This window comes from Tauraco erythrolophus, chromosome Z (assembly GCF_009769465.1).
Source record: "Tauraco erythrolophus isolate bTauEry1 chromosome Z, bTauEry1.pri, whole genome shotgun sequence".
Taxonomy (NCBI): domain Eukaryota; kingdom Metazoa; phylum Chordata; class Aves; order Musophagiformes; family Musophagidae; genus Tauraco; species Tauraco erythrolophus.
This window is the reverse complement of record NC_141496.1, coordinates 72,935,754-73,079,932: the sequence shown is the minus strand read 5'-3', so window position 1 is coordinate 73,079,932 and position 144,179 is coordinate 72,935,754. Positions and strand designations below refer to the sequence as shown.

Below are 144,179 nucleotides of genomic sequence, written 5' to 3'. Positions count from 1 at the left end.
CTGTTCAAGTTTTTGATCCTACAGAAGAATTAGCTGTATGGACTGCCTAGGAGCGTCGTTGCAAGAGATTTAGAAGGAAACTCTGGCCGTATGCTCTGGGAAAAGGAAAGATTTTTTTTGCAGTGCTGAGTGGATCTTACTATTCAGAATAGGAGAATTTCTGTATTTTTTTCTTTTGGCCCCCGTCCCATCAGTGCACTGAAGAGTTACATTTAGAATTTGATTTATTGTTTCTAATTACTGATGAGAAGGAGAATTTTTATTTTTTCATCAGAAAAAAAGAGAGAATGGCCACTTTCACAAGACATCAAGAAATTGGGCTGCAGATCCAAAAGGTCCCAGTGGTGCTACACGTGTGCCTATAACTCATCGGTGATACGGTGTTCTCAGACAGGTGGCAAGCTTATGAGACTGAGCTGCTGACACCTGAATTTAAAAGGCACCTTCACTCCCTGAACTACCGTCCCCTCTTTCTCATCTGTCCCTGCATCCATCCTGAATCCCATTGCAGTTCTGTTGGTTGAAAGGAGGCTACAGCTGGTGCAGATTTCCAGCAAGTGGGTAACAGAGAGGCACTGGGGGTGAGTATGGGCTATGGTTGTGTATAAGAAAGATCTTACCTCAGCTTTGATTGGAGGCCTTGAAAACATATTAATGGCAAAATTATTGCTTCTCCAATTCCTGCACAGATCAATGTGCTTAACTTTAATAAACATATTCATTAAACACAATTCCAGTTACTAACTGTTTAGAAATAACAAGGTCAATGAAACTCATCCCAATAAGATCTTTCTGTCAAACATTTGGCACATACTTTTCCTGTAGATTATACATGTATTACCCACAGAAAGCCCACCTTAATACTATTCTTCTAAAAGACGACAAAGTTAAGCATTCAGGATTTAGGAAATCCCAGCATTAAGGCTCCCTGCACAACCTTAATTCAACCTCTGTCGTACATATGTATTGTCGTCATGTACGATGACACAGTCACACAGAGGTTTCTTCTCACAAGACCTCCGCCTCATTCAATTACTTAGGAAGGACAGTGCCCTGTAGGTGTTTAATATTTTATTCTTTCCTTGTTCAATACACTGTTGCCTAATGTGTTATTCATTGAACACTATTCAAGCCTGCTCTGAAAAAAAGAATATAAAATTTCCTCAAGGGTTTTTCTGCGGTGCTTACCATAATAGTGCTGGAGTGATACACAAATGTTAATGAATCATTTCACAGATTGAGAAGAGAGGCAGAGATACTCAAAGTTGGTAAGCAATTTCAAATGTCTGCAACCTGTTTCTTATGATTATTTAGCATTGTACTTTCAAAGCTCAGCTTCCACTAACTACAGCTGCAGCTGTGAGCATTCAGCATTTCTGCAACATGGTCCTACAGCCTCAAGTCAGAAAACTAGGAAATATGGAGATGTAAAATAGTGGCTAGGCCTGGGAAGTCATCTGGAAGTCGCCTAGTTCCAGTCTCCCTCCTGCAAAAAGCTAGGTTTACAAAACTGGACCGAACCAGCCCTAATTGAATTTCTCATCATAAAGATTCCAGTCTGGGCTTGAGAACAGTTTTGTCAAAACTCCAATGTGTACATGAGTGTCTTCATTTTGATAGTTTGGCATTTTGAGACAAAAACATTGTATGGAAAAATTCCCAAACAGCTTCAGTTGCAGCAAAGATACACCAGGAAACTAAATTGAGGTTGCCCCAGCAACGTTCATTTTTTAATATTTTTTAGCTTTTTGAGTGCATTAGAGTGCATCCTTAATAATAACCTTTTACCAGTGTGCGTGTGCAATCTAGTTCCATACCAGTGAAGGCAGACGTTCATATTTACATTTGCCCATAGACACAGATGTGCTTGGACAAGGTACTACATAGACTATCGGTATTCTTGCTTTCATTCACCTGCTATGATTAAGCAAGGTAGAAACAGTATATAAAGAAGCAGATAATCTGCTACTTCTGACATTATTCTTTTTCAAACAGTGACATGAAACTGCCTTGAGCTTTAGCTTACGCTGGAGGGTTTGGTTGTTGATGATTTTCACAGCTATAAGCAAGTACATAAATACAGTAAATAGATTTCCAAAATATTTCTGTATTCGTTGCTGTTGCTGTGTTATTTACATCTCTAGACAGGTTTCTAACTCATTCAGAAAGGATATTATGTGGGGGGTTAGGAGATAGGGATGACTTTGTAATGGGAATAGGGTATACTTTTACCATAGATGTTATTCAGAAAGAATTTTAATAAACCAACCAATTGTATTACATCAGTGCATCCTCTTAAATCCCATGGAGATTTTCCTAAACAGAGCTAAGCCATTTGCCTCAAACATCTCATCTATTTCTGTCACTACACAAACCCCCTAAATATTTCTGTCACTGCAAGGCCAACCGAAATGGTAAATTACTTTGTATACTAAAGGGAAAACTGTTGAATAGCGCTAGGTTTGGATCCTGCTGAAAATGAGGCTTCTGGGATTGAAGACAACTGCAGGAAAATCAGAATTATAAGCAGTATCATCCCCATCCAACAATTACACTGGTGCCTATTGATAACATTCCTTTATACTTCTCCCCCCATTTATTTTGTCTGATGAGACATTCTGCTATTTTCCTAAGCACATGTTGAAAGAGGACTGACAAAGGATGGCCTCACCTATTATTCTTTGTAATGGAAGTGTTTGCAGACAGGTCACCAGAGGCTACTGCAGCTTTTGGAAAAGCTGACGATAATACAATGAAAGCGTTTCTAAAACCTAAGGCTGCCACTACTGTACTTTACTTCTCCATTTTACAGTGTCAAATGCTTTTCTTAGTGCCCCTTAGCTAATTCTGGAAGAAGGGACTTTTATTAGATGGACGGTTTAACTTGGGAATAAAGCTAGCAGCACCGGGGGACAAACCCAAGTGGCTCAGATAAGGTTCAAAATCACTTACAAACTTATTCACAAAATTCTACAATGAAGGACAAATCCAAAGAACAATTAGCTTCTGCCACTACATGAATTATCTTTCTAACAAAACCACCAGAGCGTTAGCTGTGATCCCAGGAACTGACAATTCATAATGATGACATCAGCCTACAAAGGGAAAGCAGAAAGAAATGCATAGAAAGGATTATTATCCTCCCTTATTCTCTAGGATTATTATTTGTGGTTTGCGGTACCATTGCACTTGTGACACAGACATTCAGTTGTAAGCTTTGCCACTGACTTTTTTTTTTAGGATGCTCTGATCAGAAAAAAGACATAACGATTATATTTTCAGCAAAAATCCTGAGCTTTACAGCTTTTCCATATCCTCTATTGGCAATTCTGAGGTTTAAGGACAAGTTGGGAAGAAAATGGCTTCTTTACTAATGGAGAACACACTCCAGAACATATACCTGTAATTCTCATGTAGTTTTAAAGCACCTATGGTTGCATATCATTAAACACAGAAGGGACAATTCAGCCACAAAAAGCTGATTGATCTTTCCAAATTTCACCTTATTTACACTAGTAAACAGCTTGCTGGCAACTCCAGCGTAAAACAGGCTCTGCTCTCAAATTATGTAGGACAACTTCAGGAAAAGGCTGGGTGTACACCTTGCTGTATGCCAGCAGATACACATCATTTAGTGCAGCCCCATCCCAACGCTTTGAAAGAGGTCCTGGCGCTCTGGACTCTTCAGAAATCCTTCGGGACAGCTCCAAGTCACAGCACCACCTGTATCACATTAAACACCTCCTGCTCCCCTTCTCATTTCTCTACACTGCCCCTTGCCCCACCAGTGCCAGCTTCTCCACTGCCCTGCTCCTCAATAACCCAAGGAATTTGGGATCCTCCCCTAATGTCAGGACACCATCTCCCCTGACCTAAACAGCCTAAACAGCCCTGCACCTGGGCTGCAATGCCCCTCCTCAGGACAAATCTGTGCCTCAGGGCCATTCTGCTCACTGCTCTTCTAACAAAAATTGCCCACTGTTTGACAGGGACTGGCCTTGAGAGCTTGGAGTGTTGCCATTCTGCTGTCAAACACCCCCCACTGCCACTCCTGTCTCTGCTTTCATTGATGTCTAGTACTTTAAAGCGTTAAGTCTGCCCAGATATGATCAGATGTCAAGTGGGATGATGGTGTGGCCGTGCTGTCACAGAGGAAAATTAACAGCATATTTCTCTTTTGGCAGAACCCAGTTGTCCATCTGGGACTGGAATCTCACTGAGTTCCTACTTGTACTGTTTGCACCTTAAGAGCAAGCAGCATGGACAAGATGCCTAGTTGAACACACATGTCTGCTTAGCATCTAGATTTTAAGATACAGCTTCGGCTACGCTATCAGAAATGCATATTTTCCTATGAACTGACTGTGGTGCGTGGATTCAGAAATTTCCCTGCTGGGCTTTTTAAAGAGGTTGTCACATTTACATGCCTCTAAGAAGGAAGTTCAGAAAATTAAAAATAGTTCTCTCATACAATGATGGCATGATAATACCAGGATTTTTTTCCGGTTCTGAATCAAAACGTGTGCTCAGGAGGAAGGGTAAGGGAGCCTTCATCTCTCTTTGTTTTGGAATTCTGTTGAAGGCTGACACCAAAGTGTAGTTATATGGGTTGGGCACATTTTTTTCCTGCGAGAGGTCAGAGGGGTGAAATCCCAATATCATCTGGCTTCCCTGTGGAAAGAGGCCACAGCATATTTCTGCTGAGCAGCACTCTGAATGTTTATACTTTTCTTTCGAAATTTCTTCCTTTTTCTTCTTTAAACTATTTATGACATTTTCTGGAAAACAAAGGCAGCAGCAATATGTTCAGGCCAACTTAAAAAGCCAGGGGTTCACACATGCCTCTGGATGAGAGTTTTCCAATTTACAGTTTTGAACCAAACTCAAAGAGGGAGGTCTAACTTCAAGTTTGGTTTTGTTTGGTTTATAATTGTTTGGAACGCAGCAGTAGCCCCTCCTCAAGTGGAACCTGAGTATAAGATGAGGGTGAGGAAAGGATGTAATTTCCACATAATCTGTGTGCACCTGCATGCACGCATGCACGCACACAGTGTGCTTTACAGACGCGCGGCTCAAACTGCAGCATCCCAGCTAGGGCAGCCAAGAACCAATCCTGGTCTGTGCAGGTTGAGAGAAGGAGAGGCAGGTTTGGTGTCACAATGAGTGCGGGCTCTCCCAGCGGGCGAGGATTGCCTGGTGACCTCCCTTTTCCATCCGGCACGACCGGACTCTGCAGCCTTCCTGCCGTGAGGCTCTTTCTCAATGCTGTAGCCAAACCACAAGCCTGGAAAGCAATGCTGGAGATAGTAGAAAAGGCAACAGTGTTGTTGCCAGGTACCACTCAAAGCCACTTCAGTCCACAATAGAGAACACTGGTGTTTGTTTGAAAGAAAAAACACACTGTACCTGTATGTAAAGAGCTAATTGAAGTCAGCAATAAAAGAAGAATTGGCTGATCTGTGAAGTATTTACTGAAGTCTCCCAGCTACAGTATACAGTTCCCTTGAATTTAGTATCTTAATTGCATCCACAGTTTCTTTGGGCACAAAATGAGAATGCAAGACTGCTGTATCCCCTGGTGTGCAGGCTGCCGTCAGTTCTGAGTCAGTGCCTTCCATCTCTTCATCTAACCCTCGTAGTACAGAGGAGTTCTTAGATATGGGAGAAATGAAGAAAAACATGATTAATCCTTGAAGCTGTTCACTAATTTCTGTCCTCTTGGCAGAGGCTGCAGCAGCAAAGATCAGACCAGCACCAGCCTTCCTGTGTTGTGGTTTGCGCAATCAAAATCCCCAAAAGTTTGGTGCAACCACCAAAAATCCTGGAAGGCTGCATTTGAACCATTGATTTCTGATGTTGCCGATTTCTGATGTTGCCTTTGGCTAATTTGTTTTAAAATGAAAGCATTCAGTTTTGGTTTTATTTTCAGTAGGATCGTTAATACAACTGCTCTCTCAGTACGGGCTGTACAAACACTAGAGCCAAAACTCAACCTGAATAGTTTTCATTCTAGTGCCACCTTCTAGTCAAAGATTTCAAACCACTTTGCAAAGCACTAATGAAACAGCCAAGACTCACAACACTCCTTTGAGCTCAATAGGATTCACTCTTACTTTTTCTGAGGTTTCCTTTCCTCATGAGGAAGATGAGACACCACAGTTATAAGTAATTTGCCCAAGATTTTGCAGCCCAGGACAGTGGAATGTTGTCTGTGAAGAAACATTGCCTAAAATGGCAATAGAGCCCTCTGCTCCAGATACCATAACTCACACTCACTTGTCCATGAATTAATTTTAACTTATTCCTGATAATTATCATGCACACACAGGGTCTAAACTACGGGCCTATAGAAATAAGTGTGACTCCATCTCAGTTTATCCATGCTGGCTTCCCTCTGCTTCAGAATAGTCCTTACTGTTATTTTCAGACACCAAGCAACGTGCTTCAAGTATTCTGTCACTACTCAGACATCATTAAAAATGGCTCTTCAACTATTTGATTAGCGACTGATGAATTTAAAAAAAAAAAAAAAGCAAAACTGTTCAGCAACATCAAAAAATAATGAAAGCAATTCTCTCATCCAACTCACAGAGTGAGATTTCTTAGGAAAAATAATAAAGCAAACTTGACAGTTTACAAAGAAACAATCGCAGTTAAGAACAACAACAACAAAACAGCACGATAACCAAGTAAGCTAATATTGAGGCCATCAGACTAAACTTACACAGTTAAAGATTATAATTTTTCCGCTGAGAGAAATACCTCTCTGCATCACTATTGATGGGGAAAATCCCTCCCAAGTTAGATGTAGCAGCTTAGACAGGAGACTGAAATTCTGCATCAGGAAATTAGCCAGGTAATTAAGTATTTGTCAACAGGAAAAAAAGCTACAGGCACAGATGGATTCCCAACTGAGATTTTTAAGCTTTTAGAAGTAATATCTTCTCCTAAGCTGTTTAGAATCTTTAATGATGTTTTTAAGTCATGAGCAGATAAAACCAAATGAATCTGATGGAAATATGGTCACTTTTAATGAAGGCAAACCAGTAAGTCTGCTGCCATTTGCCATGCCATTTCAACATCAAAAATACCTTCAAATAATTTGGCAAACAGATTGGAAAGCTGCATAAAGCTAGATTAGAAGAGATCAGGTTGGTTTCAGTACTGGCAGGTGGATAACATCTGGCAGCTTGTGGATTGAGTCAGTAAAGTGAAATGAAAGTGACGTCATTAAATGCCATAAAAGTTTTTGTTACAGTCAGTGGAGGTAATTATTGTGAGCATGACAGATAATGGAGGAGGAGCAGATCTGAGCAGCTAGAGCAGTGAGATCAGGCCAACCATTTTGCATGAAGGAAGAATTTGTACACTTTGGAAGGAACATGTAGGCAACAGTGACCTCTCCCTTCCACCTCTGCTTTTCAACCTGTTAGGAAAGGACAAGTATAGCAGATCCAGATAGCGATAAATGAGAAAACAGCAATAATTATCCAAGCCAGAGGAACGGCTAACTGCGTCAGTGCAAGCATAACTGGTAGGTTAAATTAAAGTTTTGAAAAGCTACTAACAGCATTCTATTGATAGCTGACAGAAAGGTTAACACTGAAGAATAAGCAAGCTGCCTTTTTTAGAGTACCAGCAAAGGACACGAGTATGTCCATATCCCCAACACCTGACATGGTTAAACTGCTCCTAATTGTTTTAGGTTGATGCTATCCAAGATATAAAACCGCACTGGTGACTAACTTACTATCTGTCAGGTACAACTTGGCTGGATACAGCCCATATTTTCTCCATGACCGTCTCTTTTGCCTGCTCATGTTCCCAAATATTTTTAAGAGACAAAAATAAATTTTAGAAGTGTAGAATTGGTGAAAGAAAATACCAAACATTTGCTAAGATACCAAGGACTATTTGATTACTGTGCTTTAACAAGCAAGAGAATCTACCTGTGGGATTTTCAAGATGTTTCCAGAATCTGTCAGAGGGAGACAGGTTGGCAATAATGCTGAGATTCCAACTTCTGCTTACCTCAGCCACATCTCTACAGGTGACGTGAGTGATACAGTTCACCACTAAGATTGCGCAACGTATAACATTATAGAGATCTCAACTTCAGTTTTTCCAAACTCGTACCAGGCCACATACAGGTACTGAACCTCTGCTATTCTGGTACAGAAACTCCTAAAACATTTCATGTGGAACAGACAGTATTAACTGGCATTTTCTGAGGAGCCCAATGGAGTTAGTGTCTGGATCCCATGAACTTTTCTGCCTAAGTCCAATAAGCCCTAAAAATTCCAGCAATTTGTACATGAAATGAAAATAACTTTGTTTTCCTAACTTAATTTAAAATTACATTGCATTTCAAACCCTTCAGTTGAAATTCCCCTCAAAGTTTAAGAACATTACAATCATTTTTTCAGCATTTAATTTTCAAACAGATTCAACATTAAAATGCAAACTTTATATTAGCTACAGTTCAGCCCTTTCCTAAAGAAAAGTATCAGCATCAATATAATGGGGCTACCTGAGAAATTTATCAAAAACAAGGAAAGAAAAGTCTTAGAGTAAAATCCTTTACTTTGTTTTTTTTGGTTGTAGTTTGGGGTTTTGGGGTTTTTTCTTTTTTTGTGTGTTGTTTTTTTTAAAAAAAAAGATTTTAGGGATCAAGATGTTTGAAACAAACACAGAAGGACTGTAATCTCAACTCTTCCTATTTATTTTGACCATGGTGTCCAACAACCATTTCAAAAACTCCCAGTTCCCACATGATATTAAGCCTTCTTTTTCTCTTTAAGTAGGAAAAAGCAAGTCTCCAAAGCACAAGAGAATTAACTGAAGGGAGGAAACTCATTGGACTTTGAGATATTACAAAAGTATTTATACAAATTTAGTTTGAAAAAGTTGTTATTTCAAACCTCCAAGAAAGAGTAGAATTTGCAGACCACATGCAGAGGCAAAGAGGTGATAATTAATTATGAGGAATGTCCAAGGGCATAATTTCAAAACACAGCAGTGAATTTAATAAGCCTGATACAGAAGACAAAAGTTAATTATATGAATAAGTAGGGGAAAGCTTCTGATAAAGAAATTCCCATTGAGTTTTGGTCCCCTAAATTGAAGAAGAGTGGCTTGCTTTTCAAGAATTTTTCCTAGCAGTAAAAGAAAATCATTAGAAATTATTAATTCAGAAGTACTACAATGATCTCTTCTTTCAAGATAATTTACAGAGTTGTGTCACTGGCTACCGGAGAGAGTGTGGGCTGCAAGGTAACTTCATGCAGATACCACAGACTCAACTAGAACACAGACATTAATTGAAGGTTTAAAATGAAGTAATATTGGATAAAAACTGAATTACCACTTCCTGCATTAGTACTTTAACAAGACTCATGAGTACACACCATAAAAAGAAACGCCTTTAGCACCAAAATGTGCTTAATAAGCTTAATTTTATTAATTCCGGCCAGTTATTGTGCATGTTTAAAACCTGGATACATAGATGGCAACTTCAAAGCTTTCTTCTATAGAAGAAAAAAGATTAGAGGCATGCAGACTTCCTCTAATATTTTGATGAGACAGTGGCAAGCGGAGTTTTGTTGTGGGCATATGGAATTAGTTTGCATTAACAGAAGAAATATGTGCGGTATGCCCAGAAGTGACTTACCCTGCCACTGGAAGAGCAGCACACATAAACACATGGAATATCATGATGACATCCACACTACTCAAACCTCTAAACAAGTATTGAGACATAGATCGAGCTGGCTCAAAATGAGTAGAACAAAGATAGTAAACCACCACTACATCTGAGTATCCTAAACCAGTCTGAAAATGGGCTGCCAAGAAGATACCAATCACCCAAGCAAAATCTTAGGATTCGATACATGTTACAAGAAATATTTTTTTTTTTAATGGCACAAACAGTAATATTTTGTTCTTTTGCTTCTGTCTTAAGATTTTATTAAAGAAAGTTGAAGACGTAAGAGGCAGGAAAAGAAAAAAAGAGGTCAAATAATGAACAATCATCCATTTAAAAAATCCTTTGGTCTTGTAAGACAGTTACTGCTTTTTCCTCCATGATACACAGCTTTATCTTCCAAATGAGATTATTTGTATTTGTTTCACTTCTGCCTGCCAATTTAGAGTGCACTCAAAGAATTCCAGTGCATTCATAAGGCATAATGTTTATGTCAGGCATCTCTACATCTTGTACTTTCTCCACTGAAATATTTCTAAGTGCTCATAACCTCAATCTGATCCAACGTTCCCACCCTCTTCAGCTCAAAAAATATTTAAAAATGTGGTGGAAACCAACATGGAAAGCAGAAGCAGATCAGAAAGAATTTTCCTGACAAGTCCTTCTGTCATCCATACAGCCTAGGATATTACAAGGGGAAGTTCAGAAACGGAGTAAACTGCCAGTAAACGTCCCTGCGATTCACAGATGGAGATTTTCATTTAACTTTTGATTAAACCAGGATTCACAAGACTCCTTTTGCACAGACCATGCTTGAGAGTAGTGTACAAGATTTTTTAATAGCTTTTTCTCATTTGTAGGCTCCATTAGGAAGCGTGGATCGGAAAGACAGGAGCATAACAGGCACGGCTGCATACAGGCAGCAAACGCTTCTGCCAGGCAGGTTTGCTGCCTCGATGCCAGAAATGCTCATGGCCTGTCATAAACTTCGCAGACCGCAAAACAAACCACACCAGCTACTCTTTAAAACTTTTAAATAAGCACTGTGATGCTTCGTCACTGCAGTCCTTGGAGTACAAGAAGAGGCCCTGGAATTATTCACTAAGCAACCTCATTATTGTAATTCAACCCTCTTCTTAAACTTTCCCCTTTCCATACTAACACTGCTTAGCTTGTAAGGATAAGTACTCTATATCCTGCCGCTCAGTGCTGCCTTGCACCTCCCTGAGCCCTAGCCCCAGCCCACCGCACACACTAGCAGGCTCCAGCTGCTTTTGGGATGTCAGGTTCGGTTCCATCAGGTCATTCCCACTGGTCAGGATGACTCCTTTGGCTTGTGGCTAACTCCACATTTGGCCCACTTTGTTTTCTCTGGATTGCTACCAGTTCGTCTAAGAAGCTCCAACAAATGTAGATACATTCGATAGTGGCCTTGTCTTATCAAGAAAGCTAGCACACGAATTTGTTTTTCTTCAGCTGATAAATAGTGCTTATAGATTAGCAAATTATTTGACAGTTTATAGATTAGCAAATTATTTGACAAAGCTTCCTCTCCTCTCCTCTCCTCTCCTCTCCTCTCCTCTCCTCTCCTCTCCTCTCCTCTCCTCTCCTCTCCTCTCCTCTCCTCTCCTCTCCTCTCCTCTCCTCTCCTCTCCTCTCCTCTCCTCTCCTCTCCTCTCCTCTCCTCTCCTCTCCTCTCCTCTCCTCTCCTCTCCTCTCCTCTCCTCTCCTCTCCTCTCCTCTCCTCTCCTCTCCTCTCCTCTCCTCTCCTCTCCTCTCCCTCTCCTGTGATGAAGTCTCCCCAGCCCACAGTCCCTGTTTGAGTTCTTTACTAAAAAGAGAGCTTCACAAAGAAAAGATGGAGATGTATCCAGAAAAACAATAAAGGACCATAAAAGAAAATCTCATTTTACATGATACCTATTTTTCTTTGTCAACTTCTTCTGTTTCTTTATAGTTTCCTGCACATAAATACAGAGTATCTGGGATGTGAACAAACCTGGGCCTAAATTTGAGGTACTTGTAGAGTGCCTTCACTATTGAGACTGTAAAGAAATTCAGTGAAGAAACAGACAAGAACTAACCTTGAAGAGAAATTCTTCTTAGCCTCTATGCTACTCATTACATTTCATATTTGCTTGTAACACCCCAGAATCTATCACTAGTTGTTATAGCTGCAAGGCGGCAGATTTTCAAAGTGCATGCCAAAATCAGTCTAAGAGAAAGATAGAGTAGATCTTAAATCTGTAGTTCTTTTCACCAGGAGTTAATGACGCAGCCAATTTGGGCATCACAAGGCACACAAACACTAAAAATATAATGGTTTAAAGAAAATAAATTATGACAAGGCAATTTTAAAAATGTGCTTACAAGCACCGATCCAACCCAAAGCAAACAAAAACAATCATTTCACAAAACTGAAGTGTGTGCCACAAGAATGTACTGCTGGCTGGTGTTTTCAAAAGAATTTTATGCTTCAAAGTAGCTGACGTTGCCAAAAGATACAATAATTTTATTACATTGGCTTAACACACAGTAAACTTCTTGTGTACCATAAAATGGAGGAAAAACTGCAGAATTTTGAAAAGAAGCAAAATCTGTGAACTGAAACATCTCATCTGCATGCCTTGGCTGCAAATCAGTGTGAACAAAATATTAAATATAGATTACCTGAATTTTACCAACGGCCCAACACCTAGCTGTTTGTTTCTACAATTAATTAGCTACAGACAGCTATAACAGCAGAAGTATGGAGTTCTGTGCTTCAGGTAATTGCGAAAGGTATGTAAATTTAGACAGCTAGTCAGTGGAAAAAAGGAAGACATGATTAATCAACAGGATTAGATAGAAAATTTCTTTATATATAATTGTAAGAAGCAACTGTGCTTTAATTGTAGCATTGAGAGAATGTGTCTTTCAAATGCTAAATTATTCATCGTGTTAGAGACTTGAATGATCTTTTCTTAAATCTTCATGTAGGAGGTAAAAATTCCACAGACAACACTTAAGGGAAGATACTGGAGGAAAATTTGTATGAAAAATTTAAAAGTTATCTCACCTGCCTAGATTCATAAATAGTAAATATGAAAAGGGGAGAAAAAAAAATAAAAGGAAGGGGGAAAAAAAAAAAACACCTTAAGGGAGAGCCATGATTTGAGAAGCCTGTTTCTTAGAACAACAAATAGTGAGTCATCATAATAGAGAAAGAATTAGTCATTCTTTGCAGTGCTACAGTACATCCTCTGCATGAGTTATGCAGAAGATATGCAGAATATGGACTGGACTCTAAATCAGGACATAAATGGCTGATTTTTAACAAAGGTTCAGAGAACAATCAACCAAAGGCTGAAAACCCATGCATTATAGTGTTGTGTATACTGCAGCATCAAGCCATCAACAGAATACAAACTGGATTCAGGCAGGCAGCTCAGAGGTGCGGTTCATCGCAGAGCCTAATCCTGACATCTCACACAGGCAAAGTTACCTTGGATTATACCAGGAGATCTTGCCAGAGTAAGGATGATGAAAGCAGGATTAGGCATTCCTTGCAGAAACCAGTCGACTAACAGTTGATGTCATCTATCAGGATTACATCAGATATCTGACTTCTAGGCAAATGGGGCAAGATCAGGCCAAATCATCAAATCTTTTTGGTGTGGGAAGTAGTCCACATATCATCACACTCGAAGTTACGCAAATATCTTTGCTTTGAGAATAAATACTCCAGATATATATTCTTGTATGACTTAATGAGGAACACTTACGAACGAAAGAAGATATTTTTTTAAATCCACTATTAAAGGTGATTAAATTAAACTTGAATGAGATATATCATCATTCTCTTGCATAAATGTTTACAAAATAGTGTATTTTAAATTTATATTTTACTTGAATCCTAGCTGACTTTCAATCTAAATAGAAACTATGTATTTTTTGCTTTTTAGCTTATCCCGCTTCTAAAGGATACTGATTCAAAAAACCCAGACTTTTAATGGAGGATACATGAATAGTTATAATGCAGTATATCATCTCATTAATACATTTCTTGATTTCCATACATGGACAAGACCTCGGTATACAGAGACTGACAATGCTACCTACACTTGTTCTGTAAATACGGATATTTGTACCCATTTATAATAACAGGATCATAAAAGTACACCAACAAAACACAGGATCAAATGAAAAATAAAACATATTCAAAAGAAGGAATGAAAGAAGCAATTCACTGCTCTGTTACTGAACAAAAACAGGTTTGTCTGGCTGTGGAACACACGTTACATCTTGCACTGCAGGCATGAGCTCAGTAAAATACAATTAAAGAATTAAACAACGGTTGTGGATCCATAATGGACAAAGGACACCCCAGAGCCCCCAATCTTCTCAGTGGGAGAAAGACAGTTGCCTGTAGGAACACGTTGAAAGCCTCTTGCCTCTGAAAGGCCCAGATTATTTCTTCTCCTCACTCTGTTAATGTGCCAGTGTTTTCTGTTTGTTTCCACTAGAACTAGCACAGTCAACAAACTAAAATGTAGCTGACTCAGTCTGACCAAGAGTCCTTTTTCTAAAGTGCGTTTATATTTATGGCATGCTCAGGTATATGTTGTGCTCAGTATCTGTTCCAAAATATTTTGCTTGTTAAAGAAGAGCCGAGTTAGCCAAAAGTGCAGTTTATCTACATAAAGAAGGGGTACCTAGAAATCCTGCCAAGTGAGAAAAGGGGCAGCTATTTAAGCAAGCAGTGAAGATAACAAGTAGCTACCCCCCGCCAAGCCTGTTCAGATCTGTCATGTGTGAACTCTAAGTCCGAAGAGGCACAAACTAACATTACCCTTGTCTTGTTTAACCTGACCATTTAACAGCTGTCTATGTCTGTTTGGTTTTTTTTTTTTAATGAGGGATTTTTGTATGGTGGACACATTTTACTCTTATTTTCCCAGATGTTTCATATTCTAACTTAGCTTTTTTCCACAAGCAAAATTGTTTGAATCTAAGGAGGGTGAAGTGCCCTTTCTTTAAGAAATGTTTACTTGAATGAATTTATAATCACACCATTGTTAAGAAGAGTTACAGCTAGATCCACTGAAGAACTACCATTTCTACATTAGGATTTAGGCAGAACACCAGCTGTCTGCGTTTAGGGCTTCAGCTCTGAACCTCCCAAGCTCAGGTGCCAGTGAAGCCTGGAGCTGCCCAGTGCCCTGTCAGATTCCCACATTCCCGGGTACCTACAGCAGCAGCCATGTGGATGGACAGAACTGCTGATCCTTTCTGCGCCAAACTTAGCTGCCGAAAGAAGTGACAAGGATTTAAGAACAAGCCATGTTTCTGCCAGAGCCCTCTGGAAGATGCACATTACCGTGGGCACTCTTAGAGCTCACCTAACCTTTGACAACAAGTCACATTACTGTATCCTCTTACAGCATTTCTCTTGCTCCTAATCGTTCTTGTATTTCTCGTTTTGCAGGAGAAAAGCTTATACATGAAGAGTAGGGATTGCTTCCAGCCTGCTTCAGAGAGCCTGGTGCTGACAGCACTTTCCTAGGAGAGAGATAGGAGATAAAGGTTTTTGACAGCCTCAGGCTGAGAAGGGCAAGTAGCTCCTCTCTCCTGTTTCCTAGGCCAACACTCCAACCACTCCGCTATTTTGCTTAAGGTAAGCCCAGCTGCCACCTTTCTCCTCCTCCAGACCAGTTTTGAGTCCTTTCTAAACTGTCATTTGTCTCTTGACTCCCGAGACAGCCCCAAACAGTGAATCTGAGGGGAGCAGAAGAACTAGGTGCTTGAATAGGATGCCTTGACTCTCTGCATGGGCAGGATTTCCAGTATCTTGCTTCTCGTGAACTTTCCTGATAGCTCTAGGAAGCGACTTGCTCAGCAGTAAGGCTGAGGTTTTCTCCATGTGACTCTTCCAAATGCCTGCTTCAGAGTTCGCATCGTGTAGAGAGCTTATATGCGTTACGTAAGGTCATGGGTTGTTTTTCCCAGGCCACCCATGCTCCACTGCCAGGTGGATAAGGAGGTTGCTATCCCATGTCTCTTCCCTCTCCACCTATTTATCTGGCTGCCACTGTGTATTTTTCCAAACCATGTCATACAATTGCAGTTGTGCATCCTTCTCCATTAGAACTTCTGGGTGGCTCAGCTAAAATAAGAGATGCTTCAAGAGCTACCCTCAAGGCATTTGCGGTCTTCTTTTTGATCTCATGATTAGAAAGGTCAAAAGATGTTCCTGACTTCAAAGCCAAAAATGACACACAGAAAGAATCTTTTACAAACTAAACTTCTCCTCAGTTCGAGTTTGATATAGCATGCAACTAAAAACCTCAAAATAGTGATTAGGCTAAATTGCAGTGATTTGATGGACTTGAGTAGACTTAATACCAGTAAATACTGGTTCAGATCTTCCCCTAGACAGCATGAAAATACCAGTCAGAGCACTTTGTTGGAAACTAGCTAAACTTTTTGTGTGTGTGCATGAAATAGGAAACATTAATAAGATTTTGAGATATTGGAAAATTATATTAAATTAAATCCTTCATAGAAATATTAGTGCCTGCTACGGTCAGGATTGTGTTCCAGATTCAGTATCCAATTCAGTACTGTATACTCACTCCCAAAAGACGATGGCTGATAACTGAAAACAAAGTAATAATAAAGAAGCTATTCACTTGCTGGCTGATTGGGACTCCAAATTCTCATCAAATCAGGAGCAAATACAAAAAGTGAATCTGATCGCCTCTATTTTAGGGTTTTTTTGATTTGCATTCAACATGCAGATATGGAAAGATGTTGTCTTCTTTTTCAAAAACATGACTCGATTTTGTTGATTGTTGAAAATTAGCTTCATGAATATTTCAGTAAGGGAAAAGCATTTCATCAAGTATTCACAGACTTCACAGAGCTAATACACAATTGACTTAAAATAACTTATGTTTACAAGGCCGTATTACATGGAAAAAAGAGCAACTTGGTTGGTCCAAAGCTGGGTAGTATTCATTTCAGATATCAAAGCAAAAGGTCTCCAAGCCTTTTGGAAGCAGTCAGAGTGAAAAATACTGCAAAAGGCTGCCCTTACCATGCTATATATTTTTAAGAGTAATAGGTTTGGGTCAGGTCCAGAACTTCTGAACCGAGTGCCCCTATTTTGCCTCCAGAATCCATTTCAGCATTTCAGTGAATGGACTAGACGAATCCAGATAAAATGCTGAGAATTTGTACAGATTTAACAATACTGAAAATCAAAATTACATTAATATATCTGATGATGCATAGCCTGTAGCAAGATTTCCTTGGGAAATCACAACTTTGTGACTGAGAAACAGAACAAATTTGGCTACCAGCTATGATAAGTAAGTACAAACACTCCTGTTTGACAAACTGGCTGGAATCCCATTTACTAAAAACTGTCACCATCTTTATGTTGATTTGCCAAACACAAGGTTACAAAAATTCTGTTGGGTGGGTTTGAGTTCATACATCAAATTTAGAAGGCATACAGATTTCAAATACAAAGTGCTCATCATGTACTTACTGCTATTTTGAAGACACATTTGATAAAAGTCATCAGTAACATATGTTCACTAGGCTTTTTACAAAAGCAAGGCACCACCAAATCTACTAGGGAATTCATGCTATAACGGAATTGCTTTGAGCCTTGTTATAAAAGGTAAGACTCAAAGAAAGTAACTGAATCCTATGTATAGTTTCTTAATAGCAAATCTAATATTTCCCATTTTACTTGTCAACAATAGCGGTTTTAACTGCTATTCTTACAAGTTTAACATTTTGGCTTGTTACCTCTTAGATTTCATAGGAGGGAGGATGTCCAGGAAATATTTTGCTTATGTACAACACTTCACGGAAAGCCAGGGCAGACTCCAGAGATTTGATGAACTAGTGTAGAGGTAGTATTTAGGCTTGTGGTTCTGGAATTATGCTGCTGAAACTGAATGTAAATATATATAATTACCTTTTTATCATGTAAATCACATTACTCAAAAGCGTGGCCGTCTCAGGAAACCAGCTAATCTTAAAATTTTTTGCCATCTTTGTAAAAGATCTGTCTAGAAAGATATTCCTCTGCTGTAAATAAGTGTAAGTATGCTGGATCTCACCAGAATCTGCACTAGCTTGGGTGGAGTGTGGGAGTGTGCTACAGACCACCCAATCAGGAGGACCAAGTGGATGAGGCCCTACATAGGCAGATAGGAGTTGCTGCTCGTTCACAAGCCCTGGTCCTCATGGGGAATTTTAACCACCCTGATATCAGTTGGAAAAACAACACAGTGGGGAACAAGCAATCCAGGGGATTCCTGGAATGCATTAACGATAACTTCCTTATCCAAATGATAGAGGAACCACGAGGAGAGGTGCCATGTTAGACCTCGTTCTCGTCAATAGGGAAGGGCTGGCAGGTAATGTTGAACTCGTGGGTAGCCTTGGCTGCAGTGACCATGAGATGGTGGAGTTTGAGAGCCTAAGGGCAGCTAAGAGGGGAAAGCTCAGTAAGCTTGAAACCCTCAATTTCAGAAGAGCTGACTTCCGCCGCTTCAAGAGCTGAACCTCCTTGGTAGTGTGCCATGGAATAAAGCCCTGGAAGGACTGGGAGCCCAAGATTGCTGATTGACTTTCAAGGATCATCTCCTCCAAGTTCAAAGGCATTGCATCCCTAAAAGGAAGAAATCAGGCAAAACCACTAGGAGACCTATATGGATAAACAAAGAACTCCTGGCTAAAATCAAATACAAAAGGAGAATACACAAAGCATGCAAACAGGGACTGGTAACCTGGGATGATTACAGGGAAGTTGCTCGTGTACTCAGAGACCAGGTTAGAAAAGCTAAGACCCTGACAGAGTCAAATCTGGCCAGCGATATTAGAAATAACAGAAAAGGTTTAAATAGGTATGTGAGAGAAAAAAGAAAAACGAGAGAGAATGTGGGGCCTCTCTGGAAGGATACAGGTGACCTGGTTGCTGAGGACATGGAGAAGGCTGAAATTTTCAACAACCTTTATGCCTCAGTCTTCACTGGCAACCACTCAAACCACACCACCCAAATCACAGAGGATATTGGCTGGGTCTGGGAGAGTGAAGAACCACACAGGGTAGGAGCAGATCAGGGCCGGCAACACCTAGAGAACCTGAAGGTGCACAAGTCCATGGGACCTGATGAGATACATCCACGGGTCCTGAAGGAACTGACGGCTGAAGTTGCTAGGCCACCAGCCATCATATTTGCGAGGTCCTGGCAGTCTGGTGAGGTTCCTACAGATTGGAAAAGGGCGAACATAACCCCCATCTTTAAAAAAGGGACCAAGGACAACCCGGGAAACTACAGACCAGTCAGCCTTATCTCTGTGCCAGGTAAAATCATGGAACAGATTCTCCTGGTAGCTGTACTAAGGCACATAAAAACATGGCTTCACTAGGGGCAAGTCGTGCCTGAACTCATTTAGTGGCCTTCTACGACAAAGCTACGGTGCTGGTTGACGTGGGTAAAGCAACGGGTGTCATTTTCTTGGACTTGTGCAAGGCGTTTGACACTGTCCCACATGACATCCTTGTCTCTAAAATGGAGAGACACAGATTTGACAGATGGACCACTTGATGGATAAAGAACTGGCTGGACGGTCGCACTCAAGGAGTTGTGGTCAATGGTGCGATGTCTACATGGAGACCAGTGTGAAGCAGTGTCCCTCAGGGGTCTGTTCTGTGTCCAGTGCTGTTCAACATCTTTGCAGTGAATGATGGCATTGAGTGCACCCTCAGTAAGTTTGCCGATGACACCAAGCTGTGTGGTGGCATGGACTCGAGGGAGGAGATGCCATCCAGAGGGACCTTGAAAGGCTTGAGAAACGGGCCAGTGCAAACTGCATGAGCTTCAACAAGTCAAAATGCAAGGTCCTTCACCTGGGTCAGGGCAATCCTAGGCACAAATACAAACTGGACACAGAGTGGGTTGAGAGTAGCCCTGAAGAGAAGGATTTGGGGGTGTTTATAGATGAGAAGCTCAACATGAGCCAGCAGTGCGCTCATGCGGCCCAGAAGGCCAACCGCATCCTGGGATGTATCAAGAGAAGCGTGGTCAGCAGGTCAAGAGAGGTGATTCTTCCCCTCTACTCTGCTCTTGTGAGACCCCACCTCGAATACTATGTCCAGTTCTGGTGTCCCCACCATAAGAGAGACATAGATTTGTTGGAACGTGTCTAGAGGAGGGCCACAAAGATGATCCAGGGGCTGGAGCACCTCTGCTACGAGGACAAGTTGCAAGAGCTGGGATTGTTCAGCCTTGAAAAGAGAAGACTTTGGGGGGACCTAATAGCTGCCTTCCAATACCTGAAGGGAACTTACAGAAAGGCTGGGGAGGGACTTTTTACAAGAGTGTCCACTGATAGGACAAGGAGAAATGGGTTTAAGTTGAAGGAGAACAGATTTAGATTAGATCTTAGGAAGAAATTCTTCAGTACGAGGGTGGTAAGCCTTTGGAATAAATTGCCCAGAGAAGTTGTGGATGCCCCCTCCCTGGAGGTGTTCAAGGCCAGGTTGGACGGAGCCTTGAGTAGCCTGATCTAGTTGAGAGGCGTCCCTGCCCATGACAGAGAGGTTGGATTAGATGATCTCTGAGGTCCCTTCCAGCCTATGCCATTCTATGATTCTATGATTCTATGCTGGATCTCACTAGAATCTGCACTAGCTTGAGTGGACGACAGAAGAAAATCTCCTGTTGGACATACAATCCAAACTCTCTGATAAGTGAACTCAGCTTAAAACCAAAAATCATTTTAGTTCTAAGACGCTAGTTCTAGGACAACCTTAAAATACAGATAAATGTCAGTTCTTAAGTAGAAGGTTATATTGGTGTCTATATTGTATGTCACGTTTGTGTGATACTGACAAAGACACTCACTGAAGTGAAGGCCAACTGATCAATTACTAATGTTTCATATAGTTATGTGCCGTGCTAGCTTTGCGCAATGGAGTCTCATTCTGCAACTTTTTTTCTGAAGAGTTGTCTTGGTTTTAGCTGGGACAGAGTTAGCTCTTCTTTTTAGCAGCTAGAAGAGCTCCGTGTTTTGGTTTTACTCAGAGGCTCGCTCTGAGAAGAATGTTGATAGAGCACTGATGTTTCTGGTTGGCACTGAGGTCTCAAAGACTTTTCAGCTTGCCGTGTTCTTGCCAGTGTGCAGGAGCAAAACAGGATAAGGAGGGAGCATAGTTGGGACAAGGGGGCCACGATTCCCCTTGTGATTTGTGGTGCTTAAGATTGAGGCCAAACTGGCCAATTAGTATTCCATATCATGCAGCGTCATGCCCAGTATAAAGGTGAGGGTCAGCCGGAAGGAAGGGCTTTTTGAGCTTTTGCTGCTTCTGCTCTTTTGCGCTTCTGCGCTTTTCCTCAATTGCCTTTTTTTCCTCTCTCTCCCAGTATTCCCACTCTTGGAGTACTATCTCTCTCTCTCTGCCCCTCTCTATTTCGGGGCCTCGCGTTCATCCGGGATTGCAGCTTTGGGACGAGACGGGCTTCGCATACGAGGGGGTGGTGAGCATCTACACTGTGTATTAAATCATCTGTATTAAATTGTTCTTATCCCAACCCACGGGTTTCCCGTTTATCCTTTAATTCTGTCCCTCATTCCTGGGGATGGGGGAGGGTGAGTGAGCGACTGTGTAGGGTTTGGTTGCCAGAGCTGCCTAACCCATGACAAGAGTATATCCTATAAACATTTGCACACACTTCTAAGCAAACATGTTATCATAGTTGATATGCTTTACATATTAAAACCCTGCAAAGGCCCGCTGATAGATTATCATTGGTGTGGCTGCCAATTAATGTAATTAAATTCTTATATTTCTGAGATTATATTGTGTCAAAAATTTTCATTTTTCATCTTTGACTAAAGCATATGAATTTTTCTTCTTCTAACTGAATTTGAAAATTATTTTGGAGAAATGTCATTATTCCCAGTGCATATTTGGCATGATGACAGACATAAACAACACAGTGCCCAAATACGCTTCACAACTGGTATTAAAATTGTGTGACATGAGCTCAGCTGGACTCAATAGCAGAGACAAGTAATTATCTCCCTCCTTCTCCACTTTTTCCCTAAAATGAGGGAAAGTTCATGCAATCAGCAGTGACAACACACGACGGAGTCCCAGGTATACACTCATGCTACCCGAGAAGATCAGGCCACTGCGATGTGTCAGCATACATTAGCAATTAATGCCAACATGAAGTTTTTTCGTACCAAAAGAATACAATTAAACACTGAAACAGTGCTGATTTGAGATACCATACTAGTTTGTGTCAGAGAAATTCTTAATGAAAATCAGTTTCTTTCATAGTGAGCCCTAAATGTTATCAATCAAACCCCAGTTGCCTATGGATGTGGACACCCTTTGAAATAATATGCTATCAGGATAAATAAGGACACTTCCATTTCTCAGCGTCAATGGAGAGATGCTCAAAGCTTTTGGCTGACTGTTTATGAATTTTAATGAGGCCTGGATTTGTCTCAGAAGGAGGCAGCCTTAGTTTTCAAAGTGATTCAGACAAGTCAGTACAATATTAGAAAACAGTACAAAAGCGTGAGCGATAATATAATAAAGCACTTTGATGAAGCTATGATGGGGAGGGGAAGCCGGCTTACATAAAATCACCCCCGCTGCTTCTCCTCATAAACTACAAAATTGCAAACTTTGGATCTCAGTTTCCAATGTCATTTTCACCTTTTGTTGCTAAACAGTTTGTGATATGGAATGAACAGCAAAAATAGATGTTGATCGTTACATTTTAGTCTGAGACGGAGGATGATTTGACACTCCTCAGCCGTCAGACAATTACAGGGCAGACTCCAGTTAATTTTGACTTTAGAAAATGTTTGCTTACTTGAATTACTTTAGCAGGCTATTTAAGCCCAGAATACAATTTATCTTTAGCAGAACCTAATCCATTAGCAAGGTCTTCAAGGTTCTCAGTCTAACTTCTATTCTTCAAGTCCCCCAGAAACGTGCACACATCTATGCACCACAGCAGCCCTGCAATGCCTTTGTCCCAAGTGTGGCCACGAATGGAGGGAAAAGCTGCTCTGGCTGGGCCGAGTATGCTATTCTAGCCTCTTTCCTCACTGTACTTCTTACATTTCCTATATTTCCTAGCTGTGTGCAGGCCTATGCATTGTTTTCTTATTCACAAAATGGAGAACGTCACTGCCCACTGTTGCAATACTGGCACGAGGCTCATTTCTGCAGCATCCTTGATTTCTTCCACAAGGCAGCATTCAGGGCTCTGTGAAAACCTGGGCTCTGCTGACATGGGCTCAAGAAGAAACAATAGGAGAAAAAAAAAGTCAATATTTGCCAAACAGAAAAGGCCAGCTCCTGCGTAAGGTTTCCGCAGCCTAGTGAGTCATGTGGAGTGAGAAAGGTTGTGAACACTGAATTCATTAAAGTCTGGTTGCTTTAGGTGAATGCCGTGGTGGCTACGGAAGACCAATGCTTAGAGCAAAAAGCTGGCTGTCAGGTGGTCGCTCTCTGAGCACTGATCAACTACCAAAGACCTGGGAGCTGGCAGGAGGAAGGGTATCTCTCCGGTTGCTGTAAGAAAAAAAAACAGCTCGGGATCCCCATGAATTGGGAGAACCAACTGATTTCTCCCACTCCCCCAGCTCCATCATCTCATTTCTCAGCACGAGCGGCTCCCCTCTGTGCTGCCATGTCCCTATCTCTCCTGCTGGAAAAAGGTGAGGTGGGAGAGTTTCTCATTCAGCCTCCCTTCTGCAGTTCTTCCTGCTGAAAAGATGGCAATTCTGTAAAATCTAGCAGGAGAGCAGAAATGAAATAACATGACAATTCCTAACTTGATGACAGGGAGCAGAATATGGGGTTGTTAAAAATCTCTCAGCGATGACTTTCATTTGCTTTCTCATCTGAGTTACCTAGGACGTGCTGTACTTATCTTCAGGATCTCCACTTTGCTTTCTGAAGGCAGACCCTTAAATGCAACAGCAGATGGAAATCCCAGGCTTGTTGGGAGCCTGAGTTTTCAGACTCAGACACGACTCTCTTAGTTCCTCCTTTGACCTTACTGCCAGGAACTTCTGAAAACACTCAACATTCTGCAGAAATTAATTAGAATCACATAAACTTGATGGTGCTGTTCTTCTCATCTTCCTTTCATGTCATTATGCTTATTTCCTTCCACCTCCTTGTTTTATTCTCATCTTTACCTACTAGATTGTTTTCTTTTCCAATCTTACTCCATGTTTTCATATTCCTTGTTCATGCCTCTTTCTTATGCAGCAGTTCAAAAACATATCTGTTCTTCTAATTTATTTTGCATTTCGTGTTCATTCTGCTCCCTCCTCCTTCAAACTGCTTACTTATACTGAGGTCCGGCTTTCAAATTCTTTTTTAATTCTCCTGCACTTATGCTTAGTGCCACTCCCAGCTGATCTTTTTAATCCTTGTTGCATTTCCTTCATCTCTCCTGTACTTCTGCTTGTTGTGAAAGGTAGAGAAAACAGCATTCTTAGCATGGCAGAGACACAAACAGAACAACTGTGCATTTGAAAAAAATCTGTTTATTATAGCCAGGAATGGCAGACTCTAAGCCAAGTTAAGTATTTTCATAGTACTCTTCAGAAAAGATTGGAAGCAAGTGGGAAAAATTTTATTCACTCCTAAATTCATCACTGGTTACTACTGTATGAGAGTACTTGGTAAGTTATATTCATCACACGCAGTTAATGAGATCAGTCGATGGTATAAAGCACATTTAGGAAGTGGTAAACTCATGCGATAGACAAAACGCTTTATTCTGGCATTTAAACACTACCACACCCAGAGAAAAAGTTTTTCTGCCTTGCAATACGTTAACCATTAGCCCAACACGAGAGCAGTTGTTAGCTGACTCTGTTTACTGTCTGGGCAGGTGATAGCCACACCTATCCACGAGGAGAGTCATTAACATTTTCCTGGAAGGGGCATAAAATAATTTGGAAGTCTGAAATTCTACCTGATTAAGGGCTACGGCATTGTTTTTAGGCACATGGCATACATTTGGATCACTACCAAAAAAAAGTGTGGTCTCCCAAATCCCTTCCACCATCTGTAAAGAGAAAATACATTCTGACCCCAGAACCACAGACTAAGTCATGCAGGTGTGAACCATCATAATCAGCTATCAAGTAAAAGATACTTTTGAATCTAATATAGAAGGTAGGTAGGTTTTATTCTCTTTTCATTGTTGCTCACTTGCTTCCGTGACCATTGGCATCTCCTGACCTACATTAGAATTCTCTCAGAGAAATTATTTTATGTTCTCTTAACTTAGGGTTTTTTAGAGCAGTTATAGGGTAACTGGCAAATGTCAAGGTCTTTGTAAGCTTTGTAACAGTGAGTCTTTAAAGGCATGCTAGTAAGCTAGTTTTTCAGATGGTCCACAACCCTACCATACGGTTTCAGGACTTCTAAAGAATAAGCCTGAATTTCTTGAATTTGCATGTTTAGACTGTAGATAATAGCCACATCTCTTGCACGTTCTTAATTCCTATTTTTGCATTTTCCTCCTGCCTGGGACTCACAGTCATGGATCTGGGTACCCTACGTGCTGGCTTGGGAAGCACCCTGTAAGATAACCACAATCACTGCCTCCATAAAGTGAGTGTAAGAAAAAGTGTCCTGATCCCAGTCTCCCAGTGACACTTTTTGTTGTCCTGGAATGTATGCTACAAAGCCTCATCTGCCAACACGAATATATATATTAGTTCAGAAGATCTCCCCAAATGGAGGAGACTTGGTGATTTCCAGACTTTCAGATTGTGGAAATCACCCAGCTAAGCCACATGAAAAGGCTGCAAGCTGGTCCAGGGGACAATTAAGAGAATTTCTGTTTATATGAGAGCCTTTCGCTCAGGATTACTAATCTTCTGACAAAAGAGCTGCTTAAGAAAGCAATAAAGATTACAAAATCAGATAAGAACATAGAAAGACTTTAAACAGGGTTGTAAAGATAGTAGTATTTATTAAAAACCATGTCTTCGTGCATCTCAGGGCACCCCGTCCAAGAAGAACAATCAAAACATCTAACAAGCTTGTGAATTTGGAGGTCAGGTACTCCCTCAGAGGTCTGGTGCTATCTTAACGTAAAAGTGACATTTATTGCCCAGTAGATGAACAAAACATTTTATACCCAAAATGGCAAATCGGTTCATTGAAATGCTTATGAGATGCTAAGTAAACAGAGGGTGTAGAATTTATGTAATGACATGGCCTTCCATGCCCAAGCCATGGGTAGCACTTGTGGCATTCGAGATTGAAGGTCAGGCATTCCTGGGTCTCAGTCCCACAATAAGATTTGGAAACTTGTTTACACTCATAGCAGAGTAAGAAATGACAATAAGCCTTTGCCAGAAGAAGTGCTTGAATATCAAAACAACTGTCAAGCTTTATCCTCATCAAGTAGAAATGATCTTCAAAACAGGAAAGCGTAAAGCAGTACAAGCCCTAAAACCACATTCTGTGTCTTGAGATGGAAGTTATGCACCACAGAAATCCTGTGACAGCAGATCTCAGATCATGGCAGGCATGTAGGGAACAAAGAGATTATCAAAACTGGGATGAGCTAAGACCATGACGTACAACCCTGCAAATGATCTGCTATTCAACAGAGGCCAGCACAGAGCTTTCAACACTGGGGACAGATATTTGAAATGCTTAATGAGAGCAGGAAGCCCTGCCTCTGCACGTTGAACCTGCTCCTGGAGCGTCTGCAAGCACTTGGCCGGGCAAGTACAGCAGCAGTTTAATTTTCTGCTCCCAGAATTATGACTTTCTGCACAGGCTGTTAGAGACTCTGCTGCTGATCTAGGTAAAATGCTCAGGTTTTATGTTTTGAAATAAACAGTTCTCTAGCAACTGCATGGGATTTGTTTGTTTATCGTACATACGAACATAGCAATTCTAAACACTGCCGCTAAAAGGGAACATGAATATTTGTTACAAAGGGTGTGAATTCACAGATTACTAGGTACCCACAAATCCAGTCTTATAGTATATTAGAAGAAAATAATGTGTTTAGTCAAGTGATCCGTATCTCAGTAAAAATACAGTGATTCATATTTCCAACTACTGCAAACAAATAATCTTAAAAACATCCTTTTAGGTGTTGGGGAACGGTACTCTTTGTCATCATCCTATTTTACTGATGAGAAAATCAAGACCACAGCTTCTTGCAAGAGGAAGTTGTCATAATTTACATCTGATCTCTGGCACTGAGAGGAATCCTCTATGAGCCCCTTTCCAGCTCTATCTAGAGATAGCTTTACTCCTGCTTTGGGTGCACATGATTCTTTCAGGACCTCAAACCAGGAGCAGGACTATTTGAGCTAAGGTTCAAATGATCAACTAGCATAAATAAGCATACCTTTCTCTGTTTGACTAGAACAACGAAAATCCAAGCAATTATATGATCCTCCTTTTTCATTTTATGGGATCTGAAAATATTAAGCACTTCAGACATTCCTTTTCTTAATAGATATCATTAGGATAACTTTTTAAAATTGCTAACAACATCAAAACAGTTAACTTAACTTTACTGACATATATAGCCTGTCTTTACCGCCAAGCGATTTGTTTTTCTTTGTTATGTCCATTGCTGAGATTTTTTTTAAAGGATTAATTTTTTTCTTAGATACATATAATTTTTCTAGATAAAGTCCTGGGTTGAGTTTTTGTCCTTTGCCTCATAAATTCTGACCCTGCAGATTTTTTCACTTATTTTGGAAAGGCTTACAGCCTGGAATTGGACATGCAAAGAGCGTACAAGCATTGCCCTTCTCTCTAGATTAGATATTGAACTGTCTGGTTAGCTACCCTGTGGACACCTAAGTTTACAGTACAGATGCTTGTAAGAGGACAGAGAAAGCAGGAAAAATATTTCCCTTTTCAGAGGATCTGTACTTGGTACTTATGAAAGCTGAACTCTCCATCAAAGAATCTTTGGTCAGCTTCTCCTCATCATAATGAGTCCCAAATGAAAAGGGTACAGCATACAAGAAAAAAAGACAGATTGATATTCTCCATGCCTGTATCTGAACTTCACCTACAGAAAGGCTGTAACAGCAGTTAGGAAGAGAGGACACCATTAGGTCTTTTGGAGGTTTGTCTCCAAAAAAGAGGGGCTGGATGAAAAGTGCTGGATTTCTCCTACAGAACTTTCTATGGCCTGTCTACTTTAAAATGTCACTGAAGCTACAAACTGCCTTGGATATTCATAGGAAAGTCCAAAAAACCCTCGTGTGGATGTTGGAATAGAGGTGCCTGGGGCTCTTGGAATTCATTTAGAGACAATAATATCTGCACAATGAAAATAATTTTTCAAGCTTTCAAAGGTTTTTTCTAGCTTCCCACATTTATCCAGACTTGTGATTCCAAACTACAGTCATCATTCTTTCCCCACCCCTTAAAAATTGATGTATTAGGCTGCTTCACATTCTTTATTCCCCAATACAGAAAAAATAAAGACAATTGCTCCTGCCTGAAGCCTTCATTTTCCCAGTAAGCCACTCCTTCCCTCTGTCCAACACTGCAATATTTAAATTTGATAAACATGGTGAAGAATCTTAGATTCTTTGGGATTCCAAGGCATTAGAGAATTAGCAAATGCTCTTCTTGTATTTTACTGCAGTGCTAATAAAATGCATAATTGCCAGAAGAGATTTTTTTCTTTTTTTTTTTGTAATCAAAGGCAATTGAACATTATTTACTGTGTGGTCAGTATGAAATTGAATAATACAAATTATAATCACAAAAGAGCTTTTAGGTGAGTAGGAAATCACAGCCAGGTTTTTTTTTTTCCCCTTAAAAAAACAACAACCAACCCCAGGAACACAATAAACACAATGCCATTTTAGTGCATTTCTGGGAATACTTAATTAGAACTACACAGCACAAGTCAATATTAAAGCTCTATAACAAATTTATACCTTTTAAAAATTCACTGGGATTCAAATCCAAACAAAGGCTGCTAAGTGACAGAGAAAAAAATAGAATTACTGCTGTATGCTCGGATACTGGCTATAACAAATAATCACGCTACTCTCTGTTGTCAGTTCCACAGAGGTCCCAGTAGAATTTATTTCTCTGGTGCTTCAAAAGAGAAAAACAAAAATAAAAATATCCCCAAACCTGTTCCCTCTATACAAGTGTTATATAATTCCCAAACAGATTGATGGTCAGACATTTAAGAAGAGCACATCTCATACCAGAAAAGATCAGTGCTCAGAACTAATTTCTGAATTTTTTAAAATATGGAACTGTCATATGGGATACGAATGGCAAGTAACATACTGAAGTGCACACTAAAACTGTTAATAAACAAAATTTTTAAGAGCTCCATGAGCTTTTCCACCACACAGCTTTGTCAGCAGCAATATGCCTTCTACAGACACCTTTCATTTTTCTAATCATTGTTCCATTTCATTTCAGTGCAGAAACACACTCAAATTCAGCCAGCTTCATGTGGAGACAGTCTTAACATTTGTATTACAAAGTAAGCTGACCTGCAAGAAATTTGGTTCCAATTAATTACATCTACAGTTCGGTTTCATATTTTTTTCTACATAATAGTATTATTATATGGGAACATTTTTCTCCTTCTGCTCGTTCACACTCTTAAAAATCATGTCTGGACTCTGTTTTTACAGCTCAGCCATTGACAGATCTTACTCTGAGCCCTTGACAAATGCTGCAACACACCTTCCATGTTCCTTCACAGCATTTCCTTCTGACCTGACCATTTTTCTCGCTGACTGCTCTTTACATCTGCTGCAGCTTTCCTTCCTCCCACACATCAGCTTAAGCTTTTTGTGCCTCTCTGGCTCGCTCACCATCCATCCTCTCCCCATCCCTTCCTGGGGCTTCCTCTTTCCTCCATGCAGCCAGGTATGCCAGCCATCGTTTTTCCAGGCAGTGCCACCCAGTTTTTCGAGGCACTGATCTGAAACATGAAAGGAGTGCCCAGGGAAGGGGCAGCAGCCACCTCCTTTGTGAGGATCCTTGATGAAATATTCGGGGTGGTTGTGTCTCTGCCGCACTGGTCAGTATTGTCTCATCGGTACTTTCTTCTCCAGAGACTGCTGATTTCCAGAAAGACTTAGAGTTTCACATTGCAATACCCTGCAAAATGACCTCCGTGTTACGTTGGTGCAGTGACTTTTGGCTGGTGGATGTCCCCAGCCTCTTGGGGCCCATGATGCTGGCATTACTCTACCAACAAAGGACCAGAACAGGGGTAGCAGCAATCCGTGGAGTTCAGATCTGACTTTTTATAAAGTTCCAATGTTTGATTTCCTTTGGTCTTGTTAACTTTTTAGCATCAAATAAAGCTGTTTTTTAAATCTGATGACATTACAGGACCATGAGAGAGAACTTATGAAAGTCACTATCGGCACGTTACATGTTGCATAAAGTACTCTAAGCATGGTATTTGCATAGTTCTTCTGCAATGACTGGATAAGCAAAGACATGATGTACAGTCTATGTTTATAAAATGTCACATAACCAAAAATTTTGTTCAAGGAGTTGCACAGTGAAAGCACGAAACAGTTTTAATATAAAACAAAAAATATGACTTTGATTAGTACTTAGAAGTGAAATCTATCCCTAGGCAACCTCTTTGACACACAGGCATGAGGAGAGCAGAACAGCATCTTGTTAGAGGGAGACTAGGCGATGAAGGTGCTAAATGAGAAAAGGCATCTTCACAAACCCTTAGCATCCAGCGCTTACTAGAAACTCAGTAAGTGTCTCAATCACCACACCTTCACAGACAAACAGCATTTCATAGTCCGATGTTAATTATCCATTCCTTTATATTAAATTCTACCTCAGTGACCTTGCTGCTCTTCAAAGGAAACGTGAATAAGAAAAGGATTTGCATTCCTGCTAGCATCCATATTTCATTCACAGACTAAAGTATGAGCACATTTTTAAAAATTCAAGTATAACTGAGATGTGGCAAAGCAGATCATACATATTAAAGTGCAGTGTGGGCTGCATATACTAAAGTCCCTGTATCTGTCTAGGCACATAGCTAGAAAGCAGCCTCTTGTCAGAGATGCTTTGACTAAGGTGTTTTAATATTTTGTAGTGTAGGTTTTCACCCTTTAGGTTTTGGTGTGCGAATTTCATTTTCAAAATAAATGTTTGTAGATTAGTTTCGGTCTGCAGATTACAATTTAGCGCATGGATGAAAATGAGACAGGCTCAAATCTAATTCACACTATAAAATGCATCTGGATGTACTGAAGTACAGCTGGGATGCACAGGCATGGAGTTCATTGATGGTTACAAATATTCTGAACTATCTGAGCATTTCCAAAAGCAGTGAATATAACACATATTAACTTTTCCTTTATGAAATCACATTTTATTTTTTCAATGTTCCAAGTTGAAGAATGAAAGCTAGAAAAATCTCTTTAAAAATGCATTCTGTTTTGCCTTGCCCAGCAAAATATTTCTTCCCTTTTCTGAACAATTCGTGTTGAAAAGAAACAATCAACCTGATTGGATTTATTTTTTTATACACACCATACATCAAGAGAATCCTGCGCTGAATTTTATGTTCCATAATCCAGTCCAGAAGTGTTTTTATCATGAAATAATAATCGCCGCCTTGAAATTCAAATCTATAACAGATAATTGACACATTAACTCTAGAATGGTAAGAGGATATGTGGAACTATTTTCAGCTGCTATCAATTGTACATGGCTGTGCTTCTGAAGCACTTAGCGCACACGGATTGCTGATACATTTTCTGAAGAGGATAGGCTTTGTAGAATGATTATTTCTGCAAAGAGATATATCATAGGTTTTTGCCTTCACTTTCCATAATGCACACAGTAATGTCTGGGAAAGTTAAACACATTGTAAAGAAAGCAGACCATACAAAATAAATTGAAACTGTATTTTAATCCCATTTTACACCATCAGTGACATTGGTTTATATATCAAGAACACAGGATGCACAAATATTTTCTCATTTGGCTCCTGAGTTGAAGATGACATGACTGGAAAAAATGGCTTATACAACTAAAGTTTCATCTGAATAGTTGTATGTGTGATTCATGCCATTCTATTCAAAGCATAATTTTAGTCTACTTTCACTTGCCCTTGAAAAGCTTTTCAAGAGAATCTTGAGAAAGCCTAAAAGGGAGGGAAAAGATAGGAGGTAGAAAAATATGATCATCTTTGTCCTCACTGTATTTAAAGCGACACCAAAATAGCTTATTGAGGTTATAGGTCATATCCAGTAAAAGATGGGCTACAATGGAATTTAAAAAGAAGTTAGATGTCTAAATTGTGATCCTGAGAGCCTCTGCTATCCAACTCCATTACGTCTTCCTTAATGACTTCGAGGGTACCTCTGCAAAGCACCAACCTTGTTGTTACAGTGTCAGTGTCCTGGTGCAGGACGCAACCTGGCCACAGCTGCAGGGGCCACGCTTATGGTGGCACCACGCTTGGTGGCTTTTCTCCCAGCAGCGGACAGCCCACTGGTGCTTGTGGCACCACTGGGCTGCACAGCCCTGGTCTGGGCTTGAGCTAGGCCCTTAAAAGTCCTCCCCAAAAAGGAGACCAAGGTTCAGTTTTCTCATAGATTGAAATAGTGGATGTAGCCCCAAAAGAATATACTAAAACACACAGAGTCAGACAGCCCCAGAGCACAGTCATTAAAGGAAGAGAGTTTTTATGGTGTGATGAGAGACAAGACTCACCTTTCAGTACAGCTATGCCATGTCTCCTCTAAGGCACATATCTTACACCACCAGTCAGAAGACCAAGGAATGTCATGTCATGCCTGCCATGTCAATGGCTCATCAAATTCCTTTGTACATGTATGCACACCTCTCAACAGTTGAGCCAGTGACCATTTCAACACATTTCCTTGTCATTTTGATTTATTAAGGAAGGGAAAGCTAAGTATATTCAGGGACACTTACGTTGAAAACTGAGGCATAATCCTAAGCAGTGTAAACTTATCACCTGGTCATCTTTATGCTTAAAGAATCACTGAATAAAAATCACTGATGGAAAAACTATCGTGGTGAGCTGTACCCATACTTTGGGTTACACCCTGCCTACCTCTCGCATAGCATCAGCCCACTCTCCAAGGAAAGGAGTCCTTAGTGCTTGTACTCATGCTCTGGATGGTTTAGCTACATTAAAACAGATCTTTTGCTAGCAAAAGATGTTTTTAAGGCTATTACTCTGCAAAGTACATACTAGAGATTTCATATACATTGAGTGTATTGTTGCAGATCAGTTTTGCGAACTTCCTTTGCTGAGAAACTGAAATCTGTGACGTGATTTGATGCTTACAACACTCACATCGCTGATTTTGTAAAAATACGTACGAAGTCTGTAGCACGTGCACATAGAGCGCATGGAACCCAAAACATCTTCGTTATCTTCCCTAAGGCAAATGTTTCTGTTGAGATGCTCCACCAGAACTCTCCTACAGACTTTCCTACATATGTCTTTCAAGCCTTGGCTTCTCTGTTCGTGTTAAGCAGAAAGGTAGATATGCTGTTAATGTTAGTCATAGATTTGTATGGTGGGTTTTCTTGTGCGTAGTAGTGTAGGATTGCCTGCTTTGCTTTAAGCCTGCTCTGTTGATGTCTTTAGGCATCATTTTCTACCAGTTCCTTGTACCTTGTTGCCTTAGCCATAGGATCTCATTCATGAATAGGTTGGAAACAGACTTTCAAAATGTGGCATGTTTTCAAATCCTGGATATTTAAAATATTTGCAGTGTGGAAAAAGTTACATCAAATACCTAAATCTGTCCTCTCAAAGTCAGTTCTGAATAAACCAAGTTTTACTAGAATATGTGGATGACCAGCCTGTGACCTTGAGCTTCCAGTTCCTCTTCAGATAGATATACAGGTATGCAAAATGCTCCCAAAACCTTAAAAGTAAGTATATGAAGTAGCAAGTACTTATTCCGAGCCATTCTACAGATTGAAATAAGTCCATTTAGAAAGAAAATGTCTCATCATTCATGCAGAAATTAAGTTGCTGTGAATGTCCCTATGTAAAAAACATGACAGATTCATCATTTTAGGAGCACGTTTGAAATCCCACTTCTTAGTAGACTCAAAGTGTTTTTTGCCTTGTGGATTTTTTTTTTTTTTTGGTTTGGTTTTTTTTTTTTTTTTTTTTTTAAAACAGTTCTCCACATCTCTTCTTTCCATGCCTCACTGTGATTTTTAGACGATCAAGCAAGGCCATTTAGCCTTTAAGCTCCTTAAGCAATAGAAGGTATAAAGTCCAGCTTGTCGTGACCAGCTTGACTTTGTTATCTATTATAGCCTTTTCTTCCACACTGCTCTCCTGAGTCTCTTCTAACAGCCCAGAGACAGGGCATATCATAACTGTTCATCTGGAGCTGAGTGTACGCTTACTGTACCAGCCAGTCGGCACATGCATGTTGATTGACTGGATCTTTTCTGCCAAACACACTGTATCTTTGCTGAGAAAACTCATCCATTACAGTGACTCAAGTCTCTCTCTCTTCCCACCCTTCCTCTCTCTTGTTTAGAGACTGATTTCAACAGACAATATAAGAAAACACCTTTGAGACTTCTATTCCTCCAAAGTTGGTAAAAATTGGCCAACAGATTCAAAGTTCTTAAGCAAAAAGGAAGACAGACAGACAGTATAGATTGCATAATCATAATTTCCTCAGAAAACCATGTTAAAAACAGATTCCTGAGTCCTTAGATGTAATAATTACAGCTATTACCACATAATATACATTTCCATTACCATTAACTCACTGAATACAGATAACCTCTGGAATTTAAAGTGGATAACGCCCTTTTTTGGACATTTAAAAAAAGAATTAAATCTGAGGCAATTAAGTGTCATTAACGTAAATGACTCATGGAGACCCAGTTTTCAAATCTGAATGCTTAAACTAGCAAGATTTCTACATTTAGGTGTTGAACCAATATGCTAGATGATATTTGTCACATACCCAAGTATTCTGCTGGAAATTTCAAAAGCCAGATACAGTCTTGACCTCACTTTACATAAAAAAAGTCTGAATGGCAAACTCGTAACACATCTGCATTGGCTTTTCTTACTACATAGATTCTCAACTTGAAGGTCTTATATTTGTCTAGGTAAAAATAACTATACTGCCTGCTTATGACAAGGCACATAACAGATCAGACAAGGCATATCACAATTGTTATATGATCACAAGCAATGGAGACGTATTGAATAATTATTTCCTATTCAAAAACTGGAGAACATCATATGAAGCTAGTAGGTAGCAATTTCAAAGCAAACAGGAGAAGATACTCTTCATACAACATGTACAAGCTCAGCGGTTGAATTTCTTGCCTCAGGAGGTTGAGGATGCTATCAAACAAACTGACAAAGGACACAAAACCACGAGTTTGGATCTGCAAACTACAAACCACTGGAAGCCAAAGGATTATTCTGGAAATGTATCTCTTTAAATCTTTGGCACTTGCTGCCAGCCAGCATTTTTTGTGTTTCTTTGTTTTGTGGAGAAATAGGATTTTATTCAGGTAAGTATCTGTACAGTATTGTATACCTGCCAAGCATCCTGACCCCCTGCACACAGCAGCGAAGTCCCCTCTCTGCACTCATGCTCTGTGGTTGAGGACTAGGAGATTGCACCCAGGTAGTTACTCCTCATTACAGCATGGAAAACATTCAGACCATTGCATTTGTCCAAATGTCAAATTTTAGCATGCAAGCAGAGTTGGGGCAAAAGAGAGTTTTAGGCTCGAAATGATTCTTACATTCTTTCAAGCTGAGTTCTCAGTCTACGAAAGAGAGGCCTTAGTCTTCCTGCCATACTGGTGCCTGGCACATTAAAATGATGAGAACAAAGCACAGTATATTTCCACAACACTTTTAAGTAGCTGTTTTATAAGAAAGGAATATTTTATCTTGTTATTTATTTTCATACTGATTGTTTTTGTATAATTTCTGTTGTTCTTCCGTAGTCTTGCCTCATGACGTGTTATGTATATTTCCTTTTCAAAATTAGCACATTTATAATGGCCAAACACACGGTCAGAAGGTATCAAAAGCATTTTTTCATCAGAACGTATTTCATTCCTTAAATATGGCTCCACACAGACCTTTCATACTAATATTTTATAAATTAACCATTGGGAGTAGATGCCAAGTAGGTTATATATTTTCTCAGTGAAAGGGAAATGCAAAAGGCCAACCCTCTCTTTGCTCTAAAACAGAGGTCGCCTGTTTAGTTGCTGCTCCTATGTACCTAACATGAGACACTCTCCCAAATTAAATACACTTACACTGTTCCTGTTTTGAAGCAAATCAAGGTAGTGTCATACAATGTACTTCACGGAAAGAATGCAATTTCAGATTGATGATGAGGGTTCAAACGACCTCAAGCATAAGAAATATTAAATACCATAGATTTTGAAAATTTTAAAATTAATGCAATATTCCAGTATTTTGTCATGAAAGAAAGTTTCTGGAATTTCAATTTATTTAGGTTTAGATGATATTTCAGGTCACAGAGAATATTTCAGTTGAGTAAGAATTAATTTTATTTTATTGCCCAGACACAAAATTGACACATTCATGATTCTATGATTATCTGCAGAGCTCTACATGTAGGCAAAGTCAAAAGGTGACATTTGCATAAAATTACATAGAACTTACTTCATTAAAACCTGAATATTAGCAAGATAAACTTCTAAGGCCACACTTACATAAAATTACTTAGAATTTACTTGCTTAAAAGCCTAAACCTTATCTAAGGTTCACTGATTTACCTAAAAGTTGGCCTACATGATAAGTATGCCTAGGGAAGGTACTTATGCTTGCTGAAAAATGTATGTAACTTCATCATTTCCTCAGGTCTCTAATTTTGGTGATTCATACATGCATGATATTCAGAGCATATAAAATAATTTTAAATTTTATCTAATACAAATTACTCTCAAGTCTACATCTACACCAGACCAAACACAACTAATTTCTTTCATCTCTACATTTGGAAAGGCAGCTTTTATACATGGCAAAATCAAAACAATATCAAGAGAATATCAGAATTGTGAGGAGACCGTACAGAGAATTGCAAATTAAAGGACAAAGCCTTTAAGCTCACTTAATTCCCTTTTTCAAGAAAGAAACAATAACTGTTTGCTGCCAAAGTTTTACAGACCAAGTTGTGGAACCAGGCAGCTCTGCTAATCGGACCGGGATGGGGAGAAACTCTTCTGCCAACACGGAAAGAACACTTTCTTCAGCTTACTCAACTAATTCAGTCCAATGCCTGAAACTACTGATAGCCTGAACGAGTTACCAAAAAAAAAACCCCAACAAACCAACCAACCAAACCCAACACCAAAACCTAGAACTTTTTCTGTTCCTGTGAAACTAGACTGATGAACCTGACATCTACCAGCTGTAGAAAGGCTTGGTGATCAGAAAAAATCCTTTCATTTCTGTTTCTCTAGGTAATGTTTTCTTGCTTGACTAGATACAGTCACTCAGTGTCTAAAACTTTTGTTAACTTTAGAAAGTGGATTATATATTCAGCACATTTATGATAGTGCTACTGGTTAATAGAAATACTTTTTAAATGTCATTTGTGTTCATATTAATTGAATTCCAGCTCTATTCGAAAGTAATTTGACATCAACTGTAAAGAAAAGAATAATCACCAAGTAAGTTAGAATTGCACCATTGACTACTTTTAACATAATAAGCTACAAACTCCTTAAATAAACATGCACGGGTATATTATAGGCTTTTCGTTAGCCTTACATATAAATCTCAATGCTCAGTCATTAATTTGCTAATCAAAATGTTTTGGTTCTTACCAAACAACAACAATCTAATGTTCTACAAGAAGCTAAAGCTACTATTACAAAAAATAAACCCATCTATATCAAGTTTGCTTGCTTGTTGATGTAAATCAATCTACCTGGGAAAAAAAAATGCCTTGGACTACCTTAACGTCTTGTGAGATGATCCTTTACTTTCTGCAAAGGAAGATACTGATTTTCAGAGAAGCCAGGACCACGCAGACTTGTTGTTCCGTAGGTGCAACAAAATGATGTTGAATCTCCTGTGTCAGACCAGTATAAAACAGGGCTGTTATTTGGTAGTTTTTCTGATAACTGACTCTTTACAGATGAATCATAACATGATGCTGGAAACTTGGCAATTACATCAATGACTCTGCACCATGCATTGTACATGACCTGCATACTAAGGGAGAAGAGTACAAGGAGAAAGGAATGCTTTTTGCCATTGCTGAAACTCACCTCGTCTCATTATATCCATTGTGTGCACTGTCTGACTCGCTCAGGAGACAGATGTAAAACCAGCAGCATCCTACAATCCACACATTACTTGCTGTTACTGCCTGAGTTCCCATGAAATGCTAAAATAATAAGTGCTTCTACAAGATATTTAAAAGATTTAAGCCAAAGTTTCGGTTGTGTGAGAAAATGCAAGTCCCTAATCAAAATTGGCCTGATTTTCAGAGACACTCAGCAGTTGAGCTCCCATTCAGTTCACCTCTAAGATTATACAAAATAGTCTGTATAATCTACAGCCTTGAAAGAAAGGTCTCCTGTGATCTCTCATAAAAGAGTCTTGGCAGATAAATGTGAGTAACACAAAAGACATTGTCTTTCTTTCCTGAAAGTAAGTGCCATAAGCCCAATAGGTTTTCCAAACACATTGTTATAAGCACTTTGTTCTAAGAGGATGAAGCTATCTACAATGCTTTCAATGTTCTTTTTTCCTTGAAGTGTGTTTCTCTTTGGAGGCTTTCATCCAGGTTGTTCCGAATTGCTTTCTGAAGAGATGAGGAATAGTTGATGGAAATAGGAATAGCAAATACACACAGAAAAGACAACAATGTCTAGGAACAGAGTAAGAAGTCCAATCTGTTCCGAAGTGGAATTTTGTTTTCTTTCTAGCTGAAGAGAGAAACGTCCTGCTTCAACATGCTTTGCCTAAAAAGGACTCAATGTTTCTAGGTAAGTAATTACCTGCCTGAAATACACTCTGTAGAAGTATGTATATATATAAACATGTACACACATGTAAACACACACACACATACGTATGTATACTATATTAGTGTATATCTATCCACTTTCCACTGAATGTCGTTTATGATTTTCTGCTTCGAAAATTTTTATTTTCACTCTTGCTTCCACATTGTAATTTAAGAAACAGAAGTCACAGTCTTTGCAGCACAGAGTCCATGCAGACTCTGAAACTTAAGAGTTTGTTTCCTCTTGCCATCGTTAAAAGACCTGTCATTAATTAAAGGGCTAGGGATTATGACAATGTCTACTGACTACACAGACCCTAGATACGAGTTTGTTTCCCCACTTTCAAACACTCCCCCCTCGGATCCTTCTCTGTAAAGGGGAACTGCAAATTGGAAATGGAACTGCGCAATGTCTCACCAAGGGAGGACCTCTTGTATTTATTGTGTAAATACAAGAGATGGGTCCTGGGAGGGAGACGCATTACTTTTTTTTCCCCTCCTCCCCTGGCATTGCATGACTCCGCAGAGCAGCAGAGGAGCTACGGCGCAGACACTGCTCAGGGTGCCAAGGCTGTGGCATGGGTGCCAGAGATTATGGGCTAATGTGCCTGTAAAACCTCTTCCCACACGGTGCCCGGGGCTATGGATTTACCTCCGTCTCCCGATGTGACACGGCGATTAAAGACAGAGGGTGTTAGAGAGTCATTTCAGCAGAAATCAGGTCAGCCCACAACTTGCCTCCACCACAATTAAGGTTGGCTTCTCATAGGATGAGCCAACACTCAAAGCGGAGCTGTTCCCAAAGGTCTAGTCTTCATTTTACCAGCTGATAAAACTAAAAGAGTTGCCTAACAGATCTTAAATGTGCTTTAACACAGTGAACTCATGAATATTTAACTATTGGTTGGTACCTTTCCTGCAGCAGATGGAGAAAAATTCAGTCCAGAATAGACTTTAGGTTACAGCTCCCCACTGGTGTGCGGGAGACCGATGTCAGTCCCTGGGTCACAACTGGCAGGGGATGAATGTGATCCCGGGGGGAGAAAGTCTCAGTACTGCTATCCTTTAAAGAGGAAAGTGAAAGAGCACAAGGGAATTCAGTTTTGTCACAGCGCAGAGGGGAAAAGCCTGTGGAGACCAAACCCTTGCTTCCCTCCCTCCTGCCAAGGACACTTTCATCAGTGCAAGCACTATCACCCAGCGCTTCCTCTCTGCCAGCTCTGCTCTCAGACCTTGGAATATAATGCGTGTAACTAATTTCATATTAATCTGCATTGGAACACAGTAGAATGTTATGGTATTATTTACTTTTTCTAAACCCTTAAAAAGGGCAGATAGAGAGACTGGATGACAGGTTAATGTTCAGAACCGCCTTAAGCCCAGGATATACTGTACCCAGCCAAAACAACACCCAGCTTGCACGATCTACAGCTGTGAAATACAGATGGAATTAATACAGCTAGTATGTGCTTATTCATACAGTCACTTCAGAAGAAAATACTTCTAATGGAATGAATCCTGAGTACTAGATAAGACAAGTAAGTTTTCCCCAATGACTACTTTCAATCTTTGTTTACAACATCAAAAAAAAAAATCTGAGACTCAATTATTTATCTACCCATTATTTATTCATTCACCTAGTAGTATCTCAGTAAACTAGCATGTGGTTTGGCTGCTCAGTTTTCCCCTAAGGATTCTGGCCAAACACTCCTGCGCAAAGGAAAGCCAGGGAGTATTTTCATTTGAAAACACAAAGAAAGCAGCCATATCTTTTCAAATCTCTTTCATTATAGCTTTAACTGGTGATGAACATATTCCAGGCAGTCTGGTTCAAGATTGGTTAAAGTCTTCAAATGTTTGGAGACTTCTGAAGTACCCTCACGCTTTATTGTGCCCCTGAAAGCAGCTCCCAGAAAATCTCCTTATCTCTGGAATACACTGAGAAGGTGTATTTGATTACACATTCCAAATACAGAGAAGAAATGAAAGTGGTCTTGCACCCCCCCCAGCCCCCCCACCCCCCCGCCACTGTAAACCGAGCTAGTTTATTTGAGGATATTGTTATTCGCAGAAAGCATAACTCGCAACTCCAACAGGCTTGCTTGGTCTCGCTCTGAGTTCCCCTTTCTTGCTTTTTGCCTCAGAGACACAGCTCCTACCCTAACTATGCAAAACCTGCTGCTTTCACTTCACATCATTTCCCCGAAATTCATTCCTCTCTATTGCTTGTTTCTCTTTAGTGAAGAAAAAAAACCCCAAACACTAGTCACAACAAAAATAGCCTCAGGTTTTGTATCTCATCATTGTCAAAAAAGCCAAAATCTGTGGTGAAAGAAAGATTTGGACAAAATTTTTTCAGGTTCCAGTAAAGAAAAGTATTCAGAATGTGGTCAAACCCTTCCATAAGCCTGGGCCAATCTTCACCGTTGAAGTATCTCACATCTCTAGTCTTAAGCTGTAAATGGTTTACAAGATGGTGTGGTTGAGTTCAGCATGAATGCACCAAAGCTCAGCCACCACAGTGACTACCTATTAAAGTAAACAATGAGGGGAAAAACAAACAACCTCCAAGTCTTCACACGAAAAGAGACATAAGCCGGTGGCTGGAGGAAACCAGCTCTTGGTGTAGCAAATGTAGCAGGGAGGGTCTGAGGGGCAGTGACATGCCTTCTGTACTAAAGAAGAAAGATGCCAAGGGGCATGAAAATCTAAATGCACGGAGATAGCATAGCAAAACACAATTTGGTGGAAGAATGAGATTTGGGGTGGGACTCCACCACTCACTTAAGTAATCCATATTTTAAACACAGTTCGTGTATTCTGAGGAGACCTATGGTTCACTAAGACTATATTGTCTGGATATCTAGAAGCTCTGAAGTGCTAGAAAACTACATCAATCGCTGTAGTCTGCAATAAATTTTATCTACTAAACAGAATATAAAAATCCTGATTAAAAAAGGTTATAAACTGAGTTTAGAAATTGAAGCCTTCACAATACTGAAATACAGAGCAAGACAGCATGCTGTATGATAAAGCAGTTTAACTATGACTCTGTATATGGCTAAAAAAAAATTTGTTTTTTTCAAGTCATCACCTTCACAAGAGGAGACAATAAATGTTGTGGGAAGGCTCACAGAGAGGGCTGGTTTTATTTATAACAAGACAAATTAATCCATCTCCATTTATTGTGACTACTGTCACTTCACTTCCCGATCCCAAGGATTATTTGTAAGGTTCTTTGAGATCCCAGGAGGTAGATTAAAGCATCCAAGTCCAAAGTACTACAATATTATAGTACTGTATTAAGAATGAAGTTCACCCTGACTACCATTTAAATAAAAACGAAGCACTGAGTGTCATTCTTGTGGCAAGAATATTTTGTCTTAGCTTTTTGTCCAGGGCTGAAATTTACTTTATTGTATATTTGTCATAACAAAAGGACTATGCTTAAATAATTCCAAGAATTTCAGGTTTTGTAATAAAGCAAAACTTCTGTAATGACTTTGTAATTAATGTACTGTAATTCAGGAATCCAAAAGATCTAGAGATTTCAATAAACTGATACACTTCACTGAATTTGCTTTGGTTCAGGCATGTCCTGCATTTTACTTTCTCGGTAATCCTCTTTAGACAGACAATTTACCTAAAACTGACATCATTGAGCATATTTGTAATAACACATGTGGTAATCTGTTTCACTGAAACAGCTGTATACAACTTAAATTTTCTCATGTCAAAAAAAAGGACAGGAAATGAGTTACGGCACTTCAAGACTCTAAGCCTTTATATCATACTCATCAACTTCACCATATGACATCATTATGGTCAAATGTAACCTATGACAAACGTAATTCTTAGAGAGACAGACACACTTCTGCTATGAGCTCACTGACTTCTCTAAGAACCTCTATCAGTCCTAGTAGTACCAATGATGTCAATGAGACTTAGATGGCGCAGTATGTAAAACACACTTAAAACTGGAATACTTGGCTTCTGGAAAAACTAAAAATCTTATTCCTCCCCCCGGCCTACGTTCTCGTGCGTGCACTACGCTTAGCCCTGCGAAGCAAGTTGATAAAAACCTCTGTCATGCTATTGCCCAGTCCTGCTACAGTTGCTCTGAAGTGGAACTAAACAAACCACTATAAAGCATAAGAACTCTAAATCGCAAACCGTGAACAACATCTTAAGGGCTCGTGTCCCATTCAGCTCCGTTGCCAGCGTGGCTGTTTTAAATATGAAGAACAATTGCAATAAAAAATACTAATATTTTAGTGTTTTCTGTAAGAGAAGAAAGTCCTTTTACAATCTGGAAAACACAGAGGTGGACACCAACGTGCCAGGTTCTGATGGCTGCAAAAGATCCCAGTGATGATACATATCCAAAGACAAGCCTCAGACTGGCTGCTTCACTTAAGGAAGACTGGAAGAAGCTTGATCAAAAGCCAGGATTATTTCTCATGGATGCCCTTTAGGCCACGCTTATATGTTTGCCTGTTGTAATCTGTGCTCTTGTTGTATTCACCATTACTTAGACAAGATAGACTGACATTTCACGGTATCCAGTTATGAAAGTATCTTTCAGTGGAATTTGCAAAAAATTCAGATTGAAACTGTCATTGCCTATCCTATTTTGTTCCCTCCCCCCTCCCATAAGCTCATTATGCTTAATATTTCAGTGGACTCTACTAGCGATTTATTATAAATTTTAGTATCTTAGCCACACGAAGAGGGATTGGGTTGAGAGGGTTTTTTAGATGTTGTTTTCCAATTGAGCATTAAGTGCCCATTGTAGCACTAAGTCCCTCATGGTGCAACAGATGCCTTTGTAATTTAATTCATGTGAGTTCCATGCATATTTATGTATATTAGTCAAAAACAATTCAGCTACAGTAATACTGTTCTGTGTCCCCTAGTCAACAAATAAGAAGTACCCCCCTTGCCACATGCTTATCTCTCAGTTATTAATGCACAATAACAAATTCCAAACTCTCAGCTGGGAACATTATACTGTAATTGCTTAGTAGGCTATTAGGGCATACCTGTCTATCAGAATCAAAACACAGAAAAGAACACTGCTGTTACGGGAAGAGAATGATTGATTTCTTGTGCCATCTCGTGGCAAAATTATTAATTGCAAGGCAATCTCAAACTATTTCACATGGTTCTGTATAAGCAGAAATGTCAGGAACGTGGTTCAAGCCAGCTGTGCTTCCTACATGAAAAATCTGTTGCCTATGATGTAGTAACTTGGTTTTTTAACGTCTTATAGTCAAATATTTTTGATCAGTGGACCTAAATTTAATGGCTTACCTTTCTGTATGCCTTGTGGATTGTGCAGTCTCCATCAGAAAGCTCCAATTTATTTTCCTTGCAACAAACTATTTTTAGATCTTCCTCCATTTTCAGATTTAGACAGAAAGATAATATGCTTCTCTTAAAATTCATTGCACAACGGAAGTGTTTATTCTCACCTGTATTGCTGGTTGAAATCAATTTATTTTTCCAGTACTTTTTTAAAAATCGCAAACTAATTGTTCTAACAATAAATATTCACTGATTGCTTAATTAAACTTATTAAAATGCAAATTAAAATCCCCAACCAATGACAATAATTAAAAGAAGAACACATTACCAAAATGATGAAAGATCAGATTTAACTTTTTCCATTATCCAATATAATGTCAATTAAGTATAATTGGAAAATGAGCAAGCACGAAAAAAAGTCTGAAAACAGCTTTTGCCACAGAAGCTTAAACAGCGCTATGTTACCTCACACAATGCTCAGAAGTAGACTATTACAGAGTACTATCTGGCAAGGGGTTTAGGTTGTCTTTGTGTTCTATGTCCACTAGCAGCCCATCAGAGTTTGAAACACAAGCTAAATCTTCTTTCTGTCCTCTCCCCTCCAGCCGTATGACATTCCATCTGTAGGAAACCTAAACACGTATCTAAATCCCATATCTTTAGACGCTTGCTAAACTACATTCACAGAAGAACACAGATGATAAGCCCTAGGAAACCCCAGTGAGAGTGTGGTGGAATAACAGTAATGCTTGAGGATTTAACCATACTGGTCTTCTTAGCATTACTGTGAGTCAATGAAGTTAATCTCTATATTCCACTTTGAAACTACACGTGTGAGGATTTGAACTATTTCCTTTTATTTATGGTTATCCTTTGATAATGCTTCAGCATATGAATACTACCAAACAAGATGACAGCAGAGCTCAGCACCGTTTACTCACTGTAAAATGAATTAGAACTCCCTGGGTGCAGTCTGATGCAGCAAACATTTCAGCGACTGCTCCATCCTGCTCTCTCCTCCCCATCTCTGACTTCAGGAGTAACATGCCCTTTTGCCATATTTCTGCTTCTTTCTAGAGCAGATGTTGCTTTCTTATGCTGTTACATGACGTATTTCAATTGGTCAAGAATCCTCCATAGACAATGTCAAGACCTACAAATTGAGCGATTATTTAAATAAAAGCCACTCGACACAGCAAGCTATGGTGCTAACGTATTGCTGCACTGACCTCCTTCAAATTGTGCTGTCGAAATTCCTCTGACCTATTAAACATCCCTCCTGCTTCCCTGTTGCTGCAATACCTTTGTGCTATAAAGCACATTGAACCTGTCGGGGGGACGTCAGTGCTTGCGGAGGAGAGCGGTTATCTTTTCGGCTGTGTCAAGATCTCAGCACATGAGGGTCAAGCGCAACGCAAAGAAACAGAGAAGCATCTACTGTCTGTGGAAAAAACACAGTTTTTCTCAGGCTACAGCCCTGAGCCCTGAATCAGTGGCAGAGTCCCTTGCCTGTCCGTCTTCTTGGTCACTTTTCTTAACCCACTGCTGTGAGAGGACTCGGACAAGAAACAAGACGCAGCCCCAGCCCCTGTATTACCCTGATCTCCTGCGTGCAGTACAGTAGGAGACTGCAGACAGATGTAAGCTCCTGGCTGGCTGCCCTCACCTCCCTTGCTGCATGCTCTTGTTTCCAGAGGCTTTGCAACCTCAATGGCAAGGTTGCAAATAGCAAGGTGTGGACTTAGGCTCGCGCTGTACAGGCCTAGTCCATGTCAGGCCGATGCGAGAGCTGCCACGAGCATTTCACTCTGACACAAATATTTTGCTTCTTAATGTGGGTCACAGCTTATATGCCGCTCTTCATAATGTAAGCCTATGGGAAGACTTGCTCCAGTGCCATCTTCCACATCATTACCAAACCTGGACCTGGCGTAGGTGGTTATTGTTGATGTTTTTTTAATAGGAGCAGAACCGAAGTCACATTTCAGTCACACACAAGTTAATGAGACTATAAAATTAAAGTGCTGACAAAGTACAAACGATTATGTTCTATTCCTTTCAGAACGTGTAATGCACATTCTTTTGTAACAAGAATTCATGTAAGTGCAGTTTCCCATTTGTGTTTTTTTTTTTTTTTTTGCTGCTACTGTATATCTGCTGCAAATAGCATTGTTTTCTGGTTAAAATATTCCACTGAGTATTGAATTACAATAATATAAACTGATGTCAAAATTTTATCACCGATATCTCCTCAAATAACTTCCCTGCCTTGCCTCACAGCCAGTCTCCAGATCTGTACAGGCTGAGGATCCCTATGGACAGATGTCTCTTCTGCTTCAGCATCACTTCCAGACCCCAGATCCATTCTCTCGACTTTGCGGACTTTGACAGCTAATAGATTGGGTAAGATAACTGAACATTTGTGAGTTTCTTGTGTCGCTAGCCTTAAGCACGCAAAAAAACTGACCAATAAAAATGACAAGATTTGAACAAATGAAGCTGAGCCAAAGGAACTTTTATCGTGTTTTTGAGACTTCCAAGTTCTGTTTAACCTTGTTTTCCAGGTTGTCTTTGAAAGATAAAGTACTGATACAGTTTCCTGCCTTCAGGTGTGGAGTATCAGAATTCTGCCAGATATTACATGTGAGATCTGGTAGTGCTGTAGCTCCTGCAACCCATGAAAAATTCTATCTAAGCACCCTTGTCATAGAGAAGTCAATAAAGAGTTCTGAGGTCAGCCCGAGTCATAGGGCAATTTGGTAGCTATGTTACTGAAGCCATACTCAAGGAATTGAAGTACATAATCAGCAGTAATAACGATTCTGCAAGACAAATTAGATGGTTAATAACATATAAACAGACCCACAGTTTTCAGATTATGTCGTTAGTAACATCCGTGCAACTCCAATGCCGTCAGAGGGAACGCACATACAGACCTAAATGGAAATTGCCAAACTATCTTGCTGATAGCGTAGAAAGGCGCAAGAGCTGAGTCGCACCCTCCCAGCTGTCTCGCTGTGCAGGGTTAGCAGAAGTGGAAGGTAGCACAGTAAGAACTTAATTTTGCCGCTGGAAAACCTGCCATTTTTCCACATTCACATTTCACAGTATAGCTAATGCTTAAATTTTTCTCCTCTACCCTGTTACTTGCTGTCAGGCATTTTCTTTTCAATACATGCCCACACTGCTTCTTGACATGCTTTGCTTCTCCTATTTAATCTCCTTGTACGTAAAGCAGCAGTGGTGTGCAAAGTGTCAAAGAGTCAGTGCTCGCCTCAGAGAGGACATGGGGGCACCTCTAGTTTCTCTAGTCCTTCTACAAGCTACCACAAGTCACTTTGACCCTTTGTCTCCAAGCTATGTGCGTAAAGCAGAGGGTATGACCATGTATGTCCCCATGGACATGACGTCGGCCACAATGCCCTTATCTTTGCAGTGGAAATGGTGTCAGCTTCAATGTTAAAGGATCCTTGTTAACATAAGTCTGTGCAATGACAGGACAGTAATGCATATTTACAAAGTGTTTTGGAGATTCTTTCTGAGACAGTTATAAATGATTTCTTAGATTACAGCTTTTTACACTTGATGAATAGCAGATGATTGTTACTACTTTACTGTTTAATTTTTAAATTAATTTGAAGTATAATTCTCCAACTATAAAGTGCTCTGAGACTACTGAGAAATGAATCACATTAAATTAACTTCATTATAAATCATCACCTTTACATGACACTCAAAAGTATGCACTGGAAGAAATTAACGCATCAAAGCAGGATTTTCAATGTTTAATTTAAACAGAAAATGCATTTCAGATTAATTAAAATGAGAAAAGACCAGGTGAGTATTGAAATTGTTTGTGTGGAACTCCTATACCAGAGCTACATAAAACCCATGCTTATAATAGGAGCATACAAATTTGTAAGCTCTGTGAGATTTCACACTTACACATTCGTTTCAGCCTCATGTTTTTCAAAAATTTAAAACAGGGTTAAAAATCTGAGCAGTGGCCTACACTCTTATACCACAGATCAACTTTCACTAATTGTATTTAAGAACAAGAAAAGCCAGTAATGCAGGAAGGAAAACAAACAGAACTTTGTGTTACACTTTCTGCACAAACCCACGATATCTTCATACTGAAAAGAATAACATCAAACACACAAAACATAAACATTAACCTTACTTCCAAATGGTCATTAAACTACACGTCTTGAGAAAAAAAAAAAAAGTACAAAATGAAAAAAGACACTGTCAGATAAAATACGAAGAACATATTGGAAGCTGCATTTTGTAACCAGTTTGGTGCCCTGGCAAAATCCAGCCCTTTGGAATGAGAAAGGAAAATAAGCAAACTAGCTCTGAACTAATATGGAAGCTACCAATCTTCTATAAACACATGGATATTTGCAAGTCTTTGGTGCAATGACAGTAACCAAAGGGAACAGGCTGAATATCCAATCTATTCAGCTGGGGCAGCCATGCAGAATATTTCTACCAAACCAGAAAACTATGAATTAAGAAACCATAACTTTTTAGACTGGTGTTCAAATAACATTTTAAATTATTTCAAAACAAAGTACAGAGAGTTTGAACTCTGGTAGGAGGTTTCTTGTGTTAGTCTTTCTGCTAAACGCTCAACCATTTAGAGGTACTATCTATGGACCACAGTGGCCTACATTGAAGACCACAGTTATGATTTGTTTAGGAACTTGTCTCTGCCCTACTCATTCATTTTTTCTAGCACCTGATACTTTTTTACAGCACAGAACAAAAATGGAAAACACAAGTCTGAAAGGTTAAGATTGTCAAAACTTTTCAAAAATTTGTCAAAACTGCAAACAAGTGCTGAGACTGAAACACTGCAGTGAAATGCTGGATACCAACACAAGTTAAATTTTAGACATCATTTAACCCTTCAGAATTATTACAAAGAAACAGATATACAATATTCAGATTTAAAGCCGTAATTGCAAATATAGTATTAAAGCATTTTTTTTACATGGACTTTCAGTGTGTTATTAATAAAAAGGTTTGCTAAGGTTAGCCATGTGGAAGGGAATGCCACTTTCTGCACATCTATTGAACAAACAGGAAAGAGAATGCAAAATAAAAATTACCGAGAGCCATACTAACTAGATTTAAACTTAGAATGCAAGCTAATTCTTCGACTTCAATAAATTTTAGCAAAGAGTTTAACATATTCATCCAGATGGTTTTTGAAATTTCAGGGAAGTCTGAGAATTATTGACCAAGACTTTCTATTAACAAAACCCATGAACTTTCTCGGTTGGAGTGGACTCACTAATGTATCCTCATTGTAAAAAGGTTTACAGAAGAGGGGATTTTATTCTTCTACACACTTATTTTGCTATACATGAGTAGACATTTCATAGTCAACAACTAAGAGCAGGAAATACTAATGTACAGAGTCCAAACAGCACAGTCTTAAACAGTTTGTTTTTCTTAGCTAGTTTACGTTTACTTGACAAGGCAAAGGTCTACTAAATGAGTGTTTTACGACCTCAGACCAAAAACCAGAAAAGGCAACACAGCTGCCCCTGACCCTGCACACCAGGAAAAAAAAAAAAAAAAAAAAAAAAGGGAAGAAAAAAAAGTGTGGTAGATGGACTGCCTTTATTTTGCTCCAAAATAAATATTTACTTGCTTTTTCAAAGAAGAGAGGGAGGAGGGAAGGAAAACACTAACTTAATGGAGCCTAAAAGAAAAGAAAGTTTGTTAAGTTCCTACATTTGTCCTTCCCTAGAGAATTATCTGATCTAAATGCAAGACTCAGACATGGAAAATGGGAAAAATAAAAGCTTTGTGAATGTAGGCATGAAAAATACTTATACTTGCAGTAAACAATGATGAGTCAATATCTACTTATTTGGAAGACTGGTTTGGTGTAACACATAAACATAGGTACTTATTAAAGCCTGAATTTCTGGAAGTTGACAAGCACCACATCTTTACTGTTTCTGTCCGTGATAATCCTGAAGGGAAACGTTTCTGTGCAACAGTTAAGTGTCACTAAGGTCATTATGTGGTATTTAATTATTATGTTGGAATAATGGTGCATCACACACTTACCTCTGACGTAAATGTAGTTCAGTAACCTGGAGTTATGAGTGACCTTTTCTAAAACTAAAATGGTTGTGAATATGTAAGAAGGAACAGCATATTCCACTTATTCCACAGTATTTCAGCAACAAGGCAGATCTAAACCAAGATGTACAAGTGACTCTGACAAAGCTGTAAGTGCACTACAATTTATAAATAATAAAAACTACAGACATAAGCTACATAGAAATATAACTACTTTTTTCTCTATGTATTCCTTTGGATTATGTTTTTGTTGTCTTCTAGTTATACTTGCCATTTGCCATCTGTACTGCAACTGTTTAACAGAATGGTCCTTTGTCACTAAAGAAAAACTACATCATCAAGACGCAGAAACACAAATTCTTGACTTAAACAGAAGTAAATGGTAAAAACAATGCCTTATAAGTAAATCTACTGGAGATACAAGAAAAAATACGGAAGAAACAGCAAGTGTAATGGATTATATGTGAGTTACAAAACACGTGCATAGCTGTGAATGAAATTTATGGGAGTAGGAATAAAGCTGAACACATATCAAAGGGCCATCTGCAGTAACCGCAGCACCGTCACTAGCATGAAGGACAAGGTGCAAAGGTGGAAGCTTGGAAGACTGGTGACTTGGTAAATCAAAATTACTGTTCAAATGAATGTATTACCCAAGTACGGAGCTTCATTTTACAGGAGATGAAGTAGGCAGTAAACGACCAACTCAATTACCTAGTTTTCCATAAGGTTGTCAACACAAGATGTGTTGTTGCATAACAAAGGATTCCAAACAAACTCACAGCTACAGTGCCATCACGGGTAACACATCTTAATACTCTGCTGTTGGCAATGCTATGCTCATACAACACTTTAACCAAATCAATAAAAACCTTTGAGGAAGTGTGAAATGAAGCATATGGGCAAATCTGTCTGACTATCACAACTCTCTGGGATATTCCAAAAAGCATCTGCCTCATTCTGTGTCCTTCACTTTATTAAAACCTAGAGGTTTTGAGTGGCCTTTTTTTAAGATTGTGAAATTAATTGACAACAGATAATTTATTTGGTTGTGGTTTTTTGTTTGGTTGGTTGTGGGTTTTTTTTAACAATGGTGCCTAGTTTCATGATTACTGGTAATAGACTGATGCTTCTGAGAAAAATGCATTAACTTTGGCCTATTAGAAAATTTATCAAGGTCTACTCGTAAATCAAAGCATGCTGATGCACAATTGTATTAGTGGTTTTATCCTGTTATTGAACACAGTATAGCACAAGTTTTAAGTTCTCAATGATATGAAATCACATATGCAGACTGAATTTCAAAAGCACTACAATGAAACATCTCATTATGTGTCTCTACTGTTCCATTTCACACTTGCGAAAAGGGCTGGCATATTTCTTAGATGTCTTTCTGTGATTTACGATTTCTATAATCACATTTTCATTGTTTCTACAGTTACTTAACACTGCCTTATTGCAAGCATGCTTGCAAAAAACCTACCTATTGCAGACATATAAAACCACCTCTGTATTTCCATGGAAAATAGTTTCAGTGAAACTTTTCTCTTGTTCCCTTAGCTACATCTCCATGTTTCATAAGTAATTATTTAAAGACACCCACACGTCTAGTTCATTCGATAAAGAAAATTGCCTACCCTCTCCATCTAAAAATCACAGGTCAAAGCTACACTTATATTTGAAATACATCCTGTTCACATCCCCTAGTAATTCCAGCAGAAAAATAAAATGTTGTTAAAGAGACTGTTGCTGTCTCTAACCGCACATCTCTGTTTCCCCCAGTCTGCTTATGTGACCAATGGTCAGTGCTGCCACCTATGGCATGGTAAGCAGGGAAGTCCAGTAGAGCATGGCCATTACCTTTAATGAGACATAGTTTCTGCACTGGCAGCAATATTCAGTAATACACATTCAATAATAGTCCAAGGTAATGCAGAAAATGAATTTTTTAAACACAACTCTTAGGACATTGTACTTTCTCATTACAGCTCTCATCTTTGAGGTTTATGTTCAGCATTAGTTGCAATAGCCCCAAGAATTATTTTTATGCCTTATGTTAAACGCAAATTTACAAGTCTTATCAGATCTGGGCTTAAACATAAGAGAATAGCGAAAAGCAAATGTCAAACATAAAAAGGAATCTCCTTCCATATCCTTTTTTTTGTAAAGTGAGACCTACACAAGGGTTTGGTAGTGCAGTAAGGTTAACTTATTAAATAGAAAACCTCACTCTGTTGAAAGAGTCTTCTATCGTATCTTTTAGTGTTATTTTATTCCTGACATGCCAATCTTTTTCTTGTTTAGCATAAACTGAAAATCTCACTGCTGTTAGCTAACAAGACTTTTATACAACTTGGACATCTGTAGGCCTGAAATGTAAGATGTCTTAACAATTGTGGGCCCTTAGAAAAGATGTATTTTGAAGTACTGCTGTTCAAATTCCTATTTTGTTTTAACTATAATAAGGGAAATTCAAGACAAAGAAGAGACCAAGGTCAGAGACCAAGAGCAAGCCAGTTTTACACTGACTTTTTTGTTTGATTTTCACCACTAGCTCAAACTTGAATTGCAATAAAATGAATCAGCCTAGTTTCTTTCTACCATGTTCTATTCTAAAGGAAAGTCAGCTTTCAGAAGTGGAATATTTTCAAATTATGTCTAGATCAACTAGAACTGCCAAACCTTGTAACAGTCAGGATTCACTCCAAAGAACTAGTGATATGGCATCTTTCCCTGGGTTCCACAAAACGAGCACAGGTACGGCGGAGCTTATCAGCTCAGTTCACTGCTGCTTCTCACTTGCTCTTTCAAATGGGGCTTGGATCTCCTTGCGGGGATGGGACTATGGCATGAGCAAAACAATGTAAGAGGAAAGAAAAACATTTTTAAGTTCGGTTTAAGAACCGAATGAGCAGAGTGAACTTGCACCTTCTAATCAACATCTGTGCAGAAAACGGATTTGGAAAGAGAGGTTATGGCAAAAGACTAAGTTCATCATTTACAATTTCCTTCATTTATGGAAACTTATAATGCTAGTTGAAATGTCATCCTGCTTCTCAAAACACAACAAATTCTTTGCCAGTAGCTCACTGGATTCCATCCATGAAACAATGGGACTTACTGCTCATTCTTTTTTCCTTGGACCTTCTTCTGGGACATTGCTTTATTTTAAAATAAAAAAGTATTATTTTTAAAATTCCTTTTTAAAAGTCCTGAACGTGCACCCTTTGCCAAAACAGCATTGTATTTGACTGTGTTATGTGAGAAGGAGGTTCAGTTTGCTTAAAATAGCTTTTAAAACACTGAGAAATACTCGCCGGTTTTGCAAGCGTGTATTCATTCAATAGTCTGCTCAGCCTCAGTGAGAGTACAAAGGTATGCACGTGCATGTGTGTGCAGCAGGAATCTAAACAAGTAAGAATTTAAAGTATGTGCAATTCACTTCAAGGTCAAGTTTAAAATTATTCTGGCTTTAGTGGAATTTCAGCAAAAAACTCTTGGAAGAATCAGGTCTAGCATTTCCTGAGAACAATGCAAACTAAGGACTTTCTTAGGAAAACATCACACCCTAATTATTTTGACATGACATTGCAATGTTTAGCAGAAATAGAAAATCTTGCCTTGCAACGCAGTATTCACAGAAAAACCACTCACGGAGAAATACTAGATGACAGTAGGTACACAAGAGCTCACATTGATAACAGTGTCATGAAAAACTGTTAGTGAAAGTAAAGCAACTAGATAAATGTGGAAGTTACATTATTACCAAATTGATGAGCTAAGGACTAGTACAATAAACCTGGTGTCTTAAACTCACATAAAGAACACATAAATTGATGCTTACAAAAAGTCAATTAATCTAAAACCTGCCCTGGTCTTGCACAAAATGCCTTCTGGGACTCCAAAAAGCTTCCTCTCCCCTCGCTATGGCATGTCTCCCCGTTTTCAGGGCCCCGCCAGAAGCAGAAGTGCTGGAGCAGCGGGAGGAGGTCAGCAGGGCTGTGCTTCCGTCCTGGAGAGAGGAAGCACCAGCAACCCTGCCTGAAAGCCTGTTTCATTAACTGGCTGACAGCGCAGACCTCTGACAAGACGAAGATGAGCGTCTTCTTATTATTGGTGCTTTTTCTGAGAAGGGACAGGTGAAATCTCACCAGCCATCAAGAGGAAGGTTGTACCTCCTATCCCCTATGACATCTCGCTGTGGTCCTGGGCAGCTGTTAGTGTACACTGCTGCCTTCTCTAGAGCCACGCGGAGTTGCTGCAGTGGCCTTGATGTGCTCAGTGCCCTGGGACAGATCCCACGTATCAACCTCTTGGAAGAAGGGAAGAAAGATTTTCCAGCAGGGAAGGGACATGGCTGGCCACGGGGACTCAGCTGGGACGTGGTCCCAGCCTTGCCCCCAGGCCCCCTGGACCTCAGACTCCCACTGCGATGCTGGCTGTCTTCAATAAATGCTGCCATGGGGCACAACAAAATCTTGCTCTGATCTCCCCCTCTCCCTCGCTCAGGCAGACTCTGTCAGATCTGCACCTTGGGCTAGAGGTAGATCCCTTCCAAAGCAGCAAGGTCCCAACCCTCCATCTCCCTCTTCCCAAAAGCCCCTCATATTTGGGCATGCTTAAAAATTCATGAACAAAGTAGGTATATTAACTCCCACTTACTAAAAGCAGATTATTGCAGATATGTACGCTGACTTCCAAGCAAAGTCACAAAAAAAAAAAAAGAGGTTTTCATGCATGTTATTTTGGCAAATTTTTTTCCCAAGGGCATAGGCTAGCGAACAAAATGATTACAAGAAATTACATTATGTACCATGAATACTTTTTGGTATGCACAGAACAATTTAAGGTGTTATAATGTCACACTGCCACATTAAAAAAAAAAGAAAAAGAAAAAGAAAAAATCACAGGCTTTTTAAGCTGCTCAGAAAAGAATACAATGTTCACTCTGTGTTACAGAAGCTATTAAGAAAAAAAAAAGATTTTAAAATCATGCTTTAATAACACCATGATTACAAGCTAGGGAGTGTTTATCTAAAAGAACAAAATGAATGTTTCTTACGGCCTTAATCCAAGACCCTTTGAAGCTGAAGAGTTTTTCCCAATGACTTCAACGGGCTTCGGTTCAGGCCTCGAGACCATTTTTCATCATAAGATGCACCTACTCATTTCGGACCAACGTCCCTGACAAAAGTGCTACATCTGCACCCAGTATGTCTATAGTCAGACAGCCTGCACCAAGCTCGAAAACCTCGCAGCCTGTTAATACAATAATCTTCTGGGGAGCAGAAGATGTCTTTTTGTAACGCCTTCATGCCCTATCAAGCATGAAGCGTCATCTATCATTAGGCTGCTAAGCCTGCCCATGGTACGAATTCCCTTGTACCTCCTGAGTTTTCCCTCACAACACCTGTATGAAGCACCCAGCACAGAGTCATCCAAAATGACCGGCTTGAGGTCAAGGTGGGTAAGGAGGACTCGCACCGTTCCCTGTCATGGTTTTTCCAGGTGTCCCAGGGCTCGGAGGAGGCCTGAGCTTAGAGCACTTCGCCTGTTTCATAAGTTAATTCTGCATTGGTTGGGGTGGACTCACTTCTTTTAATGCTTTTTAATTTGCTTCATTTAAATTTTTTTTTTTTTTCCCACAAAAGCAGCTTTAACACACACAGGCAGCAGAGGACTGTTAGGAGCTGAACTGCTTACATCAGATACCTGGACAACAGAATGGGTGAAGAAATTACAAAAATATTCACTAATTATAAGCAAAGACATTGAAAAACGTTGATAGAAAGCCAGTAGTTATGCAAAAGCACTACAGCAAAGTCAGCAGCGAACTTGTGCTGAAAACCAAAGGCTTTGCTTCCATACACCCTTTCTTTGGGAATGCTTGGGTTTGCAAGTTAGTGAACAACAAAATCCTCACACTTCTACCACTGCTTGCTTTTCAACATGTCAAGACTGAGTTAGTTTGTAAATATATCTAGTTATAAATACATAAACTGTGTCTTTTAGTCTGCCTTTAGAGAACAGTATTTCAAGTAGAGGAAATGCATTAGTGAATGCAGTGGTTGTCCTCTGAGAAATACCTAATGGAGGGCAAGGGCAAGGAATATATTAAAGGAACAAGGAACAGAGGAAGCAAAGACAGCATGAAATACCTTCGCTTCATAAAGAAACAAATTCTTTATTCCCAGTTCTCTCAGTGTTAATGGTGCATAATTTGAAACGCTTCCTCAGTAATCTTTACCAAAATGATCACCCAACTGAGTTGGGAACAGAAAGGCACACTGAGGAGACTCACATTCGTTGTGGAAACAAGACAGTGAGAAAAACTGGAACACAGCATCCTCTCCTCGGTATGAAAAACACATGGCTATTAGCTCTTTTAGAAGATATTTCTCCCAACATTTCAGGTTACACCTCAGATATATACTTAACTTAAACCTGATATGAAAGCAATTAAATGGTAAACCACATCAAGTTATAAAAAAAGCGTTCATAGGATTAACAACAGAGCAAGACAAAGATCTTTGCCATAGCTGTAAAACCTCAGACTACGTTTGGGAATAATCAGCCTCAGCTGAAATCATATTACATCTAAATTAAATTAATGCTATGCACCTGAAATATTTCTGGTTTTAAATGACTTGGAGACAGTCCCTATGTGGTTAATTACTTCTTTAATTTGCCGCCTATTTTCCTACCCATCATCCCATCTGTCAATTACGATGTCTTTCGTGGTTCTGAAAGGAATTCCTTTCATTTGTTAATGGTGGTGTGTATCAAATAGTTACCTCTAAAGCAGACTAAGAATTAGAGTAGGATTTCTTCATAAGATTGTTAAAGCTGACTGTTATGAACCAAAATTACAACAGCTCCCAACATCTCCAGTGACTACTTCAGAAGTTCAAAAATAAATTTGCTATAAGTCTATGTGGAGAGTGGCTCCTAGAAAAATATCTTCTTCAGTAACAAATATAAACTATGTGGCAACAAAAGCACTTTCTGTAAATCTCCATTATGATTATTTATTACTTGGTGTATGGAAACAAACATGCAATTAAATGAATGCGGTAATTTAATTTTTTCCCCTAATCACCACTTTTAGAGTTAACAAAAGAACCTTCTGAACAGATGGGTTATTTCCAGTTTTAGACACAGGTCTTAAAAAGGACAGTTAAACCATCAGGTACACTGTAATTGAGATAAAGCAAAGTTCCTCTTTCAGATCAATAGAAATGAGAAGTAGCTCCATCGGATTTTGCGTTCTCTCACTATCGTATTATTTTACATTCCGACTCTCCCGGAGATTTACAGCCCTGTGAACCCCATACTATTTCCAGCTCCTGCCATAACCTCAGTTATATTACTTCCCTCTGCTTGTGCAATCTTGCAGTATTCAGCTAAGATTTAGAGCCATGTTTTTTCATTTAAAGCAACTGGATGGGGCCTGGGTCGGGGAGAGTGCTGAGAACCTCAGCGTGGGTGTCAGAGGGAGAGTGGGAGCGTAACTGTGACATTGACAACCCCCTCTGCAAGTCCTACAGAGGGGCAGCACCCATGGGTGCTGCTAGGGGATTCCTCCTGGCGCAGCCCCGAGTACTGTGAGTCGTGCCACGGAAGGACATCACTTTGCACTAGGAGGAACCGGGTTTGGATTCAGAGCTGGGGAAAACCTCACACAGCCCTGGAGCATCTGCACATGGCAGAGGGGCAAAGAGAAAAACACCCCCTAATGAACTGCAATTATCCGAATCCGCATTGCCTCTCGATGTTTCGCATCTGTACGCACGTGTGTCTACATACACGTATACATGTGCATGCACGCATCAGACTCTGAACACAGAGCCATTGCCTTGTATTCCAGGACATTTTTTCTTCCAAAAGCAGGCATGCGTGCACAGGCACACACAGGGTTTGCCTTCTACTGGAGGTCAGTCTTAAATCAAGCCAGGAGGCCCAGCCTTCTGCAGTGCGAACCCAGTGTTAGGAGCCCCCACCAGGTATCTATCAAGGAAGAGCAGTGTCTCTAGAGTCCAGACGCTACAACTCTTCAAGATCAAACACAGGGCAAGACAGGAATATTAGGTGCAAAATGTTTTTACAGCATTTTTCCAGAAAGGAAACCCTGCCAAACCAATTCTCCTATTATCACAGTAGATACAATATGTTTTGGTCTAGAGAAAGATCTGCCTGACCAGGATACCGTGAACTTTATCTTGCCAACTGAGCACATGTAGTATCACTTGATAGTCCCTAGATTGCTCAGACTTCATATTCCTGATTGAAGGAGCCAACAACTTGTCATATCTGCAAGCTGGGTAAAACTGAAAGATTACACAAGGTCACTTGAAAAAATGAGAACAGAATTCAGTTTTCTAATAAGATGGAACTAAACCTCGTTCACTGAGCCATGTCATTGTTCATGCTGTATGCCACTACTCTTCTAATCTTCTAATATTCTTTTCCCAGTGTCTGAGAAAATCCCCAAAACTTGATTCCTGCCATTCCACTAATATTTTATATATTTATTTATAGAACAGGAACATACATTGTTCCTTACAATATGAATTTAGTCCCTTTTACCAAATAGAGGATGGCTTTTGGATTCTTTTTCTTCATATTTTGGGTAAGTGAAATGCTGTTTTTGAGAACAGTTTGTGGTAGAGTTTGCCTGTCTATGCAGGGTCAGATTATGACTTAAAACCAGTAAAGCATGGCTTTTGAAGATACAACTGTGCTTGTAGCTAGGTGTTTCGTCTTTACACTTGTTTTGGCAAACACCTCAAGGTCTGACATCTTTTGAGGGTGCTCCAACTCAACAAGCATACCTGAGCTCTCTCCCAAAAGCATCAGACCTTTTCTGTTCATTCCCACATGGCCAAAGTGAGATGATTTCTCTGTACACAGAAGTAAGTGGCATCTGAAGAACTACTTAGATAATAAGTGATAAACAAATTCAAATTCATATCTCTAATAAAAGTTTGAGGTACTGTTATTGGGAGGTAACTTCCCTTTGACTATGATGTTCGTAGCCACGGCAGATACAGGAAGGAAAGGATTTGTGTCTCTACATGGTGCATGTCCTTCTGTATCAGCCTTTAGGGAAATCATCAGATGAAACTGAGAGCAGTGACATTTAGATGAAAGTGAAGGAATGAAGCTATCAGAGCTTGTAACAATAAGGCCTATTTGTACTCATCAGTTTGCACTGTAGGTGAATCCTCTGTTCTAACACAGCTGTTCATGCTACACTGTTTATTGTTTTGTCTTTCCTTCCCTATAGTCGCGAAGGATAGAACAGATGAAAACACACTGCAATAAGCCAGATCTCGGACACTATCAGGCCAGGATTCAGATTGGTGTTCTTACCAGACATCATTGGCATGGTTGAGGAGGTTCGCACACCTACAGTCACTTAGCTTCCCTGCTCAGACCATCCCTGATCATCTCTGCCCTGTGATTGCAAATACATTTCCCATCTACCCCATTCACTTTTGCAAACAGGGACCCACACTTGTTTTCAGGCACAGGCAGATGCCTGGTTGACTAACGCACTGTTGGATCCCATACACCTTTGGTTCTTTATGCTCTGGGACACATGAACCCTAAGGAAGTCCTGTTCTGGATCACGATTTTGCCTTGGCACTTGTGACTGTGCTACACCCAAAGCCCTGCTGCCTCATGTTACAGCTTCTCCCTCCTCTCTTCTTCCTCACCAGCACTCATGAATATGGGCAGTGCAGACCTTCAGGCTTGCTGATGCTGGGCTGATCTCCAGCCCTGCCAGGGATATGTTCTGCAGAAGGGTGCTTTGCCCTGCCCTGTGGTGAATCCCAGGAGCAATTTCATGCTCGGCAGGCATAGGCTGCACATAAAAGAAGGGGCTGATGCCACCAGGGGTCCTTCGACCTCTTTCTCCAACAGCTCTGTCTTCACAACAGCCTGAACTGAGATCAGACACCTGCATCATTATCAGAGAGCTGGGCTTGAGTGGGGACAGCTAAACCAGCCAAGATGGGCAGGGGAAGGGCATGCACCAGGTCCAGTGTCAGATATCACTGGAGACGGGTAAGAGGTAGCCGCTGTCAGCCACAGCCTCCTGCCTCATTGGTGGGATGCTGTGGATGCTACTAATGCTCTATCCACTTTTCCCAAGGTCAGTCCCTGTCTTCTTAGGAAGATCATGTTGGCTGAAGCAGAGCAGGGAGCTAGCAAGAGGCAAGCGAAAACTTTTGAAACATCCCACAGCCTTCTCTAAAAACACCTTGCCCTCTCCTGACTATCCAGACATAGATTTGTTGCCTAGAAAAGTTGTTCGGCCACCAGGACAAGCTCCAGCTTTGCTAGCCATGGCAGGAAGAAGCAACTTTGCATGACCTAGGTGAGGAGCACGGCGCTGGCTTTGCTGGGCCCCAGGCCCAACCCTTCCCTCCCCTACTGCCACCTTAACACCTTGTCCCATCCACTTACCACATCCCTTCCCTGCTCTTGCATGGCCTTGCTTCCAAATCTTGAGGGGGAACGGTAGATCCCGACTCTGGCTCGGTCTTTGCAGCAGACATCACGGGATGAGTAGCCTGGGGAGTTGCAAAGCAACAAGTCACTGGCAATCCACGCAATCCATATGACTTACAGTAGCCATGTACACACTGATAGTGGCAACTACCTGTGCAGAGATGATCACTTGAGCTGCAGACGAGGTGCTGGTGTGCTGCTATGGCTCCGGCCGTGGCAGCTCAAGGAAGTGCATCCACATCAACAGAGGGGAGAAAAACCCTCTGCAGTACTGTGTCTATCACCAAGGCCAGCCTACAGAATCGTGTACCGCTCCTCTACTGTCACTTTGAGAGCGTGTACACATCTTAACGAGCATGGGAAAGTCAGTATAGGTATCTGTCCTGTTTTTTCTGAATATAGCAACTTATAGGCTTGAGTTTACAAGGGCTGAAGAAGGGAAAGAGGAGCTTCCCAAACTACACCCAAAGCACCTGAAGCTGTAGTGCTCTGACTATCAGACACAGGCTGAACTTCAGAGTGCTGTACAGAAGCTTCTATTGACTGCCACTCGTTTGCTAATTATATTTCTTCTCTCACTAACGCATCTGTGGTGTAACTGGACCACTTATTCTCCATTTTTCAGGCCATAAGTTAGCAAGGGAAGCCAATGTAGTTGATTAATGAAGTTCATTAATCTGAGAATGTGAAACCTAGAAGAAACAAAGAATTTGAAGTAAATAAACTTCATATTTTTTTTTATTTATTTATCCTTTATTTAATAATAGCACCCAAAGCTGCATTATATTAACACAAGTAATAAAGCTTTCATATTTTATTCCTACCAGTGCATTTCCAAATCCAGGTGAAATGCTGGAAATCAGTAATGCTGTCATACCATGAACACAGGGTGTAGATCACAACGATACACAACTTACAAGTGAATCCCAATGTGACAAAATAAGAAGTTGTAGTTTAGGTATGAAACCTGCAACCTCAGGAACTGTAGCCATTTCTATTTCCACAAAGTACCATAACAAAACAGTGGCTGTAGGAACTATAAAGATAACATACTTAAACATACTTTTTGCATCACTTTATTGAATAATCCATGTTGGATGTACAACCTATAGCTATAGTGTGTGTTGGCTACAACGCTACAATGAGAATGTGTATTGCTCGTATTACAGAAAGGGTCATGAAATGTATGGACCTGTCTGCATGTTTAACAAAATGAAACGGCAATACAATAAAACTGCACCACATGTGATACTGTAAATGGTTAAGTTATAAAGTCATTCATTCAAAAATCCAAATATTTCAATGAAAAAAAGTATATAAAATGTAGTAAAACATAAATTACATTTAAAGGTCTTTACATGATTCATCCCGCAAATAGAAGCACAAAACCAGCACTTTGTACAGTATTGCTTATTTTGGTCTTCTAAAGTTCAAAGATCCATTTTCACTAAAGAGGCAGGAAAAAACATGGTTTCACATGCAATCCAGCAGTAATTGCTGGTAAATCAAGCAAGTCTATAACCCCGCACAAAACCCAACACTTCTACAATGTAGGAACATACATGTGGAGCCCTGTTCTGTACTTGATAACCAATATGCAATTAAAGTTGGACTGTTAAGTTAGTGCACACCTACAATATCCCCTACAATATCCCCATTTTTGGTTAACAGTGTATTAAGGCTGCTTGCTGCTGAAAATACACAGCAGAGAAGGAATACTTTCATTCACAAATGCAGTCAGATGATCTCATTTGGAAGCTTCTGTCACAGTCATTCATTGGGAATGATGAAAGCAAGTCATCCTCTCTCCTCTCATGTTATTCCACAGGATGTTGTGGATGCTATATGTTTATGTGGGTTCAAAATCATTTGGATAAATTCATGGTAGACAATTCCATCGAGGGCTATTAAACAGAAAAAAATTCCACTTCTGGCTTGGGAAGTCCCTGAGCCACAAATTGCTGGAGGCTGGGGAAATACCCTGGGGAAATTCTACAAGGGAAACTGCCCTTGCAGTCTTCCCTGGGCAGACATTATTGATAGCCTTTTGAGACATGCTACTGGGCTGAACAGACCCATGGTCTGACTCAGCACAGCCAATTTCATGTTCAGTTTCCCTACCTTTCTGGTTATTGTAACACAAACACGGATCAGTATTCTCAACTTTTTTCAGACTCAAAAAGCAAACAACAATCCCGTGTCCATTATATCAAAGAGATAAATACTATAAACTAGGCCGTCCATCACATCCAGGGCACTTCTTTATGCTCAGAGCCATTTTGCAACCATAGCTGGATTCCTTTTTGTGTTATTGGTTTAAGCATAATTCACTAACATTACACTCACATATCATGATATACATGATGTGCAATGCTACTCTGCAATACGTTGCACAGCAACAGTACATAACTGAAAAGCAGCTTCCCTCAAGAACTGTAGGACAGTAAAAAAGATTAAACCCAGCAATTCTATACCATCATATCTGCAAAATCTGATGGTGGCAATGGTCAATAAACCTGGTATATCATTACTGCTGCACTTTACATGGATGTAGGTTTTTTAGTTTCGTTTCTTTTAGTCATACCAAAATCACTGCTATGAAGCCTAAAGATGTACAGTCTCCACACATGGAAGTGATGTGAAATTCTTAGTAATGAGGCCAAATTCCTTAGGCTTCTGATTGAAATTCTGCTTCGTCCATCTGAAGTGTGTCATTATCGCCCAGCAACTCTGTTTCAGGCACAGAGCCCTCCTCTTCCTCCTCCTCCTGGACGGGATTCTGAGCGATGTCCTCTGTTCCGTTGTGCGTGTCATCCGTGCCCTCAGAGAGCAGAGCACCCCTGTCAGCCACCGACGCATTGGAAGGCGCAGTTGTTACGTAGCCTGTGCTGGTGGATCCACTCCCGCTGTGGTGGGAGCCTGGTTTGGGAATGATCTGCGGAGGCATTTGCTGAGGAGCCATTTGCATTGGAATTTGGACAGGGTAAAAATTTGGCAAGTAGGCACCATAGGCAGGCATTGGCTGGTAACCATTGACTGGAATGTAAAGCTGAGGAGCTGGGACCATCGGTCTCATCTGCCCTTTCATTTGTATGAACTGCGGTTGAGGGAAAGCTGGAGTTTTCTGCTTTGGTCCAATGTACCTAGCATTGCTGACGTTGCTAACAGGGCTTGTGCTAAGAGAACTTGTTTGTGTGGTGTTGCTTGCCCCAGAGGTTTGCGCTGAGCTGTTGTAATTAGAAAGGTTTCCCCATGTTCTTAGTCTGTTGTGTATATCTTTAAATCTTGGTCTTCTGTTGGGAAATTCATTCCAACACTCCAACATCAAAGTGTATATCCACGTGGGGCAGTCATCTGGACATGGCAAAACCTGTCGGTTCCTGATCATCTCAATGACATCCTGGTTAGAATAACCGCAGTATGGCTGCAGGCCATAGCTGAAAACTTCCCACAACACAACTCCATACGACCATATATCTGAATCAATAGAAAACTTGCCATACATAATAGCCTCAGGGGACATCCACCGGATAGGAAGAAGGGAATTTCCCATCAGTTTGTAGTAATCAGCAGCGTAAACTTCCCTGAAAAGGCCTAAATCAGATATTTTCACATTCAGTTTATCAAATACCAGTATATTTCTAGTGGCCAAGTCTTTGTGGACAACGTGGTGGCTTGAAAGATATTCCATTCCTGCAGCTATCTGAGTCACGATGTGGAAGAAGTCTGCTGGTTCCAGAGTGGATTTTACTGTCTTGTCATCGTCAGTGCTGCCAACATCCGAATGGGGAGATCTCATCACCAAGAACTCATGGAGGTCACTGTGGGAACAATAACTAAAAATCATGCTTATGGGTTGTTCCTTTGTCACTATTCCCAGCAAACAAACAATGTTTGGATGCTGTAATCGTGACCTCATCATTGCCTCATGTTTGAATTCTTCCCGAAGAGCCAGTTCTGCTTTATCTTTAAGTGTCTTGATAGCAACAGCTTGTGTCTGTTCACCTGGTGCTGTACCGAAAAGATGCCCCTTGTAGACCTTGCCAAATCTCTCCTCTCCTAGTTCCTCCATAAAACGCACAGTGGAGAGATTGATTTCTTTAAGTTTAGCCTGAAACGAAGTAAAGAAAAATAGTCGGTAAAAATATCACAATGTTTTCTAAACAACAAAGTCTCGTATTAGACAAGCTCCCAGTGGTTAGATGCTCCAAATGAAAAACACATTGGGCCAAAATAACTGTTCAGCTTTTTGCATATTCACATAAGTATATTGATTTTACAGTTAACCTTGAAATGAGTTATACTATTATCAGAAGTGTAAACTGAATTATGCTGCAAGATAATAAGTATAATTATTTTTACAAAGGAGCAACCATATTTCCTGCAAGCTAAATAAATAATTGGTTCAGAGTAAATCTAGCAGATGATGATGCCTATTAACTGCAGCTGCACTTGCCCTACAGATCTGCCCAGAGATGCCCACTGGAGTTTTGTCAGAAAAGCTGTGGGCACTGTCTGAGGAGGTGGCAGCCTGAGGGTGAACTGAAACATCCCTTTCAGCAGAAGGAGGAACCAAACCTCTCTCTTTCGGTTCTGCAGTAGCAGAGATGTTCTTTCTCCTCTATTGCACTACAGGAACAGCCCCTGCCTTTGGGTACCAGTACACAGTAGCCTCACTGAGAAACCTCACGCCAGCTCTGATGAAGTGGGAAAGTAGCAGAAGGAAGAAGGAATTTTTCTTTGGTACACAAAGGAAAAGCTGGGAAAGCCAAGAGTGAGAAATCCCCAGATCTGCCCTCCTGCAGCTGGCAGGAAAAGCAAGGGAGTTTGCAACAGTAATCTAATGGGTCCATCCTGAGCAGCATGGGCTGGAGGAGTCCCTGACCAAGCCAGATGCAGTGGGCACAGCTTCACACACAGGGCACTGCAGCAGGAGGGAGCAGGGTAGGGTGGAAAGAGATTCAAACAGGCGATTTGGGAACAAGCTCTGACTTTAGAGGCAAACAGACTGTGGACTGGACCAGACAGTTTCCAGAACAGACCAGACTCAGACAGTAAACCTCCTCCTTATCACACAAACTCAATGCAATTTGTTACAATTGGTAATATCCCACAAATATTCTACAGTTTCCTGAACAGATGTTGCCAATTGTTCCAAACTAAGCACTTTTTTTTAGAGCTTGCATCTTGTAAATGCTATGATCAAAAATTCAGCATCAGCTCTGAACAAGATTTTAGCACGGAGACCAGTTAGTTGACCCAGAAAATAGTATGCAGGAGCTGAGATCTGTAGATAGACGTTCAAAGCCATTTTCATTTCACCATCCTTTGTGATACACAGCCTTAGAAACATGTTGCACCCCGGCTCAGCTCCCTGCTCGGTGGTGCTTCAGAATACCAGCAGCCTGAGCCCACAGATTAGACATGAAACCCCACCGTGCATCCTGCTTTCAGCAAGCAAACCATCCACGTCATTACCAGGAGTGGAAATGAGCTGCAGGCTGAAGACTGGATCAGAAATAACGTTTCCAGTCACTGAGACAATAGGCCGAATGCGGATTGGCAGGTAAGGGCAAATGTCATAAAATACTTTGTCCTGAAAGCTGTTGCCCAGGGCCAGGATTTCTAGATGCAGCTAGTGAGTGCAAGACCTGGTCTTCACGTAAGCAGAAGGCCAGCACAGTATGAAAATTAGGTCCCTTGCAACATAGCTCAATTCAACACCAACAGCCTGAGACCCTGAAGATAACAACATTTTGGAAATACATGGCCTAAGCAAATTCTGGAAGAAATACCTGTTTGTGTTGATTAATGAGTGGCATTTCCATGTCCTGGCTAGGAGATGCCATCAGCTGGCGGCGCTGCGGTGTAGCAGCCGATGCCTTCTGCTTGTTTCTGCACATACAGACCAGGAAGAAAAGGCAGGCAATAACCAGAGGGATGGCTATGCTGGGAACCAGGATGTAGAGGATTCCCATTTTACTGTTGTCATGTGGACCTGTCAGGCATAGAAATATTCATTGTTTACAATAAATATTTTTAATGCATTCGATAGTAAAGCAAAAAAACCCAAAGCTATAAGGTAGTTATTAATACTATCTTTTAAACAAAAAGCAAACTCCTGTAGCTTGAAAACAGAAGTCACATTACCCTCTCCCCATTCTCCATAGTTTTCCATTAAATATTACAAAGAAGTTTGAATGGACATAGCAACTAGCAGTATGAAGATAAGCTAGGAGCCCCACAGTTAATGTGCTGTACTGTAACAGTATGTGGTTTATTTCACTTTATTTTTGAGGTTTCTGGTTGTGGAAACAGCAGAACATAGATCAGAGCATCATTGCATTATCTTGTTCAGAGGACAAAAACAGTGAGTAGTTTTCATCACAGTATATAAAGCAGTGAACTCAACATGATAAACCGAAGCATAACATTGCCGTCTGGCCTTCTTGCCCAACTTCAGCCATTTCATCAGCACTTTCCCCATTTTTTACCGGCACTGGTACTATTTCTACCCAGAACAAAATAAATCTCACTTCTCACTGGCAGAGACATAATTTGTTCTGTACTTAACAGATTTAAAGTGCTTTTATGTCACAGTGAGACAGACATGAAAAAGCCATCAATACACTTAAGACTGTTCTGGAACCTTCCTAAAATGCTTTTTTTCTTCATACCGAGAGACTCTAGAAAAGCATAATGATGTCCAAAATGTTCTGTTCATTGGAACTGCCTGAGATGTTTTCTGCAATCCGTGGTTTTGCTGTTTGTGGCTACTGCTTTCCCCACAACCACATCCCAGTGTTATCTTTACACCATGTTACATGCAATGTAGAAATTTATTATAAATGTCAAATCATGTTACAGTAAAAAAGTGAAGTAGCTAAGAAATTTCATGTCAATTTTGAGCGCTCTTAAATATCCAGGCAATCTGTAACAGAAACACTTTTATGGCATCCATGATACATTTGTTGCTGCAGGAAACATGCTTTTCTTCCTGAAGAAGCAGAGTATTAAGTTGCTTTTTTGTGTTCACAGACTGCTACCGCTATAACAGCTCTTAGAGTGAAGGCTGCACCAATGCAGGGACAGTATGAAGCTATGAGAGACGTGCTTTTTATTTGTGCTATCAGTTGCGCAGTACAGAGCTGCTAGCAGATACTGCAGGACTTTTCTGCTAAGATCATCTGTTTGATGGCATCTCCGCTTCTGCATTTCACAAACTTTGCTTCCCACCATACACGGTGCTATATCTCCCTCTACAGGGTCTGAAAATCCTTGCTGCCTGCAAGCTGCCGTACAGAGCAAAAGCAATATACCACTGCGTAGTGTGCGCAAACCAAACACGTACAGGTGACACGTACATCAAGCCTGGCACTTGACAAGTTAGAACACAAACTGCAGCAGTATCGTTAATTATTATCTCAGCTTAAGCAACAATACGTAATGAAAAAGCGCCACAATATCTCAGTCACAAGCTCCGATCTCCAGAAAATATTAAATGCCTAGATCACAAAAAAAGGGTGCTGCAAACATTTGAAAGCATAACCCTCTTAAACGAATTGCACTTGTAAAAACAGGGAGCATACAAAATCACACGAGATTCAGGACAGTAGTAGGGGAAAAAAGAAAGAGAATACATACTACAGGAAGGTATGTCACACAGTTCCATGCGTACGTTTTTATTCTTTGTAAAACACCAGGGCCCATCCATCTGACCTCCAGGATTTCGGCAATACGCATGTCCTCCACCTAGCTCTGGAAACTGTGTGCTTGTCAGATCGTGGCTGTGGGGACTCTGGGAGTCCCAGAGCTGGCAAGTGTGGCCAGACTTGGTAACGCTGACCGTCCCTCTGTAGTCTGCTCCAGAACCGTTGTAGCACTGATGATCTGCAACACAGGGTTTGACAAAACGTTGCAAATAACAAAACCGTTAAGGGCCAGCAAGACCAGCAGGGTTGAAGTGCATAGACCATGTATGCAAAAAGTACTTGAACTTAGTTCAGGATTTAAGTGGAAGCTGTGGGTTTTAAAACTTCAGTTCTGCGAGTATCTATACTCTTACATCCAGTTATTTATGGATTCTGCCCTGGAGTGTCTCAGCAATATGGCTATACACACCAATATTTGGTAACTCTGAGGGCAAGTTGATATGAAGGAGCGTGCATGGACCTTTAGATACCTGACAAGATAAGTTAAACTAAATCAGAGATACGAGTTTCACTTCAGCAAAAGTCTTCAGATGCCAACAGTGTAAAATTCCCGCCACTTTTATTTCTCATAATCTTCCTGTCTTGCTCACATTGCTCACTTCCTAGAGAAATTAGTGCAGCATTTTCTAACGCCTCTTGCCAATTTTTTATTCTTTTCTTCTTTATAAAGAGAGGATTCAGGCTTTTCTTCTCTTCAGATACATCACTTTCACATCTCAACTCCTGTCTTTAGTCTCTGTTTTGCTGCTATCCTCTCTTCGTACTTTTTGAGTGCTTGTCTCCCATAAGTATCACCTGAACTGATCTGCGCGTTTTCCTGTACATTTGCAACATTACCTTCTGCATGTTTCTGAGCCCCCCTCCCCAGCCCTCAGGAATCCAGCTCTCTTGAAGCCCTTCCTCCAAACCCCAGGGTACTCACATCGCAGCTGCTCTACTACAGGGAGCATCGCTGGCTCTCAGGATCACAGACGACTTTTGACAGACTTTTGTTTTTGTTTTAATCTCTTTCCTTTTGCTTGATACCTCTTCCCTGCCTGATTTGTCTCTGTCATTGTTTTCTTAGTTACTTCTGCTTCTCATCTACACTAGACTACTGCCTTACTAGCACACAGCAAGTCTCCCATGCCTACCATTACGGCATGACCCCTGCTCCTAACTGTGAGTTCAGACAACAGGTATTCAGAACAGTCTTATTACACTTTGAACTTTAAACATCTTTAGTCTCTTTGACTTTCCTTGTTGAACATTGTAGGGGGTCGTGATTAGTTGCTAGGAAACAGAGTAGACAGAAAAATTGTCAGCATGTAGTTAGTGACAACGGAACAGCCCTTCTACTCCTGGATGCAAATATAAATTCACGGAAGCGAGATGAATGTTTTCACCAATCCTGTGTGGGTGAAGAAAGACAATTACACTCCATGCTTGATTTACAGGATTAATACTCTTGTGGATTTCCATATAGAAAGAATGAACATTAAATGTTTAATTTCATAACAATTTTTTCCATTGAAGCTGCCAGAGCCTATTTGAGGCTTGTTGGTAGGTAAATAGAAGTCACAAATATCTGTAGGAGGAGGACTCATCCAGTATGGAGGGGACTCATCCAGAAAGGCAAGGACTGAGCCAGTAGTGGGGGTAGGCAAATGGGAAGGAAAGCCTGCAACTCACTGCTGTCCCTTGTGAATTTGAGTCAAATTGTTTGTGTGACCACAGAGTTCTATAGCCCAAGGTGGTTGATATAATTTTTTTCAGTATTAAGCAACATTCTTTAAACTTCCTCGAAATCTTAACTATACCTTAAACAGTGCAAGATTAGGTTCAAGTATTAACATGACAAAAAGTAGTAGTGTCGAGCATAGCAGCACTTTCTTTATAAAAAGACTGACTGGTAAAGTATTGACTCTCAGACACCCTGAGGAAGCAACAAATCCTACTTTTTCCCAGTGATGAAACATTCAGACTTACATCGGCTGAGTCTCTCCACAGGGATCCCGATCCTTATGCAGTTGGCAGCTTCCAAGGTGTCAGGCCGTGGGAGATCCTCACACTTAGGCAACTGTAGCTGCATCAAGATGAGTGGGTTTGACCTAGCGATGTTGTACTCCTGCCTACAGAGATCGTTCTCCAGAACTTCACATTCATCCCGGCACAGTTCCCGCGGCTTAGGGGTCCGAGAGCGCTCATCACACAGGGGAAACACGAAGTGGCAGAAGGATGGTATAGCGAACTGTGAGCACTGATCAGACAAATGCGTGGAAGTGCCAATCATGGTAAATGCGGCTGGAAAGGAACAAAAATATTGCTTAGGTAATAATTCACAGAAAGCATGAGAAACAACGTAATTTTCATGTCATCTTCCTTTCACAACTTTCACCTTTTCTTGAGAGTCTGAAAGCCTACTGAGTGGCAGGGAAATTAGCTCATTTCTGCTGAAAGGAGAGCTGACAAATGCAGAAAGCAAACCGAGCATCCCAGTGTCCCTCTGACATCTGCACAGAGCTTGTAGGACCTCAGTTCTTAGGAAGTTATCCAAGTGACTAACACTGAGCAAACTGTCGGTGCTTGACTAATTTTAACTTGAAAGGATAAAGAGCAAAGGCAAGATACACCTGCCAGGATGCTGGCATGTATTTCCAAAGTTCCTAATTAGGTAAAATCTGAGTAAGGATCACCTAGCTTCTTCCTCCTGTAGACATTTTGACCAATAAGCAAGACAAGTGTTTTTCAACTCTTGACAGGCAAAAGGAAGAGTGCCATTGATAGGTGGGGAGATACTGCTATTAACAGACATGAGAAGACTAACAGGCAGCAGTTTTGGGAAAAATTAATGTAACCAATCTCAGCATACTGATCACATTAAGATGAATGTCATAATGAATTAGGAACTTAATCCTCCCCTTCAGCTGTCAGCAACTACACACTAACATTTATCTGGGAGTTTTCTTGCACATTGCAAACAACAGACAAACGTGCATGTGCATCATGTATCTGGGGGTGAATCAAGCTTTAAACGTAGGAATTGGAAAGCATCATTTGTGAGTGAGGCTTGCTAGATTGCACGTTCCACCAACGTACACTGTAAAAAGAGAGGAAACGAGCAGCTCAAGTCATTCAGCAGTCTATTTACAACCTACAAATCAATTCTTTCCCTCTTGTCCAGCTCTCTCCTTTCAGCCATCTACTTCCTACTGCCACCTGCCATCAGAGAATCTCCTGCTGTTTCCTAAACACCACACAGGCAGCAAGCAGCACCAACTCCAGCCTTTTGTGCTGTTTACACCTTTGCTTATTTTAATACAGGAATATTAACACAGGAATATAACTGACAGTCAGTAGGGAAGACTGCACGGAAGCATGATACCAGGCCTCGGACGACAGCTGAGACATGTGCTTGTCCTGAAGACTAACAGGGAAAAAATAAACCTGGAGGAGCGAAGAGGTCCCTGTCTGCTATTTGAAACACCACACTAACTTTCATGAAGGCATTACAGAGTTTAGATCAGCATGAGCAAAGAGTGCACAATTCACAGTCATGTCCTTATTTTCATGGGAGGCACCAAAGACTGCAGGACTGCATGGTGACAGCTAAGGGGTTTATTTTTTTTAGTTATTAAACAGACATTAAGCAGCACAGCGAAGACATTGCCAGCCACACCTATCCACAGGTCAGGGGTCAGGCCCATGCTCTCTTTATTGTTGGCCTTCCAGTCTTTCAAGTCATGTCTCAAGTTCTTCTCCAGAAACGTTCTCCTAATTTTAATGTAAGGCTGCAGTTCTCACCTAACCTCACGGCCAGGACCGAACTGCACTAGGTGCGGTCGAGACAAAGGGAATGTATTTCACACATCGGCACAGTGGGGAAATGAAAATCCATAACGAAAATTCCCCGCAGGTGTCACCCGTCCCCTTGCCACCTGTCCTTGGCGTCAGGCAGTAGGTGTCACTGCTTCCCACATGCAGCCTCCCCAGGGCGCCCAGCACTGAGACCTTCCCCAAAAAACTGCACTTAGGAAGCATGGGTAGAAGTATAAGCAAAATCTCAGCAGTGGTTATACAGCAGATTTTATTTTTTTTTACTCTAACAAGTTACTGCAATTTCAAAAACGCCCTGTCATATGGACAGAGAACACCCAGTCTTGCAGTACTTGTTTTACAAATAAAAAGGCTCGTAAGAACCAAGCAGGCTGTGAAATCCTCGGGGTTACTTTGCATAGGGCATTTGGTACATCCTTCAGATGTATATAGTTTGAAAGTGTAGTATTATTAACGAATTACCCTTACTGTCTAGCTAGGCGCTGGGCAGCTCTACATGGTGGTTCACAGCGCTTTCCTAAAAAAGAACAGTTCCAGTAGAAATTCTCCTCAAATCCAGCCCAGAGTCCCAGCCTCCAGCCTCAAAATCTAACCAATAATCAGTGGTATTAGGGATCCAGCAGCCAGGTCATAAATGTCCCCATGTTGCATAATCCAGAAACAAGTACAACTCGATCAATAAACATTTTCTGGAAGATGTCACAGTTTTTTGATTGTTTTTATTTTCGTTTGTGGGTGGTTGGTTTTTTTTTAAAAGGACATTATGAACCTAATTCACAGAGTTTAAAATTTAATTATTTCAGATAGCTGAACATTTCCATGTTGCTGAAAAACATGCAAACAGGACAGGCATTATGTCATAGGAACAAATGGTATCAATAGTACCAATTAATTAATGACATAATGGTAAAAGAGGCACAAATTACAACAGAGTACAGGAGAAAGGAGGGAGGGGAATGAGTCATAACCACATAGGAAAGGTCAGCACCTGGATTTTGCCAGTCCCAGAATCTGATCAGCATGTCAAGAGCAGAAAAACCACAACCTGGGTTTCTGGCTTGACAATGAGCCTTTAAGGTAATACCTTTAAGGAGACAGAACTAACAAATGAAGTCAAACTCTTTTTGGGAACTAGTTATGTTAAAATTTCAGATTCAGTTAACCATACCTAGCCAGAGGCAAATAAGCTCCTGCTGGACTGAGTTAATTTGCTATATATTATGATAAACAGTTTGCTCTATTCCAAGAATTCATTTGCTTGCTCTGCTTGTGCACATCAGAGTAACAGCTGCTTATGTCAGCTAACTGAGGTCCAGTGAAGAACACCCATGTTGATGTACAGCTCATTAAAAGTCATTAAGGTTTTGGATGCATGCGTGTGACTCTGTAGGAAAACAACGACCACAGAAAGAATCAGCAGGGGCAGAGCACAGGAAGGTCAACTTTTATTTTACATAAATTAATGTGAAATCCAAACTCTGCTGGAATTATGCAATAGGGGAGGAAATACAAGGGAAAAGCCACCATGTATTTTTCAAGAAAATAAAAGCCCAGTAGTTTTTTACTACATTACAATTAGTTTTTAAAAAAACTTCTCTTTGAATCCATTGTGCAAAAACCCCCAGTATAAACTACAAGCTGTTACAAAGTCAACGCTCTGACATTTTACTTAAGGACATGGAAAAAGCTTCTATACATGACAGCAGATATTCATCATCCAAATTTTGCTAACTGCACAAGTGGGAAACTGGCTCATCTCCTCTAAACCTTAATATAAGGATGTCTTAGTCATTGGCCAATAAAACTGAAAAGGATGATAGAACTACTTATACCTGAACTGGATGTTTTCATGAATGGTTTTTGCCCTGCTACAGAGATGTATAAGCTTACCAGTAATCCGGTTTTCAATTTCCCCTTGCATCTGGAGGGAGTCCACATAAATGGTCCTGTTTCCAATGATTCGTGCACACGCAATTCCCCTGTATGGCTGACAGAACCCATCTTCATGGTAATCTTCTCTGCAAAGGAGAGGTTAGGATTTTATAAGCAGAAGCTTAGCTTTTCCCAATGAATTTTTACAAAATATATTCTTATAAAAGGAGAAAACCTCAAAAGGCCCTAAGTCTGAAATTGTTCCATTCTCCAGGTGCAGCTTTCTCCTCCAGTTCTCTCTACGCTACCTTAGAAGTATTAATGAGGCACCCTGTAAATAGCTCATTAGAGAAAGAAGTAAACCAAAACCCAAGATTAATTTAAAAATCATATGCTAATAGTAATGAGATTTGACAGATGAATCCATTAAAAAGCTGTTAGACTGAGACAGCAACATAGATCTTGTTACATGTCCCCATGCGTTTTTGGCATCTAGCTGCACCTCATACAATTAGGCAAACAGTTGGTTCTCTTCTTCCACTTCCCTCTCCCTTTCTTCATTTCCTGTAGCGAATAGCAGAAGAGACCTTGCCAAGTTTTAATTAAGACACATAATAATTTTGAACTCCGAATTAGGTAAACAGAATAAAAAGAAATCAAAGTTTTAACCTCTTTTCCTCTTCTCTCTAGTCAAGAGTCAATGCCAAATTCCTCTTCCAGCATGTATTTTAATATATTTTTCAATTCTATGAGGTTTCAGACCAAATTTTAGTCCCTTACATCAGCATAAATATTTTGGCATAAAAGCACTAGCCTAAAGGCTCAGTGGTTCAACACATCATCCCCCAAACCCCAGTAAATAATACAGAGCTGATCTGTAGATCGTAACTGTCTGAGCAATGAAAAGGGGCTTTGGAGTTCATATCCAGTACGTCATGTATTTCCTCTGGCACAGCACAGCCTCTGTGCTAGGATTCACTTGTCTGATGGATTCACATCATGTCATTCACTGCATAAAGGACCAAAAAAGGCATAAAACATAACCTATAAATTATGACTCCAGAGTAATCCCAGAACACCCAAAAGCTTATGCAGCTTTTGTAAATAAGCAGTCAGTTCAAAAGTCTGAGGTACCTCTCCCACTCCAGTGATTTTTGAAGTACTACTTCAATACTCTTCTCCACTTTGCACTTCGTCATCTTTGGATATCAGTATCGGTTTTGGTCACCTGTGTTTCCACTTCTCTTACAAATACCTTCACCGTTCCTTAGCATGCCACATGAGCAGGACAAAACTGCCACTGAATTTGTGTAAAACCACGTAACTTCAGCTGGGCCAAATCAGCACAAAAACCTGCCGCCTGACAACACCTAGCCATGATGAGCACACCACCCAATACCCACACAGTGCCAAGCACAGCCCATTATCTCCGATATCTTTTTTATCTTAGGAACTTCCTTCCATTTTTCCTCTGCTGTGTCTCTCTAATACAGTTCATCTCTTCAGGGAAACGCTACCTCTATTTCTTAAAGTATAAACTCTCCAGCAATGGAAGGTTGGGCAGTTCTGTCTGAAGAGTGTAGCCAAAAGCTTAAGCCATTGATGACTACTCGAGCAGCATCTCTCTCTTTCCTCCCAGAAAGACAATGACTTAGCAAGACCAGATCTATCACACAGCTGCTAGATAAACTATGGTGATACGAAGTGTCTCATGCAGCTGTTGTCCAGGTATGGCGTTTATTTCCTCTCACGGTATGATTGTTAAATATCCATAAAGCAACATTTTGTCTACAAACTCTGAAACAAGTTCTGCTTCCACAAAAATACTTAAGTTTTTGATTACGGTGGATGAAGTAAAGGAGGAGTCTTTCAGAATCAATTAACTCCTGTAGTGAAATTCTTTCACTCTCATAACAAAACCTCTAATTTTGCAACAACTGCATCATGCCTGAAGGGACGAAAATATCAAAGCATTTCATCTGTGCCTGTTTTATGATCCTTGACCACCTCAGTAGGAAGTCAGCAATTCCCATAAGGAGCTGAATGAATATGAAACCCCTATTTGACCTTCTTCTCGAGAGCAAATTCATATGCCTATCCTGCAGAACAAAGTCTGCAATGTATCTAACTGAAACTGTACCTCACACTTCAACTCTCAGTGCAAGGCTCTCTTGCCAGAACAAGGAAAAAAAAAAAAAATCGGTAAAAACTAGCACTCCAAACAGCACGTGTTTGGTGACAAAAGCAGTGTGATCTCTTACTTAGCTCAGTTTATTTATTTCTGTCAAGAACTTCTAAATACAGTTTAGATACTATATATACACACACATATGCTCCCCTCTCCCATGTTATAATCAACTGCTGATTAAACTAAACTGGATATGACCATTACCATGGATGCCAGAAAAAGTAAACAGTAACCTGGTGTCAGATACCCTGACAGAAGCCGGGCTGTTATTCTACATGCATCCTTGTCAGGTCAGGCAACTCAGTGAATACATTTTGACTAGTACTATTGATCGAGCAGACAAAATTACACTAGTCTTCTTCAGAAAACAGTTGATTTCAACAAAATTGCAGGAGTAGCAGCACTTATGAGTCTCCTTACAGATTATGCTTTCCCTTGACTACACACATGGAACATCCTCAGTAAAAAAGAAGCCAGGGGAATCTGAGAAAACAGGGCAGGAGTAGTGTCATGCTCAGTTCAAAGGACACGTGTGGCTTTGATTTGTGCTCCAAACCATATGCCAGCAATTCAGTTGCAGATCAGAGCAAGAGTTAAAAGCTGCTGAAAATAGGCAGAAATACTGACTCTTCAATTTCCTGCTGCTTGAGCAATGAAGTCTGCTCTGATCAAGAACCCTGTTAAAAGCAGAAATCCGACTCCACAAGAGGAATCCAGAAGAGTGCAATTTGTTCAGCTTGCAGAAATCTTACAAGCTAACTGCCATGTGTACTTTCTACCTTTGTTCTTTATTGTTTCTTTCTGAATGCTTCAAGATGGCATTACCTTTTCTCACTATTGATTTTCTTCCTTTTTCATGTAACTATTTTTTTTCACAAAACAGAGTCAGAAACATCCTGAAGTGTTGACTTCTTCTTTCAGCTTTGCTGGAGAGCAGTCTCATAGACAGTGCACCTGGAACATGAATTTTCTCAGCACTCTATAGAGCGGAGGTAAGGTATACTCTCTTACTGAGAGAACCCTTCTCCTAACTACTTGTCAGATGTTTGACCAGAGTTTGGATTTAAAAGTAAAACCAAAAAGAATCTGACTAAACAGACTCTCCCTACTCCTAAAACCCCAGCATCCATTTCTTACGATGAATGCCATTAGTTTTCCAGGCCTGGAAGGTGATCTTCTGCCAGAATAATGAAGTTAAGAACTAGCCTTTCTAATATAAAGCTAAAGCAGGAGAATCTTTTATTTCAGGCACACACAAATAAAACCAAAACGCTGATACTACTTTTGTGTACAACATGGAGTCTCTCTAAGATTGACCAGGCTTACCAGAACTGGAAACATTTTCAAGAACCAAGCACTGATAAGACATTTACATGTTTCTTATCACACGTGCACTGCACCACCTGATTAAACACAGTCTGCCTTCAGGTTTGTGGGCAGAAGAAGCCTGTATGAAATGGAAAATTACTCAAACAAGTAATGTAGAAGATGCAAGTTCAATGGTACAGTGCCAGTTGAATCTTCTCCCACTGACAGAAATCATAACTTCCAGGGACATCTGGGTCTATAAAGGAAGCACCGGAAGAACCAGGTACCTCAGAATAGCAAGAAAACCCAGTCTGTACAAATAGGAATCTCTCTACAGGGAGGTCATGCAAGACTTCCATGAGGTAGGTATCTCCTCTAGAAGTATATGGAGAGATTTCTAGGTGTACTGCATGTGCTCCAAAAATATATTGAACATCGCCACCCTCACCCTCACATTAAGCATTACTTTAATTTCATATGTGACACAGAAAGAACACTGAACAACAGACTACAAAAGAAGATATCTAGGAAACAAAGAGTTTTTTCTTAACGGAAAATCTGAAATGCTGGAAGAATATATCTGGGCACAATACACTATATGATATCCATGTAACACAATCTATTGTATATAACTGTCACAGCTGAACAGTCCAGAGGGCATATGAAACAAAAGAGCCCCAGTAACTAAAAGGCAACCATGGAAACTCTGTTCAATATTAAAATCACTTTGTGAAGCATGTAAGTCTGACGAGAGTTTTCAGTACGTATTTGGTGCCCCTGAAAACACAGTGAGTGCAGACCCAGTGCTTTTACTGAATGTGACGGGTTGATGTAAAGGGGTTCTGGTGGCAGGAGAGGGGATTTGCTCCCTGTGACTTCCCTGGTTTTGGAACCGGGGCAGACCCGGTTCTGGCCACCAGATCAGACTCCCATCCCCTTCGGGGTTGAGTCAACAGCACCTCTGCGAATTGCCCTATTTAAGTTGGGACAAAGGAACCGGAAAATGTGCTTTTGCCTGGGAGTGAGGGAGAAGGGCTCTGCCCCTGCTCCCCGGCTCCCGGCTGGGCGGCTGCCTGGACCAGGCCGGCGCCACTCGCTGAGGATGGCAGCAGCGGAGCCGCCAGGGGAACTCAGGGAGCACCACGCTCCCAGGGTGCCCACTGGGCCGAGTTCACCCAGAGAGGACTGAGAACTGAGAGAAATGGCCACATTGACACCAAGTCAGTGAAGATGGAACGGGACGAGGTGTGCAGGAGCTGAGTCTCCCTTGCAACCGGTGGCGAGATGGCAGGCGGCCCCCTGCAGCCAGGACTGACTCGGTAGAGCAGAGACCCACTCGCAGCCCATGGAGAAGTTCACGTTGGAGAAGAGATGCCTGAGCCTGAGAGAGGTCGTGGGGAATGGGACGCACGACAAGGTAGAGACGCATCTGGAGTCTGTGTGACGACACACGCCGGAATGAGTGGCAACAGCTCCCTAAGAATCCGAGACTGTGGTAAATCCTGCACTGGAGCAATCCAATGGGGTAAGGACTGCATCCTGTGGGTAGGACTCACACTGGAGAAGTTTGTGGATTTTCCTTGTGAGTAGGGATCCACTGGAGCAAGGGAAAAGGGTGTAAGAACTCTTCCTCCTTTTATGAACAAAAAAGTTATTTAAAATTGTAATTTGAGAACAATTTATTTTAATGTATTCAAATAATAAATTCAGAAGTTATTTGGAGGGATACATCCTCAGCTTACACTTTACCAAAGTAAGCAACACTAAACCAATACATAGAATATAACAGGACATTCCAGAGGTTAGTTTTTAAAAAGATAGTAGAAACTTTGTTACAGCAGTTTTCCACAAGTAAACTAAGCGCAGTCAAAATTTCCTATAAAATTTCCCAAAACAAATAACAAACCTGAAGTTTTGACCCTCTTTCATATTGTCCAGGGATTAAACAGCTTTTAATTAAAAACTGCCAAACACTAAGAGAGGCTATTGGCACTCCCCCTCGTATTCTGTTAGAAGTGGAGTGGCAAAGGAAGGAAAAATGCACAGAAAACCACAATGAGACAGTGACAGACTAAGCAAAGGACAAATAATTTATGCCATTTGATTTGCTATGGGTAGAGAAATACATTTTGTACATGGTCACTTGTCTTGTGGGAAAGTCTCAGAGTTTTTGACAGCCACAGCCTGAAAACCGATGGCAGAAACCATGTAAAGAGGTTGATTACAATCGACAGTATGTTCAGAGGGAAAAGGGCAGGCATCATATTTCAGATTATGAGTTTACCTAGCCCGGTGTGTGGCTACTTCATGAACATAAAGTACACAAGTTAAATGACCTGCAATACAAAGAATCAAAGGAATAAAAAATTTATGTTTAATCATAGGCAAATCACTCTGACTTGTGGGAAGCGCATTGTAAAGGGCTGCAGTAAGAAATCAGGAATTTCTGGTTTTAATATACATAGTTTATTTATACTGCATCTCAAAATCAGGTCCTCTTATAAGCTGGCACGACAGCCCTTGTAATTTGTTACCCTCACTCTGGATATGTATCATATCATAGTGCCGGGGAGTGAACTCAACTCACAAGAGGATCACTTTTCGATGGTTAAATGAGTACATGTCTCCAAATATTCACTCCCTCCCACTGAAACAGATCACAGAGAAGATCCGAGAGAAGAGAAACATACTACCCTTGTGATGTGTCATATCACATCTATAAAATTTGTCTCCTGTCAAAAACATAGTGAATTTATATTAATGTTTCTACATAAAAAATACTTGGTACTTTCCAGCCAGGTTTGTATATTTACCTTCCAGGGAAAATATCAAATAAAACACTCAATTTCTTATTTCACCAGAAATTAAAATTTTTCAGGAGTGTCGTCTTTTAAAGTAATAGTTACAACAGGTTATAAAACTGCTTCTTCCCATAGGCCTTCTGTTGTGCACGAGAAGCCAAAGGAAGTTTATTACTGACATTCAAGACAACAGGACTGGGGTATAAATATTTGATGAAGGAAAAGCATGGGATTTTTCAAAACCAGTATTGCCCGAACTATTTCTGTCCATACATTGAGAAGGGCTGGGCTAATGTCAGGTGCTCCTGACATTGCCCATAACTTCTGCCCATGCAGGGCAGAAATTCAGTCACACGCACAAATGTCTTGGAGGTTTTAGCGAAGTTTCCAAAACTCAGGTGTACAGGAAAACTTAAAAAAAAAAAACCAACCACAAACTATAAAACACCAAACACCCCACACCTGCAGATCTGTGTCCTGCGTGCTGAAGCCAAGAAGTGAAAGGATGGCAGGGATAACTTCATTACTGCATGAGGCCCCTGCCAGGATGGTGGCACTCTGCGTCCACGTCACAGGAGAAGGGCATAGGCTTCCTGCCCTACCCGTTTCCATGCTCTGAACAAACAGTTTTATTCTCTGACCAAAGGTTTATCTGCAAATAACCCACCTTTCCGGCACATAAAATCATTTGTTTGCACGTCTTCACCCGTGTCTAAAGATCGGTGCTCCTGGGATATCAGAAAATATTCATCGAAGTAGTTAACACCTCAGAGAGAAACTGCACTAAAATACAAGAGGGATGTAAAAACTTTTCCCATACACTAAAGGAAGGTAATAAAGAGTATCGGAAGAGAAGGGGAGACTAGTGTTAAAAAGTCAAAAACTAACAGGCAGGGGAATTTGTATAAATAGTCATAGCTCAGTTGAAGTCAATGGACCTATGACAATTTACACTCACCGGGGATATGGCCCGTGAATTTTGCTACCAGATGCTCATTGAGTGTAACAACAGACCCTTTACATCTAACATACAACTTAGATAAATATTAACAAGTAGCATTTATTTTTGTGGTTTTTTATCTGAAAAGTAGTGCAAAATAGAATCCCTAAAAAAATATGAAGTCACATTTACTGAAAAGAGGAATTGTGCTGTGTTTGATTTGAATGTTTGTCATTCCTAAAAAAGCACACTGTGAAGTGAAACTCCAGATTCAATGTCTAAGATCAGTATAAAATAACAGGTGATCTTTATTCTACTGACTCTACTAAACGATGAATTTGTTAATGTTAATCAGAGGACTTCAGACACCACTTTAAGTCAGGTAATAGATAAAGCAATTCATTGACATGTCACTAATAAAAACACAGCTGCAAATGGACTTAGTATTTGTGACAAACTAGAGAAAAGTCAGTTGTTTGTCAAAGAGTAACTAACTTGCAAATAACAACCTTATTTTTAGCCTACTGCAATTATTTCCACAACAAATCATACAATCAGTATTTTTAAAAACAAAACTAAGGCTCCAATGTCTGTCTCTAAAACATAGTCCAAGTAATGTTTTAAACATATATTCCAACATTACCATGAAAGGAGGATGCTTTTAATGTAAGGTATTTAAAAAGCATCTAAATGCAAGAAAGAGGCAGGACATCAATAGGGTTTAAGCATGTGTCTTGACTGAATTAAGAACCAAACTTTTCTTCTCACTAGGCATTGCCTTAAATAGGTGTCAGCACTCCTAGCTGAGCTGCATCCTTGCTAAAAGATAGCACGTTCAATTATTTAAGTGGATAGAATCAACAGAAAATGGTATTGCCTTCCTTTCTTTCACAGAATCAGGCTCCATCACTCCTATGACAACAAAAACACACGGTCCTCACTAGCAAAGACGTAGGAAAGAACCAAACATATAAAACCATGGCAGGATGCTCATCAGATAACACTACATGGTGCTGTGGTTTGATGGTATCACAGGCATCCATATACTTATTATTGCTCTACATATTTAGAGAAAGTTTCAGCATACCAAAAGCTGTTGTTCCCAAGTACAGTAATCACATACAGAAGTATAGACATGGCTGGCAGGATGGCTCTTACTACAGTAATCTAGGTAAAACAGTCAAAGAAGCAAAGCTAAAGAAGGACATCTTCATCCTGAATTTCTACAAGGAACAGAGGATTGTCCCTGGAGGTATAACCAGCCATAATCCTCGGATTACCACATGTAACTTCAAACAGATGATCTAATATTACTTCTACATTCAAACTCTCAACTTACTCAAATGACATTTCTCTAAATTGTCCCTCTGCTTTCATAGGTGTCAGCATGTTGGAATGACATCTTGAAACCAGATGAGTCAGCTGACAATCCAAAGAAGGCTGCAGGTCTGTTTTGCCAAGTGTCAGGTATTGTTAACAGAAATATCTCCGTCACAACCAGGGTTACTGAAGAATTGGAAAAAAAAGACTGCAGAAAACTAAGTCCAACATATGGGAGCAGAGACCTGGCCATGCAGCACTCCAGCTTCTCAGTCATCAAAGAAATCATTATGAGTATCCCTCCACAACCCTTTTTGTTAAGGCAAGTTATCCCTTGTGCATTACAACTGTCTATTTGTCTTCCTCTGGCATTCCCAAGTTAAAACAGCAGAGCCAATGAGCCCTCTGAAGAGCCTCTAACAAGCAGCTCCCTATTCCCCCCACTGCCAGAGGAAAGCAAAATTCTTCTTCGCTTTTATCCTCCCTCCTCCTGCCGTGCCACCCTGAGTAAGTACACGCAGGTCAGCTCCAAAAAGGACTTAGAAGAGTCCACCAGCTGAAAACGTCATTACAATGGCTGCCCTTTCCAGGTAGCAATAAAACCAGCAGGGGCCATCCCCGGAAGGGCTTCAGCAACGGGACTGCCAGTGCCTTGGGGTCAGCACAGAGGATGGAGGGCTCCAGCTGGGCTGCTGTGCTACACTGAAGGAGGGATGCGACCGAGAGGGCAGAGCCAAGAGGCCATGTCAGCTGCCCAGCGAGATGGGAAAGCCATCGACGGGAGAAAGAAGGAGCAAAAAGGCAGCTTTGATGGCTGTGATGACACAGGAAGGAGGGAGGGAGGGGTATGGCGTCTCACCAAGGGAGCTGGTGTAGGGTAGGGGTCCCTTCTCACTCCTGGGAGTGGGTGAGAGAGGGGCAGCCCACCTCCCGCTGGGCTGCTCTGTCCTTGCCTAGCACAACCCTCACCCCACTCCATAAAAGCCACCAGGGATAAGCATGGTATAATAAAATTCTTTTATTAAAAAAAATCCTTACGTTTTCAGATAGATATTCAGGCACTGTGATTTACCCACACAGGCAGATTTTACACACAAATAAGAATTTTATATTATTGTTCAGCTCATTAAAATCCATTGATGGAATTTTATACGTATGCCAGGAAGCCAGGTAGGACGTGGAAAGTCTTGAGAGAAAGGAAGTCTAAGAAAACATGGTCAAAAATAGCCAGTTATATAAATTCAAAGAGAATGGAAGGCTACAAGAAAGACTAAGGAATAATCCAAAACAAAAAAACGAAATCCCATGTAAGTGCCTCAAGCTTTCCATTTTGGGTTTTTTCATGAATGACGGGAAATATAAGTTTTCTGCAAAGTGCTTCCTAGATTTTTAGTAGAGGCTAAAATTTAAGATATTTTTGTAAAAAAAAAAAAAGTGGTTAAAACCATTATTAATTAAAAATTGTTTCAGTACTAAAAATGGTTTAACTGACCATGCCATTAAAAATGTGATCACTTATGAAAGTATCTGAGCAAATGAAAAAGTGAATTGTACTGTATAATTTCTTCTTTCCTCTTTTTTTTTTTAACATAACAAAGGTGGCTTTTCTGTTTCAGCTAAGACAGAGATTATATATCTGATAGCAGAGAGCTTTGTAAAACAGCCAGAAATTATCATAGCAACAGCTATAAATTAGTTAAATAATTATATGTACATGCAAGTGTTCATATTCAAAGTCTTTCACAGCACATTTTTATTAAAACTACAGAAATATCTACTATTTATAACCATATAATACTGAAGTGTTGGTTTCACAGTAATTTTTCCAGTCTTAAGGAAATATTAGCATATTCCATTTATCAGAAAACCCCAGCATCCACTAAACGACTTTTTTAAAAACATCTAAGCAACAATATAAAATAATTGTTCACTTCTCTGCTACTTTTAGGGATACAACATGAACTACTTATCCTAGGCAATGCTGCAGAAAGTTAGTCTGCGAATACTTCCCAACGTTAAGAGGCTGTTTTCATAGCTGCTCTTAACTTTGAAGAACTTATTGGAGTTTTTAATTTTATTTTTTACTTTAAAAGAAATGGTTCAGGTGTTTCAAAAAATGAGGCCAGAGAAAATGACTGTTTTCCCCTTTAGAAAAATAAAAAAAAAAACAACAAAAAAACTAGAACCCAAAACAAAACCACTACCAGGAAAAGGAGCAGCCATTTGGTTGTGAAGCTATCGTGTTCCCTTGCTATTGAGAAGACACCTGAGACTTGCTGGAACATATCTTTGCTGTTCCTTTGAAACACTACCCAAATTTGTCCAGCCTTTACGTCATTTCCATCTTCACATGCTCAGCCCAGCCTACGAGAATGCAGCTGATACATTCCCCAAATACCCTGCCTACAGCAAGCTTTGCAGACGTGTCTGAGAAAGTAAAACTGCTTGGCACCCTTGTCAGGGCTGGCGCTTAAGGTTAATTGAGGCAACGGTATGAGGACTCCTCTGAGAGCCCAGGAGGACAGGGGCTATGGAAGCAAGAGAAAGAGGCAGGGCAGGGATGCATAAAGGGGCTACCACCAGGAGAGCACGTGGTTCTCCAAATTCTGGAGCAAACCTAGTATTTTCTGTGTGTCACCATTTCTTTCTGTCAATAGATAACTAAGTATGCGTCTCCTCTTCTGAGCTGGTCTGTACTGAACACAGCCTATTATTAGCACTATCCACTCGTCGACTGGCTACAGCGACCGAGGTCTGGGTGGTATGGCTAAGGAATCCAGAACCCATGAAATAATTCTGGTGTGTTGTCATAATTTCCCATAATAGAATTGATTTTTTCCAAATTAGGAAAATTAGCTTTTTCTGCACAGGAAATTCTATGCCAGTTTCAATCAAAGCCTCTGGAGTTCTCAAGAATTAAAAATAAACCAAAACTCTTCTACTTCAGCCACTGGAAGTAGAAGTTCGGCTCTGCAGCGACCTTTTGCTGCGGCTGGGGGTACAGCAACCTGAATCAACCAAAACTGCTGCGAGGCCTGGGTATCCATCCAGCCCTCATGTAATACCAAATGACAACTTCCCCTTACTTTTCTTCCTTTGGACTTAAATCCACTTACTGAATGTTTATCAGACCCCATTTCCAAAGACTCCTCACTTTTATTTTTTACCCCGTGTATAATTAATTACTGGCTGAATGTCACATTTTTTCATTTAAAGCTTCCCACAATATAATAGTGGACACTGCATTGTATCTCAGGCAAAGTAAAACAGCTCACATTCCAAAGTCAGCGTTATAATCTATTTTCAGATGTCACACACATGATGCGACACAAACATTATTAGCTTGATAGCAATTGTACCAGCACCACAGCTCCATAAATTAATCTAATCGGCCTTAACATTAATAAAGTCTTCACGAATCAAAACATGGAGAAAACTCAATTAAGAAATCAAACGCTTCTCCCTGTTTGGCATTTCCGCGTTTAGTTCTTAATGCTTGAAAACTAAGATCCTGTATATACTAATGTATCTGTGAGTCTGAATGCCAGAGAATTTAAAAGCACAGTGATCACCCCTTGCACATTCTTCCTAGAGTGCCCGAGCCTTGGAACTACTGATTTTGTAATGCATTTTTGCTTTACTCTCTTCTCCTCAATCTAATATTGAAATAAATAACTTTGTTACCCACTGAGGTTGTCTTTTCCACATTAATTACCAAACACCGTATGAACATGCTACCTTGCAGCCACCAACAACAAATGGGGAGTATCACCACAGCAGCTCAGTCAAAAAGCAGCCACAGTTTTAGTTTTGTTAACACAGGGCACTCAAAGGCATGCCTTTGTCCTAAGTTTCAGACTCCCGTCTAATTTAGCAGATCTTACAGTTAAGAATATGTTCTTATGTAACATGTATCATTTCACACTCAATGATCTCAAGGGTCTTTTGCTACCTAAATGATTGTATGATTTTATGTAATAAACTGTAATCTATTACAGCAGGAAGCAAAAAGACAGTCTGCACTCCTCCTGCAGAAATCATAGATTTGTTTCTGTGTGAAACAGTATTTTCTTATACTGCTTGTTGCTGAGGTGGATTGTTTTACTCTGGAGGAAAGACAGACTCTTTCTGTTTTGGGGATTGAGGTAACATGGCATGTGTTCCTTGGGGAGGTGTATAGTGCACTGGGTGAAGAATTGTCTAAACGGCAGGTCTCAAGGAGCTGTAGTGAATGGGGCTACATCTGGCTGGTGGCCAGTCACCAACAGTGCTCCTCAGGGCTCAATTCCAGGGCGAATTCTGTCTAATATTTTTATCAATGATCTGGAGGCAGGAGTTGAATGCACAGTTGGTAAATTTGCTGGTGATACCAAACCGAGAGGTGCTGTTGGCTCTCAGAGACAAGAGGCCTTGCACAGGGATGTAGATAGACTGCAGCATTGAGCAATTATCAATGGCATGAAATCTAACAAAAACAAATGAAGGCTTCTTCACCTGAGACAGAAGAACACCAGACACAAGAATAAATTGGGAGAGGAGTGGCTGGAAAGCAGCCCTGGAGAAAGGGGCCTGGGGGTGTTGGTGGGCAGCAGGCTCAATGTGAGTCAGCAGTGTGCCCTGGCAGCCAAAAGGGCAAACCCCACCCTAGGGTGCATCAAACAGCGTAACCAGTCGTTCAAAAGAGGGGATTATCCCACTGTCCTCACCTTGAGTACTGTATGCAGTTCTGGGCCCCACAATTTAAGAAGGATGCAAAGGTACTTGAAAGCTTCCAGAGGAGGGGAACAAAGCTGTTGAAGGGGCTGGAAGGCACGTCCGGTGAGGGGCGACTGAGGGCTCTGGGTTGGACTAGTTTGGAGAAAAGGAGACTGAGGGGCAACCTCGTTGGTCTCTACAGTTTCCTGAGGAGGCGAAGTGGACAGGGAGGTGCTGATCTTTTTTCCCCGGGATTAAGCAACAGGACACATGGAAATGGCTCAAAGCTGCATCAGAGGAGGTTTCATATTGGACATTCAGAAGCATTGCTTTACCAAGAGGGCAGTCAGACCCTGGAACAGCCTTCCTAGAGAGGCAGTCGATGTCATCCTTGTGCCTTCTGGCTAGGGCAGGATGACAGGAGAAGACACACCAGAGAAGCCCTGTGCTGCCTGTGACCTGTTGTGGAAGGGAGCAGGGGAGCCCCGAGGGCTGGCCAGCAGTGCTGGAGTGTGGGGACAGTCTGTGGGACTTTGTCCTACAGCCTCCCAGGGAGGCACGAGTTGTTGTTCCGTGAAACCTCTTCCAACGTGGCCTGGAGACAATTGCCCTGGCCAGAGTGACCTGAGGGGGCCTGGAAGACACAGCTGAGGCCTCGGTGACTGCTGTGAAACACCGACGCAGAGCACAAGACAAGAGATGGGGGGCTGGAGCGGGCAACGACGGTGCGGTAAGCACAGATGCGTGTGCCTGGGATGCAGAGACACCCAGGCAAGCCCCATGGGCAAGGATGTCCTGCTGTGGCTTCCCCAAGTCGGTTCTTGTCACCGAGTTCCAGATGTCACCGGAATGCTCTGGATGAGTTCCGTTGACACCACTCTGGAAAGATGGGTTCCGTTGTCACCTAGCAACGATTATTACCAGGCACCCTGAGCCTGGCACCGAGTCCCACCCAGCTGGCTTGTGGCTGCATTCCAGCTGAGCAACTCGCGAGGCTGGAGTGCTGAGCGAACGCTGGTGCTGGTGTCCTGCTTGGGGAGTTGCTCCTTGCAACTCTCCATTCCAAACCCAGAGCCATCACAGGCTTTTCCCCGGCCCTGCCAGCTGCAGGCACCGGGGCACCCAGGAGGTGCACTTGCAGCAGCAGAGGTGAGCTGTGGGGGACACCTGGCCCTTCGGTGGGAAGCCAGGAGGGTTTCCTTCTGGAGGGACCTGGGCATTTCTTCCACCCCTCTAATGCTTGCGGCCTCTCTTTTCTTGTGCAACACACAGAGCTGCAGCGCCGACGAGAGGGAGCGGCTTGAACATCCCCAGCTCCCCGCAGCCCACTGCAGCAAGTGGAGACCATGGCCATGGAGCTGGACGACTGCTGTCCAATATGCGTGAAGAGCATGGACGAGCCCAGCTTCGTGATACCGTGCCTCCACCAGTTCTGCACTCTGTGTATCCTGGGGTGGGCTGACAACAAGCCCGAGTGCCCCCTCTGCGACACGAGGATCGAGTCCATCTTGCACTCGGTGTGGGCAGACGAGGACTTTATGGAACACGTCCGCCAGGCAGCAAGAGCTCGCAGACACCCAGATGCCCACAACCTCCATCACCTTGGAACACCCCTATTGAGGCCTGCAGTAGAGAAGTCCAGGAATCCTCTGGTCGCCTTCCCGACCCCAAACTGGCTACATGATCTCAGCGACAACCAACCGCTCTTCCTGACCCTGCGGCACTGGTTCCGTCAGGCCACGGAGGAAGTCTTTGGCGACTGGCCCTTGGAGACAGACAGGGTCCGGGATACTACCACAGCCATCCCGACCAACCATGGGACGGAGGGAGAGCTGCCGGGCCAGATGCAAGAGCATGCACGTGTCGCTGTGCGACAACGCAGCAGGGAGGACCGCCAGCTGCCGGGCTGGGAGGACGCCTGTGCTGCCGGGGGGTCCAAGGGCAGCCCTGCGGGTGCTCCTGGCCATCCTGCCTCCCAAGGAGGGTCTCTCGCCCCCGGCCCAACCCCCTCCAGCAGCTCTAAAGGATCCAGCATGGATAAGCCCCCCAGCACCTCATCCACTGCTGTTGTGGGGAGTCCCAGCAGCCACCTCTCTGCTCCTGTTGCCATCCCTGTGGAGCGAAAGGAGCCCCAGGAGGAGCCAGGGGAGGCTGTGCCTGGGCCCTCCGCTGCCAGTTGGGGCAGTAAACACCCCCCTGGGGGGTCCCGCCGAGCTGCCAAGAGGAAGACCGGCAGCACCAAGGGCTCTCCAGCCAGCAAGAGGCGAGCACCACGTCGGTGACCCTGGAGGGTGCCTTGGGGGATGGCCACACCAGGGCTGGGCCATCAGATGGGCCATAAACCAGCCCTCACGGGCTCCCAGCCCCCTAAATCCGATTATCCAAATAAAATAAGCACATGAAAACTACAGAAGAAGTGTCTCAGTGTTACTAGCAGCACAGGTGGCATTGCTGTCCTGCCCATTTTTTTTTCTTTTTTGCCAGGAGGGGTGGGATGTAAACACCGAGGGGTCCTTCTGCATGTGCCAGGTACTATTCCATTGTTTCCCCCAAAAGCAAGTGCTCCCCAGCTCCAGGCCTGCATCTCTGCAGCTCCTCCTGGGGCAGATGTTTCCAGCCAGGGGGCTCCAGGCCCAGCCCGTGCCCCATCACTCATTGCCCCAGGCCTGGCCTCCTCCTCAGCGCACCCTCTGCTCCTGCATCCCGGGGCTCTGCTCTCCTATCAACCTGCACTGCCAGTGCACAAATCCTTCCTCCTGCGTGGAGTCACGACTCGGTGCTGTGCTCTGCAATCTCCCTGGGGCCGTACCCTGCCAAGGCAGCAGCCCAAGAAGTTCAACCAGGGGAAGGGCAACATCCTGCACCTGGAGAGGGACAGTCCCAGGCGCCAGCACATGTGGTGGGCTGCCTGGCTGCAAAGCAGCCAGGGAAAGGTGACCATGCTTCTGTCCTCGAGCACAGACGTTGCTTCCACTCTTCCAGATCCAGCCCTGGTGCTGGCATTTCTTCTCCCCTCCTTGGAAAGGACCCATCTTTAGCAGATGCTCGGCAGATGGATGCCAAGTGGCTGAGGACACTGGGTTGGTCTAATTTGGAAAAAAGGAGGCTGAGGGGTGACCTCATTGGTCTCTACAGCTTCCTGAGTAGGGGAAGAGGACAAGGAGGTGCTGGTATCTTCTGCCCGGGATTCAGCAACCAGACGTATGGAAGTGGCTCAAAGCTGCATCAGGGGAGGTTTCAGACTGGACATTCAGAAGCATTGCTTTACCAAGGGGGCAGTCAGACCCTGGCACAGGCTTCCTAGATTGGTAGTCAATGTCCCAGGCCTGTCAGTGCCTTAGAAAGAGGCATTTGGACAACGCCCTTTCATCATAGGCTGTAACTTCTGGTCAGCCATGGAGTGGTCAGGGTTTTGGACTAGATGATCGTTGTAGGTGCTTGCTGACTGGAACTATTCTATTCTATTCTATTCTATTCCTCTACCCCTCTACTAATTTTGCAGTCTGGAACTATGTACTGGGTTTATGTGAAAGGGTTCTGGTAGTGGGAGGCAGGATCACTCCCTGCAACTTCCCGGGCTTCAAAACCAGGTCCGAACCCTCATCCCGTCAGGCTGGGGTCTTTACGTTGGGGACAAAGGAGCCCAAAATGTGTTGGGACCAGCAGTGAAAAGCAGGGGGAGACGGGGGTAGGGCTGCTCCTCTCTCCCCACCTCCCGGGGCAGGGGGAAGTATGTGCATATGTGTGCGCACATACATGTAAAAAAAAGTTTCTGTGATAGATCAAATATTATTTGTGTCCCACCTAAAGTAATCCTTTGTCTCCTCAGTGTTATTATCAGACCAAAAAAAATGAGAAATAGGACACATACAATTAACCTTTTTGAGGAGCATGAGAGAGACTGCTGCTAAAACGTGCTTCTTTCAACTTTTTTTTAGAGTAGTATTACCTCAAATACTTCAGATTTTAGACTTAACAGAGCAGTACTAATTTAAAAGAGCAGATTTCATTAGTACATTTTCTTTCTCCTTTTTTCAAAACAATGCCTTCTATCACTTTTAATGTTATTTAGTTCTGAATGGAAATGTTCAAATTTTATCAGTTTATATCATCTGTTTCACCTTTCCTCAGCTACACTACATCAGTTGTGTGTATACTTTGTTTGGCTCTTTCAAACTGAAACAGAGAACAAAATAATACAAAAGTAGGGAAAAATTAACCATAAAGCCATAAAAATGGAAAGGATGATTTATGGTGTGGTGTTACAACATTATCTCATTTTGCTAAATTACCTACTTTTCATTAGAATAGTGTTCCTTTATCTTTGTGCCTAACTACAACATTCACTCTTTCCTTGTATGCACTTAGAGGCTATTCAGCATCCTAAGGAACTCCAATTAAACTCAATGTGGCATCAAATACTGACAGGAAGTCTCAGGGACATATAACTGTCCTTTTGTAGGACATACAATAAATACTTTGAAAGCCATTTAAGCTACTGAAGGAAGGAGAGGAGGGGAGGGAGAGAGGGAGGAAGTAAAATCAAAACAAACTAAAGATCACTGGTTATATCAGGGATGTCAAACAGCTGCAGTAGCTACTTGCCAAAAGCCCAAGGGCCATTGCTACTTTGAATATCAATTTACATATGTCCTTAAACAGATTAACAAATGTCTTACTTCACTTGCAACTTCTTTGGTAGTTTAATACAAATTGTTTCTCTGAGCTGCCCAAACCTAAGCACCTGCTGCTGATCTGGAATTTGCTGGAAGAGGGCATGTTAGGGTCACATATTTACAAAGTCAGAGCTATGCTTGGCTCTTCACCGTACATTGCACATCTCAGAGCCGCACCTTACAGTTTATCTGATGTGATAGACTGCTGGCTACCAAAACCTAACTACCGCATGGCAGAGTAGGAAGCAGGCTCGCCCAGCACACAGGCTGTGGGTAGTCTCCCCTACAGAAACCACCAACTTTCTTTAACAACCACCTACAAGCTAAAGTTAGAAATTTTAGGGAAGGAGAACTCCCAGGAAAAAAAAGTATTTGTGTGCTTTGGTGTACTTTGTGCTGTGACCCCATATGTAAATGCAAAGTGGTAAGCACTATGTTCATGACTCTGCTTGAGTCAAACCAGTTAAAAGTGTCTTGACAGCACTGCTAATCCCAAGTGGGAAGGTGTTTCCTCATATTTAACCCTAAATTAGCTTAACTGTAAGAGTAGACAGAAGTGTAACTAGTAACTTCTTTTTCCTAAGGTATTTGGAAGGCAAGTCCCATAGGGATGTCTTCTTGACTTTGCCACCAGGCTCTCTCAGGAAAGCAGTGCAAAGTAGCTGCATTACACCATAAGTCTCAGGGGCATCTGATCTGTACAGTAAGCACAAAGAAGATAAAGCTTTCCTGGAGGTCTATTTTTAACCACCTTTGCATACGCTTGGCCTCCCTTTGGCTTTTGGGGGTTTCTGAACAATATGGACTAGTGAACGTAACAGATTGAAACAAACTGTGTTTGTAGCCCATATCATGGGCTGTGGATGTAGTTTTCCTTGACCTCAGTAAAGCCTTTGATACAGTTTCTCATAGTGTTCTGGCTGCGAAACTGATAACTGCTGGCCTGGATAGGCACACCCTCCTTTGGGTTAAAAACTGGCTGGATGGCCGGGCCCAAAGAGTGGTGGTAAATGGGGCTAAATCCGGATGGAGGCCGGTCACCAGTGGGGTTCCCCAGGGCTCAGTGCAGGGTCCGGTTCTCTTTAACATCTTTATCAATGACCTGGATGAGGGGATTGAATGTACCCTCAGTAAGTTTGCGGACGACACCAAGCTGGGAGGCTGTGTCGATCTGCTCGAGGGTAGGGAGGCCCTTCAGAGGGATTTGAACAGACTGGATCGTTGGGCTGAGGCCAATGGCATGAGCTTTAATAAGGCCAAGTGCAGAGTCCTTCACTTGGGATGTAAAAATCCCAAGCATCGCTATAGGCTTGGGGAAGAGTGGCTGGAGAGCTGCCTGGCGGAGAAGGACCTGGGGGTGTTGGTTGACTGCCAGCTTGATATCAGCCAGCAGTGTGCCCAGGTGGCCAAAAAGGCCAATGGGATACTGGCGTGTATCAAGAATAGTGCAACCAGCAGGAGCAGGGAAGTGATCCTACCCCTCTACTCGGCACTGGTGAGGCCGCACCTGGAATATTGTGTCCAGTTTTGGGCCCCTCGCTTTAAGAGAGATATTGAGCTCCTGGAGCAAGTCCAAAGAAGGGCGACTAAACTAGTCAAGGGGCTGGAAAATAAAACTTATGAGAAGCGGCTGAGGGAGTTGGGGCTGTTTAGCCTGGAGAAGAGGAGGCTGAGGGGAGACCTGATTACAGCCTACAAATACTTGAGAAGGGATGGTGGGGAGGTAGGGGAAGGGCTCTTTACATTAGTGATGGGTGATAGAACAAGAGGAAATGGGTATAAGCTTAGTCAGGGGAGATTCAGGTTGGATGTTAGAAAGTACTTCTTCTCTGAAAGGGTTGTCAGCCACTGGAATAGGCTGCCCAGGGAGGTGGTTGAGTCCCCATCCCTGGATGTGTTTAAGAAAAGGATGGATGAACTACTTAAGGGTATGGTTTAATGGGAGAATAGGGACGGTTGGACTGGATGATCTCTAAGGTCTTTTCCAACCCAGAAATCTATGAAATCTATGAAATTTATGAAACTATTATCCTTTTTTTCTTTCTTTTCATATTCCCTGTCAGCTTTCCTTTGTTCTTCCCTTTCTTAGAAGGAAAGGAAAAAAATACCACTCACAATAGTTTCCCCAGATAACACATTGAAGGAATACGGACACTTGTGTCTACTCCAAGATGCTATGCATATTAGTTTAAATACACATCTGGCTTTTAAATTTAGTTAATTTTGTAAGCACACATTGAATTTCTACTTCTATCACTAAATAATATAAAATGCATTATGCATTTACTAGTGATTAGAAAAGATTTAAGTGGAAGATTGAAGAAATAATGTAGTTTGGGAAGAAGCTGGGATCTGGCGTGGTGCACAGCAACCCAAACCAGAACTTCCACTGCTCTATAATTCTGCCTTGAATCACACATATTCTTTCATGAGAAAAATTACATTTTTTGAAACACAAGATTAGGATAAAAATTTTGCAGTTTTGATTACAAGACAGAGGGTCAGCTTCTTTTGAGTGTATTCTACAGCTCTGGACAGACCAGAGTATAACTTTTAGTTATGTATTATTTGTGACATGCATTCTTACGAGCCTTACTAGGCTGTATCCTACATAGCTAGAGTAAAAACAATCACTGTGTTGAGAAATTACGCTCTAAAATTGCTATGAGAGAAACAGCAAGCAAAATGGCTTAGTGCAGCCTTGATTTCAGTCCCCTCCTTCCTCTACAAATTTCCTGTCTCAGCTTGAGTGACTGTCAAAGGACATTTAAACTGATGGACCCAGAAGCAGCTCTGAGATAGTGGATCAAAATACCCTGAAAGGAGCCCCAACCCCACACCAGGGTGAAACACAGCCTCCTCTTCAACCTTGAAAGAAAAAAGGGAACTGACACACAGGGGTTAGGAGGGAATTGCAGCATGTTCCAGCCAGATCCCCAACTTGGATTGTCAGGGAACCAGGAAATCTGCCAAGGCAAACACATGCTGTTTAATGTAGACCAGCCCAAGATAATCTGTGCCTCAGTTCCTCATTCATAAAACAGGAAAAACATTCCATGCTTTATGGGGAGAGAATGTACCCTAAACATTTTGAAGTGATATGCTCCCATAACAGAGGAAGGGAAAAAATTGCCCAAGATTGACCATCTCCATTTGCTGTACAAAACATGGAGAGACAAAGGTTAAACAACTTGCTGTGATCACACATGGAGACAGAAGCACAGCCAGAAATTGAATCCAGACCCCTAAAATTACAGTTCAGTGTTCTAATCACTAAATCCTTCTCTTTCCTTGATTAAAACAGGAAACCAGAACACAAAGTATGCACTTATTCTGTAACTTCAACATGTTACTACAAATATCTTAGAAAAATACATATACTTCAAATATGATAAAACATAAGCGTGCATGTCACTCTGGAGGAGGCCCATCCTTGAACACCTGGTCCTCATGGGCCTGAATAAACACTGCAACTTGCGAGTTGAGATAACCTTGTATTAGGTATAAAAACCTCTATTTATGTGAATTTTAAGATAATCTTGTATAATTTACATGATTAAAAATGTTTTCATCAGTGGCTGAACTGCACTGAGACTAAAGAGTATTTGCCACACCACCCAAGGAAAGAAGGAAGATATGAGTGGTGCTGCTGTGTGACAGTAAGGGAAGTGTTCTTCTTTTTTAATGTGATGTTGGATACCTTTGGATTGCCAGACAGAACCAGTTCAGAAAACTATTTGCCCCTCCAGCTGTGATGGCTCACTCCTTTCCACTCTCTTACCCAAGGCCCCATATTCCCTTTTCCACCTTATAATTACACGGAGATTTGTCACATGATGAAAACACACTTGTTCTCATCATAAAGCTATACGAGGGCCCATCATATCATGCAGAAGGTCTCCTTTGGGGTCACAGGAGATATGTGCTTTGGTTGTTTGATAAAAGCTGTGGGATATGCAGACCCACAGAGAATAAATTGCACACCCCAGCCTCAGTGTTCCTCACTAGAGTTTTAATTCAGATGTGTTACTGGAGACCTTCTGTTTCCTATTGTTTGAAAGAACTGAGCTGGTTTTTTTTCAGCTGCAATTGCTTCATCACTTTTCTTCAATGGACTGAATCTTAAAATTTTTACTGTTGTGCCCAACTGCCTGAATAAAGTAAGGCATGACAGCATGCAAATTTATCTGAATTATTAATACCTGGAAAACTCTTCCCCAAAGTACTGACAATTTCTACTTGATGATGCTGTTTCTTCCCACCTATTTCTCCTTGTATGGGTCCAACATATGGACATCAGTGATGGCCAACTCAGAACCAATCTTAGTCAGTTCAATAAAACAAGGACTTTCTCAAAGTTTCTTAGAAACCCCAGTTCTCCTGCGCAAGGCTGTGGAAGAAGACATTCACCACCTGGCATCCTGAGCAGACTGGGGAAAGGTCATGTGGGGAAAAGTGCAGCACTGCCAATAGAGCCAGTTCTGTCCACCTACACTTCGCAAGGGCTGAGTTTATCGCTACTTCTTGCTGCCTGTCCTGTGCTGTGCCTACCTCACTTTTGCTAAAGCCTGATCAGATTTTCCAGAAGGCCTTAGAGCCAACAAACTGTCAGATACCTTCCATCCCAAGTTCCCTTCAAGGAGGTGTCACTACAGTCATAGCCCTAATGAAAAATCTAAACTTTCAAAACTGGAATTTGCCCAATTGGTAAAATTCAAACTAACTGTTCAATTCAAGAGAAAAATGCATTAGACTAGAGAACATGTAGTCTTTTAGAATTATATTATCCTGTAAGAGTAACACCTCTAGAAGGGAAGGCAACTGTTTCTGCCCTCCTACTCTAAGACTCCAGGAGATTAACATCCATTGCTTAATTTTAAATCATGCTAAAAAACATTTTCTGGTATTTGTCACAAATTTAAAAATTTTCACACTATCGTACCTTTCTGAACAGATAGGATATCTCTCTTTAGAAGGGCAAAAGCTATTAACGTTAATGAAACAAAAGGTAACAGCATTATGCAGTGAGAGAAAGGATTCAACCTGCTGGCTTGTCCTCTAGTAGAACACTCCTCTAGTAGCACAGTCTTTTGGACAGAAAAGGCTCATCAGAGACTCGTTTTCTGACTGTGTTTTGATTTTATTTCCTTTGAAAATTAGTTTTTACTGGCTATTAATAATTTCAATAATGTTAATACTTTTGATAAATAAAGTTATTTGGATAAGTTGTATTTTTCCTTTTCTACACAGAAATCCCTAGAAATTTTTACAGGACCTTCACAGAAAATAAGACCTCTCCACCCTCTCAAAAAAAAATCACACCAGTTTAAGACTGTATTTGGTTGAAAATTTTTACTTTTATATTTTTATGGAAATGTCTCAACTTCACTACCTGAAGGTCAAGGTCCTTTTTTGCATTGTCAAGTCTGACTGCTCTCAAAGAGTTACAGTCAACAGCTTGATGTCCAAGTGACAAATGGTGTTCCTCAGGGGTCGGTACTGGGACCAACGCTGTTTAACATCTTTGTCAGCAACACGAACAGTGGGACTGAGTGTACCCTCCGCACATTTGCCAACAACACTAAGCTGTGTGGTGTGGTCAACACTCTGGAGGGAAGGGACGCCATTCAGAGGGACCTTGACAGGCTGGAGAGGTGGGCCTGTGCAAATCTCTTGAAGTTCAACAAGGCCAAGTGCAAGATCCTGCACATGGGTCAGGGCAATCCCAAGAACAAATACAGGCTGGGCGGAGAATGGATTGAGAGCAGCACGGAGGAAAAGGACTTGTGGGTGCTGGTGGATGAGAAGCTCAACATGAGCTGGCAATGTGTACTGGCAGCCCAGAAAGCCAACCGCATCCTGGGCTGCATCCAAAGGAGTGTTGACAGCAGGTCAAGGGAGGTGATCTGCCCTTCTGCTTTGCTCTCATAAGACTGGAGAGCATGGAGCACTGCATCCAGCTCTGGAATCCTCAGCACAGGAAAGACATGGAGGTGCCGGAGTGAGTCCAGAGGAGGGCCACAAAGATGATCCGAGGGCTGGTGCACCTCTGCTATGGAGACAGGCTGAGACAGTTGGGGTTGTTCAGCCTGGAGAAGAGAAGGCTCCAGGGAGACCTTCTGGCAGCCTTCCAATACCTAAAGAGGGCCTACAGGAAAGCTGAAGAGGGACTTTTTACAAGGGCATGTAGTGATAGGACAAGAGGTAATGGATTTAAACTGAAAGAGGGGAAATTTAGACGAGGTATTAGGAGAAATTCTTCACATTGAGGGTGGTGAAGCACCGGAACGAGTTGCCCAAAGAAGCTGTGGATGCCCCATCCCTGGAAGTGTTCAAGGTCAGGTTGGATGAGGCTTTTGAGCAACCTGATCTAGTGGAAGTCGTCCCTGCCCATGGCAGGGGGGTTGGAACTAGATGATCTTTGAGGTCCCTTCCAACCCAAACCATTCTATGATTCGACGATTGTATAATACACGTTTGATCTCTAGCAATCTTTAAGTGTAAACAATTACTAGAAATCCACAGCAGAACACATGGACTGCATAAAAATACCTTGCTAGATGGTATCTACATAGGTAATGTTTTTTATGCCTTAATAATTCATTAGGTCTAGTTTTAAACCAAGTTACAATGGTTTTAGGTTTCAGCACTTCCACTCAAGCATGTCTTTTAGGACGCGTTAATGCCAGGAGAAACAGCTCTCTGGTGGCTCAACACGAGACTGTGCTGTGCAGCCAGCAAACAGAAAGAGCCCTTTGTTCCATGCGGGCTCCTTCTAAGCAGTCAGGTATTTCTTTCACCTTTTTCCCCTTTCCTTTTTTTTGGCTTACAAATTAACTTGCATGATTTTATCCAAAATATTCAGTAAAAAAATCATAATCAGTTTCTGAAAACAAAAAAAATAATGCAGCTAAATTATGGTGTTTTATTTGAAAGACTAGGTGGGACTCATGGAGTAGAGCAACATGGGAACAATTGTGAGGCATAAGAAGAGCATAAAAAGATAGTAACAAAACGAAGGATAAGAACTCTGGAAAGGTAGGCAAAACCTGGTTAAACGGGAAAGATAAGACGAAATTAAAACAAGAGCAAGCATGCAATGAGGCAAAAATCTGCAATCCCTGAAAGCTCCCAGACATCATATGGTAAGTCCCTCACAACTTCTCACTAGACTTTTGATCTGAGCTGCTGCTTCTCCTCAAGTTTTATCTTTCTCTTTGATCTAGTAGATATTAAAAAAAAATAATCTACCAGTAGCGTACTCTTCACTTCACCTTTTAAAGCAGGCCCAAAAGAATGACGGCACACTACTGCTTCCAGGTCCGCCACTGATATCACTGGTACAAGACCGATTTAAAAGTGTCGTAATCCAAATGACAGGACTGTTTTTCGTTGTTGTGTTTTGTGTGTTTTTTTTTTTTATTTTAACTTAAGAGTTCAAAACCAGCAAAGGTTGAATAGTCAAGCGTTCAAAACCGGAATGAAAGATGGCTCGGGAACTTTAATTCACTTTGGGAGACATGTAATTAAGAAATCTGTGTCACATAGTAAGTTTTATCCACTTTATCAGTTGGAATTCTTTTATTTATGTTGATATTTGTAAAATATTAATAAGTTAATGCTCAGAACTGAAGAGTTTGGGAAATACTTGGGAAACCAAAGGATAGAAGATTAATTGTTTGCTCAATAACAACAAGTGAATTAACATAAAACTTGATTCCCAGCTTTTCACCTTGTGTTTGGAGCTTGCTACTCTTCAATTGCATTTGAGAACTGTTCTTTCAACTTCAGTTAAGTGATTCATTACACATATTTCTGTTTGCTGTCTCTTGTACCAGTCTCTGCCTTCTGATCTCATAGAAGATCAGATACCTGGTATCTCATTATTTTTCGCCTTTGTAGAGCAGGTGCATAACCATTTTCTGAAGTGCTGTAAGATCTGAAGTAGGACTTCAGGGGTTGCAAAAAAGATTACACTTTTTTGTACTCTGTCATGAACAGCTGTTTTAATTTTTGATCGTTAGCAATCAATTCTAACAAAAACATGAAAACTTGTTAAATCCCTGTAATATTGAAATCCTTTAAATTCGTTCACACTTTCTGTGCATATAAAACACAAGAATGTGCACCATGTGGTATTATTTTTATATATGTAAGATGACTGACTGAGGTACTTGCAGAATAGATGGATTAGTGGTCAGTCCACTGCAGTTATTTAAAGTGTTTCCACTCAAGCCATTGAGTGAGTTCAGAGATCACAAACACTGATCAATAATGTCCTTCTGAAAAGCATTCACGTGTATTTACAAATTTGGTTTTACTCTTATTTTTAATCAGTTCATCAGCAACACTAATTTTATGCCATTAACACATAAAAGGGCTCAGACTGCATTCCTCACTCCATTAATAAAACCAGTAGTAAAAACTACAGAATCTATTTCAAGAAATTATACAATACACAGTATTGAAATTAAAAGTGACATATAAAGCAATGATGATGAAACAGAACTCAACTATTTTCATCCTTATATCTGGATCAGCAAGTGACCCCAGGCAGCTAAAAAAAACCACCGAATCACCACCAGCAAAGCCAAAATGACACTAACAAACACAGGTTTTACCTAGCTACTCAAAGACAGGATTCTAGTCTTTTTTATCTGACTTTTCAAGTTATAATAATATAACATAAGTAAATTTACAACTGCAGCAACCTAAGCATTTTACCCATTCATTTTTAACCACTCTTCCAGCCCATAGCTGCCCTGTAAACAACTAGTGTTCAAACATCAGGACTTTGTGGTATTTTGCTTGTCTCAAATATGAAAAAAGCAAGCAGAAGTTGCTCAAGAAAACTTGATCAAGCCAAAACTCACTGTAATGCAATGCTATCCCTGTCCGAAAAACCTTCATCCATTCTGTGAGATTTTGATCAAATCAGGTATTTTTAGCAAGCACGCTGTGGTTGCAGGCAGTGTTCACTGAGTTTATGAACTAATTCCTTACAGAAAAAAATTGGCCAGAGCACATAAAGTAATTTTCCAAAAAGTACTTACTGAAGATTGTGATTTGGGCTGTTTGTTGGACCTGTAAACATAAAACAAAGAAACAGTGCTGGCAAGTTCGACCCAAGGACAACAGCATAGAAGCAGTCAATATCAGTCTAAAGGAAACTGTCTCTTTAAGGAAGGTTTGTCTCAAGATTCAAACAAAACCCTCTGCGTTCCTGCACATAATTATATATTGCTATTTTCAAAGCCACAAATAAAAATCACATGAATTTTTTGTCTGCTTAGGCAGCAACTTGAGCGGACTTAATTTTTGTTAGAAAATATCTCCTGCCATAAAACCACAGGCTGTTAAAAAGACAATGTGTTATCTTGACACATTGCTTACCTCTTACCACCTGAGCCTTACTATCAGAGTTTATGGTTTGACAAGGGCACACTCTTAACCTTTATCACAGTGGGAACAAGGTCCAATACCCAGCACTTAAAGAATCACTACAAACTAAACTGTGGAGTTAGCTATTTTCATTACAAATTTAGAAGACATTTTAGGAAAATATCTCTAGAATTTTTTTTCCCCATTGCTTCAGATGTAAACTAAATAAAAGCCTGCCTTCTAGGCTGGATGATTAAGTCTCCAAAATGCAATATAAGTACTTCTCAAAAGGTGTGGTGTTCCTTCAGCTGTCAGAGGGCAGAATTTGAGGCCAGGCCAGCAGTACAGACGTGATATTTTACAAGGATGGGCCCAGCACTATGAACATCACGTAAAAAACTGCTTCTCATTCTTCTCTTCAGTTTTTTTACAGACCAAGTTCAGCAGTAGAGTGAAAACTCCAAGGAATGAAATGTTACCTTTTTGTACTTTATACTGGCACTTCTTTAAAATTTTTTCTTCACTATGTATTTACAGACCTTTACATCTGTATCTACTTTCTTTTATTACCAGTAAATGGGTATCAAGTTCAACCGAGCAGTTCTGCTCTGGGGGAGAGGCCCCAGGCAATGGCTTTATTTATTCCCTTTCGTGTTGAGATTATTCTAAAAACATCAAATTCATTTCTCATTATGCTATTGTGAAAACTAATATCTAGTCTACAAAGCAGTCTGAGTAATTATAAAAGCCAGGAACTCACCGAGCCTTACAAACAACACTCCTGTTGCAGTTATTGTCTTCATACCATTCGAAGCCACGCACTGGTAGTATCCCGTGTCCGTAGTATCCAGATCCTGGATTCTCAGACGTGAACCATAATCTGTTTTTCTGATGATGATTCGTCTTGGCTCCTGAACCACTGGAGCATCGTTTTTTAGCCATCTGACATTCGGAGATGGGTTTCCTGCTACCTTGCAGTGGAGGATTGCTGTTTGCCCCTGGACTACAGTGATATTGTTTACTGGTTCCAAAAAGGTCAGGAAGTAACCTAAGAAGGTAAAAGGTCAGAAAAGATCAAACTTCACTTGGGTTGTGACAAAAGACTGCCCAAAGGCACATTTTTAAGAGAGGATCTTGGAAATGGTTTCAGTTTTCTTTCAAGCATACACTCCAAAAAAATGCACATCACTGTCCTAGGGACACCATAGCATCATACTCCAATTTATCTTTCATAATTGACTTCATGTTTGTCTGCAGGTAGGCATGCAGATTAGAAGATCGAGCACGAATTAATACCATTACAATCCTAACTCCCTTTGTGGACACCTATTCTGAAGCAATAATCATCTTTTATGGTTAGTTTCTATGTCTCTTGAGAAACAGTTAGTGCTAGAACAGAAAAATACACCCTTATTCCATAAAAGAGTAATCTCAGCTGCAACCATATTAGAGTATCATTACAATTCTACCACTTAATCGTCTTACATGGTCATACATTTGTCTTAAAAATAATTAAACCTAGAGAAGTTACTTTTAGATAATAATTTGACCTGCCAGATGCTCATCTGACAAGAAAATCTTAAGATGAGCCTGATTTGGATAGGTTTATCTTACAATTGAATTTTAAAGATGATAAGCATCACATTCAATTTAAAGAGAGGATGTCTCAATTGTAGTAGTAATCTGTGATACAGATGGTACTTTTAAATTGATTAAAGGTTGCCATTTTTTACATCAAGTCCTAAAATAGTGTTAAATTGGACAAAGAAAGGTCTGTATGGATATTGAGTAATCAGGTTTCATGAGTTTAGTATTATAAGTAGAAACTAAAAGCACTAATTTGTGGTTTGTTGAAAGCAAAGGGCTTGTCAAGAAGCATGTATTAAGCATGCATTAAGCATGCATTGGTGATTCCAAGTGATAAAAAAGAGACATAATTGATGGAAGAATGCTGTTAAAACTCGACAATCGAAACTTCTGTAGGTTATTATTTTTAAATTTAATTTGGTATTAGGAGTCCCCCAACTGACACACATCACACATTGAAAGCTTGAAAGCACGTAATTCCACTGAAATAATAATGCCATTGCCAAATTAAGAAAAGTGTCTGGCTGTCATGCTCATATTTCTGTTTTGATGAATTTGTACCATCTAGACATAGAGCATTAGGAATACCTAATATTACACTACATTTTTATGTCAGCTGGATCCAAATATCAAATAAATTTGATATATGTCCACATGTGCCATTTCCTATCAGTTAAATTATTTTGCAGTTGTTTAATTAGGAAATAGCGTATTACTGTGCAGGAATCTAACACCAGTAATACAATGGGCAACATTCACAGTCTAATTGCTGAAATACCTCAAGAAAATTAATGCTCTGCTTTGATTTATGTTTGACATAACCATGAAAATCAGTTCCTCTGTAATGGCTAGGTATGGCACTGGAGAGGGGAGCAGTAGAAACATCAAAATATAATGAATTTGCAATGCCAAATTTTGCTGGAAAACTGGGTTTTCCCCAGTACTACATTGTTTTCTACCATTGGCCTTTCAATAGAAAATCTGCTTTAATTAATAATATGAAAATGCAATGTAGGCAAGCATGAACTTAGTATGTCACTAAACAGAAAATGAAGTAAACCCAAATATATATGATCTCCACATGACAATGAAAACTTACAGGAAAATAATTTTGTCATCCTTTTTCATCATAAAATAATAAATTATCCTGTATGTAATTTTACATTAGTTTTCCCTATTGTTAGCCTATAAATCTTTAGTAGACTTTAAAACATTTTGACAGAACACAGAAAATAGTTATTTTCAAATGCCTGATTAAAAAAAAAGGAGGAAAAAATACATGAATGCTTTCTGCAATATCATGCCACAACGGTGTCATTTGTTGTGGTTTCCAGTTACATGCCATAGCTGCAGAATCAGAATTACTAGGATAACATTCCGACAAGAAACAGAAAACCAGCAAATTACCTTGTTGATACAGGCAATAGAAACAAATTGATTAAAACTATTACTTAAGTCAACATTTTACATACATAAGCATTTCTAGCTGCAAGAAAGCAAGCATGATCAATCCTACCATAAGTTAGAAAAGGAATTTCCATGGTTATTTCACTCTTAGCTAATTATTTAGGGAACATGCTACTTATTTTGCTATTTTTTCACAATCTGTATGTAGTTTATTGTCATTAGCACCACCGAGGCAGAGTATACAGTCAGGAAGAAAAGCAGTAAAATTGCATTTATTTGAAATACATTCAAAAAAGAGTTCTCACACCCCATAATACCAGTCGAGTCAGAAGAACCAATTCATGAAAAGAAGTGGAAAAGTGGAAAAGCTGAAAAATTCTTCTAATTCTGCAAAACAATTGGGCATTAGGGAAGTGCAAGGACATCCAGTCATGGTAACCGTGTTGAGCTGTTGGGTGGAAGATGACTGGAGCCACAATGTGGTGCCATGAAATCACTAACTCAAGGAACAGTTCTGGCAAGACACAGATTGGATGTGTGGTCTGCAAGACGGGTAGGAAATAGGCTACACTCAGGAGGCCACACTCAGGAGGCCACACTCAGGAGAGTGGTGATCAATGGCTTTTACTCAGGGTAGCAGCCTGTCACAACTGGGGACCTCCTGGGATCAATACCGTGTCCCACACTGTTAAACATCTTCACAAATATCTTGGAAGATGAGACTCAAAGCACCCTCACCAAGTTTGCTGATGAGACTAAACTGAGTGGCGTTGTGGGCAGAAGGGAGAGCCATCTTGGAGAGAGAAGAGACGTGGACACGCCGAAAGAGAAGGCACGCAAGAACTGCATAGAGTTTTACACAGACATGTCCAAAGTTCTGCATCTGGATCAGAACAACCAAAGAGCGCAGTACAGGCTAGGATCTGTGTGGCTGAGAAGCAGCCTTGCTGAAAGGGACCTTGGAGGTTTTGGTGGACAAGCTCAACATAAGTCAGCAGAATGCTGCTGCAGCAATGAAAGCAAATCTGATTCTGGGCTGCATCCACTGGGGCTTTACCAGCAGAGATAGAGACATTATCATTCCAATCTGCTCAGTGCTTGTCAGGCCACACTTGGGAGTATTGTGTCCACTTCTGGTCCCCAAAATTCAAAAATAACACAGAAAGACCGCAGAGTGTCCAAAAGAGGGCCACCAAGATGACCAAAAGGCTGGAGAACCCGCCCTATGAGGAAAGATTTGAAGGAGTTAGGTCTCTTCTCCCCGGAGAAGAGAAGGCTCAGAGGGGACTTCTGAGAAGTCACGAAGACAAGGGGCAATCATGCAAGTTGTATCAGGAGAAGTTTCATCTCAATAGGAGAAATAAATTTTTTGCAGTGAGAACAATCATTCACTGGAAAACAACATCTCCAGAGATCCAGTGGAGGCTCTGTCACTGGAGGTTTTCAAGATGCAATTGGATGTGGTGCTAGATTATCTTGTCTAGGCTCCCTTTGCCAAAAAAGGTTGGAAGAGATGATTTTTTGAGATCCTTCCCAACCTGGGCTGTTCTGTGGTTCCATGGGTTCACGATTTAGCAATTGTGGGGGCTGCATGAATGGACTCACACAAGGGAGGCAAAGGAGACTGTTCTTTTTTGAGGAGAAGAAGGTGGGCCACATCCAGCAAGGAGCCAGTACAGAGGTACAATCATCTGTCTCAGAGATGCTCCTGATTCTTAAGAAGTGAAAGGGGCGGAGAAGATGCTCTATATAAAGGTGGGGCCAATTCAAGCGCTGTAAATTGACAGCCAGGGAGTGTGGCTTTTCTACTTCTTTGATACACTTTTTGTTCTTAACACAGAAGTATATGAAATATCTACAATGTTGCTGGGCTATTAGTTAGCTTTTGTACCATTTGCGAGCAGCTTATCGTTTGCTCGAACAAGTACCACTATTTCACTTTTCCTCATTAAAATGAGCTGATTGAGTCATCACTTTGAGTTAGTCATTGATATTACAGTCAAATAAATTTTTATGAAAACAGATAATATATTTACTTATTAGGACCAAATTAGCTATTATTAACTCAAGATTAAATCCATGTTAGACATTCTGTTCAATCAATTAAAACAGAGTTACTGTAGGAGTAATTTGGTCCATAGCTTTTAAGCAATCCAAACTATTTAATATGGATTTATGAATCAGATCCTATTAATAACTAGAACAAAACTATTACCACCAAAAGCAATGCCAAAGATTTATGGATTAATTCAGACCCAGTGTGATCAGACACACTTCCCCTCAAGTCAGTGTAAATGAATCCATTTCCTGCAGGTCAGAATTTGGCTTCAGTTCATTATTTCTCCTGCCAATTTTACAGGAATTTTCTGCAGTATTTTATATTACTCTGTTATTACGAATCAAGTAATAAATATTTCATTCTACCGAACTTTGAAGCACTTGTGTTTTCTTCAAAGTTCTGCAAAGCAGCTTAGGAGCAGTAGGGCAACTCAACTGCTTATCTACTGTTTCTGTCTGTATCCTGAAGTGCACACTCTCTATTTGCTAGTTTCGTTTCCTCTTTGAGATAGGATGCTGAAGTCTGGTGTTTACATACTTACTGAATCTGAAGCAGTTGTATGACAGAGTGGGCAGCCATTCGTTGAGCTGCTCTGTTATTTGGTGTTCACTTTAGATAACCTGTAATTGCAAATCTTTCAAACAAAGTGGAAAATTTAACAAACCACGTTCTTAAGAATGTTTTCCTTATTTAGTTTCTGTGGTGATAATCAGCAGTTACTTTTTGTGGTGCACGTCACACCGCAAGTGCTGTCTGGATGCCAGTTCGATGCAATGGTTTGGGGAAAAAACAAACTGTTTCCCAGGATAAATTGAGACCTCAACAACGTGCAAAACAATTTTTCCCAATGTAGTTCTCTTTCTCTCTTAATACTTATTCATTTGGACAGGTATGGAGGAAAATGAAATGTGATGGCGTTAGAACTTGTATTTAACTTGTGTCCTGTATTGTGTGTTATGCACCACTCAATGAGAATTTTTTAAAACTTGAACAGATTTGTTAATCTGTTTTAATACTGATATACCTTTGAAACAAAGAATAAACACTCTCTATAAAATATTTGGGGCTTGCTATGTATAAACAGCATTACTAGACTCGTAAATGTCATATTATAAACAATTGTATTTAATTTGGGATATGGATATCAAATAAAATTTTCTAAAAATCTGAATATAATGGCCAGCAATGTCCTGTGTTATACAGACACTATTGTCATATACTATTTTCTATACTCTGGCTTTGTTCTAAGGGTCACTGAAATGAAAGGAAATGCTTCCTTCGCCTTCAGTGGTCTTTGGCTTGGCTTAAAGGACTTCAAAAGAAAAAGCTATCTGGTGGATATTTCTGCATTTGCTGTAGGAAAGACGTTCTAAATTAAATTTCTCTTTTATTATTGTTTCTAACATAGTGTATAACCAGTACTAATATTTATCTTGCTTGAACAGAGTAAAACTGAAGCTATGAGAGGATAATGCAACTTAATCTATATATTCTGTTATACTATCATTCTCTGTGTACCCTGTGAATAAAGCAGCTTAAGGAAATGACTGACGTGAATTCTGGCAAAACTCTTTTGAAATGCCTTTGTTAGGTTGCCAGTACTTCATATTTTTAAATGGAATAAATGTGATACAATGATGTCAAACAGAATCCCACAGCAAATCAAAATTAAGATGACAGGCCTATTTTGCGTGTTTTGGCAAGAATATAAAAATAAAATTTTCCTGCATGTGTCAAATCATTGTCAAGATATGCACAAGAATAGATACTAAGCTAAAAACCTGAAGGGTGAAACTATCACTGAAACCTCACACGTACGTTATTTTTCATAGTTTTATTTATATTACTCTGGCACTTAGATGTCCAAGTTACTGGCTCAAACCATATGTGCTATGCTTGGCGTAAACACAATACAAAATGATTGCTCTGTTTCTGTTATTTTAAGATCTTAGCTGTGATTTTTAAGTTCATCCTAAAAAAAAGTATTTTAAACCTCTTTAGTTACTTTAGACCAAGTTAATTATGGCTTAGCTGTTTTCAATGTGTGTTTTGGTTTCTATTAACTTTTTGTTGTTGCTCCTTTTTCCCTATATGATTTTTAAAATCATTATGCATTGATAATTTTCAAACCAGCTTCAAGAGGGCATCCATGAACAGCAATCATTTAAAATCTGCAATTCTTTTTATCTCAGAACTTCTAAATCATTTACGAATACTGAAGTCTCATGAGACAGGAAGATATAATCAACTTCTAAACGTGGAAACTAAATCAAACGGAGTTTAAGTGACTTCCCAAATTCACACACAGACTAAGTGGTAATACATATTGTACTACACTGAGTTTCACATCTTTCTGTGTTCCTGAGATCATGAAGATGTAAGATAATGAGATAATCATCCATTATGTGGAACAGTTGATTCCCTTTTCTTTCTGCATTGGACAAGGGAAATAAACATTGAATGTCCAATTTCTGAGAAAAAGAAAGGAAAATTTGAGTCATAAATTGCTAGATACCTGAAGATACAACAGTCTCTTCAGAACAAGTAGCAATAATTACATATATTTTTTATCGCTTTTTAGAATTCATATTTCTCAATAAGATATACGTATGTATTTAAATACCTTTAGATCCAACAATCAAAAAGTCCATAAACCCATCTGTTCGGTATTACAAGACATATCACAACTTACAGAAGTGTTGGCTTTAGACATCTAAAATTTAAAATCAGCTGTTTTAAAAAAAGCAAATATTTTTTGTCTGCATAACTGCATACAATCTAGATCATTTTCAGATTGATGGCATAAAACTTTCCAATGTTCAAAACCACTAAAAATATATATATTATGATTTGTTTAAAAAGCAATGTGGGATCTTTTTTCCTTCAGCCCCTTGCTTTTTCTTTTTTTTTTTCCTTCAATCACCTTTTTCCATTTTTACCTTCAAATAACTCTTTATTCATTTTGTTAGATATAAAGAAAAGAACACGGTTTCTCTCACCACAATTCTTTCAAATGACAACCTTCTGCAATGGCATTTTAAGACTAATACAATCTTATATCCAATACAAAAGATTTTTTGAGAAAACATTTTGAGTAATTAATCTAATGATATATCCATTAGAAGCCAATTCATAATTTCCTATAATAAGACATAATTTTTCATCTAGGAAACATACTTTACCTTCTGGAATGACTGATTATTAACATGAAATGACTTGAGGAAGACAGCACCGTTCCCAAATTTACTATGTTATGAATACAGCAATAAGTATAAATTGTTCACAGAATTGACAGGTAATCTATAAAGAATATTAGAGATGTAGAGTGTTTGGGCTTATGAAAGAACTGAACGCTATCATAAGGGAAAACGAACATAAAAGTTGCTGAAATTCAAAGTATTTCTTTCTGGAGGTGTGTATAGCAACACTGCTGTACGTACAAGATTTCAGGGGACGTGGATCACACCATCACACCTTTGTGGGTGGAGGGAGTCCAGTAAAGTGACTCTTTCCACAATTAAATCAGGACTGGAAATACACTGAGAAACACCATTCTAATAAGGAGGGGAAAGATAAGTCTAGAACTCATGATTTCTTGCATAGACCATTTTCCTAAATACAAAGCAGTCTTACAATTCTTCATCCCTTTGCTTTATTTAACAACAATAAGGAGATGAGCAAGCAACAACATATTGGAGCCAGGTTGGGAAATGGAAGGGATGTTGGCAGCTCTTCCAAAATACGCATGAGCAGTTAAGGAAACTACACTGCTTTATACTGCAATGTAATGTTTCCAGATGAACTGATACCTTTACAGACTAATTTAATCCCATTATTTGCAACCCATCTTCCACACTATTTGTGATTTCAAGCCAGAAGCATGTAAAACAAAGAGATTCAGATCACATGCACTTCAAATGTACTTTGGAACAAATTATAGCCAATTCAGGAATTATTCAAGCGGAATTAGCATTGAAATGCTGCCACAATATGTACATTGTCCCCCTCACCAAAATCAGTGGGCTTAATTAAGCTCTCTTACTAGCAGAAGAAAACCTGGTTTTGAACAGTATTTTCTCGTACTTGAAGGACTGCAGATCTTACCTAGCCCAGGAATCCAGTTCTACAGGGCGGAATGGTTTTGTTTTCTTGTCTTCTGAACTCCCACATGAGACTGTGAAGAGGCAGGTGCCACCTGTCCTAAGCTACTGCCCATTTAAGAGCAGATCTTTGAGAGGTACAATAGTGCAGTTAGGATGTGCACTGTTCTTTGGGTCATCAGTCACGCAGATAAAAAGCCTCCACTTTCAGAATACATATAAATGATTCCTGACAGGTTACCTTATTTCAAGTCAAAGCAACCAGGACAGTCCAGTCATAACCTGGATTTATCATGTAAGTACTTCTTGAACCACAATATGTTCCCAGACAGACTTGTGCAGAAACCACAGTTAAGGACAGAGACTCTTACTCATGCATTTCTTTAACTACTAAAGTGCTTTGCTCTAACATTCCCACCGACTAATTCTAAAGTGGCTTTAACTTTTACTACTATTTTCATGCCTGTTTTGAGTCTATTCTACAATCAGAAAAAAAAGAGGTCATAAACAAATTAGAACAACTAAATGTTTCTTAAAGAAGGAAAGAAAGTTGATATGATGGAAGAAGCTGAAGGACCTCTAATGGCCTCAATGGTATGCACAAACTCTGAAGTTGAACTGACTAATGATTTTCGGAAACAAAAATTGCTACCTCACTATGACACAGAAACACATGGGTTAAAATTCCAACCAAAAACGAAGATATTTCAACCAAGGAATTTTTGTTTATTTGGAGAATTTTGTAGCCACAAAAATACAAGGGGAGAAAAACAAGGCCATATCCAGAGCAGGCATGCTGGAAACTAACACTGGTCCTATACCAATGAGTCATATAAGAACAAGGGTTTCTTTTTTTTCTGAAGGAAATACAAAATCTTTATGATGTAGAAATGTTTCAGATGTGATTAATCACTTCCTTAGGCAGGTATTGCCTGTGGCCCTGCAAAAAAAGGAAATAACTGCAACTCCTTTCTCAGCAAGAATTTAACCAAGTAATGTCACATAGAAAAACATTTTCTTTTATGTCTGTACCCTTAAAAGCTCAGACATAACAAAGGAGTAAAGTGGGACCAACTTGCCAAGTACACAAGCCTGTCAGATGCCCTTACAGATTAAACTTGGACATTTTTCCATCAACAGTAGCAGGTACCTGAGTGTGGAGTGGATAAAAAACCTGTAATATATAGTGCTGCTGATAGGAATGACTGTTACTGAAATTCATTCTCATAATGGAGGACAGAGTTTAATCTTTTAAAATAATCTGAGAGCTTCAGGAATTGGAAAGGGATTGAGAAGAGGAGTACACCAAGTTAGAGACATGCAAACATAAACATGTTTATCCTTTATCTAATTAAGCATAGAAATTAATGGAAGATTCTGAAAAAAAGAATTTCTAATAAGCATAGTCAAGGTAAGAAATCTAACTAGTATTCAGATGAAGCACAATAAGGATTATATTACATTGGATATCTACAAGAATAGAAACTATGTTCCAAAATACCCTCAACATTTATGTTTCTCCGATAGAGAAGCTTCAAGAAGAACATGTGACCAACACCTCAGAGTTTCACAGGCTTCAGAGTGTGCTCAACTTGCTGAGAATGGTAATGATAAGGCAGAAAGCAGGCTGAGCAATTCATGCTAACACGGTTATGTGACACTTTTTCTAAGCATAAGGGTTGACTTTACTACAGCAATGCATCCATACAAAGGAAAAAATCTGTACGACAAGTGAGAAAACATGTTTCTTCAGGTAGAACACCAAAAATATCCTACTTCAGGAAGCTGCACTGAATTGTAATTGGAATCACAATTTGCACCAAATACGTGCATTTTCAGACCCAGGAATAGCATTTGGATCTATAGTTTAAGTGATAAAGTAGCATAAAAATTCATGCTAACTAACAAGTTACTAGAAATTCTGCCATTACAGTCTGTTGTTTTGTTTTTTTAAAACAAAAACAAAAACAAAAAACAATGCTCAGAGCTACTTAAAAGTAAGTATTCTTGTGTTGCCGTGGGCTAGATTTAAATGCCTCAAACCAAACACATTTAGAGATATGAACACTTAAGATTTACCTATAGATGCCAAGGTGGCACTGTACAAAATTAAATCATTTTCATGGCACCAATGTGCAGAAAATATGCTAAGAAGGTAATAATAGCCCTCTATGTTTGGGTCAAATATCTAATCCCTCAGTGTGAGAGGACTGAACATGCTCAAAAATTAATTTTTATAGACTCCTGTAACCTTGCTATCCCTGCTTAGAATCAAAAGTATTAAGTCACACAAGGCTGCCTTTCTTCCAGACTTGTATTCACAGGTAAATCAAGTGAACGTATAAAACCAGGATTTTGCTAGTCCTTTCTAAAGCATGCTTATATTTGGGCAGGGGAAAGAAAAAGTAACTACAGTTAATTTTACCTTTAGGTGTTGGAATTGGTCTCTCAAGTCCATCTGCATGACCTAAGGGGTCATTTGAGTCTGGAATTTCCATTTCACCTAGGAAAAAAAAGAAGATTTTGTTGAATTGTTCTGAGTTAATCTTTCTCCTAAACAGCATTATGATAGTGAGTTCAGCAAACTCATTCAGTTCAAATCCCGGTTCCATAGTAGCACACAAGAAACACTTATTAGCAAGGTCAGGATTTATCCATTGCAGATTAGAAAACTTTACAGTAATTTATCTCGTGGACTTATCTTGTGTTTAGCAAATATGGGCAGCATTGAAAACTACTTTCCAATTCTTACCAGAATAAAATTCACAGTTTTACAAAGAACGCAAGTATGTCCTGAAAGCAGTGCAAATTAAGCAGTACCTGAGCTTTATTGACTATCTCAGTCACAAAATGGCATGAATCTGCTTTTGAAGTTACATTACAGTAATACAGAGTCTACCTCCAGAAGTCAGACTCATAATCTCTGCTTTCTTGTCCTATTCTCAGCCACGTCTCTAAACAATATCTCCCAGAAATGAAAATATAATAACCATTAGCCAAGTATTCCGAAGGGTGATGAAACGAATGGACATCTTTCTGTCTGTCCTCCTTGCTTGTGTCCAACAAATATCAGAAAGAGCTAGAAACTATGTTTAGCCAGTAGTTGCTGCAGACAGCAGACAATACTTCCATGCTGCTTTGCTTTTGCAGGTCTTACAAAACCCTGACAATTATAAAACGGGAGTTCACTTGCTCGCTCTCCCTTTTTAAATATGATGCTGTGAGGAACAGGGATGAACTTATAAATCAGATATAGCTACAGGGGTGTTTTTACTAAAATAACTTCTCAAATAACATCTATAGTTTTCTATTTTCTAATTTACATTCAGTCATCCAAATTCCTTATCACCTCGGCATATCAGCAAGAGAGCACGCAAATCTAAGGTCATCAGGATTCAAAGTGAAAGATCTAGGTTTTGTTGTAGATTTGTTAACAGTGTACATGGTAACATTTTGGGTAAGCTGAAACTAAGGAAAAGGGCTTTCCCTCTTCCTTTTGTCCCCATTCCATTTCCTTCAGACTAAACCCTAAAACAACACTCTGACTGCAAGTCACAGTGATGAACCACAAGTAACCCCATCCCTATCTTCCATCACATTATGAAAGAAGAAAAGAATTTAGACTGTCATTATTATTAATTTATTTATTTATTTATCCATTGTTTGAGAACAGAAGATTTAGCTAACTTGCCTTTAAGTTTACCAGGTGAAACACAGAAATCAGAGACATCCTGTACCTCAGGGCGGGTCTCAGAGTATTTTGTCACAGTACTGCCATCTTGTCATTACTGCATCTCTCCCTTCATCTCCCACTGCTTGAGGTTCCTAGTCTGGCAGTACTATTGATTCCACTTGGGTTGTATGCCCATTCCCAAACACCCCAATTAGAGTGATAGTGAAGACAGTGCTATACCCCTGGCAAGACACTCTCAAAGTGAAACAGCTAACGCTTGGGCAGACGTTGTCTGCTGCCACTGCCAGCACCGGCCAATGGAAATGATAGATAGTCTTCATCTGCAAACTGGAGGGAGAAATGGAAATGGGTGGCCAACATGGTGGCATCTTAAATTGCCATTGTAAATCTTGCCTCAGTGTGTCTTCACACCCCTGAGGGCACGGTGCAGACTCACTGCTTGACTTTTTACTGTAGAGAAGTTTTGTTGATTTGTTTGAGTCAGCATGAACTGACGAATGCATGATAGGGATACTTCTGTCAAATTTCAGCAGTGATACATTACTCTCACTTTTACCAAGGGGTAGCAAGGCAAGTTCACCTCTGTTCCTTCACTTCTGTTTGACCTCCTCTACGTTGTACAAGAAGTTTAGAACAGGACAGCAACATCTACTGGGCACAAGGAAGATAAAACCAAGACAAAACATTGGAGTAGAAAGAAGAGTAGGAAAAGCGACTCTTCTTTTAGTTCACAAGCACCTACACTTGGCTTGTTCTGGTGATCATAATCCACTAGTATTCACAGGATGAAATGCTACTTGTAGAAGCCCATTCTTAGAGACACTTGGTTGCTTAACACTCAGACCTCCAGACTCCAAACTGACCAAGATTTGAGTGACACTTCTGTTTTAATACCACGTGTTCAACTTTAAAATAGTGGTTTCCATTTCTTCAATCATTTAGTGGGATTCACAAGACGAAAGAACACTGGAAGCTCAGATAAATGAGCACAGAAATGTCTTCCTCTCTCTTCCCTCCTTCCCAGACCCGTATCTCTGAAGTTTTTAAAGCTTTTCAAAACAGAGATGGAAAGAAACAAAAGAATTTGCTGATTTTAAAATGTTTCAATAATAGTTTTGTGTGATTCGCTCTTGTGCTTGATATGTTTATGTCTGGAAAAAACATTAATCGCCAGATGTGCTTTACCAGAGAACAACTACACATCATATACACCACCTACCAGCAAAGTTGCCATAACTAAGCAAAGTTAAAATTTAAAATCCTTTGTGTACTTTGTAAATTATAAATACAAAACAGACCTTTCACTTAAACTTCCTTCCATGAAAGAAAGATGTATATTTTCTGCAATCTGCAAAATTTCACTTCAACCATATTTATTATGAATTCCAAGCTTTAACTCTAAAGTTTCTGTAACACAACTTAAAACAAAAAAAAGTTATTGTCACTACCAAATATTAAGTTTTTTACACCATAAATGCTTCCGGATCAGATGATCAACAAGTCACTATAACCAAACAAAACCTTTTCCTCTTGAGTTAAACAGAATTTAAAAATCCTGCAGTCAAGAACTGCAAGGAAAAAGCTGTGTATTCCTGTTGAATATTATTCTCAGCACTTTCTGATTTTGCATTAATAACTTAGCACATTTTTCCTGCTAGGAGTAAATCTACGGTGTTTTCCTCAACATATAATAATTCTTGTTGTCGTTTTTCTCTCTTACTCCCCACACTGCAGTGAATTTATTAAACGGATTTTAGATGCAACAGGTATATTAGACAGTCACATCTTTTGCATATCTGTTACAAATACAGCATAGTCATGCAATGTTAAGAAAAAAAAAGGTAGACTGGCAACACACAAAACTGGCAGAATGACAGCAACCCGCAAAACCGTTGTTATTAGAAACTGCTAAGAAGATAAATACTCAATATTTGAACCTTACAGGTAATATTATCGACTCACACTGGCAAGAAGTATGCTAACTAGCAGGCTACTACATAAATATGTAGCTAACTGAAGACGAATCAATCACCATAGTGTCTGGAAAGTCTTAATGAAAACATCCACTTTGGTGTATGAGGAACCGCCACAGCAGGCTGGACAACTGTGCAGGAATGTGCAGAAAACAGATGCACAGGCTTGTACAGTCCAAGCCTGAAAGAGTTCCCAGCAGAGGGCTTTGGGTGGCCCAGATGTTCCTGGAATGGAGAAGACAAAAAAGGAATGGCTAAAGGGTATACAGGCTATCACACTCTCTTATTCAAGGCTACTAAATAAAGTGAAGCAGACAGAGAACTGGAGTACAGACAGATCTGACTGAGAATCACGGAGACAATTAGAAGGAGGTGCACATAGGGAAAGCTAATTCTTAATACAAGATTTTCTCAGACCTGACTGTGACTACTGAGGACCAAGATCTTAGGCTCAGAACTTTTAGTTCCATCAAAACTGAGCTCAGTTCTCAGAAACAGTAAGAAAAGCAAATCCAGCCAGTGTTGGGTATTTCTAGGAAGGGAGTAAACTCTAGTAAGAGTAAAATCAAAAGCATCATTATCCTGCTGTGTAAATCTATGTCTTGCTCTCATACATTAAACATTGAGTGCTGTTGAGGTCTTCTCATCTCAAAAGAGGTACAGTAGGGTTGGAAGAGTTTCAGAGAAAAGCTGTGAGGATAATTAAAGTTATAAACCAGGTTTTGTACAGCTGCTAGGATTTTTCGCTCTGGGAAGGAGATGGCTGAGGTCAATGACAGTTAAAAGTCTATGGAGTCAATGACGGTCTTAGAGGGGATGTACCAATCTCTCGGTAAAAGAAATGGCAATATAAGGGGAAAACCAGCAAAAAGCAACTTCAAAACAAAGCTAAAACAGGGTAAAGTTTTCTCAAGCAAGATGTAGTTAGGCTGTGGGCAGAGATCACATGGGCTACAGGTGAGACCAGGCAAGTTCACAGAGAAAAATCCATTCAGACTTAACTGATTCGGAGAAATCCTATGTAGGCAAGGAAATCCCTGAGCTCAAGGTGGCTGAAGGCTATGTAAATACCCAGCATAAAGTAGTAGTATGTACGACAGACCTCTTCTTACACTTTTACTTCAGCATCTCCTTTTTGCTGCCCTCAGAGTCAAGACACAGGGCTGCATAGATCTCTCATCTGTTCCAGCATGGTTACTTTTCCTTTTTTCCCTTGCATATGTTCTCTGCTCAGACATTAAACGTAACACAGCTTATTTCTGAACATCCACTTCTTCGATTTACGATTGCAGTGATAGTGTCAGGTAGAAAAGACCACTAACGTCTGTCCTCCTTGCACACTGCACAACCAGACAAGACCAACATAACCAGAACTCAGCCTGAATGCCAATTGCCAGTACGGGACAACGTATGTACCAGATGTGCCATGTGCTGGATCCCCAAGAACATCCTTCTTTTCAGGGACCACACAGTAAGGTAAAATGCAGATGCTGTATATAGTATCTCTTTTAAACTGCGCACTCACACAAAAAGGATTTCTTCACTTTTCAGGGCAATAAAGGAAGCTATTTCAATTTAAGGAAAATCCCAACTTCAGAAGAGAAACCATATTTAAAGACAGTGTTCCATATTTCTGGCGTACAAAATACATTATGTTCTTTTGACTTACTATAGCAAACTGCAGCAGGAAAACAAGCAGTATAGAAAATCCTTTTCCAAACTGAACATAAATAATTACTGCTTTTGTCAATCCATTTCTCCTGAAAATACAAGGAATGTTTACCTAATGACAAGGTCCAGCACGGGTAGCTCCACTGCTCCTTTTAGGCACCAATGACCAACAAAATACACAAGCTTAATAAGATTAATACTGAATCTTATTGAAACAGGAATGCCCTTTCACACATTCAAAAACTAAACTGCCCAACTCATCACAATGCCAACTCACAGGGCATACACCATTCATCATACAAGATCTAAACTTTTTCCTCTGAAATGGTTGCGAATTCACAGAGCATTCATTACTTGAGAGGCAACTCCAATAAACAGATTTCAGAATGCTCATGGCCATAAGCAGACATCAAAACAATACATTAATCTTCATCAAAAACCCAGTCACAAGGAGGCAGTTATCATAATTGATACCAGGGACAAACCAAGGCCTCAGCCTCATACAGGAAGAGAATAATGAAGTCAGGTAGTTTCACCCAGAGTGAGCCTGATTAATTCAGAGCAGTTAAGGGCTGGCTGATGCAACGCCACACAATGTTAATAACTGTCTTTCAGTTCTTGCAATGCACAGATGAGATCTTAAAAGATGCGAAACTGCAAAAATAGTTCCTGTTATTTATTAAGAAGAGTAAAAAAGAGTGCCAGAGAACTACAGATCCATCAGCTTAACTCCAGTTCCTGGAAAAATAACGAAACAAAGAGACTATTTTTAAGCATTTACAATAAAGCAGAGATATGAGTAATAACCAACATAGAAGCCAACATTGAATTTTCTTACATGGATTAGAACTGAACATAAATCAATAATCTTGAACTATTGCAGACAAGGCAAACATCATACCAGAACACATAAACAGTAGTAATCCTTCCAGTCAACTCAACACTAGTAAGGCCCCGTTTCAAGATGGATGTGGGACAAACTGAAATACTACAACTAGTGCCATGAGGACAGCCTACAAAACATGACCAATCAAAAGATAAAAATTAATTACTAGTATGCCTGCTTGGTCTGAAGGAGATTAGGCATGGACTGAGATCTAGCATTCTTCAAATACATAGGTCTTAGTGAATGAAATTTTCCAGAGTGGCAGAGTAGGCAGGCATCTGTTGCGTATGGTATTGCACAGATATGGCTCATGCTTCTTCTCCCAGGGTGAAGCAGGACCTCTTAAGATCTTTTCCAGTCTCATGATTCTACGAGGAAACAACCATCCTTTTACCATTGTATGTTAAATCCCAAAGCTTACAAATAAATCCTTCAACACTAACAATTGCACATAGCTACAATTAAGGAAACTGCAGATATTTGTTCAGCCATTCCTTCCACTCATCAATAATCCTGCTTCTGGAGCTGAAACTATTTTCAGATTTAAACAGCAATATGCAACCTTTGCTTCCTGCGCTGTAACCTTTGACTCAGGTTCTAACTTTCTTCCAATAACATAAAACTCCCAAACTCACTCTCTTCAGCCTAATACCCTTTAATATTCTGTTCTTTTCTTCATAAAACTTTGTTGACCTTCTATCAATTACTAACCTCTGGAGCTCCCGAACAAAGGGCCCACTGTACCCTTTGATTCAGCTGCCAATCTGATTACTTTGGCTGGGGGAGGCAGGCTGCTTGGGTTGCTGAATCAGGGCCTTTCATTGAAATTTCTGTTTCCAACATCTGCAGCCCCTGGCAACCAATTGCAGAGTGGGCTTGGCAGACCTGTAAAGGGTGGTGAATAGTCTACAAAAGATGCAGTTTGTAGCATAAAATCAGTGCGCCTCTTTCATACAAATGGCAGATTAGAACCTCCACAGCACACGTTGCTGAACTGCAGCAGCTTCACATAAAAATAGCTGAAGGTGGGAGAAACAACCTGCACTTTCTGTTGCAGTTGCTCTACTCGGACAGCTGCGAAGCCTGAAAAGTTCTTTGCTTGCCATCAGCTCGCAAAGTATACTATTCACAGGACAGTACATTAACTAGTTAATTTAAATATATTCTTTAGCCACCCAAAATTATTTAAAATTACTTTCAGCCGTATTAATAGTAATAAAAAGCTCTCACTATGAGACCATTAGAAATGGAGTAAGCTTTTCTAAGCCTGCTCTGTTATAACATCAAAATAACATTAGATAAGTTAACATTAAAAAGAAAAGCCAATACCAGTCTGCAAGTCACAGAACCTTCCGAAAGCTGGCAGAAAACACAGACAAGAAATATTTTACAAGAGCTAGGGTTGAGTTATACAGAATAAATTCCTGCAATTTATAAGCATTCCTCATTGAAGCAAATCTCTTGTTCCACTAGTATGAATTTTCCCCTCTTTAGATTTTTTTTTATTTCACCTAAGAGCTATATTGAAATGGTTTCATTTCAGTAAGTACCAGGAAAAAGCACTCTGTTGCAAAATGTGGAAACTGCACTAGGAGATAAAGGCAGATCTGAGGTTTATGATATGTGGTAATGAAAATGGCTTCATTTTTTGTTTGGATAGAAAATTTATCATTGATTCAAAATAAAATTCCAGCAAACACAAATGTTAAACCACCCTGATTCCGCACAGTAAGACCTCATTTCTCAAACACATCTTAACACAGACTCAAAATCCTATACTTTGACATCCTTTTGTCAGTCAAATGCACAGAGGGAATCTACATATTTCATTAATCTCTGCTGCCGTGAATGCTTACGTTCACAGACTGATCCAAGATAGACTAGTTGTCTGGTTTTGCTTTACAGATTTCACAAGGTTCCTGCAAGGACTTCCTCATTTAATAAAACAATGCTTACTAACCTACCATCAAACCACTCTAAAACACCGTAAAAGAAATCAGCTGGCCATCAGCATAAAACTGCAGAGAAGGAATGATTCTTGATTTCCACACAGAACAGCAATGAACCTCCAAAACAGATAAAAGTATACTGAAGATGAAGTTTATCTTCTTTGTCATCAGCCAGGCGCCTCACCAAGTACTATGAAGTCAGTGTGAAAAGAACAAAATCAGATAAGTCATTTAAAATATTATTACCAGGGATTCAAACACAGACTTCAATGAATACTTTGATTTATTTTAAAGTCTCACACTGTTAATGCATATTTTAAACTAACCACACAGCTACATTTTCAACTGCACTGTCAATCTTCACCCTTTTATTATGTAACCTTCGCCATTGAGCTTAGCTATTAAATTACTTAGATTCTTCCTCCTGCAACTCTTATTTACCACTTCAAATGAGAGTTCAGAAATGTCAGAGAGACAAACCAAAGATAAGGATTTATTCAGACTTCATTCACAGAGGAACCTTCATTAACAGCAGTTGAAACATTACAGTGAAACAAACAACACACATGGAAAAGAACATACTCATTTTAAGTCACCATTTTCAGTGCACGACCAGGTTTTGAAGTTGATGAGCTTTGGATTACAAATTATTTTATTAATTCACAGCCAAAACACTCTTCTGATAAAGCTGCAATAAAGTCCAGCTCCTCTTATTTTACAATACAGAGTGGAGATGACTAAGAGCGAACACAGCCTGCATGAAGGAATATCCAAATCGTATTTTTAATTCTTAGGATTTCCTGCAAAGTCCCGGCCAAGTCACCTCAGGCCAGATTGCTAAAAGCATTTGATGCCAAAAGATGTAGACAGATGTCTACGAGGATTTTCAGAAGCGTGGGGGCACCCAAAGCTCACGTCTGCAGTAAATATCCCTATCTCTTGCACCTCAGTTGCCCAGGGGCTGAGAGGAGGAAAGGTTAGCTCCCCATGCAGCTGCATGAGCCTTCGAGTCAGCACGAGGAAGGGAGCAGCATGGAAGCAAGAAGCTGGGGCAGAGAAAAGGCGGGAGGGAGTTTTTTTGAATTCTGGTGATTTATGCCACTTTCAACTGATCACGGAATTCCAGACATAAACCTTACTCCTGCACACTGAGGCAGAGAAACCTTACAGTCAGTGCAAGACTCTCCTAGCAAACAAAGGCAAAAATTAAAGCGCTATTTGGAAACACATTAAGCTGTAGTTATGCCAATTAAACTGTTCTGAATGTTTAACAAATAAGAATGAACTCCATGGTATTTACAGTGTAAAAATACTTGCAGCTTTTTAAACTGCAAGTGCATTTCAATGTCACTTCTGACTTAGCAACAATGGAACTAAGTCTACTAGCTATCAGAAACCTAGTTTTTCTTTGCAACTATATGTTAAGCAGTCCAAGCCAGTATACCAAGTATATAAATGCCTTGAATCATAGAAAAGACACAAGTCATTCTGAATTTCATAACAAATGGTCTTTGTTGATAAGGCATTATGCTGGAAAAAAAAAAACAAAACCCAAACAAACCACCCCAAACTAAAGCAATTGTGAGTACATTCCAAAGCTCTTCACCACCTCAGTTGTAAAATCACAGTTTAAATGCAGCCAATAGGGGCTCTGAACACACCTGCAGTAGCTCAAAGAACACCAAGCAACATGATAATTATCCATGGCATTATTACATGATTGATTATTTTACTGCTTCTGGCTGTGAAAACAAAATAGTCTCAACCAAAAGGTTGAAAATAATCATGATTTATGAGTATAACACTCCATCAACTGGGACAAACAATGATTTTCACAGTGCTCTCTTTTTCTGAAAAATAATTTAGAATCCAAAAATGCCAGTCCTGTTTGCAGCCTTAGGCTGAAATCTTTAAGACTCCAATTCAGAAAAACACTCCTAGTCAGACAGACACTTGAAAATGGGCTTATTTATAAGCACAGTCTTACATGCTTTCTTATATTTGAAACAAAAAAAACACATTACTCTCCCTCAGTCTAGGTGGTACTATAGAAACAGCACAGATCACAACGGAGAGTAACAGAATATAGTAGGAGCTGCTATTACCGATCCTAATGGTTATTCTAACCGGGTTGACAAGAACAGGCAGTGGAACCACTGTAAGTGTAAAAAAACTTTCCCCCAGTTCGTTTAGTTTTCACACTCTAATCGTATTTCAAAAGCAGGAATTGCAGCACCAGTCTTGGAAGGCAGGGCAGTTATAGCCAGCCACTCTGCTCTCTGGAAAATAGTGAGAGTAAATAGCAGGTTCATATTAATCAGAGCATATTTTGAATAATAAAAGTACTTATGTTTAAGTATTACAACAACCTTCCTGACAGAAAGGATATGGTGGAGGCCAACAAATAATTAATTCTCAAACCCCAGGGCCTGATACTAAACACTAATTTGAGAAACCTGGGCAGAGTTTTTTGTATGGAGTTATTTATCTAAATAACATCAATAATAAAGTTTAAACACTCTTTGTATTTCTTCATTTGAGAGTAAATATCTAAACTACGCAATATTTCTGCTAATGAGCAGCTTGTCCAGTCTAAATAGGAAAAAACCTTTTTCTTCCTACTTCTTTGACTTCTTGGATTACAACTGAACACGTACAGTGAAGTTATAATGGTTGTCTGCTGTGAAAGAAACTCCCATTTCTGTTTCTCCTGTCCTTTAAACTACCATCTCTGCTACAGGGGAAATAAAAAATAGCTAAGATGCAGAATTGGACTTTGACACAGTTGCTCGTTGTTATTTGTCTGTAATTAATGAAGCCAAGCAACACTTCTCTGCATGAAAAGAGATGGGATATTACTTGCTTATACTCTTCTCAAAAACCATAATAAAAAAAGAGTAGAGCGCTGAGGTGGAAAAGAGTGAGCAGAGTCCTTCCAGATGTGGATACGTTCCGTTGTTAGTGGGTGGACAGTGAAAGAACTAAATGAAAACCTGGTCACAGTCCCACTGACACTAGCCAACACAGCCACTTCCAAATGACATAATGATGCACAGGACACCCTTTCTGCATCATCAGCCTGCATGCAAAGCAAGGAATGGCTTCCCCAGCCCAGTGGTGCAGAGGACCGCCAGGCACCCGCTCACCAGCAGGCAGCCTCGGAGCACTCGGCAGTTTCCACCCAACTGCTACGTGTTCCCCCAAGCCAGGCAGGGATTTCCCGAGCTCCCACCATCATTCCTCACGATCCAGGTTTAATGATTGTAACTAATGCTCATCAGAAGATCAACCTTGACCGTTTTATCAGAATTTCATTGCAGCAGCAGCATTCAAGGCTGCCACACTGCCATATTAATGAGTCCTGACAGCAATGCTTGTGCAAAGCACAGCACACTCTCGAAGTCGCCACTTTCTTCCGAAGAGCTCTGAACCCTGCATGTATAAACTCCTGTTTTGCAAACTACAAACTTTCCCACCTTCTTGTAACTGTGACAGCAGGACTGACATCGGGGTTTGTTCAGCACATGGGTCAGTTTTGCTTCCACATCATCTGAAATACTGTGGCTGTGAAACACCTGTTTTCAAGACATGTAAGCAAGAATCAGCACACACAACCTAATTTTAGATTGCAAGGTTAACTCGTGGCACTGAGCCACGAACTCAGATTCTTACTTATATATCGAACAAACCTTGTCTGAAAGTCACATACAACCACAGCTGAGATTTCTTAGACGTGTTTTCAGAAAAGCATGCACTCGAAGCGATAGCCTCTTATTTCTAACAAATGCAACAGAAAGCTCGCATCTGTGAGTAAACTATTGCAGCCATAATCATAGACAGGAGTGGAACAAGCTGTGTGGAACCAGCAGTATTTACTGCTGGAAAATTGGTTGGTTCCACCCCTGAAGTGCGAAGCACACAGAAGCTGACAGCTAGTCCAAGCAACTGCCAAACATGCTGGTCTTCATTCCTAACACTTCTGAGCCACAATGCAGATCCCTCAGCTTTGGGATAGAAAAGGATTGTGTTTTAAGGAAGAAGAATGTTCTTCACGGCAAGAAGTAAAATTGGGACATACTTGTATTCTGTTCTCGTGCATTTTACTATGTTTCAACATTTCAAAATATACATAGCAGGTATTCTGCTGAGATCCAAATGCTACTTTCGTATTTGACACGTCCCCTTGCAACCACTGTTTACTTAATCAAAGAGGACAGCTGTGGTTTTCATTATCCTTAAACAAATATTTGCACAGGCATTACTTACTTGTGTTATACATTGCCATGAAGTTTTGCAAGCAAAAGCCAACCGTGCCAATCTAAATGTCCTCACACATGAACTTTCTGCAACGAGTGTGAGCAATTGCCAAATGAATAGTTTCAAGTGTATAAGCAGTTGCCTTCCTTCATGTTAGTTATGGACAGCTTTAAAACTGCATTAGCTTTAAAGTATAGAAAAAGACTGCTACCTCTAACAAGCAGGAGAGGACGCTGGAACCAGAAAACATCTGTATAACGCAGCAATCAAAGGAGCCATTAAAGCAGAGGATAACATTAAGAAATTACATGATTTTAGGTACTTGTAGGAATCTAAGATTTTGTTGATAATGAAGCTTCAATGGAAGTGTCCCGTGCTGTGTGACGTACACAGATGCAACGTATGCATAGTTGGCACTTACTGCACAATGAAAAGACAGAAAACTGCTGAGCTTAACATGCAACTTTTTAACTGCAAATGCTCTTGTCTATTCTCAATACTGGGTATATTCTAAAATACTAACTGGGTCTCCTCTGGTATTAAAATAGAAGTAGAATCAAATCTTTCCATCCTTGCTTGCACACGTCGTCAAACCACTTTCCCTGCACTGTGTGAATTTCCCAGGTCTGGCTGGTACAGAGCCCGTCAGATGATTACCAGCTCGTTCTGCACTGCTGCGCAGGCCGTGATCTGCGGTATTTGGCACAGCAGCCGATCCAGAGAGGGAACTGCCAGAAACAGAGAAGACGATGACAGTTTGAGCTCAGCACGCACGGATCAGGGGCTCAGTTGAGATGGAAAGGAGCCAAGTTGTAGGAGTGACAGCGGCATGCCCAGTCAAGCAGGGTGGAAGAGGGAAACTCGCAATAGGATAAGACGGTTGGCTGGCAAGATGACTTCAAAGCAGAGCACGTTTCTTCTCACTAGTCTGACCATTCTTCAGCACACACTAGTCAACATTAACAGGAGGCTAACAGTTCGTTTCCTATCAAAAGCATACATTTCCTGTTATGAAATAAGCCCGGTTGCTTGAATTTAACCTGACAAAGCTCCACAGTAGCAGAAATAGTTTTCTAATGGTTGCCTGGGGGCTCAGCCTCATTTGTTATAAATAACATTTACATCACAAAAAGACTACCATAAAAATTAGTGACCACTAGCTATCTTTGCTAGCAGTTACAGAGATGCCATCACTAAAGTGGTCAGAGGGGATCTATCATGGTACCGAAGACCAGGGAAGTTTATTGCATCTGCCACCAGTTTCATGGAAACAGCTTTTTCTTCTCTAGTACTATCAAGTATTAATTTCTCAGCATTTAACTTCTTAAAATGTTTGTTATTTACAATTTTTTTTTTTTTTTTTTTTGTAAGCATCCAGTTGTTTCCTCCTCGTTCTTTGGGGGTTTATAAGAATCTACATTTTCCTATAACAAAATTCAACTACAGCCAAATTCTTAAATCTTAGCAGAGCACCTGCATTAGGTAGCAGTCACTGTGTTACTAACCGTATGGGAGGTTATTTTTCCTGGTATATACGCATGTTCCCATGCTTTGGGAAAATACTTAGGGAATTCTGTTCAAAGCACCAAGTGAGATGCTAACCACCATCTAACCATAAGATGCATTCTGCGTCACTGAAGAAATGCAACTTCAAAAAGACTGGAGTGGTTATTTGAACGTGCTGCACTTTCTATCGCTAGACATGAAATTAAGAATATATTGGGAGAAAGCTTCTCTGGATCTTCCACTACGTCTACTACTTACTGCCTCTTAGATTTTCTACAAAGCAGCCAACATGAAAGAGACTTGGTGATTTACAGTCCAGCTCTATGAACGTAGATAAGATCTGGTCAAAGATCTAAAATAAAACAAAGAACTCTGTTTTACTCTTGGAATGGCTTCTCAAATATTTAGAACTGCTATGACCCAGAAAGCCAACTAATTGATATATTGCCCTCGACCTTGTCATTCTTGGCTAGTTTGTTTTTCTCTGCCCTGTCTCTGCATTCTGTCTTGTATATATTAATCTGAAATACCTAATCTCACTCATTTGATAAAGTAAGCACTGTACAGATAATAGGTTATTAAGTGCTCTGCTCAGTTACTTGGCTATCCATGAGCATCTCCTGACCATGCAATATGGCACAGACATCATTTTTGCTAGTATGATTATTCAGAAGAAAAATGTCATCAGAAAAGTGTATTAAGACGGCTCGTAGGGTAAGGAAAGTCATACCTGAAACATATTCTAAGAATATTTCTTCTCATTTTGTTTATTTATTAAATGAAATCATATATTATTTGCATTTGCTCCTACTTGGAAAAAAAAAAAAACCCACTACATTACTTGATTGCTCCAAAAAGAAAATTCTCTGTAGATTTATAAACATATTTAGGTCCAATAAAATTAACAGCCAGTCAAACTGCTAATGCAGGAAATCTTAGTTATAACACAAGGTAAATGAAATCCATTTTCTCCTTAAAATTGCCTCACTAACCTAACATATACCAACATATACCAACATATATCTTTGTCACAGAGAGAAGCAGTGATAAACTTGAACACACAAACATGACAGGTCAATCTAAATATAATTAATGAACAGAAAAAAAATACTATTGTGCATATAGAGGAAACAAAACAGACTGCACTACATATGCATATTTCTGCCTCCTATTTTCTCCTTTACTGTACAAAAGTAAGTATACAAAAAATCCAAGCCCGCCTCCCAAAACCTGTAAAAGAATCCAAATTTCACAGCTCATGCAGAAATCGAAAGATAAGTCAGAATTGAGTATCTGGCACTGCAATTCTTGCATGCTTACAACTGCTAATAGGAGTTTGAGAAAAGAACAATAACAGATGAAGTCTTTAATTGCCATAAATCCCTTTCAAGGAAAAGTTCTACAAAATGGCAAAAGTAAAATTAAGTGATAATGACAAAGAAGGAGATTCATTGACTGCAAAAGTCAAATTTGAAGAACGCATATCCTTGCCACAGCACAGCAGCTCAACTTTTAGAAGTCATAGAATGACTGAATTCCCTTACCATAATCTACCCTTTTCCTATCACTTTCCACGCGACAAAGGCTACTCCAAACTTTCAGTCACTTGGTTTGGCAGGACTTTGAGAAACTACTTCATAAACAAAAGAGGCAACACATATACTGTATTATGTTACTGTAACAAGGCTTTTAAGTCGATTTGAAGTGACTTTATTGGCCTGAGTCATAAAATGGTAATTCTTAGTGGACTTCCAATTTATGGTAAAATTTGTTTTGAGCAACAGCCCCTTGCTGCTTTAGTTAGTACAAAAGGCTGTATCACATTCTGATTTACTGCATTCTGATTGCTATACTTTTAACTCATTTTTTAAAAGATATTTATAACAATGCTATCAATAGAGCTCCAGCACAATGACAACAAGCAAGTCAATAACCAAACACTTTCATATGCATTGCTGTTCAAAACATCTAACACTCAATACCAACCTCGAAGTGCTAGCATTTCAACTACACCTGTTCTATCGGCTAGCTTAGTATAAAATCCAGTTATGTCTGTTCACTGCAAAAGAGTGCCTAATGAGGTATATTGAGCAAAATAACTTATTACAAGATACCACTGAATTTCTGTATTTTTCTCACATTCCAGTGACTAAGCATTCAAGAGAAGCTGCTTAGGTGCAGTAATACTTAACACAGAATACTATGTAAGGTGAAGTCTTTATGTTAGGTTCACGTTTTCGTCCACAGAATTTTGGCTAAAGTTTGCGAGAGAAAGAGCTCAGGGAGACTGAGCACAGGTTGGCAAAGAGCAGTGGGAACTAGGGCTGTAATTATTATTCATCCCACTTCTGTCAACCAGAATACAAAAAACGCTGATCAAAATTTAGACTTACTTGGAGGACATCATTTGGAGACTAAATTATAATTCTGTACCAACAGGAATGAAATTATTCCATTCAGCATTACCTCAGCCTTTTTCATAGTATTAGACACTGCAATTTTCTGAGAGCTTCTGATATTTTAGTTGTGGGAAATCTTTTCAAGAGTAAAAGTTACGCAAAACTGATTTAAAGACGATTACAGGACTCAAGGATAGAAACAAATAGGCTTGTGTTAAAAAGTCGTGATAATTCTTTGTTATACGCCTACAGAAGTGAGGCATATACTGAGCCTACAGAAGCATGTCTTCAGGATGGGAAAATAAAATGCTATGTTAATTGTACAAGTGAGAAGCCCTTTGAAATTCAAAGTAGTTGAAAAATTCACATCCACCTAGAAAAAGATTATTATTAGGAAAAAAAAATAGTATTAGGAAAAGAATAGTATTAGGGAAAAAAAAAGTTTCTTTCAGATTTCAAAGTTTTCAAAAATAAAACAGTTTAGAAAAAGTACTTGTATTTATATTGTCTCTCAAATATCATAGGCCAGAAATGATCAAGAAATAAATGTTTACAAATCCTAAACATTTGAAAAAGTATTTTTTATTAGATTAGCAGAAGGTAGCTGCTACACCTAAGAGAGCGATTAGGTTTTTGTTGGTAAATGTTTTTTTATTTTCTTCATGGGGAGAATAGCGTTATTAAACAGAGTCCATCCATTCACCTCAAGCTGCAGCTTGTCAGGAAACCTGGTGTAATAATTCTTGTCTCTGCCATTCTTTCACCTTTAAGTCTTGATTTCAATTCAAAGAGAGACAAAAATGCTTTGCCTCCTCTTTGTACCTGTGATCTCCTAGCTATGGCTGAAGTCATCAGACATTATTTTTATTATGCACAGAAATAATTAAGAAATTCTGATAGTGAAAATAATTCCCCAGATTAGCTCATTAGAAGGTGCCGTACAAACACACACATTGGGCAACATTTTTTAGAAATCTGGGCGAGCGTGTGAACTGCAATGTACAATGCAAAAATACCACAGCCTTTGCAACCTGAGTTGTAAGTGCAGCCTGAATCCCAAAAGCAGTAGAGAAGAAGGCATGGAGTGACAGAGACCCTGCCCTTTCCTGCAGGAACTGCAGCAGGGCAGCATCACTGCAGACATACCTCTTGGCACCTGCTACCTTTGCTTCCTGGAGCTGCAATTCCCCCAGGCAGCCTGCAGAAAGCTTCCTGATGGCAGATGTAAGAGAGGGAAACTCTATCAGCAAGCTTTCTCCCTTCTACATGCACTGTAGGGCTTGCTGCTACTGGAAATGAAGAGTCAAAGAGGGTATCAACATCACATTGACCACTGCTTATGCAAAGGACCTCTGAAGTCGCTTCTTACCATTCAGAAGCAATTTCAAAATCCCTGATACTGCTAGAATTAATAGAGCCATTAATAAACTTACTGTTTTCTTCCCACTTGCATATCGCCACTTAGCTGTTCTTTTCCTGGAAGGGTGAGTGCTTGAGAGGCAATCCTTACCCCAACAAACATGGGTCGACAGCCTATTTGGAACCAGCAAGGTTGCTTGCTGTAAGACATGTCACTGTCATGTTGCAATAAATAAAGTGAAGGTTCAGTAGCCTAATCAAAGTAGGTAGCTTAAAAAAAAAAAAAAAGAAAAAAAAATAACATTCCTGGACAAAACCAAACTTGTGAACTAACAGAGATTCTCACTGTGAGTATATTAAAACAGGCAGCTAATAAAAGCACCCTGCTTTAATTCTGCACCTTCACTCAGTAGTGCAGCACAGCACCTGGGTAGTTTATGATTGTTTGTGTAGTCATATTCTCAGATTAACTAACAGTATAGACTACAGTGTTTCTGTAAATATTCTGGACAAGAGCCATAAAATATGAACCATTCTCTGTTTATTTAAAAAAGTTCCCTGGACCAAGGCTACATTTCGCCTTGGTGTGCTCATGGTCAGTCTGTCCTCTCTCTTTTTCCATCCATCTTTCCCTCTTTTCCTTCCTCCCTCTGCCTCCTCTTCCCCTCTCCATGCCAAGGAAAGCTCTTAGCTTGCCTTGTGTTTTCACTTTACCAATTTAAGCCAAAGGACTTGCACTAACTCTGGTGAAAACATTTAAATTTGCTGGGTTAAAGTTAGGTCTTAAAAAGTTATGTTCTCATCAAAGTTGACCAAATTTCCGAGGTGTTGGTTAAGCCATTTTCCACTGTGGTTCACTTAAGTTACAGACGTGTGGTTACTTCAGGGTAAAAGGGAGAACTTAGCTGCTTCCATTTATGTCCTTAGGCATGGGGACTTAAAGGCTCAGATCCAAAGATCTTACATCTCTTCAACTAGCTATACATAAGAAAGAAAAAACTTTTTAGATTATAATCTAATTAGAAGCACACTTCTGACTCAACTAGCTTTCAGTATTAAATCAACTTTAAATCTTAACATGTGAAAAAATAAATTAATATATTTTGCTCTCCTATTCTTCTTAGTTTTATCCAGGGAAAAGATGTTTATGACCAGACTTCTCTAAAATGTTGACTCATCACTCATCATGCAGTAGAGCACTGTGCTCTGTTTACAGCACTGCAAAGCTTAATGCATTTTGTGAATTTTTTTCTGCCAGATGTTGCCCTATTCAAAATTTGTACACAGCAAAAGAAACATAACAGTGAAGTCCTGCCTTTTGGCAAAATGACAAAACAGACATACATTAAATGTCAGCTTTCCAGAGTTTACATCACTCACACCCCTCAGTCTTAAAGGACCTACAAATTACAGCTGTCAAAGTTTTTGCATAACCTAAACTTTCAGCTCTAGAGAACCCTTACTTGTCTACATTTATTTATATTCTTGGTAATGGAGTGGTTCATTATTTATACTAGCTGTTTAAACAGTAACTGGATTGTTTTAGGAATTGTGCATTTGTGCAGAGATGGGCTGTGCATTTTATATATCTGAAGAAAATCAAGATTCATTGACCAAAGTAAGTTGACTTACATTTGTGCAACCATAAGAGTAAAATGTTTTTCCCTAAAACGTTTTTGCAATAGTTTTTGCAAGCAAACAATGTAGATTAAGTTACTTCTCACATCTACTAGTAATGCTGCTTGACTGTTAGGATTTAACATTGTTAAATCTATAAACAGACATTGCTACATTTTCAAGACTCCTTTCATTTTTAAAAATGTGTAACTTTGCTCATGTGTAAACAAAAAGCCCTGGAGACGTGTTATGGAAGAGTTATTACCTACATACTAAACAATCTCCTAACTGAACTTAAAACTGAGACTGGTGCTCTGCAGACCTTCAAAAATAGAAATGGATGAACCGTTTCAAATAGGGAGCCTTTTGATCTCAGAGATTCAGAGTGTTCACAGAAGACAAAGGAATTCTTCCATCTCTTATCTCCAGCATTTTGAATGCATGTTTCTTTTCCAAACTAACTGCATCAACAGAATTGATCAGTATTTGCAGGCAATAGGAAACCTGGACTCTGTATGAAGGACACTACTATACCGCAAAGAGAATGTTAACATAGGTAAGACTATGATATATGTGCATAAATATGCACACAGTAGATATTAATCTGAGTTTTTTCTCTTCCAGTACCTTTTAAGCATGTGTCTTTTAAGACATACGTAACAATGTAGAAATTCAAGTAATTTTCTGAAAACTAGTTCAAAAGAGGTAATAAAACCACATTCCAGATCCCACAGTTCAGACCTTAAAACCCACTTGAGAAAGAAAGTAAGGGTTCCATGCTAAAACACTGGTAGTGACCATGTACCCAGCACAAAGGTGAGTGTTTATGACCTCAGTGAGATGGGATTTCCATTTTCTTTAATGAGCCAAGACATCAGACCTGCACTCTTAACTAATGCTTACACAGAAGCTGCCTCTGGGACAATATGTCTGTTTCTGCAGAAGCAAAGGAAAGTAGGTGTGGAGAAGGGGTGGGGGGAGATGGGGAGGGGGACTTGGAGAAAGACCTGCATAACTAGACCAAGAGAATGATGGCAACTGTGGTGTGGCTGATCTTTGGGCCAGAAAGGAGAGGAAGAAAGCACAACTGTGAAGTTTTGTATTGGGAGTCGCTGGTGACTCCCGTACTCCCCAGCTCGGGATAGCGCTGCATGCATTTTTGTTCCAAAGACTGAGCCTGTCAACAGCCCTGGTCACTGCAAAATACTGATTTCCAATTTGCTGTCTCCGGAACATATAGAGATGAATAAAAAGAAAAGAAGGAAGGCAAAGAGGAGGCAGGTGACCTGAGGAAGCTTGAAGAAGTCTTCAGAAGTGAATGGGGAGCTTGGATACAGAGGGACCACAGGACTCCAGGAGAAAAGTTTAGATATAGTGGCATATGTGTAAAGGGAAAAGAGGTGCCAGTGGGGGAAAACAGGAAGACCGCTGGTAAATTAAGTTCTCAGCAGAACACCTACCCACTTGTCTAGTATAACCATAACCTCCTTTAACCATACTACCTAAGCATCCAGTTTCGGCCTGTGTACCCTCAACTACTCTAATCTCACTCTCACAGATCAGAGAAGTGAAGGCTAAAAGTAAGCCAAGTCTTGGAAAGGTCTTTAGAAGATCCATGAAAAAAAAGCTAAAGAGGAAAATAAAGCATGGCATTTGAAATATAACTCGGTGGCCTCAACTAGAAAGCCCTTGGTGGATAAGACACAAAACAACATAACTACTTTGCTCAAGGATATTCACAATGTTAAGTGGTACATTATTTTATTTTTAATCCCAGGCTGAAAAGATTGAGTCTGCGTGAGCACTAGCATTGTGTTTATTTTCAGAAGAACACACTAACAGCTTAATTCACAGGCAAGAATAAGAGATGTTTGGGTAAAATACTTTTTAACTATAAGAATAATTAAATCTTGGATAGCTAATCCTCTTCCTGGAGATTTTCAATTTCTTAATTAATATCTGGGAAAAGCTATTAGCTGCAGCTCATTTGTTGCAGCTGTAAAGTGGTGTGAAGTGCCAGACTGAGTCATTTCATTAACTACTGCTCTTGAAAAAACAGCTTGCTATCTAAATCTATAAAGTCATTCGACCTCCTGGTTGCACATGTGAGGAAACATAAGCCAACTCAAAGCTCCCTCAGTCACTGAGAGCACACTGACAGCAACAGAACCAAAAACAGGCAACGAGAAAAGTGCACATGGTTTATATCTGATCTCTTAGCCTTTGCCATAAGGGAATGTTATCTGCCCATACAACAAACTATGCTGTAGTCAAAATGCTTGTGTAGGTATCTGCCTCAGCTTCAAGCAGGGTTTTAGCTGTAATCAGCAAGTTCATAAGACCTACACAACCCCGTTGTTCCATGATCAGAATAATTAAGCTTCTGCTGTCATGGAAAACAAAAACATAACTTTGGATGAAACAGCCATACAGGCAGCCATATTGTTCATAGTCGTGCTTATACCATGAGACCAAAGTGCCAGCAGAGAGCAAGGAGAGACAAAAGGACTTTAAGGATGAAATTTTAAATGTCTTTGATTCTTAGCAGCCTACACTTACCACTTCACGTGCTGAGGTAGCAGGTAGATGCAAGAGTTGTGACTGATGTAAGAAACAGGATATTAAATACAGGCATTTACTCTTCTTAAATCAATCAGTTCAGATCTCTAAAGGTGCACATGCTAGTTTATGTGTGAAAAAGTACTACAGACTCTCATCATTCATTACAACAATGATACAGTCCAAACAGTTATTTTCTTTTGAAAAACAGCTTTATAGTAAGTAAACAGTATGTTTTAACCTCGTAGGAACATGCCTCAAAGCATCTTCTTTCATTAATATGGTTTGTCGTTTTACAAAAATAAATACCAAGGCTGTTAGTATTCTACACAAAGCTAGAATGTAGGACTTGAAACAGAACACTCAACGTTTAAGGTAAAATATGCACATTTCTATTCCGAATGAGGCATTAAATCAGCCAAAACTTGCTTCTGACAGACTAGTGATGAATTATAGGATTTTCAGTAATCCTCCAATAAACAAAGTGAACACTGTTCTTCATGCAGAAACTGCTGGTTAAATCACACACGACACAGATCTGGTATTCTTGCTGGAAAATATGACATTACCTTGATTGTCAGGCAGCCTTCTAGAAACACTCAATTTTCCAGCTTGCCTCTATGTAAGCACACAGTTTAAAAGAAAAATTATGTGATAGAAGTCATAAACATACAAAAAACCTACCTAGCAATGTAGATCTTGAAAGAGTTTTCTATGCTACAGATCAAGGGAGAAAAATACTTTCAAAAATACACTGTGAAGGAAGGAAGAAGGATTACATGAAGCTGGAATTATTTTGCAAAAGAAAATGAAGCCTGTCATCCCTCTCCAACAGGCTGTAAAGATGCCTAACATTAAAGTCGGTTTGTCACCTGCCAGAGGCTGAGCTCTGCATGGTGTTTGGAACAAGACCTGCCTTGCGATGGTAAGCTCCCTGTATGTTTGGCAGGGAAACGGTACCACCTGTGCTATATGGCAAAACAACTTTTTTATTTGTGCACAAAGCCAAGATCACATACTCCTTGATGAAACATGTCTGTTTCAAACAAGCTTGTGGGGCAAAAATGAGGTGTATGTACCACTCTCTGCTTTAAAGCGAGTTTCCCACAGCAGAAATCATTCACAGAATAATAATTTCAACTAAAATACCTCCTAACTCTTGGACAAATCTATTAACTTGTATAAATGGCAGATTAACAGAATGAAATTACATCACCCCTCACCCATCTGCTTTTGAAGTGACCAGCGAAAATATGTTTAGTTAGGCAGGAAAACATATCAACCCTTTCTATCAAATTTCCCTTCTTCAGAGAGCCAGCTTCTCAGATCTCCATAGGGATCTAGGCAGGGTGGATAAAAATGAAAGATTTTTTTAAAATAGCTAGCTTTCAGATCTTGCTTTATTTAAAGACATTTTTCTTTTCAAATTCCTTATTCATATTTAAATATTAAGTGATTATATCCTGTGCAAAGTAGTAATCTAGTAAACACAACTAATTTAAGCTACAAAAATACTTAGTAATATTTAAAATGCTTAAGAAAAATCAAATCTCTGAAGAAGCAGAAGCCAAAAACAAAGCAACTGGAGCTAGAATAAGATGAAACATTAAACCAGCTTTTGACAGAAACAGACTATTCCGCAGGTGCATAGTGAATATTTGCTTCATTCCAAATCTCAACTACTTCATTCAAAGCTGAAAAACCAACTGGGATTTTAAAAGCCAGGAAAACTTATTTTCCTCTTACAATCCATGAATAAAAATGAGGTGAGAGGCTGAGATCCAGTTTTAAAATCTTGAAGCCCATAATAACGAGAAACAATCAGTTCACTTCACTACTATAGATAAAATCGTATTTACTAAGTCAATACGTTTCAAATTAAAAACATATTTTTGGAAAGTTATTTTCTCTTCCCTACTCATGTTAAAGAGATTTTATTTTACTATTTTTTTTCCAAGGCTTGTTTTATGCACAAACAGCACAACCATGGGTAATAATGCTTACACTAACATTGTTTAAATTTTGTGAAAATGAGAAAACATAACAAATGTATATTAAACTACACTACTGCTAAAGTGTATTGCCCTGTTAGAAAAAAGGGATACCAGCAACACACTTACGAACCTTTAAACTGTTTTAATTATCAAGGACAACCAACCATTCCCTAACACCAAAAAAAAAAAGCCACAAAAAAACCCCTAAAAATTAAAGAAGATTGAAAGCAATAGTTTTCCTATTTTCCAATTTAAATTACAGTCAGAAGCTTTTAAGTTACTTTATATTTTTCTACCCTGCTCTTCTTTGCCTAGAATCTGGAGGAAAAGGGAGATCATTTACAGTCCTTGGAAACAACTCAGCCTCTTCTGCTAAATGCATTTCAGGCTTCTTTCATACCAGCAGGAAAGAGTCCTGATGCAGAGCTGAGATTACTTCCATTGAGAAAGAACACAAAATTTCATTTTCTTCTTTTGATCAAATCAAAAGTGCTGAAAAAACACAGTGGTATGGAGCTGACAGTAGGATTTGCTGGTTAGCACCATCCCTCCCCATTATGTGAACTTTAAAAAAATTAAAAAGAGTTCATTTTCGTTTTAAGACAAATTTCCTCCCTTTTTCACAGCATAGGAGCAGTATTTTCTCTTTGCCTTTAAAAAGCAAGGCATGGTCTCTGTGGGGGAGGACAGAAGGAACTCCCCCAAAATTAAAATACATCAGTAAAAAGGACAAGGGAGGCACTAGCTTACCCCATCTGAGCTGAGGGCACAGAATGCTACTGCTTTAAAGTCTCGGGGTGGGAGCACAACAACTGCTTTGATATATAGTAACACCTCCATAATTACTGAGATTGTACAGTGAAAAAACTTCATCAAGTTGCTTTCAATTAAGTCATTTGATGTAATAAATTTATCTTCAGTTTCCTTTCAGAGAGGAATGAGCAGGGAGTTGAAAGGGCCCATTTAGGCTACAAGGAGGTGTTTTCTGCAGTAGTCAAGTCACACAGATGAAGTCATTCCACTTCAAATTCCTGCTATGGGCTAGATGCCTAGTACAGCTGGCACTCGGATTCAGAGTTTGCTATTAAACAAAGCTAATAAACATGTTGAGAACAATTTAGAGCAAAATAAAGACATAAACTAAAGTCATCTTGTCTTTTTTTTTTTTTTAACACATAGCAAACTGCTACAGTTGCATTTACCAACAGAAGTAGAACTACCTTAGGTAGCTTCACAATTACCTAAAAAACTCATACCCCTGGCTTAGTCAATTTGATGCATCCCTGACCCCAGTCTCAAGGTCTGCATTTTAAGCAGATAGTTCCATCACTTCAGTAAAATATAAATTGTTTAAGAATGGAAACGGCACGTTGTGATACAACTTAGGTGTTTTGGAGCAAAAACACAATACTAAGGTATTATTTTTTACCCTGTTACTTTGCCAATTTAATCAAGCTTTCCTTCCCCAGAACTGATTTTCTTGCTAATACTGCTTGCCATTAAATTCAAATGTATTTTTCTGTTTTACTGATCCCATTATTGGCATATATTTAACAAGATGCTTTCCTCACAATTCTGATCTTAGCACTGCAAATAACGTGATATTATACAGTTTATTTAAAGTCTCACCAGTTCCACTGAACACCTTCAATATCTTTTTAAGATAAAGTTACTGCTATTCAAATGAAGACAATCCATTCAGACAGCTATCTGAAAATGCAGAAAAATAAAAACTAAGATTTTTATTGCAGATGTACCATACAGAGATATATTGCTGAGCCATACATATAGATACATATCATATATAACTGCTTATGACAATCATATATGCCTAAGTTTTAACACCTCTTTTATTTATCAGAGAAAAGCAAAAAACTTATCTTATAAAACTTATCTTGTTCACAAACCAGTGTAACTGAGTTACACTAAAGTTATGAAGCCAATCCCGTTTAGTCATGCTGATATAATTCTCAAATTGCCTGAGCTCTGAGACTACTTAAGGCAGTAAAAACACTACAAAATGAGTAAAACTGTACTGTTACAAAGATGTTTGTATCAGATACAGGTGGCCCCATGTAGACATTCTGATTGTCAGTGGGAAGTCACTCCTGTCCTCCAGCTATCTGCTCACATGATCAGCAAAAGAGGAAACCGAGGGAACAGGAGACTGTATTGAAGATGAATGCAGTATGACAGCAGTAAAAAATCATTCTTTTCAGCAGCGTTTCCAAGCCATTTCCTCCCAGCCCCATGAGGCCCAAGCACACACTCAAAGTAGCTCTGACTGCTCCTAGCATCGGGCATTTTGCAGACACTGTACGACATCAGGCATTGACCTCCTCTACGGCAGGAGATAGGTCACTGGTAGAATCGGCACTTGTGATATAGGATGGAGGAATGGAAGAACACAACAGATACCTGAGTGATGCTCTCTGTGGACTCTGTCCGCTCTCCTGCTCCCCTGAGCTTGCTTTCCACTCAGAACCATCTTTCCCTTCATCTTTCTCTACAGAGACTCAATGGTCTACGCATTGGCCCTCCACAGGCTCAAGACTGAGCAGATGGAACGTCTAAGTCAGAAAACCCTGGCTTTAACTAGAGTTCATGCAGCAAGAACTTTGGGCAGTGGAAGAGCCTTGTTCTCCCATTCACCTTCAGTACTATCAACATGGTTCCCTGGGGTTTCAGAGGTTGGAAGGAATGTGTTAGACCGAGTTGGAAACCTAGTCAGCTTGCTGAAGAACTAGGTTGTCCAGTCTTTCTTGGGAACACCTCAATGGTCACAACACTGAGGAGTCAGTGGTAAGTGAAATGACATCTGACCTAAAACCATATGACCAAACACGGCCACAACTGGTTGGAGTACTGGCATGTGCAAGCCAACAGTCAACAGAAGTTTTCTTTCCTGGTACTCAGAGATTTTTTTTTTCTCCAGTATCCAGCAAAGAACAATAGACACAGTTTTCAGTTAGACCATAAAAATGAGACAAGGAGAAGTAGTAATTGGGAACGTGGATTCAAGTATCCTGTAACATCTGAAAGCAGGTGGGAAGGGCAAAGTCACCTCCAGCTGGGTACAAATGAAATGAGTCCTACATGTTCAGTTCAGAAATACAGCTAAATATTTATTAAACACAAACCAGAAGTAATAGCAATATTGGCTTGATCCCAGAACCTATGTAGCTCAGATAGAGTAGCTAAAGCCAGCTTATAGTGACTATGCGGCCTGCATTTGAGGCAATAAGCATTCTTTCACCGTCCCCACATAAAACAAATCAGTCCACTCTTGAGCTGAAACAAAAATGTCTGTGACATGTTCGACCAATTAATGTGTTTAATCATATCTTTTTTTAAACATGTTACTTTCTTGCACAGTCATCGCTACACATGGCTTAAATTGACAGTTGTGGACACTGTCCACAGCTGCTGTCACCCTGGTCTAACAGCCAGTGAACAACGACACTTCAATTTTCAGTGTTTTCCCAAGCATGTAAGTACTAAGCATGTAAACCCTGCAGCATTATAATTATGCAGTAGCAACAACATAATTATGTTTGTATTGACCAAACAGGGACAGTTCTGGGGAGGAAGGATGGCAGAGAAACATCAGTAACAAGATAGTAAATACGGGATTCAGCAACTTCAGTGCAACACGCAGCATCTATCTTCTTCTGTCATTCAAGCGGAACATGCACTGGCCATCCAGAAGACCTCACTAGAACTGATTTTAAATACCCTCAGTTCAACATATTTAATATGTATTTCAGTGTATCTGGTTAAGTAGAAATATCTTCTCTTTCTCTATATAAAAAAGAACAACCTTAAGAGACAAAAATGAAAACTTGACCCTTGATAAAGACTACAAAAGCTAAAGGCTGGATTTTCAAAGGAAGTCAGCACCCTTGAACTCCCTTGCACAGAACATTCTTGTCATAGCTGCTGAGCATTGAGTATATGGCAATCTTACCATGAGGCCTCTTATTTCCAACTGTAAAATTGTAAAATATGTGCATGTTTGTGTGCATATAATGCAGCAATTACAAAAGTAAAGCAAAAAACTTTAGGGAATTAGTTCAATCAAACTCTTACAAGAGACTGTTTACTAAGGGTACGATTCAAGTTCACAGCGCCTACATGGAATAAATCTACTGTGAAATAATTAATTTTCTAAAACAAATACCAATTTTATACTGCCTATATCTGAGATCCACTGGAGAGAAGCATATTAGATAATCAAGGTTAAGAAGTCAAGCACTGCCTCTCTTCTGCATTCATAGATGTGGGATAGAGGATCTAATGATGCTCTGTAATATGGATGTATTGGCTCAGACTGATGGTAGACCAAACTTCTTAAAGGTTTTATAGTCAGCAATGCCACTTGTCTCTCTCTCATTTATACTTCTGATTTATGTTTCTATAACGTGAAGAAAGCTTTCTCCAAATTATTGAACCCTCACTCTTTAGCATAGATACCTGGTAGTTACAACATTAGCAAGCTTTAACACGTCCCACCTCAAGAAATCTCCATCAATAGACAAAAGAATCTTGGTGGCTACAGTGTATTTTCACTGATATTCAACAATTTTAGAAGCTTTATTAGAGATCTTTTGAAAAGATCTCATAGTTTCATAGATAAATATATTCTAAAAAGTATCAATCCAGCTAAACAAGAATATTATTATTAAATGTTTATTGTTATTTTATATTTTGAATGAGAGTTTCAAGCACATTTTTGCCCATCTGTTTTCGAAAGACTTATCAAAACATTATGAATCTTGCGCTACACTACCTATGTGAGCTGAAGGCAAACAAATCGGCTAACATGCTCCTAAATGCTCCTAAGCAAACATTTCCAGAGAGCTCCTCTCAAACATACATTAGAAATGTTCTTCAGAAGCCAAAGGCAGATCCCTAGAGTCAAATGAGGAAAGACAGACTTGTCATGCCATTAACCCAGCTCTTTCTCCTTACCTCATCAGTTATGTCTCAGAAACAGTAATTTAATTAAATTTGCAGTGCCCATGAACAATAGTTATGGACTTGAGTGGAAAAGAGACTTCGAGTTAAAGAAAGATGTAGCTTCATACCAAGGACTTTTGGTTCTGTTCCACCACTCCGTTAGCAAAATTACCCAAAACAAACAAAACCTGGCACGCTACGCAGCGAGTAGGAGAGGACTTTAGCTGAGTCAAGTGAATAAAGAGATAGTGCTTTATGAAAAGCCTTCTGGGAAAGAGGAGTTTTTAGCTCAGCTGGTGACCCAGGCATCCCAGAGACACCTACTGTTCCCCTGCCATTCAGATGGAGGATGTTTGATAAGAGGAGCTCAGTTCCTGCAGCAGAGAGAAGAGCAACACTCAGTTGCCAGCACTTGTAGGGACAAAAAAGAAATCCTTCTGGATGAACCAGATGAGGCCATGGCCAGCTCAGGCTTACCACCTTCTTAGCAGCAGCAGAAGACATAGTAGGGACTCCTGGCAAAAGGTAGCCAGGTCCCAGGCAGCAGAAATAAAGAGATAATGGAGCCAGCTCCTGGAAGAACTACAAAGACCATCATGTGACTGGAAATACTTGTGCAAGGGCCAAGGAAGACATTGGGCTTTGGAAAACACAGGTAGAGACTGCAGATCCAGAAGATCGCCCCTCTTGTGAATCCTCAGTTGGCAGGTTACGGGGACACCTCACACTTACCCACTGGATATGCTCTGCTCTTAAAATATGTCTATGTACAAAGTTGCAGCCTCATTTTTCAGTCCCCTGGCAAGTGTCTCCACCCATATGCAATTACTGAAATCCAGAACGCGTTTCTAACACAGGCACGAGGCAGTCCTTCACAAAACATCAGCTGGAGGTGCAGAAAAGTTTTTTTAGACCTTTACACCCAAAATGAAGACAGTAAGGGAAAGGATAGCTATCTAACGCGTCTATTTCTCACCAGCTTTATGGTCTGTTCTGTCGTCCCTCAAGAGGTGAGAAAACGTGTGCAATGTATGCTTTCCTCCTCTCATTTCTCTTGTTTCTCATACGAAATAAAGACAAAAAATAAATACAAGTGGTGAGAGAAAGGCATAAAAAGGTAAAAGTAGTAAAAGGTACCCAAAACACAGTAGTCGTCCAAGAAAACAACCACCTCACAATAATCCTGGATATCTACCATCTGAAGGGTTAACAATTTTGTTTCTAGCCGTACTTCTCTTAAACAGATGTTCCACACAACATTAAATAGGGGCTAGAAAGAGAGGGGAGGCAGAGAATGAACTTTGGTGCAATATGGAATTTTTAAAGGCATTTCCTTCTTCCTAAAAGCCAAAAGCTGTGATCACTTAAGTCTTTGCTTTTTTAAATACATATTCATTTTGTAGCCTTTGCCAAGCTAAATGAATCCAGTCTTTGAAAACCTTTTTTTTAAAAAAAATCATAATTTTCCCAGTCATACTTGAAGTCTGACTTTTTTCCAAGCATGTCAACAAAAATGTGCATGAATTTCTCCCTTTACAATGAATTCTTCTTAACTGTTCAGATGTGTGCGACAACAGTAAGTTAGTGTTACAGCGTTACAGATCTTCAACCTTCAGATCTAAATAAATTCATTTTACTCAATAATTGGGAAAACAAGCACTCATTTCTTCTGGAATGGTGTTTCTGTATTTTTTATTCTGTGGGGTTTTGGTTTTGGTGGGGTTTTTTTTGTTTTGGTGGTTTTGGGGGTTTTTTTTTGTTCTTAATTTGCCAAAGATAACATCAAGTAATGATAATACAGCTGTTGACCCTGAAATTCAAATACTGCTTAGAAGTATAGAATAATATTACCAAATTTTATAAAATACTTTCTAAAACTGCATTTTGGAATGTTTTTCTTTATGAATAACTTGAAGTTGATCATGTTTCCAAAGAACGTTCCAGTTTTCTGACTATGCAGAGGTTTGACACACCTTACTCCTCCTTTATATGAAGTTCTGAATGGCAGTATAAATGATTCAGAAACATGGACTCCCAAATAAAATATTTCTTTCACTCCTGAAGAGCTATAAAATATTTTAAACATCCAGAATGTGTTAAAAGTGTTTTTAAAAAAATTAATATGTTAAAAATGTTTAAAAAATCAGAATGATTTTACTTCTCAAATGACAGTGTAGCTCAGAAGGCCTTATTATAAGAAAGGAAGAAATTTCTCATCCATTGAAATAGAGTTACACATCTGCCGTGTAACTTGACCTACTTGAACTACGAAAGTCAGAAGGCAATAGAAAAACAAATTTAATAAAAATCATGAAAGCTTTTTTTGTTGTTTCTGAAGGTCCAAACTAATCTATTTCTGATTTTTCTGTATTCTACATTTATACATTACCCATTGTTAGCACTCTTGCTGCTCTGCTTTCTCATCTCCAACATCATGCCTCTTTAGATTGTTTTTCTTAAATGTATCTCGAACGCCAGCCACTTTTAACAGGCATAAAGGAAGGCAGGTGGGAAAAGAGAACTGCAGAAGAATACTGATAAATTATGGATGATACGATAAAAAATTCTTGCTGGGTAGGGCCCCATGTTTATATGTGTGTTGACAGTGTTCACTGTAGAAACGACCTTAAGTAAACCATTAATAGTAGTCAACTGGATTACAATGTGGAAAAAATCAGCTAAATCAGTTAAATGCTCTGAAGAAAAAGACAACCTTAAATGCTCAAAACAACCAAAATTAAAGTAGCATCAGATG

General features: G+C 40.0%; 1 protein-coding gene across 1 annotated transcript; it reads right to left on the bottom strand.

The window, feature by feature from the left end:
- Positions 1-63,407: 63,407 nt before the first annotated feature.
- On the bottom strand, positions 63,408-114,655 carry ROR2 (ROR family WNT receptor 2). Its single transcript, XM_086629904.1, has 9 exons — positions 114,550-114,655; positions 113,027-113,104; positions 102,209-102,496; positions 101,121-101,151; positions 74,158-74,285; positions 70,420-70,734; positions 68,384-68,629; positions 66,535-66,737; positions 63,408-64,850 (listed from the first exon to the last, which is right to left on the bottom strand). The coding sequence occupies exons 1-9, from the start codon at positions 114,653-114,655 to the stop codon at positions 63,408-63,410; spliced, it is 2,838 nt and encodes a 945-aa protein (XP_086486030.1).
- Positions 114,656-144,179: the final 29,524 nt, after the last annotated feature.

Coding starts and splice junctions, on each gene's coding strand:
- ROR2 (XM_086629904.1), bottom strand. CDS start 114,655: ATGTTGGCCACCCATTTCCATTTCTCCCTCCAGTTTGCAGATGAAGAC. Junction 113,105..114,549: donor CAGACAACGTCTGCCCAAGC/GTTAGCTGTTTC, acceptor TTTTTTTCCTAG/GTGAAATGGAAATTCCAGAC. Junction 70,735..74,157: donor AATTGAAAACCGGATTACTG/GTAAGCTTATAC, acceptor GTTCCTTTCCAG/CCGCATTTACCATGATTGGC.